Genomic DNA, 144,179 nt, shown 5'->3' with positions numbered 1-144,179 from the left:
AGAGCCAGACATGACTGAGTGACTGACATGCTTGCCTCCAAACTTTTATATCTTTCTCACTAGTCCTATGACACTTGGCCCACACATCTGCTATGCCATTTTTCACATGAATCAACATATTTTTTAAAACATCTGACTTCCCCACAACTAAATACTCATGCTATTTTTCAAAGGAGGCTGTTTCTGTTCATCTTTTTTATCCTAATTACCTAATTCTTCTCTTCATACTTGATCAAAATATCTCTAGCAAGAATGAATACAATGTGTAAGACAGAATTATAGCTGGATGGACTGGACACATAAATGAACGAATCATGAACATATAAGTGGAAAAGGTTTAACTGTACTACCTGAGATGGGCAGACATGCACATTTGTAACACAAATTGGCACCTTTAAAATCAGGACATGGGCATGTAATCATCTGATTGGGAGTTTTGTGCCACATAAAACATGGGAAATTACCAATAAATATTGATCAATAAATGAGCTGGATAGTTTTTCACAGAAAAGCCTCAGGACTATAATTGTAAAGCTTAAGCTCTGTAGTTAGAATAATCCATGTACTCCTGGCTAGCCAGAAGCAGTTGTACACTTTTTCCCTTATATTACAAGCCATATTGGTCACTGCTAGTATATATGACATCCCCCTAACTAGTCTCATACCTATGAAGCAGAGGAAGGCTGGGGTGTACAGCTAAACCATTCAGTAGCCAAGAGGAAATTTGAAGCTTAAGATTTCACACATCCCTTGATCACTAAATAATATGCCAGCACTAAAAATACCCATGGAAGAATTACACCTGGCTGGGCATTTGAAGGAACATCCTGGGTAGCTTAAATGGTAAAGAATCTCCCCACAGCAAGAGACTTGGGTTCGATCCACGGGTCGGGAAGATCCCCTGGAGGAGGGCATGGCACCCCACTCCAGTATTCTTGCCTAGAGAATCCCATGGACGGAGGACCCTGGTGGGCTACAGTCCATGGGGGGCATTTCAAGAAGCCTTTGTGCTGTCTAATTTGAGGCTGTTGGGGGAAATGTGACAATGTTTTACCCACAGTTTAAACAGGTGGCACGTTCCTGCCAAGTGGCCTAAGAGTTGCTGGTAGAGCATCAGTCATTTTTTTGCCCTCCCCTTCTCTCTGTGCATGTCTATGCTTTATAATTGAATTTAAATATGGCATTGGGGTACTTTTAAAATCCAGAGACTGGATATACTTATTGGAAGAGGCTGGCTTACAGGTTTGGAATTTGGCATGGTCAGCAGCTGAGGGGCTTGGAGAATACGGCAGGACGAAGGCTGCCTGGAAGCAGAGGGAGTGTGGAAAAGGCCGGGTTTGGCTTAAGAGCCTCAGCATCAGCTGCTGCAACCTGGCAAGTGGATAGGCAATTTTTTCACAGCCGGTCGTAAAATTAAACGTATGGAAGCAATAAAGTAAATGTTCTGCCTAGCCAGTGAGTTGAATTAGAGAAGAGGCGATGCTTCCAACCAGACCTGAAACCCAGTGCAGTTTGGTGGTCTAAGGATAGCCAGAAAGATGATGGTATTTCACGTTCTCAGTCCATGATGTACAATACCAAGAAGTTGGAAAACTATGGCCCGCAGGTCAAATCTTGCCCACTGCCTGCTTCTGTAGGCTCACAGGGGAAGATCGGGCTTTACAGTTTTTAATGGATGGGAGGAAAATCAAAAAAGAAGAATATTTCATGACATAGGAAAATTATATGAAATGTGAATTTCGGTACCCTAAAGTAAAGTTTATTGCAACAGGACCACAGGTATTCATTAAAGAATAAATGTGTGTCAGAGGTCACTTTCCTGCTACAATAACAAAACTGAGTAGCTACAAAAGACACCACTTAGCCTGCAAAGCCTAAAATATATATTCACTAGCTATCATTTTCCAGAAGTTTGCCAACCTCTAATATGCAAGATGAGTTCAGGTTCCATCCCTTATCAAGTAAAGGTAAAATGTGACACAGTATAAGGCACAAATTTAAAGTTCAAAGAGAATTTGGAAGACTCCTGGTCCAGCCTTCCACTCCATAGTATCTCCTGCAGAAATATAGGAGTGAGGACTCAACAAGCTCCCAAAAAGCCTAGCCCTTCATCAAACACCTCCACTCTACATGCCATGTTTCTGATATTAAACTATAACAATCCTTACCTCCATCTATCTTATACAGATAAGATTTAAGCTTCCCTATCTATAACCTATTTCTGCACTAAGAGGGTATTAACAAAAATCTTTTTTGATCAAAGAGAGGAATCCCACCTATTTCCGTGGGTTAGCACTTTGTATGTATTAAGAGGCTTTCACATACAATATTCCATTTTGCCTTCAAAACATCTTCCAGGGAAAAAGCCCTCATAATTATTCCTGTTATGGTGATGAATCTAAGTGTTAAGGTTATGGACTGAATCGTGTCCCTCTCCAAATGCATACATTGTAGATTAACTTCCAACGTGACTGTATTTGAAGACAGAGCCATTAGGGGGATAATGAAGATTAAATGAGGTCATAAGGGTAGGGCCCTAACCCAAAAGGACTGGTATTCTTATGAGCAGAGGAAAAGACACTAGTGATCTCTCTCCCTCCCTCTCTCTCTACACAGATAAAAATGCCATCTGAGCAGAAAGGTGGCCATCTGCAAGCTGGGAAGAGAGCCCTCGTCAGAAACCAATGCTGATGACACCTTGATCTCCGCCTTCTGTCCTCCAGAACTGTGAGAAAATAAATGTCTGTTGTATGAGCCCCACAGCCAGAAGTAGTTCCTTATGGCAGCTGGAGGAGACTAAATTAAGAAGATTAGATGATATGTTCAAAACGAGCCAGCTCACCAGTGGAGAGCAGGGATGCATCACTCAACTGCACAAGTATTTGTTTATTAAACACCGACAACGTGTAAGGAGTCTTCTGGAGGAGGCAGGTCAAAGAATCACACAACACAAATAAGACTGTGACTATAATAAGTGCTGCCACGGACAGGTATCTGTGCTACGAGATGTAAATAAGATGAGCTGACTTAGTCAGGAGTCCAAGGAGACTAACTGGAGACACAATCGGACTGAGGTCTGAAAAGCAAAGGAGAGTTCACTTAGTGAAGGAGAGGAGGGAACATCCAAAGAGATGGCATGTGCAAAGGCCCTGTGGTAGCAGGAAGCATGTGAGGACCACGGAAATCAGAGAAGGCCAATGTGTCTGGACCAGAAAGACAGGGGGGGACATGGAAGAGGCAAGGATTGGTCAGACTTCTCATGACCTTGTCAGCCATTTTAAGCAAGCATGGCTTTATTCTAAGCGCATTAGAAAGCATTAAAGGGCTTTCAACATGACTTTTTAAGATGTCTAATTAGAAAGGATTACTCTGGCTGCAGTGTGGAAAACGCTGGAGAAAGTCAAAGGAGCAACAGGAAGAGCAGCTGAGAGATGGTTGCCACAGACACAATAAGAGAGGCTTGTCTCTCGGGCCACTGAGGTTGCTTTGAAGAGGGAGAGAAGGAACTGGTTCAGAGAGCTGTCTGTGAGGTAAAATTATCAGGTCTTGTGACTGACACCCTATGAAGCTGAGAGGGAAATGCCAAGTGCATACAGCAGGATGAAGGGGATGAGGGCGACACTCACTGAGATGTGAAATAGACGGGCACCAGAAACCTGCCTGACTGAACAGAGCTGGGTGTGCTGGCTCACGAGGAGGCGCACACAACGGGGCCTTGCACAGCGAGAGGGCGCTAGCAGGGACGCGTTGCAGAACTGGGGCTTCTCGTAGGTGATTTGGGGACCATGCGAGGAAACGGGGTTTCGCTCTGCTTTGGGTGCTGTAGGGAAGTGGGGGGGATTCTATGATTTGGTAACTTCATAATCCGTACCTGGAAGCGTATAGGATGGGTGATGTTTGGTCACTTTTGTTTTAGGGACATTGTTTACATTCTCGTCTGTGTTCAAACACAACTACGGCATGACCTTTCTTGTGTCTTATCTGAGCGGCCTTGTCCAATGCAAGTGTTCTTTGAAATCGTTTATTGATTGAGCCAGACAGCACCACAGTTTAGCTCTAAAGGACAGAAAGCTCTCAGCAACAGCACAGCCTCCCTGATGGGGCCAGGTGAGTTTCCAGCTGTCGGAGCTGTTTTCTTTTCTCAGTCACCCTTTTTGGTCAAGGGCAGACAAAGTTGGCCTGCAGGACACTCATCAAGGATATTCCATTGTCACCACCCCTGAGCTTTTGCTGATTGGGAGGCTGAAAAGGAGGTAGTCTGTACTGGGACTAGAGTTTGTCACTGCAGTTCTTTATGGTAGGACAAGTGGTTAACATCTGACATGACAATAACTGCACGGTAGCATTTATAACTCTGGACAGGATATAGCAGCCAACTGTAACACAGGCAATTACCAGAAACAGAAGCAAAAACGGTGGTTAGTTCATGTAATAGACCCAGAAGACGGGGACCTAGATTACCAAACACAGGCAACGGAAACCTGTCCCACGTTCCAAATAGCGTTCTCTTGAGATCCAAATGGAGCCTAATTATAGATTTCTAATTTAGATGCAACAAAAAGTGTTTGCTACAACATAAATTTCCCCTTGGCTAGCTAAGAAGAAATTAAGGGCTATGCGATTAGCCAAGACAATGCAGCTAATTAATTTAAATTTAAATTGGTTTGTGAGGTTTCCAGAGCCGAAGTTGTATCATTTATGATATTCAATAGGGTCAGAAAAAAAGTTCACACCACCTTTTCCATCTATATTATCCCTATTCTAGACTGCATGGTCATTCTCCCAAGTAGCCTGTGTTTGCCTCCTTGGGAAGGTTCCTGGGCATTCTTTTCAGGGAACCTCATAAACCCATGGTCTGGTGCCTCATTTCCTCTGGCTGAGAAGGAGAACAGACGGAGCGCAGGGAGGCAACTGCTGGGGCCAAGAAGAGCAGTGACCCTCTTGTTGAAGAAGGGCTGACTGAAGCTGTTTCTGTTCGGGGTGAATTTTCCTAAAATGATCCTCTTGGAGATTATATATTTGAGTTTAATGTTTCAAACCCCTGATTGACTGCTCAGCTGTGATGACCGTGTTGGTGTTCTTCAAGAGGCTGGAAATGCCAGCTCTTGCGAAAATGACAGTACTTCGAGAAATAATCAGGTTCACTGCACATCTCTCTTCAAATGGAGAGATTATCCCTGGGTTCACAAAACTACCCTTGATGGTCTTTCTCCCACAGCACTGAAGGTCTTTTATTACTAACTAAAATCCTAGGGGAAAAGGAAGCATTTCATTTTAACTTCCTGCTGGTGTCTATTTTCCTTTCACTAGCCATCTCATCCGGAGAAGGCAATGGCAAGCCACTCCAGTACTGTTGCCTAGAAAATCCCATGGATGGAGGAGCCTGGTGGGCTGCAGTCCGTGGGGTCGCTAAGGGTCGGACACGACTGAGCGACTTCACTTTCACTTTTCACTTTCACACATTGGAGAAGGAAATGGCAACCCACTCCAGTGTTCTTGCCTGGAGAATCCCGGGGACGGGGGAGCCGGTGGGCTTCCGTCTATGGGGTCACACGGAGTCGGACACGACTGAAGTGACTTAGCAGCAGCAGCAGCAGCAGCCATCTCATCACACATACACAAATATTTTGCTCGAAAATAAAGTCTTTCCGCATGGTTTGAACATCTCTGAAAAGCAGAGGGCGGGGTACATAACTTCCCTATGTCCCTTGGTGTGTTGGAATGTTATGATTCCTAGATTCCTGAGCTGGAAATAGCCAAAAATATATAATATGCCATTTCTGCCATGTATGAAGTTAATCAATATCACAGGTAATGATCATACATCAGGATGGTGATGGTGATCACGTGAGTGCTGCTGCTGCTTACGGAGATCGTGAAAACTTCTACTTTGGTTTGGAGTGGGGAGTAGAAGGTATAAGACTCATTTGAGCTTAATTTCCAAAGAACTTGATGAACTTTGAGTCCTCTTATTGGAAGTTGGAAATAAAAAAAATCACAAGTTCACAGAGGGAAGGAGCAGAGATGGCTTAACATTAAGGTGCTTTTGCAGCATTTAGTAGTTGCAAAATAAGGATTAGATTCAGGACCTCTGGGCCTAAGATAAGGGTAATATATTTGAAATCAATTTAAGGATTGATAAATTTGGGCCCCCAAAAGTTTCACTTTATCCTTATGAAAATGACTGGCAAGACCCTAAAAGCTCAGAAACATCCTATTTTCTGTAGGAGAAGGTGAGCATTCACTCCCCACAAATACAAAGGCCACATCCATGCAACTGAGGTGACAGTTGCACATGGGACCATCTGGCTATATTTATAATTGGTGCAATGAACAGCTCTTCATTTCAGATATTACAAGCAAGATGATTTTAGCACATGCTAAGTGAACATGAGGATGGACCTATCTAGTCAAATGATGGAAATGAATTTAATGATAAAAACCCACCAGGAGAAACAACTGCTCGTCTGGCTTTTAAGGAAACTCATTTTGCCATCTGCTGTTGCTAGCATTTTCAAGCACCATATTTGCCTGTTCTCTTCTAGAGTCCAGTGCTGCTAAGCTCTTCGTATAGAACACTAGGCAGGAGAACAGAGTGACTGGAAGGATGGGAGTGAATGTCAAAGGCCCTTTACTATCTCCAGACTGCTTTTACCAGCCAGGTAGACACTAACAATACAGGAACCAATGCTGAGCATCTCCAGGAAAGGTTTTGTCATGAAGGACAAAAAGGCGGACTTGGGTCCACTCAGAGATCCACAAGGCCGGTGTCCCACTGCCCCCTCCCCCAAGCCACTCTGCTCCAGTACACACAAAACCCAGATGTCATCGGTTCTAAAGAACGGGACAGGGTCTGCCCAGAGGAAGAACACATGCCTGCAGGCATCATCAGCAAACGTCTTATAGCCATTTATAGTTGGCCCAAGGCCTGGGACAGTGTAGAAGCTCATTATAAGGGAAATGGGATTCTCATCACGAGGGAATCAGGAGTTGGTAGTGGTGGTGGAGGCAGTGGATGAATGATTTTGATATTCCTCTGTCAAGAGAGACACTTAGGAGACAAGGTACTTAAATGCTCATGGGTCTAGGTGGGTCCCACCCCACAAGCTTACAGCAGAGAAAGTGAAAATTTAGGGGACCGTGAGTACAGGCAGCAAGCAAGTGTTCCCCATCACCTGGGGATCCAATTTGTTTGCACTGTGTTTCCTGGAGAAAGGGAAATCACACCTCGATTCAAGCTTAGTACCGAAGGCAGTGTGGCTAGAGTCTGCAATGTGGCCGGAATTTCCAGACAGAGAACCACCTTGGTAACAGGGGGGCTCAGTGCTACCTCAGGGTAGATGATTTAGACCCCTGTGGAGATGCATTTCTTATGAAAAACAGAACTTCTGACAATAGACCCTGGCAAACAGCTTTAAACCCAGAGAGGACCTGAAAGACTGCCATCTTTGGGCCCCTTGTAGGCCCACACGGGAACCAGAGCAGGATTCTTCCCAGACCTGTGCTCCACGGGGAAACAAAAGGATCAGGAAACAGCTGAAGAGAAGACAGATAAGTTACATCTGCGTGCTCTGCTCCTGTCCGTGTGATACAGCTTTGCCTGGCAAGGAAGAACACCTGTCGGCAGTAAAAACCTTAATGAGGAGCTTTCCCAGGGGCTCAAAGGTAAAGAACTGGACTGCCAATGCAGGAGACCCCGGGTTGATCCCTGGTCTGGGAAAATCCCACATGGCGCAGAAACCGCGGAGCAAGTAAACCCTAGAACCGCGAGTGCTGAGTCCGTGCTCTGGAGCCCGGCACCCCAGCTACTGGGCCCACACGCTGCAACGACTGAAACCAGATGCAGCCCAGAGCCCATGCTCTGCAACAAGAGAAGCCAGCACACTGCAACTAGAGTGTATCCCCGCTTACCACAACTAGGGAACAGCCCGCATTGTAACAAAGACCCAGCGCAGCCACAAATAAATAAACAAATGTTTTTAAACATGCGTTTCTAGGGCAAGGTCAGTGGGTGAGGGGATGACTAGCTGTTGACACAGCTCTATCAAGTTGGTTATTAGAGAAAGACTGTGAGAACTGGGGTGGGAAATAGCCTGGAGCTTGGAGACACAGTTCTTCAGTTTCTTGTTTGGTTGTGGGTTTGTTAGGAGTTGGCAGTGGGATAGAGGGCTCAAGAACATACGTAGGGACTTCCCTGGCAGTCGAGTGGTTAAGACTCCATACTTCAAATGCAGGGGATGTGAGTTCCATCCCTGGTCGGGGAACTAAGATTCCACATGCCACGTGGTGTGGTCAAAAGAAAAAAATAATAGTAAAAATAAAAAATAACATGTAAAGTGAAAGCTACAGGTCAAACTTTTTCTGCAAAGAAATGCATATACACCTGACTTGCCTTCAAATTCAGGGAGCTCACAGAAACCCTGAATCCCAAGTGTGCACCCAAGGTCAAGAAGCCTTGCTTAGGAGGCATTTTTGAATGGACCAGGTGAGCAGTTTATTTATAGGATATAATAACCTCACTAGCAATTTCTTAAAGTGTGCCTCCTGCAGCATTTACCTCGCAGCCACCTGGTGCCATCATCTAGTCCTTGCTGAAAATGCTGATTCCTGAGCCCCTTCTTAGAATTAAATAATCAGACTCATTCATTATATGGTTTTGGAATTTGCATTTTTAAAAGCACTCAGGTAGTATTTATACTGTATATAGATTAAGAGCTCCTGAGAGTTGAGAATGGCCCTAAAAAGGTCTTGGGAGTCCAATCAAAACCCAAGGCTGATTTTCAAAAATAAGTGTCAGAAACTGATAACTAATTGATTGTCAGTTGATTAAGGACCAAGAGGATGGATGGAGATCAAGGTCGTCTGACTGAGAAGAGGGTGCCCACTAATACTGGTTACAAGCCAACATTTGAGTTATTTCATATGAGTCCAGCACCTGCTTTAGTACAAGCACTTGAGCATGTAGTTTATGCCATTTCCTTCCTGTCAATAATTCTTGTATTCTAGATGAAGAGATCAGGGTTCAGAGAGTTAAGATAACTTACATAGGGTCACAAAGCAAAATAAGGTGAGGAGCCCGACTCAATACTTAATACATTTTTAAAAATTACACCAAACAGTATGCTCTTTATATGCCAAACTGGGAGTATATAAGAGAAGTAAATTCATTCATTACATTTAAAAATACGGAGCATATATTATCTCCCCTGGAGAAGGAAAAGGCTCCGCACTCCAGTATTCTGGCCTGGAGAATTCGTGGGCTGTACAGTCCATGGGGTCACAAAGAGTCGGACACCGCTGAGCAATTTTCACTCCCTATACTCTCTCCTGGAGAAGGAAATGGCAACCCACTCCAGTGTTCTTGCCTGGAGAATCCCAGGGACGGGGGAGCCTGGTGGGCCTCCGTCTATGGGGTCACACAGAGTCTGACACGACTGACGTGACTTAGCAGCAGCAGCATACTCTCTCCAACGATTAGGCAATACACCTCAGAACATAACAATCAATTATTTACTCAGATAAAACACTAAAGAGAAATACAAAATCTGATGCAAATCAATTGACAACAAATGAAGTGTGGGCCACATGTACACTGGGCAACCAGGAATGGGATTCACCATACAATTCAATGGACTGGGAAGATCCTCTGGAGAAGGGGATGCAACCTACTCCAGCATCTTGCCTGGAGAATCCCATGGACAGAAAAGTCTGTCGAGCTATAGTCCAGAAGGGGTTGCAAAGAGACGGACACAACTGAGTGACTAACACTTGTAATTTTTTCATACAATTCAGAGTCCCTGGAGGGGCTGCTAGAGAAACAGTGTCTTGAATCAACTCTGAAGAGCCCATATAATTTTGAATTCATTCTACCTTATGTAGAGCCTGGGTTTAAACAGACCAGAATCTCCCAAAAATCCACCTCAAATATTTCTTTTGATCAGGAAAAATTATGGGTGACAGAGAGAAGAATTCCTGAACAAAGAAAAGCTTCCTGGTTTGTGAGTCCCCAGTTCTTCAATAGGCCTCCAAGGATAAGGCAAACTTTGCTGAGTGCTCACTGAGTGCCAGCCACGGTATTATCTCACTTAATACTCATCCAAACATTTTGGGTGAGGTATTGTTGTTACCATGCTGGTTTTAAAATGACATAAACCTGGCCAAGATGTAGCAGGTAGGAAAAGGTAGGGACAGGATTTAGACCCTGACAGTCCAGTGCCAGCAGGTCTCTCTAACAATCAGCTACACTGACTACCTAACCTGGGTGGAAATTTACGGGAAATTGCTGAGTTCATTACATGGGAAGAGAACTGTTAGAAAGATGATATGTGACAAAAGACTTGATATTCATATGCACATGTGATTATGTTTTGAAAGTACAGGGCATTAGGTCATCAGTTTGGGCATCAACCTCCTGAGTAACTGTGAGATTGAGGGAAGAGGGATAGCGATTTATCTGTCTCTTTCTGTCTGGCAAATGACCCCATTCCCTGAGGAGAGTTTCTCACACTTGAAAACATGTTATTCCATCTCTGAGCAAAGTTTTGCTCCCTTTGAGTCTAGGGAATAGTCCTGAGGGGCACTGACCTTGTTTTAAAAGCCCTGCCTCTTTGCAACTCTCCCAAACTTAGTCTCACAATATGAGGACCCACTTTTTAAAAGCTGAATGGCCTGGCAGCAAAAAAACAAAAAGAAAGAGAAGGATTTATAAAGAGGTGTAACTGTCCATCCAGGTGTCCACTGCCAACCCACGGAGAACGGTGCACACCTCCAGTTTCCTAGGAGGGCAGGGAGCATTAGTACAGGGATGAGGGCTCTAGCGATTCAGCAACATGCACCCCAAAACAGACAGTCAGGTTTCAGCTGCTCTTAGAAGCTCATCCCTTACAGTCTCACGACTCTTAAAACGTTCTCTCCAAAAGTGTCCATATGTTTGCCAATGGAATGACACCAACCTCAGCCTTCTAGTCAACATTTTTCAGGAACTTTCTTTTGTTCATTTCTGTAGCCTTGATCTCCAAGGCTTTGCTGCAGATAATCTAGGTGACCCAGGAATGCTGGTGCTTCTGGCTCGGTGCTCATCCAAGCCATCCTTAACATGCTAATAATAAGAGCTAAAGTTATTAAGTGCTGGGTATGTTCAAGGTAATGTTCTGAACAATGCATACAGGTAATTTAAATCTTAGTTAAGAACTCCATGTATTGCGAGGGGGCATCAGAGGGCAGACACACTGAAATCATAATCACAGGAAACTAGTCGATCTGATCACATGGACCACAGCCGAATGTGGTCCACTGGAGAAGGGAATGGCAAACCACTTCAGTAAACTTGCCTTGAGAACCCCATGAACAGTATCAAAGGGCAAAATGACAGGATACTGAATGAGGAATTCCCCAGGTCGGTAGGTGCCCAGTATGCTACTGGAGATCAGTGGAGAAATAACTCTAGAAGGAATAAAGGGATGGAGCCAAAGCAAAACCAATACCCAGTTGTGGATGTGACCAGTGATAGAAGCAAGGTCCGGTGCTGTAAAGAGCAATATTGCATAGGAACCTGGAATGTTAGGTCCATGAATCAAGGCAAATTGGAAATGGTCAAACAGGAGATGGCAAGAGTGAACATAGACATTCTAGGAATCAGTGAACTAAAATGGACTGGAATGGGTGAATTTAACCCAGATGACCATTATATCTACTACTGTGGGCAGGAATCCCTTAGAAGAAATGGAGTAGCCATCATGGTCAACAAAAGAGTCCGAAATGCAGTACTTGGATGCAATCTTAAAAATGACAGAATGATTTCTGTTCATTTCCAAGGCAAACCATTCAATATTACAGTAATCCAGGCCTATGCCCCAACCAGTAATGCTGAAGAAGCCGAAGTTAAACGGTTCTATGAAGACCTACAAGACCTTTTAGAACTAACACCCAAAAAAGATGTCCTTTTCATTATAGGGGACTGGAATGCAAAAGTAGGAAGTCAAGGAACACCTGGAGTAACAGGCAAATTTGGCCTTGGAGCATGGAATGAAGCAGGGCAAAGGCTAATAGAGTTTTTTTGTCAAGAGAACGCACTGGTCATAGCAAACACCCTCTTCCAACAACACAAGAGAAGACTCTACATATGGACATCACCAGATGGTCAAAACCGAAATCAGATTGATTATATTCTTTGCAGCCAAAGATGGAGAAGCTATATACAGTTAGCAAAAACAAGACCAGGAGCTGATTGTGGCTCAGATCATGAACTCCTTATTGCCAAATTCAGATTTAAATTGAAGAAAGTAGGGAAAACCACTAGACCATTCAGATATGACCTAAATCAAATCCCTTATGATTATACAGTGGAAGTGAGAAATAGATTTAAGGGACTAGATCTGATAGATAGAGTGCCTGATGAACTCTGGACGGAGGTTCGTGACATTGTACAGGAGACAGGGACCAAGACCATCCCCATGGAAAACAAATGCAAAAAAGGAAAAGAAATGCAAAAAAGCAAAATGGCTGTCTGAGGAGGCCTTACAAATAGCTGTGAAAAGAAGAGAAGGGAAAAGCAAAGGAGAAAAGGAAAGATATAAGCATCTGAATGCAGAGTTCCAAAGAATAGCAAGGAGAGATAAGAAAGCCTTCCTCAGTGATCAATCCAAAGAAATAGAGGAAAACAACAGAATAGGAAAAACAAGAGATCTCTTCAAGAAAATTAGAGATTCCAAGGGAAGATTTCATGCAAAGATGGGCTCGATAAAGGACAGAAATGGTATGGACCTAACAGAAGCAGAAGATATTAAGAAGAGGTGGCAAGAATACACAGAAGAACTGTACAAAAAAGATCTTCACGACCAAGATAGTCACGATAACGTGATCACTGACCTAGAGCCAGACATCTTGGAATGTGAAGTCAAATGGGCCTTAGAAAGCATCACTATGAACAAAGCTAGTGGAAGTGATGGAATTCCAGTTGAGCTATTTCAAATCCTGAAAGATGATACTGTGAAAGTGCTGCACTCAATATGCCAGCAAATATGGAAAACTCAGCAGTGGCCACAGGACTGGAAAAGGTCAGTCTTCATTCCAATCCCAAAGAAAGGGAATGCCAAAGAATGCTCAAACTACTGCACAATTGCACTCATCTCACACGCTAGTAAAGTCATGCTCAAAATTTTGCAAGCCAGGCTTCAGCAATATGTGAACCATGAACTCCCAGATGTTCAAGCAGGTTTTAGGAAAGGCAGAGGCACCAGAGATCAAATTGCCAACATCCGCTGGATCATGGAGAAAGCAAGAGAGTTCCAGAAAAACATCTATTTCTGCTTCATTGACTATGCCAAAGCCTTTGACTGTGTGGATCGCAATAAACTGTGGAAAATTCTGAAAGAGATGGGACACCAGACCACCTGACCTGCCTCTTGAGAAACCTGTATTCAGGTCAGGAAGCAACAGTTAGAACTGGACATGGAACAAAAGACTGGCTCCAAATAGGAAAAGGAGTACATCAAGGCTGTATATTGTCACCTTGCTTATTTAACTTATATGCAGAGTACATCATGAGGAACCCTGGGCTGGAAGAAGCACAAGCTGGAATCAAGATTGCTGGGAGAAATATCAATAACCTCAGATATGCGGATGACACTACCCTTTTGGCAGAAAGTGAAGAGGAACTCAAAAGCCTCTTGATGAAAGTGAAAGAGGAGAGTGAAAAGGTTGGCTTGACTCAACATTCAGAAAACAAAGATCATGGCATCTGGTCCCATCACTTCATGGGAAATAGATGGGGAAACAGTGGAAACAGTGTCAGACTTTATTATTTTGGGCTCCAAAATCGCTACAGATGCTGATTGCAACCATGAAATTAAAAGACGCTTACTCCTTGGAAGGATAGTTTTGACCAACCTTGACAGTATATTAAAAAGCAGAGACATTACTTTGCCAACCAAGGTCCGTCTAGTCAAGGCTATGGTTTTTCCCGTGGTCATGTATGGATGTGAGAGTTGGACTGTGAAGAAAGCTGATCACCGAAGAATTGATGCTTTTGAACTGTGGTGCTGGAGAAGACTCTTGAGAGTCCCTTGGACTGCTAGGAGATCCAACCAGTCCATTCTAAAGGAGATCAATCCTGGGTGTTCATTGGAAGGACTGATGCTAAATCTGAAACTGCAATACTTTGGCCACTTTATGCGACGAGCTGACTCACTGGAAAAGACTCTGATGCGGGGAAAGGTTGGGGACAGGAGGAGAAGGGGACGACCGAGAATGAGATGGCTGGATGGCATCACCGACTCGATGGACATGAGTTTGAGTGAACTCCGGGAGTTGGTGATGGACAGGGAGGCCTGGCGTGCTGTGATTCATGGGGTCTCGGATAGTCGGACATGACTGAGTGACTGAACTGAACTGAACTGAGATAAAGAAATGATTACACAAAATGTTCCAGCCCTTTCTCATCACAAGGCTCCTATGTAGCACAGCAGAGCTCTGAGTCACAGTTTGGCTTCAGAACCTATGTGCTCAACCAGTGTGCTATTTGCCACCAATGAGTCTATCAGTTCAGTTCAGTTCAGTTCAGTCCCTCAGTCATGTCCAACTCTTTGAGACCCCATGAATCACAGCACGCCAGGCCTCCTTGTCCATCATCAACTCCCAGAGTTCACTCAAACTCATGTCCATCGAGTCAGTGATGCCATCCAGCCATCTCATTCTCTGTCGTCCCCATCTCCTCCTGCCCCCAATCCCTCCCAGCATCAGAGTCTTTTCCAGTGAGTCAACTCTTCGCATGAGATGGCCAAAGTATTGCAGTTTAAGATTTAGCATCAGTCCTTCCAATGAACACCCAGGATTGATCTCCTTTAGAATGGACTGGCTGGATCTCCTTGCAGTCCAAGGGACTCTCAAGAGTCTTCTCCAGCACCACAGTTCAAAAGCATCAATTCTTTGGCGATCAGCCTTCTTCACAGTCCAACTCTCACATCCATACATGACCACAGGAAAAACCATAGCCTTGACTAGACGGACCTTGGTTGGCAAAGTAACGTCTCTGCTTTTTAATATGCTATCTATGTCGGTCATAACTTTCCTTCCAAGGAGTAAGCGTCTTTTAATTTCATGGCTGCAGTCAGCATCTGCAGTGATTTTGGAGCCCAAGAAAATAAAGTCTGACACTGTTTCCACTGTTTCCCCATCTATTTGCCATGAAGTGATGGGACCAGATGCCATGATCTTCGTTTTCTGAATGTTGAGCTTCAAGTCAACCTTTTCACTCTCCTCTTTCACTTTCATCAAGAGGCTTTTGAGTTCCTCTTCACTTTCTGTCATAAGGGTTGTATCATCTGTGTTTTCTGAGGTTATTGATATTTCTCCCAGCAATCTTGATTCCAGCTTGTGCTTCTTCCAGCCCAGCGTTCCTCATGATGTACTCTGCATATAAGTTAAATAAGCAGGGTGACAATATACAACCTTGACGTACTCCTTTTCCTATTTGGAACCAGTCTGTTGTTCCATGTCCAGTTCTAACTGTTGCTTCCTGACCTGCATACAGGTTTCTCAAGAGGCAGGTCAGGTGGTCAGGTATTCCCATCTCTTTCAGAATGTTCCACAGTTTATTGTGATCCACACAGTCAAAGGCTTTGGCATAGTCAATGAATCAGAAATAGATGTTTTTCTGGAACTCTCTTGCTTTCTCCATGATCCAGTGAATGTTGGCAATTTGATCTCTGGTGCCTCTGCCTTTTCTAAAACCTGCTTGAACATCTGGGAGTTCATGGTTCACATATTGCTGAAGCCTGGCTTGCAAAATTTTGAGCATGACTTTACTAGCGTGTGAGATGAGTGCAATTGTGCAGTAGTTTGAGCATTCTTTGGCATTCCCTTTCTTTGGGATTGGAATGAAGACTGACCATTTCCAGTCCTGTGGCCACTGCTGAGTTTTCCATATTTGCTGGCATATTGAGTGCAGCACTTTCACAGCATCATCTTTCAGGATTTGAAAGAGCTCAATTGGAATTCCATCACCTCCACTAGCTTTGTTTGTAGTGATGCTCTCTAAGGCCCACTTGACTTCACATTCCAAGATGTCTGGCTCCAGGTGAGTGATCATGCCATCATGATTATCTTCATAGTGAAGATCTTTTTTGTACAGTTCTTCTGTGTATTCTTGCCACCTCTTCTTAATATCTTCTGCTTCTGTTAGGTCCATACCATTTCTGTCCTTTATCAAGCCCATCTTTGCATGAAATGTTCCCTTGATATCTCTACTTTTCTTGAAGAGATCTCTTGTTTTTCCTGTTCTGTTGTTTTCCTCTATTTCTTTGGATTGATCACTGAGGAAGGCTTTCTTATCTCTCCTTGCTATTCTTTGGAACTCTGCATTCAGATGCTTATATCTTTCCTTTTCTCCTTTGCTTTTCCCTTCTCTTCTTTTCACAGCTATTTGTAAGGCCTCCTCAGACAGCCATTTTGCTTTTTTGCATTTCTTTTCCTTTTTTGCATTTGTTTTCCATGGGGATGGTCTTGGTCCCTGTCTCCTGTACAATGTCACGAACCTCCGTCCAGAGTTCATCAGGCACTCTATCTATCAGATCTAGTCCCTTAAATCTATTTCTCACTTCCACTGTATAATCATAAGGGATTTGATTTAGGTCATATCTGAATGGTCTAGTGGTTTTCCCTACTTTCTTCAATTTAAGTCTGAACTTCGCAATAATGTGTCTATACTTCAACCCTAATGTCACCTACTGTAGCTTTAATTTCTTCACACTACACTACCATCTCATGTGCATATATCAACGCATATGCTAGAGCAAGAAAGATTCCCAGAAGATCAAAAAGACTATTCAAACAGTAATAACAATAGCTAATGGCAGTGTACCTTCCTTACGATTTTAAAAGCATTCTTGCAAAACTGTATAAATGACAATATTTTAGCCCTCTGAGTCAGACAAGTCAAGCAGATTGTTCAAGATCATCAGCAGATCTGTGGACATTTGAACCCAGATCTGCCAAATTCAGAGGCCCCTGCCCTTTCAACTATGACAGCATCCTTCTTATCAATACCTAGGCAAAAGCAACTTGGTACAGTCAAATGAACACTCAGATAAATTGACTGTTACCACGGTTGAACTAGTAACAGCCAAAGAAGGAAAGAAGCATTGGCCATAACTAGACATGAAGTCTAGACTTTAAGAAGAAAGTAATTTATAAAAGTTTGGAGAAAGGGGAAGTATGACTCCTTGGTGACATGATAAAAGTTAAAATGGCTGAAAGAGGAAAGATTCATAGAAAAGAATTCTATCAGAACAATCACTAATGTCTTAGTTTATTTGAGCTTCTGGAACAAAGTACCATGGAGTGGATGACTTATAAACAACAGAAATTTCTTTCTCACAGTTCTGGAGGTCAGAGGTCAGAGTGCCAGCACACTCAATTTCTGGTAAGAACCCTCGCCTGAGTTGCTGACTACTGATTTCTCAATGAATCCTCACGTGGCACAAAGAAAGTAATCCAGCTCTCTGACTTCTTCTTATAAGGGCATTAATCCCTTAAAGGTTCCATCTTCAAATACCATCACATTAAGAATTGTATCTCAGCACATGAGTTTTAGACAACACAAATATTCAGTCCATAAAAACAAATGATATTGATCAAGAAGAGGAACGTGTCTTTCAAAAAATAAAAGCAAACAAAATCTATGCAGATAGCTCTCTAATTATCTCAGATTACAAAAGAAATGCCTGAAATACGAAAAGAAGTTTTTATACCCAAGAAATACTAGCCACTCTTAATGTACCAAGAAAAAGAGAGCTAAAATTGCCCCAGGCCTAAAGAGACAGTGTCGGGGCACTGACTGGCTTTGGGCTGAGTTCAGAACAGGAAGAAGACTGAAGAAAGAACGAGCCCTGTGCTCAGGGTCAGAGAATGTCCTGTTGAAAGCTAGCAGAGAAAAAACAGGACAGGTGGTCTCTATCTTGCTTTCTCTATGGAGGAAAGTGATTCTCAAACTTGGAAGGCTTAAACAAATATAGTTTGTAGGAAACTGAAACCTGAGATAGGCAAGGAGACAACAGGAAAATACCATGCACCTCAAATGAGTTCAAGTCCACAGGTCCAGCAGCAGTGAGTGCTGGAGAAGGTGAGGGGAGTTTAGAGAACAGACACATGCTCCAATTTTAAAAAACAAGGTCCTACTGTAGAGCACAGGCATATTCAATATCCTGTGATAAACCATAGTGGTAAGAATATGGAAAAGAATATATATATGTAATTAAAAGATGCTTGCTGCTTGGAAGAAAAGCTCTGACAAATCTAGACAGTGTATTAAAAAGCAGACACATCATTTTGCCAACAAAGGTCTGTCTAGTCAAAGCTATGGTTTTTCCAGTAGTCATGTATGGATATGGAAGTTGGACCATAAAGAAGGCGGAGCACTGAAGAATCGATGCTTTCGAACTGTAGTGCTGGAGAAGACTCTTGAGAGTCCCTTGAGCAGCAAGGAGATCAAACCAGTCAATCCTAAAAGGAAATAAATTCTGAACATTCATTGGAAGGATTGACGCTGAAGGTGAAGCTCCAGTACTTTGGCCACCTGATGTGAAGAGTTGACTCATTAGAAAAGACCCTGATGCTGGGAAAGATTGAAGGCAGGAGAAGAAGGGGATGACAGAGGATGAGATAGTTGGATGGCATCACGGACTCAATGGACATGAATTTTAGCAAATTCCAGGAGACGGTAAAGGACAGAAAACCCTGGCTTGTGGCAGTCCAAGGGTCGCAAAGAGCTGGATACAACTAAGTGACTGAACAACAATAATATGTATACCTGAGTCACTCTGCTGTACAGCAATAATGAACACAATACTGTAATTCAACTATACTTCAATAAAAAATAAATTTAAAAAAATAAAATAAATAATATACAAAACAGAAACAAAAACTTCTAAAGAATGAATCTTAGAAAGAAGAAAAGTATCAAGACCTTGCAATATTTTTTACAGATGTGAAGACTTTTATTAGAGCAGCCATTTCCATAAGCATAAAGATCTTTTTAAAACAAATAGATGTATTGGTAAGTAGGAATATATCTACCTAAAGAAACAAAAGACCTGTACATAGAAAACTATAAATCACTGGTGAAAGTAATCAAAGAGGACACTGATAGATGGAGAAATATACCGTGTTCATGGATTGGAAGAATAAATATTGTGAAAATGAGTATACTACCCAAAGTAATTTATACATTCAATGTAATCCCTATCAAGCTACAAAAGATATTTTTCATAGAGCTAGAACAAATAATCTCACAATTTGTATGGAAATACAAAAAACCTCAAATAGCCAAAGCAATCTTGAGGAAGAAGAATGGAACTGGGGGAATCAACCTGCCGGACTTCAGGCTCTACTACAAAGCCACAGTCATCAAGACAGTACAGTACTGGCATAAAGACAGAAATATAGATCAATGGAACAAAATAGAAAGCCCAGAGATAAATCCACGCACCCATTGGACACCTTATCTTTGACAAAGGAGGCAAGAATATAAAATGGAGAAAAGACAGTCTCTTTAACAAGTGGTGCTGGGAAAACTGGTCAGCCACTTGTAAAAGAATGAAACTAGAACACTTCCTAACACCATACACAAAAATAAACTCAAAATGGATTAAAGATCTAAACGTAAGACCAGAAACTATAAAACTCCTAGAGGAGAACATAGGCAAAACACTCTCCGACATAAATCACAGCAGGATCCTCCATGACCCACCTCCCAGAATATTGGAAATAAAAGCAAAAACAAACAAATGAGACCTAATTAAAATTAAAAGCTTCTGTACAGTAAAGGAAACTATAAGCAAGGTGAAAAGACAGCCTTCAGAATGGGAGAAAATAATAGCAAATGAAGCAACTGACAAAGAATTAATCTCCAAAATATACAAGCAACTCCTGCAGTTCAATTCCAGAAAAATAAACGACCCAATCAAAAAATGGGCCAAAGAACTAAACAGATATTTCTCCAAAGAAGACATACAGATGGCTAACAAACACATGAAAAAATGCTCAACATCCCTCACAATCAGAGAAATGCAAATCAAAGCCACAATGAGATACCACTTCACACCAGTCAGAATGGCTACTATCCAAAAGTCTACATGCAATAAATGCTGGAGAGGGTGTGGAGAGAAGGGAACCCTCTTACACTGTTGGTGGGAATGTAAACTAGTACAGCCACTATGGAGAACAGTGTGGAGATTCCTCAGAAAACTGGAAATAGAACTGCCATATGATCCAGCAATCGCACTCCTGGGCATACACACCGAGGAAACCAGAATTGAAAGAGACAGATGTATTCCAATGTTCATTGCAGCACTGTTTATAATAGCCAGGACATGGAAGCAACCTAGATGTCCATCTGCAGACGAATGGATAAGAAAGCTTTGGTACATATACACAATGGAGTATTACTCAGCCATTAAAAAGAATACATTTGAATCAGTTCTAATGAGGTGGATGAAACTGGAGCCTATTATACAGAGTGAAGTAAGCCAGAAAGAAAAACACCAATACAGTATACTAATGCATATATATGGAATTTAGAAAGATGGTAATGATAACCCTGTATACGAGACAGCAAAAGAGACACAGGTGTATAGTACAGTCTTTGGGACTCTGTGGGAGAGGGTGAGGGTGGGATGATTTGGGAGAATGGCATTGAAACATGTATATTATCATATGTGAAACGAATCACCAGTCCAGGTTCAACACATGATACAGAATGCTCGGGGCTGGTACACGGGGATGACCCAGAGGGAGGATAAGGGGAGGAGGGAGGTGGAAGGGGGGTTCAAGAAGGGGAACACATGTACACCCTGGGCAGATTCATGTCAATGTATGGCAAAACCAACCAATATAATATTGTAAAGTAATTAGCCTCCGATAAAAAAAATAATAATAAAAATAAAACAAATAGATGGCCCACGTATTTTTTGTTAAGTAGTAATGGTAACTGAAGTAAAATCAGCAAAATCAATTCTAAATAAAAGCATTTCAGAATACAAACTGTCTTCTGAAGTTCTTTAACATTGAGACCTAATCACATTATTTTCCAAATTAGAGTGACTAATAATTGATGTGAAAACTATAATTAATACAGATAACACAGATTAAACTGTGTATTTCCAAAGTAAAAAATATATATTTGATTTAATATTTTATGAATCATGTCTGACATCACAAAATGAACTTTGGAAAAAAAAGCTACAAAATCTCAGAAAAAACAGACAAGGAAAAGATAGACACAGTGTATAAATAATGTTTATGACTCATATGGATATACAGAAATCAGGTACAAGATATTTTGATGCAATTATTTCGAAGGTATTTTGACAGCCCTGTGAAATAATTTAATTTTAAAGAATTTTTCTCAAATGCCAATTAACATAATTACATACAGGCTCACTTTCTGACCTTCGTCCCACTTCAGAGTGAATTTTAGAGGGTCAGTAAGGTCAAATTCAAGAGAGAGAGGAGACTGTGAAACTCATTTTTGACTTTGCTTGGGAATGAAAAAAGATGTGCCTGTATTTTGGTGCACCCATTTTAATATGACCAGATCAAAGTAGTCACATCAAAATCTTTTTCCAGACCTGATTTTCACATATTTATATGTATTACAAATTTTGGAACTCTGTAACAATACGAATCCATCTCTTCAGCTCTCTCTGAGACATTTAATTTTCAGGTCGGCAATAATTCATTGTGCTTCTAATACTCGTGAGGAGAGAAAGATGGAGGCTGGTTTTAGAGTCAATATTTGATAGATCTCCACCAAAACAGATGTTGTCTTCTTGCTTTCGGGAATACAAGTAAAGACCATGTATTATTCCAGGTTCTTTGTTTGTAAGAAGTAGAAATTGACCCTGGCTGACTAAGTGAGATAGGACTTCTTAGGAGGCTACCCAGTAATGCTTTCAATAGCAGAAGACGCAAACAAGAGGCCTCTGAAAGGCCCACGGTCAGAGTAGCTCCAAGAAGCTCACAAAGAACCCAGACACAGCTTCCTTAAGGAACTGCCATTGATAGCTTCAGTTCCACTGGCCATTGGTCCTTCTGTGTCTCTGCCCAAGATTCAAACGCTGTTTCATGTACCCCCTTCCCTTTGATCAGAACGGTTGTCGTGTGGTTAGAGGGCAATCTCCCCAAGGGAAAAGGAAGGGCACGTTTCTTAGAAGAAAGGGGTAGTATGTGGAATAAGAAAGAAAAAGCAGACCCACTAAAGAGATGGGAATACCAGACCACCTTACCTGCCTCCTGAGAAACCTGTATGCAGGTCAAGAAGCAACAGTTAGAACCAGAAGCAACAGCTGGAACAACGAACTGGTTGAAACTTGGGAAAGAAGTATAACAGGCTGTATATTGTCATCCTGTTTATTTTAATTCTATGCAGAGTCCATCATGTGAAATGCCAGGCTAGATGAAGCTCAAGCTGGAATCAAGATTGCCAGGAGGAATATCAATAACCTCAGATATGCAGATGACACCACCCTTATGGCAGAAAGCGAAGAGGAACTAAAGAGCCTCTTGATGAAAGTGAAAGAGGAGAGTGAAAAAGCTGACTTAAAGCTCAACATTCAAAAAACTAAGATCATGGCATCCGATTCCATCACTTCATGACAAATAGATGGGGAAACATTGGGAAAAGTGACAGACTTTATTTTCTTGGGCTCCAAAATCACTGCAGATGGTGACTGCAGCCACGAAATTAAAATATGCTTGTTTCTTGGAAGAAAAGCTGCAACAAACCTAAACAACATATTAAAAAGCAGAGACATTACTCTGCAGACAAAAGGTCCATCTAGTCTAAGCTATGGTTTTTCCACTAGTCACACATGGATGTGAGAACTGGTCCATAAAGAAGGCTGAGCACAGAAGAACTAATGCTTTCAAACTGTGGTGCTGGAAAAGACTCTTGAGAGTCCCTTGGACAGCAAGAAGAGTCCCTTGGACAGCAAGAAGATTAAACCAGCTGATCCTAAAGGAAATCGGTCCTGAATATTCATTGGAAGGACTGATGCTGAAGCTGAAGTTCCAATACTTAGGCCACCTGATTCAAGGAGCTAACTCATTGGAAAAGACCCTAATGCTGGGAAAGATTGTGGGCAGGAGGAGAAGGGGATGACAGAATATGAGATGGTTGGATGGCATCACCGACTCAATGGACATGAGTTTGAGTAAACTCCGGGAGATAGTGAAGGACAGGGAAGCCTGGTGTGTTGTAGTCCACGGGGTCACAAAGAGTCAGCCATAAAGAATCAGCCATGACTGAGCCACTGGACAACAACAGCAAAAAGACCTGAACTTCAGACAAACAGTCTTTTCAAGAATGCAGGTTTGGCCTCACCTCCTTTACGTAAATAAGGGGTTTCCTTGGCTGTAAGCACAGTAAGAGTGCTAACACAGCCTTGGCAGTGCCAGTGTCAGTAAGATGGTGCCCCTTCAGACTCCAGCATGGCCACGGGACCTTCGCCATGGCCCCCTGGTGGCTCTGCTCTGCGATTCTCTTCTCTGCGCACGTCCTCTCCTTCACCCCCCACTTACAGGGATGGCAATTGCTTCCTTCGGTTGCTTATGTCTGGGTTATCTCACATTTACTCTCTGCCCTCATGTAGCTTTACGAGAAGCTCCTGTGTTACTTTCCCTCTACTGGAAATGTTGAGAAGATTTCTGTCTTCTTTCCGGGGTCTGACTGATGCCAACACTGAAAACCCAGATGACGTCCACAGTAGGAGGTGGTACTTGGAATGCGTGTCTTGTTCAAAGGAAGACTTAGGGAATGTGATCACCAGCTTTGACTACTTGAAGAGCTTTCAGGCGAAAAAGGGATTATATTTATCCTGTGTAGTTCCGGAGGGCAGAACTGGGATTAGCAGGCAGTTTTCTCACTCGCTGGGAGCAGGTTTCTAAGAGGAATGGTCGTCTAAGTCCTTGAACTGCCCACAGTGGAGGGTACTGGTGACTTCTGTAGGGGGCTAGTCAAGCAGAGGGTTGATTCTCATCTGAGACTAGGGAGAGGTGCCCACCAGACTGACATGCTAGGCCAGATCAGCTCTTGAGCCTAAAAAATCCTCCTGCAGAATCTATAGGCTTTAATGAAAGATTGAGTCATTTCCTTCTTTTTTTTATATTTGGGGTATAGTTGCCTTACAAAGCTGTGTTGGTTTATGCTATGCAACAAAGAGAATCAGCCATATGTAGGTATATATAACCTCCCTCCTGGACCTCCTCAAACCCTACCCCCAAACCCACCCGCCTAAGTCATCACAGAGCATTGAGCTGAACTCTTGTACTATACAGAGGGTTCTCACTGGTCATCATCAGAAAAAATCTGCAAACAATAAATGCTGTGGAGATGGTGTGGAGAAAACGGAACCATCACGCACTGTTAGTGGGGATGTAGATTGATACAGCCACTACGGAAAACAGTTCCTTAAAAAAAATAAAAATAAAAACTACCATGCGACCCAGCAACCCCATTATTGGGCACTCTGAGAAAACTATAATTTAAAAAGGACATGTACACCCCAGTTTCCATTGCAGCACTATTTACAGTAACCAGAACATAGAAGCAACCTCAGTGTCCATTGACAGTGGACTGCATAAAAAGCTGTGGTACATATATACAGTGGAATATTACTCAGACGTAAAAAGGGACAAACTTGGGTAGAGATGCAGATGGACCTAGAGTCTTTTGTACAGAGTGAAATAAGTCAGAAAGACATTAATCATTTTCTACTGGAACTCATGGACAAAACTGGGGTGCTTTGTGGCTTGCAGAAAAGAGTATCAGTTATATCTCTAAGATTTATCTTGGCCCCAAGGGCCCTTTAAAATAATGACCTTTCCTCTGAAAAACTCAACTTCCTTCCATTTGCATGCCCAGCTGAAAGCAACACCCATTAGTAGGAGGATTCCCTTCATTTGCTCCCCTCTCTGCTTCTAGGGCTTCACCCTGCATTCCTGTATTTTATGCCCAGAGGCCTGTTGGAGGAGCCAAAGGTGACCACATCTAATGGAATCAAAGGATGTGAGTGTTCTGAAAAGAGCTGCTCACCTTTGTGAATCTCCTTGGACGGATCCAGATCTCTGAGTCTGAGGCTTCCCGTGTCAGTCCTGGATTCACAAGGATGGGCAGACAGTTATGTGGGAACCAAAGAAGTCTTCAAAAACCTAATGAGATTATTGTCCTGCCACCTTGAAAATCCTACCACCCTTCCAATTCTTGCTGCAGATGTCAACAACTCGTGCACATCTGTACAGCTCACCCTTCTGCTGTGCGGGGCACACGAGTCTCGCAACAGCTGTTTTCCATGTTCCTTTCCTTGAGCAAAACTGCACTGTGGCAGTTCGGGGGGTTGGTGGAAAGAAAGCCATTCCTCTTTGAACCCTGCTAAGCCGAATATAAAAATATAATATTATAATTAATACGGTCAGAAAATGGTAACTTCTAGAACACTAAAAGAAACGTTCGCTTACATTTTCCAATGAGAACATTGGAGGAGAGAGGAAACTCAATGAGCTACGATGGTCAAAACTCCAGATATAATAGAACCAAAAATTAAACTTCATTCTGATCTGGTCCAGGGATGCTTCCCCTACTCAACAGAATCTCATTGCTTCAAACGATCCTATGTTACAAGAGAGAAAACCACCGAATGAAGTGTTTTGGTGGCGCAGTCTAGTTTTCTCAAGAGCCAGGGTTCAAAATGACTGCGGGCCGTCAGTGACCCGGACGCTGCATCTTTTGCCAACCCAGCCCTTCGTGGATGATCCTACTTTCCATCTGCTTCCGCTCAGTTTGTCCCAACATTTTTGTCACTGTGACATTTATCGTATGTCTTACCCTGAGGGTGTAATTGCCTGGAAGACAAAGGAAAAATGCCCAAGAAGTGACGGGCAGGGCCTGGCCTGCATATCAGCAACTGCCCAACTCTCTGGACTCCTCCCAACTAGAGAGGGTAGCTGTTCCCTTTCTCCAGGGGATCTTCCCAACCCAGGCCTCCTGCATGGCAGGCAGATTCTTTACGGACTGAGCCACCGGGGAAGCCCAGTTTAGACACACACAGAGTGAAATAAATACCTCTTAAAACATACACACCCACACGCCTAGATGTCCAACAAGAGCAAAGAATAGTTTTGAGTTTAACAATATCTTCTTCCCACAGCGTCTCCCCAAAAGTAGGGCAGTAAGGCCGTGTTCTCCTAGTGGAAAACTGCCAGTTAGACCCTGCACTAAGAGGGCAGGAAAGAGCAGGTAAAGAGAAATCTGTTGTGGCATGGTGGGAGGTGGGAGGTGAGGGTGGGGGCGGAGCGGGGCAGGGGTGTCTCTCAGGGGTAAACTCCCTCTATGGGACCAGCTTCCCGCTGCAGTTCAGGTCAGCTTGTCTTCCAGCTCAAGAGATTCAAATTGCAATGCTCATCTAATGCTCTCTGTTCCTTCACCTCCTGACCCTCTCTGCCCACCCCTCCTATTGTCCCCGACTCTATCCCTTTATGTCCCCCGGCCCTCTCTCGACCCAGCCCCTCCAGTCTGGGGCAGCCACCTGGGGACACTGAGATCCAATAATTAGCCAGGGCAGCTGCTTGAGCAAACAAGCTCCGGAGATTCGCAGCTGGCGGAATGGAGTCCTGCCTGGAGGAGGGGGCCCCGGGGGAAGCCCACAGAGCCTTCTCAGGTGGCCAGATGATGCCTAATGAGGCCCCCCGCTCGCCAGGCCACACCAGATGGGCAAACGCCCCGGGAGCCTTAGGGAGCCGGCAAGAGCCTGTGGGGACCCCCAGTGTGAGGTTTCCTTTCCAGCTGCCCCTGGGCCATGGGGGAGGGTGGTTAAGATAGTAATTGGCACCAGGGGTCAAGGGGCCTCACTTTTTCCTGCCAGGAGGGGAGATGCTCTGCTTCCCAGTGATGCGCCCCCCGCTCCATCTCCCTCCCCGCAAGGATCCTGTCCACCAGGCTGGCGTCCGAGTATTTGATGATGCTGATTGAAAATGATTTCTTTTTGGATGCACACCAGAGGAGTTGGCACTGGGAACATTTTTATAGACCCAACAATGCATACCATGAATTCATGAAAGGTAGAATTAAACTAAAGGGAAAACATGAAGAAAATGCAGGGGTTTCACTCTGTTTCCTACAAACCTGACCTACAAAGGGTGTGGCTGGGAGGGCATAGCAGAGGGACAGCGAGGCAGTTGATTTAATTTTGACAAATTGCAGTTTCTGGGCAAGGGAGAAGTCAGGAGCCAGGTCGGGGGCGGGGGGGGGGGCGCGTGGCTCTGGAGACACAGGTAGTTCTATTTCAGAGCATGTTCTGGCCTTCAAGAGAGAAGTGCCCTGTGGTTCTCCTGACCCAACCGGTCACTGCGCCTCTCACTGCCCCTCCGTATGGTCATTTCTACAAGAAAAATGTCATGGAGGACGGGCAGGGAAGCAAATCCTTTGGCAAATCCTCCTCCTTGCAAATTCTGTTGTCCAGGAGGAGTTTGCCTTTCCGTGGAAAGGCATCATGGAAATAATGAAGTTTACAATCATTCAAGGGAAAAAATGCAAGAAACAGAGCTAAAAATGGGCCGAATGACCTCTTCGCCCTTCCCTCTTCCTGCCTTCCTGAACTCCTTGTGTGACAAAGGACACCTTTGCCTTTGATGAAGAAAGCAATAGCATCAGAGCTTAAGTCCTTAACTCAAATGGCCTTTTTCTAGAAAAGGAAAAGTCAGGAAAACACAAGAAATATTGTCTGCCAGTCATCACAGCCCTGGCACCCTTGTTTGGGATACCCTATAGGTATCCATGTGAATTCAGGGGGAAAAGCCTAGGTATCTCATTTGGTGATTTCTTTTTTAAGCTGTTGGAAATTGAATTGACATCAGAATTGGTTTACCCTCCTGCCCAGTGGCAATTCTTTTCTAGCTAATATATGCAGGGAAAATTTCCAAAATAAAATGCAATAAGGCTAAAAAAAACAAGCATACAAATCATTTAATATTCCTTATTTACCCTTGTTATTAACGTCCCATGTTTGTGGCACTAATTTGTGGATGGGACAGGCTGTGTGATTACATTCTTGGCCAGGAGAGAACCAGGCTGGCAGCAACATATCTTTGAGCAATCTCGCCTCTCTGTAGATTCTAGAACATAACATATTTTCTACAGGCTCTGGCTCATACTGTGGACGTTAATTGTTAATTCTCCTCCAAAAGCCATCTGCTTAACCAAGGACTCCCTGGAAATCTGGGGAAACAGCGCCACCTAGCAGTCCTCTCTCTAAGTGTTTCAAAGCTGGGTTTGTTGACTGCTGCTGCTGCTGCTAAGTCACTTCAGTCGTGTTCGACTCTGTGTGACCCCATAGACGGCAGTCCACCAGGCTCCGCCGTCCCTGGGATTTTCCAGGCAAGAACACTGGAGTGGGTTGCCATTTCCTTGACTGAGCCATTGGAAAAGTCTGACCATTCTTTTGAGGCTGACTGAGTTGGAGAGATGGTCTCTGCAAATCCAACTCTGCTATCAGTGAGCACAACCCGTTGGCGACAGCTTGGAGTCCCTTTTGCTTCAGGAAAGCAGTTCAGCTTAATATTCTGGATGGATAAGCAAGGTTTCATAAAGCTTCATTACTGTAGGTCATTTCACCTGTAAGACTCTTTGGAGCTGCTGCTGCTGCTGCTGCTAAGTCACTTCAGTCGTGTCCAACTCTGTGTGACCCCATAGACGGAAGCCCACCAGGCTCCCCCGTCCCTGGGATTCTCCAGGCAAGAACACTGGAGTGGGTTGCCATTTCCTTCTCCAATGTGTGAAAGTGAAAAGTGAAAGTCAAGTTGCTCAGTCGTGTCCGACCCTTAGCGACCCCACGGACTGCAGCCTACCAGGCTCCTCCATCCATGGGATTTTCTAGGCAATAGTACTGGAGTGGCTTGCCATTGCCTTCTCCGTCTTTGGAGCTACACGTTTAAAAGATGAGAAGGTGGAGGCCTAAGGAGAAAAAGTTGCTTCTTCACGGTCACACAGCTATTTTATGGTTGGGTCAGGCTCAAAAACTAGAACCAATCTTGCTGTTCACAGGATGGTAGCTCTTTTTCAAGGCTGGGCAGGGATGGAGGTAGGAACGAGACACAGAAGTAAGAGCGTCCATCAGTAAGTAAACAAAGGTCTGGGTCTGTCTCTCTGAACCTATATATTGATAACACAGAAGACAGATTTTGACTTGTGTCCAGGACACAGACACACACCATGGACAAACCTTTGAGCAGCCCTCCAAAATGTCACTGAAATGACTGAAACAAATATCTGGGCTGTTCTCCAAGCCAACCTCTCCGTGGTCTGGTCAGTCACATTTCCCCCTCTGAGGAGAAATATTGCAGATTTTAATTTGAGAATTAGGGATTTTTGGATTTTTCTTCTGTGAAGGCCCTTTGGAGCGTTGACTTCAAATGTGTCTGATGCTCTTCCTCTCTTGGGGAGGAGCGTCATGGAGACTCAGCCTGGTAGAGCAGGAATGCAGGGGACAAGGATTCAACTCCTAGTCAGGGAACTAAGATTGCACGTGCTGTGGGGCAACTAAGCCCATGGACCACAGCTAGAGAGTCCGTGAGCCACAGTGAAGATCCCACGTCCTGCAACCAAGACCCAACACAGCCAAATAAATAAATAAAAGAATGAGTAGAATGGATGTATATTTGGGGGGAAAAAAATCAATGCTGGGGCCCCACCCCAGACCAATTAAATATTATTCTCTAGTGTGGGGTCTAAGTACAGTAGACCTACCACCTTCATCTGATATTTCAATTTCTGCATTTTCAGTTACCCATAGTTAACTATAGCTCAAAAAATATTAAATGGAACATTCCAGAGATAAGTAACTCAGAAGTTTTACATTGTATGCTTTTTGGAGTGCTGTGATGAAGTCCTACACCGTACAGCCTGGGATCCCCAACCATTGACATTATCATGGGAGCTCCAGGATCACCTCCTCCAGGTGACCTTCTTTTGACATGTGGTCCAAAGGTCCAGAGCCTAACGCCTAGAACATTCACCTCACTTCGTCTCATCATGTAGATATTTTATCATCTCACATCATCACAAGAAGAAGGTCGAGTTCAGTAGTACAACATTTTGAGAGATAAAATGACTACATATCCAAACGTTTATTACAGTATATGGTTATAATTGATCTATTTTATTATTATTAATCTCTGTGCCTAGTTTATAAAGTAAATATATCATAGGTGTGTGTGCATAGGAAGAAACATAGTGTGTATAGATTCGGGACTATCCCCAGTTTAGGGCATCCTCTGGGAGTCTTGGAACATGTCCTCCACAGATAATGAGTCACTCTGGTGTTTCTATCAATATGTATGCTGCCAGGGTTGAGACTCACTGGCTCCTAGCACAGCAAGACAGAGTGGTCAGGCCAGCAACACGCAGGGAGCCAACGGCAGAACTGGAACCAGATTTCTCCTCCTTGTCCTTTACAGTCCTCCCTTGTCCTGACACCATCCCCTCCATCACGCTCGGCCTCACGAGCAACCGGCCGAGAAGCCAGGGTGGCCGGGCCCTGAAGACGCAGCCCCGAGACAGCTGGCTGTGCGTGGTCATCTGTGCCAGGAGAGTGCTCTGCGCACTGGGCAAACTCGGCATTCAGGAAGAAGAAGCGCTTAATCGAAGAGATGCCGGGTTCTGACCCCTGTGGGGGCGCTGGGTCATAATTTTTTTTTCCAACTATGATTTTTGAAACTGGAGAAATAACCCCAGAGTGGGTCTGGGGCCCCCTGGACCCACCATGAGATGGAGCAGAGCCAGACCCACTGATCACCTGGTCAGTGGACTGCAGTGGCAGCTCGGGTCTCTAGGGTCCTCTGGCCCCTGACAGTCTGGTTTTCACCCCTCACCGCCATGCACAGTCGCCCTAATGCACTGCCAGAGGCCCCTTTAGCAAGGGCCAGAAGGAGGATTCCCAGGGTAAACTGTTGGCGGTGTGGCAGGATTTCCAAGGAGACTTTTCCCCCCGTTTATCAAGAGGCTCTGTGTCTGTGAAACGACTCAAGTCTGAGAATGGGTTGAGGGACCACTGCTTTCTACTGTGGTGATTCTATTCACCAGAGCTAGAGCTTTCCCATTTATGCAAGTCAAGCAAGGCTTTAATAGCCTACCCATCTATTTCTGCTCAGGGAACATCGTAATCAACGGCCCATTCAATGGCTCTGCAAGCCATACCATTCTGATTACTACATTGGGTTCTGCGAACTCTTGCAGGAAACACGCCCACCTTGTCTTTAGCAATGCAATACCCCATCTTGGTGCTGTGTTCCATCATCCCCACCGAAGTCAAGGAGTCCTGTGGGATGGCAGCTGTCACACCATCACTTCTGGCCACGGATAACAGCCTGCACAGAGAACACTGGGGCTCCCCCATAAATGTATCTCCCCCAGCCTTGGTGAAGGGAGTGCCCTCTGGACCCTCTGAGGGGACACAGTTAGAAGGCTGGAGAGCTCATCTTGTACAATATAGCAGCTCCTGCTTTCCCAGCTCCTGAAGCTCTGGATATGTGCCTCTGTCTTAACGCCTCATCCTGGCCCATATCGTTAGGAGGACTGGCCAGGATTCATTACCTTACTGTCTTCATAAGATCAGGAACTCAAAACCCCAGAGAGGCTAACTTGAACATTTTGCATCTAAACCACATCTCGCATGCTACTTCTCAAACTTTAAAATTACTCAAAATCCCATTAAACACAGTGTCCCAGGTTTAAAAGACATCGCTGATCACAAGCCATGAAATGAAGAATTGCATCAATGCCAAAAGTTTTTTTTTTTATTTTTTTGGTAATTATTTTTTATTGGAGGCAAATTATTTTACAATATTATATTGGTTGGTTTTGCCATACATTGACATGAATTCGCCCCGGGTTTACATGAGTTCCCCCTCCTGAACCCCCCTCCCACCTCCCTCCTCCCTTTATCCTCCCTCTGGGTCATCCCCGCATGCCAGCCCCGAGCATCCTATAACATGCATTGACCCTGAACTAGTGATTCGTTTCACATATGACAACATACGTGTTTCAATGCCATTCTCCCAAGTCATCCCAGTTGAGAAGAATGATGGGGGCAATCTTAGCCTCAGAATCTGCAGGGGGAGGTCAGCAGTAACCAGGACTCTGCGAGCTGCGCATCAGCGTGACCCTCCCGGGCAGGGCTTCCCTGACCCTCCCCCAGTTCCTCCCTTCAGTCAGGGATGCCTCAGGGGGAGGGGGAGCTTGTGGGGCCAAGATGGGTTGAAGGCTCAAATCCGTTTGTCCCCGGCTCTGGCCTTCCCCGTTGCCGAGAGAGAAAATGCAGAAGCTTTAGAGGACGGCACGTATCTGCGGCGTGGACGGGGATTTTCATCAGGGTCCCCACTATACTCAGCAGTGATGCCGCCTGCAAGCCCTTTTTTAGATTTGAATGTTTTGACCAAAATAACACAGGCTGCCAAAGAACTGAATTCAGGAGTCCTTTTACATTGTGAACTTAACAGGCGGCTCCACTGTGAAACTCTGGATTGGCTTGGTGTTTCACTCGGAATAGAGCCCAAGGCTCCTTCCACTGGCTCCAGGCGCTAAGTGGTCAGCACTTGTGTTCCTCTCTGGCTCATCATCCCTCTGTCCGCTCCCTGCCCACAGTGGTCCCGATGCGCTGGTTTCCTTGCTCCTCTTCAAATATGCATAGAGTCTCCCCTGGCCATTCTGCTTAGCACACTCCTCGCCCCGCTGTGCTCCTGGCTGCCTTTGATCTTTGCCCGGATGTCACCTGAGAGCATCCCCAACAACCTGCTTTTACACTGCACCCTGCCTCCCCGTCCTCTGCCTCTTTTCCACTGTGGGTCACCTTCCACCATCCTGGGTACGTCATTTATTGTGATATTGTCTGTCTTCCCCACTAGAATGGGCAGCTGCTTGCAGGCAGACACACTTGTCTCTTTGTCACTGCTGAATCCCCAACCCCTAGAAAAATGCATGGCATGTGGTAGGGGATCCCATGAATATTTTGTAAGCGACTGAATGAAGTTACTATGTGTTTGGCTCTGTGGCTGAGCCACTCACAGCTTAATCTTTGGGATTCACAAAGAGCTGGAGGTGGCCAGTTTGCCTGCCTTTTCTCTCTACCAAAATGAAACAGTTTCACAGCCATCAATCCAGTTAGTTAGGAATTGCCCGAGCCTGGTAAGACGTACAGACACAGCACTTCTTTTCTAAGTTCTGGAAGATCTTCTGGAAAAGGGAATGGCAACCCACTCCAGTATTCTTGCCTGGAAAATTCCATGGACAGAGGAGCCTGGCAAGCTAACATCCATGGGGTTGCAGAGTCAGACATGACTGAGCAACTAACACTTAAAAAAAAGAAACACACATGAATGGCTAAAGCAAAATGTTTTCACTCCACCTTGGGCTTCCCTGGTGTCTCAGTCAGGGAAGAATCCGCCTACAATGCGGGAGACCTGGGTTTGATCCCTGGGTTGGGAAGGTTCCCTGGAGGAGGGCCTGGCAACCCACTGTAATATTCCTGCCTGGAGAATCCCCGTGGACAGAGGAGCCTGACGGGCTGCAGGCCACGGGGTCGCAAAGAGTTGGACATACTGAGCAACTAAGCACACAAGCTTGCAGTTGTCAGTGTTTTAAAAATGATTCTTGTCCCTCTGATAACGGCCTTCATCATTTTGCTTGGAGAATGAAGTTTTAAGAGAGAGGACAGTCATGATTGTGACCCTTTTACATTAGATTAATTATAACTTTACAGAAACAGCTCATGTTTATTTAGCTTCACAGATGTGCCTTGAAGGGGAACCCTAGAATACCTGAGGATAAACAGCCTCTGATCACAAGAAGAGCCAGCCACATTCATCAGGTCTGTCTGAGTATTACTCCTTCTGGCCAAAGTTACCACAGTTTATTCTGAACCCAGACTTATGTTCTGGAAACTGATTACAAAGTAGGAGCATTCATCAGCTGGGGAGTCTCTGGTATAAAATTCATTCTTTTACTTGTTGAACATTGACGTAGAACCTCATGGGAGTGTTGAATATACCAAGTAAAACACTTGGAGATGCTCTGTGGATAGTAAGGGGGAGGGGGGATTGATACTGGGAAAGAGGAAATCCAGGAAGGCCTCAGGATTATGCATCTTTCAGACAAGCCCTGGGTCTTCGAAGCGAGGAAGAAGCATGCAGTCTTAGAAGGCATGTGCAAAGGCCCTGAGGTGGAAACGGCCTCGACGTTTCAGGACACAGGAGACTCCTTTGACTTCTCTCCCTTCCTCCCTGGGCTAGAATCCTGAATCCTCACCCTATCCCAGAAGCCAGCCTCTCCCTCTCTGTTAGACCCACGGCCTTCCCAGCCCTCAGTCTGAACTCGCCATCTCAGAGTGGCCCTGCCCCCCAAAACTTCTGTTGCCAGGGTCCTAAGACTAGTTCTTCCAGGCGAACCAAACCCCTTTGTCCTAAGGACTCCTGGCCTTTCAACATGGGCTTTCCTTTGCTGACAAACTCCTCGATCCAGTGGAGGTACTGACAAGACTCCATCCATTCCCGAGCAGACCCCGTCCCACCCCAGACCCTGCCCTCCCACAAAGGAGCTTGAAACGTGGCAGGTAAGGGAGAGCTGAGCTTTGTGGAGGACAGGCTGGCACAATGCTTGCTGGGCCCCCTTCTCACAGGCCTGAGAAGTGAGCTGGACTCCCCACCTCCCCATTCTACCGGGTGAAGGGGGCCAGCAGTGAGGAGGAGGGGCAGAGAAACCACTGCCCCCAGAGCCAGGCTGGGGCTGCAGATGAGGGGCCTGCCCCCCGGCCAACCCTGGCTCCCACAGGGTCACCCTCCTGGAGCAAAGGCCCGGTGGGAGAGGGGAGCCCCACTGTGGGTTCCACAGCCTCTCCAGCCTCAGAGCAGTGGTCTGTGAACGGTGTACAGGCTGCAGTTTCTTCTGAAATGAGTCCCAGCGTATGAGTGTGTTCAGGTTTTCGCTATTGTTTTCCATTTGTCTCAGCCTGGTTTCCCACAGTTTCCAGTTCTTGTCAACAAGAGTGGCGATTTATTTGAATAGAAATGACCTTGAGAGTGAATTTAAAGGCTGCTAAAAAAAGTGAAGGGGGCCAAAATAGCAATGAATGACCCATCGTCTGCTCACTACAATCTTCTCAGCTGTGGTGCTAGATGTCTTCTAGTTATCATGTAACTGTCGTGTCAACCACATGAGGTGGGTCTCAGTGTTCCCGTGTTGCTGACAATATGACTGAGGCTCAGAAAGGCAGAGACGCCCACCCAAGGTCACACAGCTGGAGGAGAGCCAGACTTGGACACAGGGGTGTGTGGTTCTGGAAATCTTGCCGCTCAGTGCACACGTAGGAGGGAATAACTATACGCTGGATTTCTGTGGGTCGATTACTTTTCTAATCCACGCTCGTGGAGTGAGAAACGGGGCATCAGGATCCCACTCAGTTCACTGGCAGGAGGGGCAGAAACAGGCGGAGGGCTGTGCACAACGGACGCCCAGCCAGAGAGAGCATTTCTGACTTCCTGTGTTTGCCTGCCTGGGGCAACCTGAGCTGGCTTTTTCTTCTTCTTCGGATAAAGAGAGAGACACCTGCTTTAGTCAGCACCTTTGCACAGTCCCGCTGCCTACCCTGCCCGGCAACAAGCTAGTCTGATGCGTGAGCAAAGGTGGGAGCCGCCCCAGCAATATGGTAGGAGAGCCACAAGGCCTGCACTTGAAAACCTCCTGCCCTGAACGAGCCCGAAATTTCCCCTCATCTCACAAATGCAAACACACAGGCACAGAGAGTGGATGAACCCGGCCCAGAGAACGTTGCCAGTCAGGGCAGAATCGAGACGGGGAAAGAAAAGAGCTTATCACCCACAATTCGTTAACTGATTCACTCATTGGATTCATTAGAATGGCCAAGACCCTGCCCTCCTGGAACTGATATTCAAGTGAGGAAAACAGAGAATACATGAGTAAATACACAATATACTTGGGGTGACTCAGAGCAGAGACCTGACTGAAGCGAGAAAATCAGGGCAAGGTTACCAGGAAGGCAACAACCTGCTGTGGGACAACAGCAGGGAGACCAGACTACTCAAGCTGAATTCAGTGAAGGCAGAATTTACATGGAGAGGTAACTGCTGTTAGATCTTAAAGCTTTATGCACAAGGGATAGGTCTTTAGATTATTTTTTTAATAGTGATGCAAAGCCATGAAAAGATGAAAAGAAGGGACCATCATGATCTCCTTGAGGTTTTATTTAAAAAAAATCACCCTTGCTACCATGTAGAGAAGAAGCTACAAAGAAGGACAAGTAGGAGTCAGGGATGGCTTGAGCCCAAGCAGGAGAAATGAAGAGGGGGTTGTACCCAGGGGGTGGAGCAAAAGTGATTTGCTGACAGATTACAAACGGGACGTGTGAAGTCTTTGAAGGATGACTACTTGGTTTTCATCCTCAGCATGTTGTCAGATTGTGGCACCATTGATCAAACTGGAGTCTTGTAGATGTCAGAATCTGTATCAAACTAAGTTTTGTATCTCTAGCCCCCAGAACAGTGGATCCCATATAGAAGTTTAATAAACTTAAATGGTCAGATATTAACTGCAGTGATTAACACATGCACATATACACACACACAAATATTTAACTACCCTACTTCCCTTTGGCTTTTGCTAGAGCTTCTTAGTTATTTTAGCTTTTTTCAAATGAAATTTTAATTGAATACCAATATGTAAAACAGACACACTGCAAACATTTATTCATGAACATTTATATTTGAGTTCAATTATGATATTCACTCATGATAAAGTCAGTCAGTGAGGCCAAACAGTTCTGACCCATATAGACATTTGAAAAATCAGATGGTGTGGATGACAAGTGCAATTTTTCATAGGTTCTAATTTCCAAATTATTTCTGTTTTGTTTGGTTGCACCTTATGAAAGGTGAAAGTTTTAAATATGTTGTATGCCAGTTAGTAATGACTTTGGCTATAGGTGAGAAAAGGGTTAAATATTAGAGGCTTCAGTTCAGTTCAGTTCAGTTCAGTCACTCAGTCATGTCCGACTCTTTCCAACTCCATGAATCACAGCATGCAAGGCCTCCCTGTCCATCACCAACTCCTGGAGTTCATTCAAAATCACGTCCATCGAGTCGGTGATGCCATCCAGCCATCTCATTCTCTGGCATCCCCTTCTCCTCCCGCCCCCAATCCCTCCCAGCATCAGAGTCTTTTCCAGTGAGTCAACTCTTCACATGAGGTGGCCAAAGTATTGGAGTTTCAGCTTTAGCATCAGTCCTTCCAGTGAACACCCAGGATTGATCGGAAAATTTACTCTTGATTAACAAAATTTAGTAATGTAGAAAAATGCACAGTTAGAAATAGTGGTTTAGAAGACGTGAACAAGTACTCTAAAGGTAGACAATACAGAACTAGCTCTACAGTGTTGTAAAGGACCCCCGTCTCTTCCATACTTCCATCCTAGGCTGTCCTTTCACCTCTGGGCAGTCACTTAATGGTCATAAGCCATCAAAAAAATCATCACAAACTAGGTCAGAGGGTGGCCAGGACACGAAGAGACCTTCGCTTTGTAAGCATCCTCTCCCTGTATCAAGGGAAACACTTTTTCCAAAGTCCTCCAGCAGAATCTTTTACATCTAATTTGCCAGATCATATGCTCACTCTTGGACCCTCACCAAACTATAGCACTTTCTGCCTGATAGCAGAGCAACACCAAGATACAATTTCAAGAAACTTTTCAATAACTAATCTGGGAACTTGCAAGACGAGTGATAGAAACAGGTTGTATAATGTGAAATAAGTGACTGTACATGTATAAAGTTGGACGACCTCCTGCTGTTCTCAGTGGCCGAAGGCAATTTTGATTGCATCTTTTCTGAAGATTTCAGAAAGTGGAAATAAATTGACACAAAGGAAAAAAAATACTAAAAATTATGCTTTCCTACTTATCTCATCATAGTTCCATTTGGCTGGATTTTCCCAGAATCTTCCTCTTTTCCAAAAACCTCTTTAAGAACTTGATCCTCCCCAAACTCCTCCCCTCCCACCTTTCCTCACATCCACTCTCCCCATAATCACTGGCCCAGTCTCCTGATTTCTCCATTTGCACTACCCTGTCATTACCCTGCTGAGTGTAAAAAGGCATGCAGGCAAACTTCTTTCCCTGAAGGTGCAGGGGGGAGAAGGCCATCACACCCCTGCTTCAGTACGCTCACCTCTGTCACATGATCATGTTGAACAGCAGCTCCCATCTCCTTTCGTACATGTTAGAATCAGATCAGCAGTGCCCCAAGCTTATAATAAGGTCCCCAAAGTTACTCATCAGTCAACAGGATCAGTATGCAGCATAGGCTAATTTACTGTTCTATTAATAACTCAGCAGCATGATATGAACAGGTTCTAAGCATCTGCTTCAGTATGACCTCTATAAACTTTAGGGCTGAATTCTTTGGTACAATTTTCTGTGATTTGTGAGAGGCAGGCTTGAATTTTTTGTAAAAGCTGGTAGTATTTTCTTCAAGTTAAAAAATATGCTCATAGCTGGTAGAAAAAGTTTTACCCTGAAGGCCACACTCCACACACACACACACACGCACACACACACTCATGCATGCACACACACACACGCCCACATACACACACACACACGCACGCGCATACACACACACACATACACATGCCCACATACACACACATGCGCACACACACACATGAGCACACACACACATGAGCACACACACACAGTAAGCCTGACAACACAAAGACAGTAATCTCCAGTGTTAAATTTAAAATGGAAACAATTTGGTGCGAGGTCTTTTTTTTCCCTTGGTCTATAGTTTTTCAGTTCAGTTCAGTCGCTCAGTCGTGTCTGACTCTTTGCGACCCCATGAATCACAGCACGCCAGGCCTCCCTGTCCATCACCAACTCCCGGAGTTCACTCAAACCCATGTAAATCGAGTCGGTGATGCCATCCAGCCATCTCATTCTCTGGCGTCCCCATCTCCTCCCACCCCCAATCCTTCCTAGCATCAGACTCTTTTCCAGTGAGTCAACTCGTCTCATGAGGTGGCCAAAGTTTTGGAGTTTCAGCTTTAGCATCAGTCCTTCCAATGAACACCCAGGATTGATCTCCTTTAGAATGGACTGGTTGGATCTCCTTGTAGTCCAAGGGACTCTCAAGAGTCTTCTCCAGCACCACAGTTCAAAAGCATCAATTCTTCGGCGATCAGCTTTAGATGAGCTAAACATACATTATTCAGTTCAATCCACCCCATGGTAGGGAAAACACGCGTTATGAACAAATAGCTTTTCACATTATTTTTCCAAAGATCCCTGCAAATATATAAATGTATTAACCAAGAAAAGTACCATGTTAACATATTAGCAAGAAGGACAGGTCTCCCAAAGAACTCCCAACCCTGCCTGTGTACAGTGGTTAAAAGAAACCCAGGCAACTCAGTCTACGGATTTCATGCTGCCATGTCCTGTATAATAGGGATGTTGACTCCTTCCCATTGGAAGAACTGTTAAAATGTAGAAATTCAGCCAAAAAAGAAGACCCTTTGCTTAAAATGGAAAGAACCATGCCTCAAACCAGTGGAAGATCCCATTCCCCACCTTGCACAGGCTATTTTGAAAACAGGATTTCCAGGGATCTTGCCTGTACAGCTCGAGGGCAAGGACAGAGTCTCTTGTTCTCCTCCGAAATGGATGAGATGACTTACTAATGATAATCAGGCCAATAACAAAGCAGTGGTTGAACAACATGACAGTCTCATTTTCGGTTCAATTTTCAGCATCAGGAGTTCAAATTGTGGAGCATTCCCTTCAATGAAATTGAAAACTGAAAGACTACCTTGATTGCAAACCAACCAGAACTGAAATTTTTCTGTCTTGAAAACCCTTCAGGAATAGTTTATGCACTTCTGACTTGAAATAATGACTTCATTTCAAAATAAAACAGCTATGGATCTTGAGGTTTGCTTGCTTTTTTAATGGCTGTGGGTTTTCTCAATCCAAGGCAGGAAAATTGGTTTGGTGTTAATCATCGACTCAGAGGAGGTAACCAGTGTCTTGGCTACTGTCCTGCCCCGTTCTTTGACATGGATAGCTAAGAGGAAAAGTTCTTTGCAATTGCAGGTCCAAACAGAAACCTGCTGCAGCCCTTAAGCCCCTCCTACAAAGAAACTCAGGAGCTCTATGTCTAGTCCTGCCTTGTGCTCAGCTTTCCTAGCTGTGCTACTTGACATCTCTCATAAGCTCAGGTCGCTACAGTCCAGTGGTTCTTTAGGCAGGGGACATGATCGTGAACTTTGTCTCAAAATCTATATTGGTTTTGCTTCTCCTGCCCCCAACATTCCCCTTTCATCTATAGTTTCCTGAGTCATGAATATCCATATCCCAAGACATAGCAGTATCAAGTTCATGCAGGTATTTTCAAACTTTATGAAAGTAAGTGTTCCCCGCTCACTTTTAGAATCATACACTCTGATGACTAAAGTTCATCAAGAGAGTACGCCTTTGCTCATGCTTTCGTTCTTAATCTAATGCCCCATTCATTTAATTTTCTGAGTATGACTTCTTAGCACAACAAAAAGCTGCTAAAACGCGAGATAGCATGCTTTAACAGATAGCATGCTTTAGGGAGCAAATAAGAAAAATCCTAATTCAAGTGATTTTGAAAAAGAGCAAAAAAAATTTCAGCCCCATAACTAGAAGACTGGGGATATATTAAAACATTATTTTTTAACTCCCTCATTTTTTGAGGACTCAGATTTCTTCTTTCTATTTACTTAATTCAGCAAATCAGCTTGTAAGTAGCCTCCCAGTCACAAGATGCTACAAAGTTTCCAGATATCACCACCTGACTTCACAACATCCAGCAACAATAACAGCAAGAGAGAAACTGTTACCTTGTTCACAACCCTCAATTCATTTTATCAGCCAGAAAACCTTTCACAGGAACTCCAGAGGTCATACCTCATCCCCTCTTATTGTCTAGAATTGCACCACATTCCCACACCTCAACCAGTCACTGACAGATAAGAAATGAGACCACCTAATTATTTTAATGGTCATCAGAAAACTAAGATCATGGCATCTGGTCCCATCACTTCATGGGAAATAGATGGGAAACAGTGGAAATAGTGTCAGACTTTATTTTGGGGGGCTCCAAAATCACTGCGGATGCTGATTGCAGCCATGAAATTAAAAGAAGCTTACTCCTTGGAAGGAATGTTATGACCAACCTAGATAGCATATTAAAAAGCAGAGACATTACTTTGCCAACAAAGGTCCGTCTAATCAAGGTTATGGTTTTCCCAGTGGTCATGTATGGATGTGAGAGTTGGACTGTGAAGAAAGCTGATCGCCGAAGAATTGATGCTTTTGAACTGTGGTGTTGGAGAAGACTCTTGAGAGTCCCTTGGACTGCAAGGAGATCCAACCAGTCCATTCTAAAGGAGATCAGTCCTGGGTGTTCACTGGAAGGAGTGATGCTAAAGCTGAAACTCCAATACTTTGGCCACCTCATGTGACGAGTTGACTCACTGGAAAAGACTCTGATGCTGGGAGGGATTGGGGGCGGGAGGAGAAGGGGACGACAGAGAATGAGATGGCTGGATGGCATTACCGACTCTGTGGACTTGAGTCTGAGTGAACTCCAGGAGTTGGTGATGGACAGGGAGGCCTGGCATGCTGTGATTCATGGGGTCGCAAAGAGTCGGACACAACTGAGCGACTGAACTGAACTGAATTATTTTAATGTCAATCTATATTGCTCTGGGCTGAGGTTAGAGTACACCTTTTCTAAAAAAAAAAAAAAAAGGCAAAAATAAGCAAAAAAGGGAAAAAGTGAAACGTTAAAAAAAAAAGAAAAAAAAAGGGAAAATTCAGACCAACTAAGCATGCTAAAAGTGATACTGGAGACTGAAATGTAAATAAAAGCACATTTATCAATTACTATATACCCAAAGCCACTATTTAATATGTTCAGATGTACTAAGAACTTCACAGTAAGGGCAGAAATGTCAACAGAGCCATAAGAAATTTACTTACTACCCTGGATAAGCAGGATAAACAGTAGTAAAATTTTTATTGAGTAGCATAGACACTTCCATGTTTTAAGGTATCCTGCCTGAAAGGTTTTTTAAATCAGAGTGGTTATTTCTCATCTAACATAAAGTCAACTTACCATATAGGACACTGGATGCAGTTTATCTTCATTGTCAAGAGGTCTATAAATGCATTTGTATTACCTAATGAGAAAAATCAATACATAAATACTCATTCTATGATTTCAATACTTATTCTATAGCTACAGTAATTAAAACAGTGTGCTATGAGAATTAAGGTAAGTACATAGATCAAAGGAGCTGAGCAGAAACTCCTGGATAGATCTATACATAAATGACTCATTGATTCTCAACAGACCATGCAAAGTGATCAAATGGAGAAAGAAAGGTTTCTTTTCAACAAACAAGGTTTGAACAACCAGAAAAAAATGAAACTTGATCCTCACCTCACACTATACATAAAAATTATTTTGAGATAGATCACAGTTACAAACATTAAAAAAAAAAAAAAAAAGCTTCTTAAAGGACATAAGAAATGACTTCATGACCTAAGAGGCAAAGATTTCTTCAGTTCAGTTCAGTTCAGTTCAGTCGCTCAGTCATGTCTGACTCTTTGCAACCCCATGAATCACAGCACGCCAGGCCTCCCTGTCCATCACCAACTCCTGGAGTTCACTCAGACTCGTGTCCATCGAGTCGGTAATGCCATCCAGCCATCTCATTCTCTGTCGTCCCCTTCTCCTCCTGCCCCCAATCCCTCCCAGCATCACAGTCTTTTCCAATGAGTCAACTCATCGCATGAGGTGGCCAAAATATTGGAGCTTCAGCTTCAGCATCACTCCTTCCAATGAACACCCAGGACTGATTTCCTTTAGGATGGACTGGTTTGATCTCCCTGCAGTCCAAGGGACTCTCAAGAGTCTTTAAAAACTTGCACAAAAATATTGATAGCAGTTTTACTCATCAGTAACTCCAAGCTGGAAATAAACTGAATATCCAACAACAGGGAAATGAAAAAAAATTATTATATTCATAAAATAAAAAATTAACCACTGGTGCATTCAACAATTTGGAAGAATATCAACAGCATAATGCTGAGTGAAGAAGCCAGCCACAAGAGTACATAGGCTTTGTGGTTCTCTTTCTATTTTAATTCTATTCTGTTCAAGGACAAGTGAAGCTAACCTGATGTGCTGCAGTTAAGAACAGTTGGCACACACACTGCTGTATATAAAACAGACGAGCAACAGGGAGCTGCCGTCCAGCACAGGGAACTATACTCGGCGTCTGCGATAACCGACGATGAAAGAGAACCTTCAAAAGAATATATATATGGGTAGAACTGAACCACTTTGCTGTATACCCGAAGCACTGAAAATCCTCTATATTTCAACAATCAGAAAAAAAGAATAGTTAGCTTCGTCTGGGTAGAAGAGGTGGACAACTGACCAGGAAGGAGCACAAGTGGTGAAGGAGATGTTTCTCTCTTGACTGGAGCTGTAATTATTTGACTGTGTACATGTAGCAAAACTCACTGAATCGTACACTTAATATCTGTGTGGGGGGTTTTTTGGTAAATTATTTCTGAATAAAAAATAATTCACACTTGCAATGAATATGTGAGTGCTGAATTACAAGTTGCATTTTTATTTTATATCTATTTTTAAGATCTCTAAAATTGTGACATCTTTTAACTGCAGCCTAAAGAAACTTCCCAGCCATCTGTCAGTGAATTTTTAAAAAATAATATCAATATTTATTTATTTAGCAAACATTTTACTGAAGTATAAAATATGTAAGCAGAGATCTTAAGTGTACAGCTTGATGATTTTTTATAAAATAAATAATCCTGTATAACTACCTCTGAGCTCAAAATATAAATTATTACCAGCACTGTGGAAGCGTCCCACTGCCCACTCACTACCATGTAGTGTTCCAGTGAGTGAATACACCACAGTTGATTCTGATATTAGTTTCTGGTGGTTTTAAAGAAAACTGTCAGGAACATTCTTGTATATTTTTGGTGTGCATATGCATTTGTTTATGGGTCATAAGGTAGGCAGATGTTCTGCTTCCCTAAGTTCAGTTCAGTCATTCAGTCATGTCTGACTCTTTGCGACCCCATGAGTCACAGCACGCCAGGCCTCCCTGTCCATCACCAACTCCCAGAGTTCACTCAAACTCATGTCCATGGGTACTATCTAATAGTTTTCTAAAATGGTTATGCCAGTTTGCATTCTCATCAACAATATATAAGAATCCCAGTTGTTCTACACCCTTCCAAAAATTGATATTGTCAGATTTGCGTTTAGTTTTTGTTTGGTTGCTTGGTTTGTTTCCAGTGTGCATGAGTTGAGGGTGGGGGTAGGGGCAAGGGAGGGGGAGTAGAACTAATTTTTGCTTTTTTTTTTTTTTAATGTTCTGTTGGTATCTTATTATGGCTTTAACCTGCAGTTCAATTTTAACTAACACTTGGATCATTAATTATTGCTTTAAATCAGGGGTCCCCAAGCTCTGGGATCTAATGCCTGATGATCTGAGGTGGAGCTGATGTAAATAAAACGCACAATAAATGCAATACACCTGAACCATCCTGAAACCATCCCCTCGTCCTCTGTGGTCTCTTAAAAAAATTGTCTTCCACGAAACTGGTCCCCGGTGCCAAAAAGGTTAAGGACTGCTGCTTTAAGTATCTTCAAAAAGATTATACGATAAAGTGACTTTATATGTTACAAGCAAAGAAACAGTGCAGCAGGGAATGTGGAAATGTCACAATTTAGTGTTTTTCTTATAAAGCAACCACCCAACAACTAAGTGCCATGAATGACTTATGAAAGGGTTGATGAAGCTGCATTTTCCATTGACCAAACACACAAGAGGGAAAGCCATTAGGGAAAGATTGCTAGGCCCAACCCCAGATGATGCAACTAAAAGCAGTAGAATTTGCCAAGGCTTCATGGTACCCGAGAAATAGATGATCACTCCCTGGTGTATAGATGAGGAAACTGAGTAATTAGCGAAAGAATTCACACTCAGATGGGTGCAATTCTAATATCTGTGCTCTTTCCATGTAAGTCAAACAGACGTAAAAGAAGCAAAGAAAAAAGTCATGACCTTTGCCCATATTAATCATCATAATCTGTAATTCTCAGAACCATGATCTTAGTAGCACAGCCCTCGGCACACCATTCTGTGCATCCAAGCAAAGCAGAGGCGAATCCCCACTTTTCTGTGAGAAAACTGAGAGGCTGATGGATCGTTGTGATCACAGAGCTGGTTGGAGAAGCAGAACCAGGAACGGGATCAGAACTGCCCCCCCTGACTCTCAAGGGCAGATCAATATACTTCATTGCCATAGGAGAAGTTAGCCAAGCACACCGATCTTCCGTCATTCGTGTCTGTCCTCAGGCTTGAGCTACATGCAGAGTGTGGGTTTGGAGGATGCAAGGATTTCCCCTTACATACTCCATTCTCTTTTCTCAGACAGCTAACACAAAATAACCTGAAAAAGAACACTCATTCTCGGGACTTGGTGTTTTAACTGATTTCTCCTCTCCTCAAGTGTTGCCAAGGATTTCAAATCCTACTTAATGAAGGACTGAAGAAATATTTTAGAGGTGATGGTTTTCTTGAGGCACATAAACCAATGTGTTAGTTAGGCCTAGAGATTAAAATATCTAGCAATCCATAGGAACTATGTTGCCCTGAAAGGGCATCTCCATTTAGAGCTAAGAGTCTCTTTGAATTACATCATTCACGATAAAGATAAAGACTTCCCAGCCCACTGACTCACAAAGATGTGTTTAACTAGCCTAATTATGCCTGAAGTGGCAAATTGCCCTTACAAGAAAGCTAATGCTTTTCGCTAAGGTATCAATGATCCAACTGTTCCTTTGTCTTCATAATGATTGGGTTAACAAGGCAGGAAGCACCTTTAAAAATCAAGTTTGTGTACGTCTTGATTCATTGTGGCTGTCTGAGAAACCGTTTTCTCAACCAACGGGGAACGTCCCAGCAGCTCAGACAGCTGGCAAAACAGAATACATGTTTCAGAGGCATGATTAAAAAATGATATACAAAGATTTGTTTCCAATGGGTGATAATCTCTGGAAATAAATAAGTCTCTCCAAGCCACAAGCAACACTGGGAAAATAAATAATGAGATTCTGGCTAGAGCTTGCTTGGCACTAAACAGTGGTCCCCAGCTGGTGGGAAAGACCTCCCTGACCAGCAGAGAATCTTGGGAGTAGACCACCAGCCATGTGGAAGAGGAAGGTGCCATTTCTAAGGCTAAATCAGTCCCACTGGTGGGTAAACAGAGGCATCTGAGTGCTAAGCTGCTTCAGTCAAGTCCGAATCTTGGCCGCCCTATGGACTGCAGCCCATCAGGCCCCTCTGCCCATGGGATTCTCCAGGCAAGAATACTGGAGTGGGTTGCCAAACCCTTTTCTAGGCAATCTTACAAACCCTCATTGCTTATGTCTCCTGCATTGGCAGGCAGTTCTTTATCACTAGCACCACTTTGGAAGTCCCTTTTAAAGGTTAAGTTTACTGAACGGTAATAGATGGAGAAGTTAGAGGAAACTGTGAGAAACTGTGAGACCACTGAATTTTCTTCAGTGTCTCCAACTTTTGCTCTAAAGTAAAGACTCTGGGAGGAATCATTTTGTAAAGTAAAAAATTCTCCTGTTATATAACTAGCTCTCCCCTCATCTTTTATGCTTTATATGTTTGGATTTTCATATATTGACTTTTTACATAAGGCTATCTTTCAGAAAATGGAAGAAAAAAATCATTATGTGGAGATGGGAGAGTCAATAAAAGTCAAGGAAATTTGCATCAAATTATTCAGAAGTACTCCCTTTGATAGTTCCCTTTTCAGTTGATCAGAGAAAATATTCTCTCCATTGAGAGGAGGAGAAGGTTCCTGTTGGAAAACAGTGAAATACAGAATGACTTCCAGGAGAATGTGGATCTTCATTGAGTTTAACGGACATTCAAATCTTCTAAAATGATTAGTGCATAGGTGAGACAGATAAAGCTGAAAGAACTTTTGTGAACACTAATATCATAGGCTGCTCCTCAGAAAATCATTTTCAAATAAATAAAAGCTTAATTTAACTCCATATTAGAGTCAAAAACTTATCTGCATAGAAGAGAGTAGGAGAAATTCTGTAGTAAAGAAACCTGTTAACATTGTTTCACACGCCACCTCCCAAACATTCAAACATGGAACTGTTTTTCCTTAAAATACATAGCAACTCCTCAAGTGTAGCACTCTTTGAAAAATACCGTTTTAGTTGAGAAAATATTGAAACTGTCCAACTTCCTCATTTACTTGGTGGGTGGGGGAAAAACATCCACAGTGTAGAAAAGGTAGTCTTCTCCAGTACGTGGTGCTGGAAACGCTTGACAGCGACATGTAAAAGAATGACACCGGAGCATTCTTTAACACCACATACAAAAATAAAGTCAAAAATGTATTAAAGACCTAAATGTAAGACCAGAAACCATAAAGCTACTAGAAAAAATCCATAAAATATTCTTTGACATAAGTCATAACAGTATGTTTTAATCTGTGTCCCGAAGCAAGGGAAATAAAAGCAAAAATAAACAACTGGTACATAATTAACTTTAAAACATTTGCACATCAAAGAAAATAATCGACAAAATGAAAAGACAACCTCCTGAATGGGAGAAAATATTTACAAATCATATGATGAGGCAGAGGTTAACATCCAAAATACATCATACAACTCAAAAGTCAAAAAAAAAAAGGAATCCAATCAAAAAATGGGAAGAAGACATTTTTCCAAAGAAGACACACAGATAGCCAACAGGCACTTGAAAAGATGCTCAACATCACTAATCATCAGAGAAATGTAAATTAAAACCACAATGAAGTGTCACCTCACACCTATTAGAGTCAGTCAGTTCAGTCGCTCAGTCGTGTCCGACCCTTTGCAACCACAGCAACTGCAGTACGCCAGGCTTCCCTGTCCATCACCAACTCCCGGAACTTACTCAAACTCATGTCCATTGAGTCGGTGATACCATCCAACCATCTCATCCTCTGTCAACCCCTTCTCCTCCCGCCTTCAACCTTTCCCAGCATCAGGGTTTTTTCCAATGAGTCAATTCTTCGAATCAGGTGGCCAGAGTACTGGAGCTTCAGCTTCAACATCAGTCCTTCTAATGAGTATTCAGGACTGATTTCCTTTAGGATTTCCTTGCAGTCTAAGAGACTCTGAAGAGTCTTCTCCAACAGCACAGTTCAAAAGCATCAATTCTTCGGCGCTCAGCTTTCTTTATAGACCAACTCTCACATCCATACATGACTACTGGAAAAACTATAGCTTTGACTAGACAAACCTTTGTTGGCAAAGTAATGTCTCTGCTTTTTAATATGATGTTAGAGTGGCTGTCATTAAAAAGAACACAAGTAACAAACATTGGTGAGGATGCGAAGAAAAGGGAAATCTTGTGCACTATTGATGAGACTGTAAAATTTGTGTATCCACTGTGGAAAACATTACAGATCTGTGTCAAAAAACTAAAAATAGAACTACCATACGACTCAGCAATTCCACTCCTAGGGATATATCTGAAAAAATTGAAGATGCTAATTTGAAAAGATACATGCATGCCAGTATTCGTAGCGGCACTATTTATTTAATACAACTGTCAGGATGTGGAAGTAACCTACGCGTTCATTGACAGATGAATGGATAAAGAAGATGTGGGGTGTGTGTGTGTATATATATATATAATGGAATTCTGTGTGCTCAGTCACGAAGTCTGACTCTTGGCCACCCCATGGACTGCAGTCCCCCCAGACTCCTCTGTCTGAAATTTTCCAGGCAAGAATACTGGAGGGGCTTGCCATTTCTTCCTCCAAGGGAACTTCCCCATCCAGGGACAGAACCAGCATCTCTTGCATCTCCTGAATTGTCAGATGGTTTCTCTGCACCTCCTGGGGAATTCATAATGGAATTCTACTCAGCCATAAAAGAGAATTAAATTTTAGCATTTGAAACATGGATGGATTTGAAGAGTATTATCCTAAGTGAAATAAATTAGACAGAGAAAGACAAATGCTGTATGATATCACTTAGATGTGGAATCTAAAATATAAAACTTGTGAATAATTTAAAAGAAGAAACAGACTCACATATGCAGAGAACTAATAGTTACTAGTGGAAGCAGGAGGGGGGGCAAGATAGGGGTAGAGGATTAAGAGGTACAAACTACTATGTATAAAATAAATGTGCTCTAAAGTTATATTGTATATTAAAAAGCAGAGATATTACTTTGCCAACCAAGGTCCATCTAGTCAAGGCAATGGTTTTTCCCGTGGTCATGTATGGATGTGAGAGTTGGACTGTGAAGAAAGCTGATCGCCGAAGAATCAATGCTTTTGAACTGTGGTGTTGGAGAAGACTCTTGAGAGTCCCTTATACTGCAAGGAGATCCAACCAGTCCATTCTAGAGGAGATCAATCCTGGATGTTCATTGGAAGGACTGATGCTGAAGCTGAAACTGCAATACTTTGGCCACCTCATGCGACGAGTTGACTCACTGGAAAAGACTCTGATGCTGGGAAAGGTTGGGGGCGGGAGGAGAAGGGGACGACAGAGAATGAGATGGCTGGATGGCATCACCGACTCTGTGGACATGAGTTTGAGTGTACTCCGGGAGTTGGTGATGGACAGGGAGGCCTGGCGTGCTGTGATTCATGGGGTCGCGGAGAGTCGGACACGACTGAGTGACTGAACTGAACTGAACTGAAGGTTATATTGTGGGCTTCCCAGGTGGTGCTAGTGGTAAAGAATCAGCCTGCCAAAGCAGGAGATATAAGAGACTCAGGTTCGATCCCTGATCAGAAAGATTCCCTGGAGGAGGGCATGGCAACTCACTCCAGTATTTCTTGCCTGGAGAATCCCATGGACAGAGGAGCCCAGTGGGCTATAGTTCATAGGGTTGCAAAGAGTCAGACATGACAGGTGACTTAGCATGCAAGCACCCATGCACATAAGGTTATATTGTACAACATAGGGAATATAAGAACTATAACTGGAGTATAATCTTTCAAAATTGTGAATCACTCTGTGTATATCTGAAACTTATATACTAGTGTATATTTTATATATTATGTATCATATATATTATACCTCAATTTAGAAGAAAGTAAATCTTATCAATCAGTTAGGACCTGGCACTTGATCTAAATTTTACCCAACTTCTCTCTAAATGATCCTGAGGACCATACTCATTAAGGAATCCCACCTGGCTATTTGTCAGTTGTGAATGGCAATATGGAAGATTATAAGGCAATATTTCATCCTCTGGGAGGGGTACATATCACAAAATTAATCTGCTGACTTATCTTCCAATAGGTACGTCTCCTCTGGAAAGGATGGTTCTGGTCCCATTCTAGTGTCATTATAGTCAGTGCATGGGAAAGAATGGTAGGTGTCTGGCTGTACTGACCTTATCACAAGAGCCTGTTGGGGTATATAGTGGTTTGGATGAGAAAATGTGCCACAGATCACGCAAATTGCTTAAAGGAAGCCCTAAGCAGCTAACAACTCCATTGTTCCATCTCCATTCACAAGGCAAAGCTGATCATATACTATTCCAGTCAAAGATCATAGGAAATCTAAAGGACATACCCTAGCTAAGAAGTTTTGTTCAACTAAAATTAAATTGATAGATTAAATATAACTAAATATCTTCTAAAATTTAAATTAAATGTGATGTCTTTTCAAAATTTACGTTATCTTAAATGCAAAATAAAAGATACAGTCCAGATTTCAAGTACCTAAGAAGAGAAGGGGTTCTTATGATCTCATAGTCCAGTCCCATAATTTCACAAAGTGATTAAGACAGATAAAATGGTCACACAACTGGTTACTAAGATGACTCAACTAACAGGTTTTTTTCCTCTATAAGTATCACCTCCTGAGAGTCATTTAGAGTTAAAATACGCCCTTGCATCAGGATCCATATTAGTGATCTTGTATTTATCACGTTGCGGTCCCTTTATTTCATCTTATTTGTTTTGATTTTTAGTGTGTTTACATTTCCCTTGAAACTAAGCTTTTGGCAATTCAAATTTTGTCAGAAAAAAAAAAACAGCTTAAGCCATGATACTGAAAAAAATTAGTTTGGACTATTTCTGCTAGTGAGTATTTTTAAGAGACTCTCTTGAGTTTTAAAACAAGACACTTTGGAGACTGATAAAATTGGTACAAATGATGCTTAAAAAATAGAATGTGATGTTTGCCAAGAAGCTAAACAGAAAATGGCATACAAGTAATTTTTCTTCTTGAATAAAATTTCTTGTAGAAATCAAGTATTCACTGAGGCTGTGGTGGTTTTCTTTCCAGCAGCGCAAGAGAGAAGCTTCCTGGTCCAGGACCAGAAAAGTACCAAAATCCCTTCCCATCACCACCTCCTTCTCTCCAATTCACTCTTAAGCCCCAAGCATGAGCCAACAGGAAGCTTAGCCCTGTTCATGCCGCATGCCCCAATCCATAGTCGATAATCTATCGAAACTGACTTGCCTGATAGAATAAGTCCTGGTTATGATCAGGAAATGAATGGGACAGGAACATGACTGCGAATTCTAAATAAACCCAGTGCTACCGACACCATCTAGGGTCTCGGTGGAAACAGGTTACCCTATACATACGTGAACTCCTAGACAGAATTTCCTTTGAATTTCCTTCCTGTTACCCAAAGGCTAAGGCTTTCCCATCAGGAGGCGAGACAGGGAGCAATGGAGTTTTGCCCAGAGGATTTAGGACTCCTGATACTTCATGGGCTGGACATCTTGGAGACTGTATTCCATCTGAACCTCCCACCAATGGCATCTCTCCCACATATCCCCCTTTCAGGCTGGACGGTGATTCTCCTAGAGCAGAGCCAGACTCAAATATTTACAGGAAATGCTCAGCATAAAAATCATGTTCTGTCAAAATCCGCTAGACCTGAAAAACAGTGTGAGCTACTGAAATCTAAGGAAAAGCAATGTGTTGCTAGAAATCTTATTCCCAGGCTAGAATGCCTGAGAGAAATTCACTTCTTCATCACCCACTGTCATGAATTAGCACGGGGAAAAGTTGATTTCTGAACTCATTAAGGGAAAGAGAGAACTGTCAGAACTATGTCAGTAATATTTGTGGAGTCCGTGCGATTGTACATTCACGATATGATTGTAGATGAAAGATATCCTGATCACCTGTGAAGACACCGTCACGAAGGCAGACGTCAGACTGAACTCCCCTTAGCCTTTATGCATCACATCCTCTCTCTTACACAGACCCGCTATTAAGAAAGGATGGCCTGTATTAATTCATATGGCAAGCATGTGATCATTATGATTAACTAACCCTCCCAAAGGTTTCTGGGATATTTGTTAATTACTACTGCCAAAAGCAGTGGTTTCTTTTAGGAGCACTCTTTTTGATTTAACTAAACTTTAAACCAAACTTGTAGCTCAACAGAGCTGAGATCCAGTCCAGTTTGGTAATTCACTTTCTGTATAGATTTAAGGAATAAGAAGGATCATTTATATTTTTACAATTATTATTCAAAAGAGTATTTGCCTGCCAAAACATGTGTAAGATTGAACAACTGTGGAATCATAGACTGATCAGTCGCAGCCTGGGGAAAACAGACTATAAAATAAATCTTGAATTATGACAAGGGTATGATGAAAAATAGAAGAAAATTATTTGTGAGTTCCTTTGGAATAATTTTATTGCTCAGAGATCGTAGTGTTTGGACTCTACAATTAAGTTTCTTCCACCATAGCTCTAGGTGTTTGGGTCCTTTTTAAAATTGTAGCACTAGGAGCGTTCCTGGTGGCTCGGTGGTAAAGAATCTGACTCCTAATGCAGGAGACACAGGTTCAATCCCTGATCCAGGAAGACCCCACATGCAGTGAAGCAAGTAACCCTTCATTACAATATTGAGCCTGTGCTTAAGAGCCTGGGAGCCACAGCTACTGCAGTCCGAGCGTCCTAGGGCCTGTGCTCTGCAGCAAGAGAAGCCGCAGCAAGGGGAAGCCCGCACACCGCGACTAGAGTAGCGCCCGCTCTCTACAACTAGAGAAAAGCCCTCTCAGCAGCAAAGACCCAGCACAGCCAAAAATAAATAAACAATTTTTTAAAATTCATAACTAAGATAAAGAATTTTAGCACTAAATTAGTGGGCCTGTTTTAGGTTGCAAAGGATTCCCTGTGTATAAGAAGAATAACATCAAAATGTGGAGGCCATTCACTTCTTTAATCTCAACAGATCTGCCAATAGGGAGAGAGGACTGCTCTTCAGAAAGATAGCTTCCTAGTGGGCCCCATGGCTGTTCAGTTAAATCTTGTCTGACTCTTTGTGACCCCCTGGACTGTGACATGTCAGGCTTCACTATTTCCTGGAGTTTGCTCAAACTCATGTCCATTGAGTCAATGATGCCATCCAACCATCTCATCCTCTGTCACCCCCTTCTCCTCTTGCCCTCAATTTTTCCCAGCATCAGGGTCTTTCCCAATGAGTTGGCTCTTCACTCAAAATATTGGAGCTTCAACTTCAGCATCAGTCCTTCCAATGAATATGCAGTGTTGATTTCCTTTAGGACTGACTGGTTTGACTTCCTCGCAGTCCAAGGGACTCTCAAGAGTATTCTCCAGCACCACAGTGCAAAAGCATCAATTCTTGGATGCTCAGCCTTCTTTATGGCCCAACTCTCACATCTGTACATGACTATTGGAAAAATCATAGCTTTGACTATATGGACTTTGCTTGCAAAGTGATGTCTCTTCTTTTGAATACATTGTCTAGGTCTGTCATAGCTTCCCTTCCAAGGAGCAAGTGTCTTTTAATTTCATGACTGCAGTCACCATCCACAGTGATTTGCAGCCCAAGAAAATAAAGACTGCCACTGTTTCCATTTTTTCTCCATCTATTTTCCATGAAGTGATGGGACCGGATGCCATGATCTTAGTTTCTTGAATGTTGGATTTTATGCTAATTTTTTTCACTCTCGTCTCTCACCTTCATCAAGAGGCTCTTCAGTTCTTCTTCACTTTCTGCCATAAGGTGATGTCATCTGCATATCTGAGGTTATTGATATTTCTCCCAGCAATCTTGAGTCTAGCTTGAGCTTCATCCAGCTCAGCATTTCACATGATGTTCTCTGCATATAAGTCAAATAAGGAAGGTGACAAATATATAGCCTTGTTGTACTCCTTTCCCAATTTTTAACCAGTCTGTTATTTCATGTCCAGGTCTAACTGTTGCTTCTTGACCTGCATACCGGTTTCTCAAGGAGGCAGGTAAGGTGGTCAGATATTCCCATCTCTTGGAGAATTTTCCACAGTTTGCTGTGATCCACACAGTCACAAGTTCGGGTTTCTCTAGTGGCTCAAATGGAAAGAATCTGCCTGCAATGGGGGAGACCCGGGTTTGATCCCTGGGTTGGGAAGATCCCCTGGAGAAGGGCATGGCAATGCACTCCAGTATTCTCACCTGGAGAATTCTATAGGCAGAGGAGCCTGGGGGCTCCGGTCCATGGGGTCACAAAGAGTCGGACACAACTGAGTGACTACTACTTTCACTTTTACTTTCTTTCATAATAGTCGAAGGCTTTAGTGTAGTCAGTGAAGCAGATGTTTTCTAAAATTCCCTTGCTTTTTGTATGGTCCAACAGATATTGGCAATTTGATCTCTGGTTTCTCTGTCTTTTCAAAAAAGGTGGGCCCTGTTGCTGCTGCTGCTGCTGCTGCTAAGTCGCTTCAGTCGTGTCCGATTCTGTGCAACCCCATAGACGGCAGCCAACCAGGCTCTGCGGTCCCTGGGATTCTCCAGGCAAGAGCACTGGAGTGGGCTGCCATCTTCTTCTCCAATGTGTGAAAGTGAAAAGTGAAAGTGAAGTTGCCTAGTCGTGCCCGACTAGTAGCGACCCCGCGGACTGCAGCCCACCAGGCTCCTCCATCCATGCGATTTTCTAGTCAAGAGTCCTGGAGTGGCTTGCCATTGCCTTCTCCAGGGCCCTGTAGCCCTAGACAAGAAAAGTGGTGGAGTTCCTCTCTGCTTCCTTGATTGTGAGTCTAGGAATCAAGGCTGCACTATTGGGCCCATGGACCATTTGATAGAGCCATAAATGTGGAAGAAAACAGCCTTGGAGGTTAGCCCATAATGAACTCTGTTTCCTAGGACAGGATTGGGGAGGTGAAAAAACATGCAAGCCTGAAAGTAAGATAGAAAAGGTAATTTCAGAAACATTTTCCCTGTATGTCCCTGTTTGTTTCATTTGTAAATGAATAGTCCGTTTTTAAAACTGACTTGCCTCAGCTGTGATAAAAGAAACAGAAAGAATGAGACTCAGTGCTGTTCTGATAATGCTGCCCACATCCCAGGGGCCAGGGAGAAGACGGAAATATTAATGGTTGGAAGAGTACTCCAAAGGTAAGATCTCCAACTGATGTGAGTCTGATTTGACAATTCCATCCTGTGCATCAGCTCACAGGCCATGGGCATCGTTGGGGGTGCTTATAATGTACAAAGTTTGGGATTAATTTTGCCTAGATATGGAGCGCAGAGACCTAGGCCGGCTTCTGGGCTGTTTTATTAAAGATCACTGCAGTCTAGAACTGAATGGGAACATGAGAAAAGGTACATTTTATGAAGATGAATCAAACAGTTTTATTTCAAGAGAGAATTGTTTCTTCCTGGAATCCGACCATCTTCTCTTTCAAAGGAAGCTAGCCAAGAGCACTACTATGCTTTCTGAGGTACTAAGCCTAGGCCATGACCTATGTCTTGGACACTTTCAGTTTCCAACAGTGGAGATACACTAAATGTCATCACCAGACACAACTGGTGCTTAGGAGATGTGTCCTAGAGTGGAAGCCCTAAAAGGGGGTGGGGCAGGATGGTGGCGGAGAGGTTGATCAGTTCTCCCCAGGGAAATCTCTATACACATAGACGCATAAATGTAAAACTGCAGTGGCTATAATTTTTCAAATTGAATTTTCAAGCACCTTCCACCCACAGTAGATAAAGCCTGCAAATATGTTCTCTCTCACCATCTTCACAGCTCATGTTATTGCCTCCAGCTTAATGACACTTCTGAATAAAATTTGGAAATTTCTCGTGTTGAATCAAACACCAGTCACAAAGGACCTTTGAGATGAATCCCTCTACTCCACACCTGAGTTAATCATCCCCACCCCACCAACCCACATTACTTAGTCTCAACAGGCTATTTTTTTCTCCTTTCTTTGAATAATTCAAATCAGACCAGTAACAATTTTAGGGTCAAAGGAGAAAGGAGAAAACTGGATGGGAAGGAATTTGTGGCAAAGAAATGGAAGTTTTCCTGGGGCCGTGTGAAAGAAAATAGAGATGGGAAACTGCACAGGTTTAACTTTCCGAAGAAACCAAGGGAGAGCTGGTGAATATCTTCTTCTGAGAAGCTCTTTCCCAACACAGTGACAAATCCATTCTCTTTAACTTGATCCCAGCAGGGAGACATCGCTGAGGCCACTTTCAACAGATGGAAACACTCCACCTGCCTCAAGGATACACTACAGCCTAAATACTACTGTTTCTCATGTGTCTTGTTAACGCCTTCTGTACACTTAAGTCCCATGCAATTATACAGTGTGTTTCCTTCTGGGAGCTCAAGGCCCTTGATGAAGCGCTTAACGCTTTACAAAGTGATTTCCTGGCTTCCTCTCGGGAAGTTCGGGTATTACTGCAGCTGTCGGATCTAAACTGGCCTATTCTTGTTCTCCTCTCATTGATCAGACAGCTCTTGTCACATTCTTTGGGCTTCCCAGGTGGATCAGACAGCTCTTGCAACATTCTTGGGCTTCCCAGGTGGTGCAGTGGTGACCTGCCAATGCAAGAGACGTGGAGGTAGGTTTGATCCCTGGGTTGGGAAGACCTCCTAGAGTGGAAAATGGCAACCCACTCCAGAATCCTTGCCTGGGAAATTCCATGAACAGAGGAGCCTGGCAGGCTACCATCCATGAGGTCCCAAAGAGTCAGACATGACTGAGAATGCACGGATGGCTTGGCGCGCAGTGGTCACATTCTTTTGTCCCTCCTTCTACCCCAACCGTTGCTAGAAACTAGCATCCTAGGAGTGTTCGTGGATAGGCCTTACCTCAGCTGCACTGAAGACTCTTGCTTTCCATCCTGGGCTCCTCTGACAGGTGTGAGCAACGCCCTAGAGCATGAGCAACCTTAAAGTAGAAGGAAGTTAACCCCACATGGTTTGATCACTGGGCCATATGAGATAATTAAATGAATGCTCTCTCTGTGGGGGAAACCACCGCTTCTCAAATGTGAACATGTGTAAGTGTCACCTGAAGACTTTGTTAAAATGCAACACCCTGGTCCCCTCCCCACCAGACGTCTTGATTCAGGAGGTCAAGGAGGGGGCCATGAATTTGCCTGTATAATCCAGTCAAGGTGAGGCCAGCGCAGCTCATTCAAGGGCCACGCTTAGATAACCGGTCTGTCCTGAAGTCTATCTGCTCCCCAGGGGCCCCCAGAACAGTCATGGGTCAGTCACCAGCAGGAATGACCAACCCTTCATGTGCTTCTGCATTGCCTTTCCCCAGGCCTTTGCTCCTGCTTCCTAGGATCACTTCTCAAACACAAACGTCCCTATCTCAGGCTCCACTTTCAAAGGAGACCCAGACAAAGGCATAGACCCTTTAACCCCCACTTGCCTTCAGCATTCCTGTGGGACCCCTTCTGACCTTGTTCCCCTGGACAATGTAGATATGAAACCTGACTTCCTATTGCAGCTATGAAGTGTGATCAGAACTAACAAATTGATTCAGCTATTTAAGCCAGTAGGGCTTCTCTGAGATCAGACATTCAAGGAAAGTTTGTGCTTTTAAGTCAAACAATTTGGTTTTCTAATTTTTTTTATGAGACTTCCATGATATCCACAAGCTTGCCAAGATTTCTCAACATTTTCCAGAGAATCCCTCATTGCATCAGGGAGTAACACATCTGTTTGGGGGTTTTAATGTTTCCTTGTTAAGTGTCGTTCCTCTCTTCTAAATAATAGCACCTGTGCTTTCCTGGTGGGCCAGTGGTTGAGAGTCCCTGGGGCAATGTAGGGGACACAGGTTTGGTCCCTGGTCCGGGAAGATTCCACATGCTGCAGGGCAGTCAAGCCCCTGGAACAACCATTGAGCCCACGGGCTCCAACTGCTGAAGCCCGCAGGCCTGGGGTCTGTGTTCTGCAGCAAGAGAAGCCACCATGAGCAGCTCCTGCAACGAAACCAAGAGGAGTCCCCGCTCATAGCAACTGAAGAAAGCCCAAGAGCAGCAACAAAGGCCCAGTGCAGCCAAAAGTAAAATGAATAAATAAAAACTAAGTAATAGCACCTGTGCTTATGCAATGTGCCCAGCCCCAGGGCACGAATCACGACTGCCTAATGCCGTCATGACTACATCTACCGCTGAAAGTGTTAGTTGCTCAGCCAGGTGCAACCGTGTGCAACCCCAAGGACTATAGCCTGATAGGCTCCTCCATTCATGGAATTCTCCACTCGTGGAATGCAAGAATGCTGGAGTGGGTAGCCATTCCCTTCTCCAGGGGACCTTCCCAACCCAGGGATTGAACTCAGGTTGCAGACATATTCTTTACCATCTTAGCCACCCTGACTAATATGCAGACCATTGCCTAATGCTCATTTCCCAGCCTTTCTGTTGCTGGAGCGTGTGTGGCCCATCAGAAACCAAAGGAAGTTTGGGAGTACTACTGAGAAATGTTTATCTCCCTCGAAAGAAGGAAAAATCATACAAGGACATTTTTACGTTGCCTCCCTGGTTGCCTCACTGCTTCTGGCCTTTGAATGCAGACCTAGCACCTGAAGCAATGGCAGCCATCTTGTAGCCATGAGGTCACAAGCACAAAATGAAAAGCCGAACTGCCAAGGACTGCAGATCTGCTTAGTAAGCCATGAACTCCCTGGCTCTGGATTGTTTGCTTTATCAGATAATTGACATTGTGACTGCTTAAGTCACCACTAGTCAAGTTCTTTATTTGCATTCAGAAGTATTCTTGGCTTCTAGGTGACAAAGGATTTGTATTTAGAATAATAAAGAACTTCCACAAATCAGTAATAATGAGACAAGCACCCCAATAAAATAGGTAAAAGATTTTAACAGGCACTTCACAAAAGAAGATACACAATGGCCAAAACACCTATTAAAAAAGTGCTCAGTATGATTGTTCATCAGGGAAATGCAAATTAAAATCACAGTTAGAGATCACAACATATCCACCTAATGGCTAAACACTGTAAAGACTGACAATACAGGTCTTGACAATGCTGTAGAACAAGGGGAACTCTTCCATGGCGGGTGGGAGTGGAAATGTGTAGCTATTGTGACCAGTGGCCGTTTCTAAGAAAGCTGGATGCCTGTCTCTAAGGCAGGACAGTTTTAGCCAAACCACAGCACAGCAACCAAAACCACTCGTGGCTTAGCGGTCATCCTGCTGAGGCCTGGACAGGACAAACTCTGCTACTCCAGCAGAGCCAGACTCCCCCACCCTCCAGTCTCACCCATTCATGTTGCACCTCAAGTCATGTCTTTTATCCTTTCGTGTGTGCTAACCCCTAATAAATTCAAAGACAGTCTTGAATTCATTCATATCTAATGGATAGATTTACTTATTTTGGGACCCAAAATTAGTTACTTAGGCTGACAGTGACAGATGTAGTTATGGAGACAAGTAGTAAAGGTGTTTTATTTTAGAACTTCTCTAAATAAGCTAGGACTTGTGATAAACACATCACTTTATAACTTCATAGCTCTTTATTAAATAAATAGGCATTTTATAGATTATAAATAAACATGTGTTGATACGTATTGATTCTCTAGTTAAGGCTTCAGAGAATAAATGCTAAGATTTATAGACAGCTCTCCCCTGCATACACACACACACACAACACATACAGCCCCACACATACACATTCCCTCAATTCTCCCTTTCCATGTAAAAGCAGAAAGCACAGAAGAAGTAATCAAGTAGAAAATACTGATGATGCTGGAGCAAAAGGGTATAATTAAAGGAACAACATCTCTGCGTAGAGACTAGGGCAAGGAATACTCTTCACAGTGCACATGTGAAGAGTCTAAGCATTAATACGCTGTCCACGAAACAGGGAAAGATGGCTCAGCAAATGGATAAAATGTGACTAGGTTAGTAAATAGGCATCCCTGGTGGTTCAGTTGGTAAAAAAAAAAATCAGCCTGCAATGCGGGAGACCGGGGTTCAATCCCTGGATCAGGAAGATCCCCTGGAGAAGGAAATGGCAACCTACTCCAGGATTTTTGCCTGGAGAATCCCATGGGCAGAGGAAGCTTGCAGGCTACACAGTCCGTGGGGTCGCAAAAAGGCTGACAAGTCTGAGCGACTAACAACAAGTTAATGTGTGGTGGAGAGAGGACAAGGAGGCCCCCCTGCGTTGCTTCTATTTTCTAAATAAAACAAGAAGCAAAGGCACTGGTACATGTTATGGGAAGGAAATGTTTGCGGTTTGAAGAATGGAGAAGATGCCATTTGAAAGAGGGGAAGTATGAGTCAACTGGGGAAATATAGTACTGGGTTGACCAAAAAGTTTGTTCAGGTTTTTCTCTAAGATGGTATGGAAAAGCCCGAATGAATTTTTTGATCAACTCAATACAAAGTCTGGGTAGTTTCAAAAACCTCCTAAAGACTAGCAGTCTTGGATTCTTCAATGTGTATCTTACTTAGTTAAAATCATTCAGTATGTATAATATTTGAGATTGAGTATATTTGTGAGTAATATATAAACACAAGATAACAATGTATAAACCAAGTGTGTCAGTTTTCTATTACTGACATTACAAATTACCAACTCAAAACAATACCAATATGTTATCTTATGATTCCATAGGTCCAAAGTCCAAAACGGGTCTTAAGGGTAAAGTCAGGTGTTGATGGGTTGCTTTCAGTTCCAGAGAATCTAAAGAAGAATCCATTTCCTGCTCTTTCCAGCTTCTCTCATCCTCTCCCTCCATCATCAAAGCCTGAAATACTACGTTTCTCTGACCCAACTTGCATCCTCACACCTTTCTCTCTGACTGATTACAGCTGGGAAAATTATCAATTTTAAGGATTCATGTGATCAGATTGGACCCACCTGAATAATCCAGGGTCCTCTCATCAAGGCCCTTAATTTAACCACATCTTCAAAGTCTCATTGGCCAAAGTAAGGAAATATATTTATAGGGAATAGACATCTTTAGGAATCATTATTCTGACTAGCATAACATGACAGAAGTTCGTTTTACTCTTACATGGGGTCCAGAAATAGGAGGTCTAGGTCTCCAATGCATGATGATCATTGTGATCATTAGGACCCAAACTCTACTTTCTTAACACATGACCACATTGCCTAAGACAGATGCTCAGGTTCCAGCCCTCACAAATGTGTTCTTTCCAGGAAAGGAAAAAAGCTATAGGTGTTCTCACACACATACACCCTTTCTTTGGGAACATTTCCCTACAATTTTATAAAACAGCTCTGCTTTCATCTCAATGGGCATTTGAGATGCCTATTTTTCCATGCAATCAGCTAAAATTGAAGTGTGATTTTACTAAGGAAAAAAACAGAGAAACGGCTACTGCTGCTGCTGCTGCTAAGTCACATCAGTCATGTCCGACTCTTAGCGACCCCATGTACTGCAGCCTACCAGGCTCCTCCATCCATGGGATTTTCCAGGCAAGAGTACTGGAGTGGGGTGCCATTGCCTTCTCCGGAGAAAGGGCGACTAGGGTACAAATTAAAAGCTTCTGTCACAGCATGACTGAGTAGTTTCACCTCAGCTGATCTCAAGTTCATTATTGGATAGAATCTGGGTGAAGGTTTTACCAGGTAAGTACATAAGAAGGAGAAAGATCAAGCTAGCTGATGATATACACAAAGGCATGATAATAATAATGAATCATGGGATTCAAGTCCATAAAGACAATGAAAGTCGCTCAGTTGGGTCCAACTCTTTGCCACCCTATGGACTGTATAGAATTCTCCAGGCTAGAATACTGGAGTGGGTAGCCTTTCCCTTCTCCAGGGGATCTTTCCAACCCATGGATCGAAGCCAGGTCTCCCACATTGCAGGCGGATTCTTTACCAGCTGGGCCACAAGGGAAGCCCAAGAATACTGGAGTGGGTAGCCTGTCCCTTCTCCAGCAGATCTTCGCAACCCAGGAATCTAACCGGGGTCTCCTGCATTGCAGGCGGATTCTTGACCAGCTGAGCCACCAGGGAATAAACACGATAAGTGGCAGTAAATGAGACACTAAAAGGGTGACAGATGGTGAGAAAGCACTGGGGTCTTTACATGTGAAAGAGAATGAGTTGAAATTTGGAACAAGAAGCAAGGATGACAAGGAAGGCATACATTCTCCTTCTGGGCACAGAAGGGTGACGAGTGTAGGAAGAACGACAGCCATCCTGAGGAGGGACGAAAATAAAGAAGTGTTCTCAGGAAAGAACCTGATTTCAGAGCAAGGAGGTAAAGGGGACACTCTAAGAGACGTCTGCAGATCTAAAGGATCTTGATTACGACGGAGGCAGCTAGATTGCTAACTTGACAAACTGGAACAATTTTGAAAACGAAGGGGAATTCTGTTATCACAAGACAACAGGCATGGACTGGGGCTGTCCCAAGCAAACCAGGAGGTACTGTCATCCCACTCAGACTGACTGACAGTGACACACCTTCTACAACCGCAGAACACTGGACGCCAGCTTGCACGCTCTCTGCCACTGGCCTTAGACCTGGAGTTGCTTCTACCATCACCCGTGCTGCCAGAATGGCTTCTCCGCGGCCCACTCTGTGCTTCCTTAGCAGTGATTCAAAGTCTTGGTGGGGGCTGGGGAAGGTGTGTCTGATTGGCTGAGCCTAGATCACAATCCCACGCTAGCTGCAAAGGACCGGGAAAGGATCTGGCCTTTTCAGTTTGCTACCCGGCCACCTTCTCAAGCAGGATTCTGCCTCCTGCTATGACTTGTGAAATGGGGGATTCCTCAAACATAGGTGGTTTCACACTCCAGGCAGTCAAAACAGTAAATGTTCCTATTAAGTCACCAGTTTGTCCTCCTTGGTTGAGGCCTTACAAAAACATCCTCTGGGTCTTTTTATTTAATCTTGTAAGACATGATTAGGATTTCAATTTAAGAATATTTGATTAAATTATATAGATTCAGCAGAGCACATTTACTACTAATATGGCAATAATCTCACATTGGAAGAGATGATTGTGAGCAATGAATTCGCTTTCTAAAATGCCAATTTTATACAAATAAAATCCACTTGAAACGAATTAGCTCACAGACACTGACATTTTCTAATACAATATGAATGATTTAAATTATTCATAACTGGTGTTACAGAAGGCTTGACGTTTTCATGGGTTTTCCCATAAAACGTGTTATGACTTTCTGCCTCCCTGCCTTATCTGTGAAGAGTGTGGCTAAGGCTGCTCAGAGCTCTTAGCGAGTCCTCCAGTCAACCTCCCAGATAAGGTACAGCTGTTCTCTTGGATCACAAGCATACATGGGGATGATTTTCTTTTTTTTTTTTTTTTTTACATTTTATTTATTTTTATTTATTTATTTTTAATTGGAGGCTAATTACAATAATATATTGGTTGGTTTTGCCATACATTGACATGAATCCGCCCTGGGTGTACATGTGTTCCCCTTCTTGAACCCCCCTCCCACCTCCCTCCTCCCCATATCCTCCTTAAATACAAGCAGATACCTGTTAACGTTAAAGCAACATGTCAAATTTATTTGGCACAGTATTTGCAATACGGAACTTATTCCCAGGTGGCGCTAGTGGTAAAGAACCTACTTGCCACTGCAGGAGACACAAGAGATGCCAGTTTGATCCCTGGGTTGGAGAGATCCCCTGGAGGAGGGCATGGCAACCCATTCAAGTATTCTTGTCTGGAAAATCCCATGGACAGAGGAGCCTGGCAGGCTGCAGTTCATAGGGTTGCACAGAGTTGGACACGACTGAAGTGACTTAGCAAGCACACACACAATAACAAAATAACTTAGACCAGATGAATAATCTGGATGAAACCACACCCTCATTGTCTCCCTTCCCACTTTATCCAGCCTAAAGTGTCAGGGCCCTGATAGGGGTTTCTAATGACAGAGTAGCAGAACTGGGTTTGTATTTGGGGCTGTTGCTATTAACTTGCTATGTGACCTGAGATGAATCACGTAACCTCTCTTAGACTTTCACTGAAAACATCTTTAGCTCCACTGTCCCCCCTCCACTTGACACACACCTAGAAAACCCCAATCCTTGTCAAACTAAAATATCTACATATTCTGAATCTTCTCTATAACACCTGAATGTTCCTAGGGAGGGGAAAAAAAAAATAAAAACCATGTTTCATTATGCCAAGTCATCTTAATCTAATGACATAAATCCCAAATAAACACTAGACACTGCCAAGCGATCCTACTAAATGTCCCTAGCAATTTCCCTTTTACATTCTCTGGAGTTATTTAACATCTTATCTCCATCTTCTGATCTCCATAGAATACTCAAGCTCTAGTTTAGTCCACTTAAAAAAAAAAAGCAAATGAGCACTTCTTTCCAGGTCCTACCCACTCCAAATATCCATTCCATTTCTCTCCTGAATTTCAAGGCACAACCACATGCTATATACTTGACCTTCTTCTGGCATTCAAACTATGAGGTATTATTTTAGGAATGGGGAATTCTTAATGCTATATCCCCATCAACCTGAAAAAGCCAGAAATTCCATTCTGATACTTTTTCATGAAAGCTTTTGTTCCTGCTAAAACACACTATCAAATCCTTTTTCAAATTTTTATGTCATTTTTAGGCCTTTGAGTAAAAGAAGTATCCAATGATCATGCTCATGTGGGTGAGAAGAGGTACTGCATGAGAGATAATACAATAAACCAAAACATTTCACCTTTGCCGACACCGGGATCTTTGGGGCATATACTTCCTAAGTCTACTTGATGATGAATCAGGCTGGGGAACACATTGGTGATTTGAATGGGCTCACCTGGGGGCAGATTGAGAGACAAGAAAGGAGGACCAGGGGAAAAGAATAAGCTTGTTTCTGTCTTTGGTAAAATCCAAGCCAGAAGACAGTTAAAAAAAAAAAAAAGCCTCGGGTCTAACTTGGACTTGGGACGTACAGGCAGGCAAAGTGAAGTGAAAGTCACGCAGTCGTGTCTGAGTCTTTGTGACCCCATGGACTATACAGTCCATGGAATTCTCCAGATCAGAATACTGGAGTGGGTAACCTTTCCCTTCTCCAGGGGGTCTTCCCAACCCAGGGATCAGACCCAGGCCTCCTGCATGGCAGGCAGATTCTTTACCAGCTAAGCCACAAGAAGCGGCTGTCATAACTAGATACTCCAGCTGGCAGAACTGAAGCTGTAACTGTGACCCAGATATGCAGGTCTCTCAGTGGAGGTGGAGGTCTGGCTGAATGTGAGTTGGGGAAAGACTCAGAGAAAACAGAAAAAAAATTGTGTCCAATTCTCAGGCTCAGGTCCCTAGTGTCAGCCGACCTTCACCCTACACCTGAGTCTGTGGTGTGGTTACTGAGCCTAATGAATTAGGCTTCCTAAAAGGAGGTAGGGTCCCACGTGGACTAAATGAGAGCTTTCCACTAAGTTCCACACTTCATGGGAGCTGTATGCGACCTTCCACCTCTGGTCCATCAGCTCAGTTCCTTTAAGAAGGAACAGGTGTAGGAGTGGATGTCTGTGAGGATCACTGCTACAAGGACTTGAACACGGTGTCAGCTCTAGTTAGCATTGTGAGGAAGGATGGGTCTAGTCTCTAATGTTGAACAACCTCAGCCCAGGGAGGGGCTCCCTCATCACACCTTCCTCCCCAGGCCCAGCAGAGAAGATGCAGGTGGCTTGAGAGACACTTCCCCTTGCAGAGCTCAGTGCATTTGCCCACCCTAGCCATCCCTTCTTTTATCTGTCTACCTCTTATTCACTTTTTGTATAACAGAGTTTGGGGTCACTTTTCAAGGCCACAGTTGAAATCTCTCCCTTGAACTCCCATAGTTCTGGTATTCACCGTGCAAAAATTTCCAGTTTATGTGTCCAATTCCCATTATACCCCTTTGTCTCTGTCCCTAGGGCATCAGTGAATATTTGTTTTAGAGACACAGCTTATTCAGACCTGCTGAGAACCTTTGGAAAGAGGGAGGGTTCAATCAACCCCTGACCTTTTCATGCATCTTTAAAAAATCCTCCAGCCCCATCTAATGTGACCTCATACGGATTCCTTTCACTGCAGGGGTGTGTGTAAGCCAACTGCTTAGCATGGACTGCCAGGAAAGACTCCCTGACCTTGGGGGACTGACATCCACAGGAGCTGATCTTGCTCTGCCTTTTCCTATGTAAGTTCAGCATTGTTCTATCCAGTTCTTGACTCCCGGTGTTTTCCCTGGAACTCTAATACCTGAATGCGAAGGCAGAATATTTGAACTTCCTATCCTAGTGGCTGGCATTGTGATGAACTTTGCTATCTTCCAGGTAGTGGGAGTCTTCCCCAAGTGTTGAGAACCAGTGCAAGGTACTCTACTTGACAATTTCCAGTCACATTTCATAGGCTTGAACTCATTTACGTGGCGACACTTAGATATAAAAGGGGCTGGTAGAGGGAGAAGGAAATGGCAGCCCACTCTAGTATTCTTGCCTGGAGAATCCCAGGGACGGGGTAGCTTGGTGGGCTGCCATCTATGGGGTCGCACAGAGTCGTACACAACTGAAGCAACTTCGCAGCAGCAGCAGAGGGCAGACCTTGGACAGCTACTTCCCAGGGAAGAATCTACATTACGGGAGAAGAGCTGGCCATCTGTGTCACTCTCTCAGAAAAAAACAATCAGCAAACATTTGTAGAGCAGTATTATAATTTCCCCAGCATACATTTTCTTTCCTCAAAAAGCACAGGCATGCACACGCCCCCACATAAAATGAGATTTGACTCCTCCCAAAGACATTTCCATTTTAACAAAAACTGAAAATTTAAACAAACAAAAAATATTCCAGTCAGTGCAATCCCAGCTGTCAGCCACTCATCTAACAGCAGGCAAGGGGAGCTGAGGGGCCACTCCGCTGCTCCAAGACCTCGGTGCAAGGAGCTTCTGCCAAGACACAGCATCGGCCTGTCAGGCACTCCCCAGGCATTCGAACACACAGAGAGTCAAGGTGAAGAGAGCAAGAACAAAGTCGCACTAGATCAAAGTCCTGCAACTGGTGTGCCTCCAGCTTCTAAGGTATTTGAATATTTGCTTAAACTTTCCATAATTCAGTTTCCCATTTTCTGACATGAGAAGTAAAGCCAAACCCCAGGATGAGCACTGACCTGGGAGAAGTCACACTGACTCCAAAAAATCCCACGGAGAGTCCTTTGTAGTCTTGAACTATGATGTGTTCTTTGGATCCAGGAAAGTACTTGTTGCCACCTCCCTCCCATCAGTAAGATATCTTTACTAAACATCTGCAAGTATTAGAGTACTTTCCTTGGTTGGATGTGGGGGAGGTGCTGGCTCAGGCTCCTCTTTGGTCAAAGGAATGTCTGGAACCTAAGGATGCGATTCATGAAGATTAAAGAAACAGCATTGTTAAAAAGGCAATCTGAAGTCAGGGCACTCAGTTAAGGCATGCTCCTTTGCCCCTTCACTTTCCTATGTCTTCCTCTCTCATACTCTCATTCCCAGTGATTTTCTTTCCTGGCTTTACTTTGTGCCACAGGAAAAATGAGTGTGCTAGGAAGGTAAACTCAATATGCCTGACTGACTAACAAAGCAATGAAAAGCTAACAGAAGACTATCTGTACAGCAGACGGTAGAATGTACCCAAAGCAAATGGCTAATCAAAGCCTGACTCGCAGCATCCATCCCCAGACATCCCAGAAAGATTTAAGTCAAAGATGTTGATGCCGTTTTGCCTTGCAAGCCACTGACCCATCAGAAAATCAATGGAGGTCTACAAACAAACAAAAAGCAGCCTAGTTCTTTATTTTCCCTGGAGAAATTGTAAGTATTCGATTCACCTGCTTCCTAAATTATACATAAGGAGACCATGGAACAATTCAATAAAATAAAACAGGAAAAAAAGAGATTTGTAAGACAGAAAAAAAAAAGTCGAGTTTTCTCTAACACTTCCCTCCACAGCTAATTAGCTTACTATTTTTCCTGACTTTCAGATCAACTTTAACCTTCTAACACAGTGGCTGTTAGCCAGACAATGCACACCAGAATTATCTACAGAAAGTAGCAAAAATGTGTGTTCAGGGGCCTGTCACAAGATTTTGATTCACTAGGGCTTTGTCATGTATGAACAAAGATAACTGACGTTTATCTTTGTCACATATGCAATGTCCTGGTTCAGACCTCAGTTTTAGCCTATGTTCTCAACAGGGAGTCCCCCTAGTCACAAACGGATAAAGCATTCTAGTTCTCTACCCTAATCAATATACTTAGCCATGTGACTTGATTTAGCCAATGAAATGTGGGCAAAGTGATGTCACTTTGGGTAAAAGAGGCAGCTCATGGTTCAGCAGCAGTAGCAGCAGCATTGTTCATAAGCTTCTTTCTCTCTCTCACTGTGACGACTATACCCCAGCAGTGTCCACCTTGTCCTTCTGGATCCCATGGTGAAGAAGAGACGCAACTGACCCACAATGAATGTGTAGCAAGAATAGAAGAAAACCTTTCCTATCTCATTCCTCTGTTCCCCATACACCCAACTTACAAACCTTTGCTTTGTAAGTCACTGAGGTCTGGGGATTGTTTGTTATTGCAACACCATCTAGCCTATCCTGACTATGTCCCCAGATGAAGTCAGTATTGTATCTCCTTCACACGGTAGAAGGCTCCTGCCTTTGCTTTAAGTAAAGGAAGAAACTAACCCTTATTGGAAGAAACTAGCACTTCATGACTACTCCCTGCTTGGTACTTCATATGTGGTGTCTTTTCAGTGTTTTATCCTAACCGCCCTGTGAGGAAGAAAGTATTATTATGCTTATTACAAATAAGGAAGCTCTGACTCAGAAAAGTTAAGTAACATCCCAAGATTGGTAACAAATAACTGATCTTGGGTTTGAACCTAACCACCTGTGTCTAACTCTCAAGGCCATACTCTCCATCCCAAAAAGTCATGCAAAATATACCTACTTCCATCCTTCTGCCTCTTATTTTTCTGCTCTACCAGTGTTTCTGTTCATGATATCAGAAAAGAAGGCTCATGACAAAAAAGGAGAACTGGGAGTGAATGTCTCAGAAAGTAAGAAAGGGGATATGAACCCTGCATGAGCCACAGTGGGAGCCACTCTGTCAGGGGTACCTGCGACAGGCCTTTGAGCTCAGATTTGCAACAGACAACCGTTAGTGGCATGTCTCACGTGCCAGCAAAGCAAATGCTGATTTTAAAGAAAATGAAATTATTAATGCAAATTGCATTAAGATGTAAGCCAGTTTATTTCACAGATTATAGCTGATTATCAAACACTTGAAGAGCTTTGATTTTTTGTTCAAGGAGTTATATATTTATAACCCTTTAAAAATAGGCAAGTGTCATGCTGGGTTCTGAGTCTCCATTACTCCCAAAATAAACATGGGAGTGCAGCCCAGAGCGGGTCACAAAGGGCCCCCAGGAGCAGGGCTGCGTCATGATCATGCCAGAGGCAGACCACGGAGCTGCCTACCCATTCAGCTCACTGGCTGAGCCCTGTGCTGCAGATCAGAGTGAGGACACTCCTCCCCAGCGTAATATGACCTAAAACCTAAAGGTTACACAGTTCTTGAGATAACACAACACGACACACATTTACACTCACACACAGACACACACACTCCCTCAGCATATAAAATATGATGTGCCTACACAGGAATATTCACACTGCTTTACATTGTTATAGGGGCTTCCCAGGTAACTCAGTGGTAAGGAATCCACCTGCCAATGTAGGAGATGCAGGTTCCATCTCTGGGTCAGGAAGATGCCCTGGAGAAGGGCATGGCAACCCACTCCAGTGTTCTTGCCTGGAGAATCCCATGAACAGAGGAGCCTGGTGGGGTTACAGCCCAAGGGGTCGCAAAAGAGTCCGACATGACTTGGCAACTAAAAAACAACAACATTGTTATAAGAGAAGCTTCTACAACATAACTACATAGAAGGACAGGGACTTGTCGGGCACCCGCCCCGCCTCCCCAGGCCACAACACCCTGGTCTGTGCAGTTTGTCCCTGACTGAGGTGTCCTCCCAATTCTTACTTCATTCCTCCATTCCCCATACACCCACTTTCATCTCTGGGTTTTATCTTTTTCCAGTCCTTTACCTGGGCTTTCCTGGGCTCAGATGGTAAAGAATCTGCCTGCAATATGGGAGACCTGGGTTCGATCCCCGGATTGGGAAGATCCCCTGGAGGAGGGCATGGCAACCCACTCCAGTATTCTTGCCTGGAGAATTTCATGGACAGAGGACCCTGGTGGGATATAGTCCATGGGGTCACACAGAGTCAGACACGACTGAGTGACTAACATTTTCACTGTCACACTTTCAGTCCTTTACCTACTTTATCAATCTGACTTTCCAAGGATCTGATCTCATTCATAAGCCTCATCACATGAAAAAATCTGCCACAGAGCCCTTCTTTCCAGGAATGGGCACATCAGCCATTTCATGAGCATTGTCAGTTCAGTTCAGTCGCTCAGTTGTGTCCAACTCTTTGCGACCCCATGGACTGCAGCATGCCAGGCCTCCCTGTCCATCACCAACTCCTGGAGCTTATCCAAATTCATGTCCACCGAGTCAATGATGCCATCCAACCATCTCATCCTCTGTCGTCCCCTTCTCCTCCCACCTTCAATCTTTCCCAGCATCAGGGTCTTTTCAAATGAGTCAGCTCTTCTCATCAGGTGGCCAAAGGATTGGAGTTTCAGCTTCAGCATCAGTCCTTCCAATGAATATTTAGGACTGATTGCCTTTAGAATGGACTGGTTGGATCTCCTTGCAGTCCAAGGGACTCTCAAGAGTCTTCTTCAACACCACGGTTCAAAAGCACCAATTCTTCAGTGCTCAGCTTTCTTTATAGTCCAACTCTCACATCCATACATGACCACTGGAAAAACCACAGCTTTGACTAGATGGACCTTTGTTGGCAAAGTAATATCTCTGCTTTTTAATATGCTGTCTAGGTTGGTCATAACTTTTCTTACAAGGAGCAAGCGTCTTTTAATTTCATGGCTGCAGTCACCATCTGCAGTGATTCTGGAGCCCAGAAAAATAAAGTCTTGTCAATGAGCATTGTCTTCTGGATGCAATTTCAAGCACCTGACAGCAGGAAAGGAAGGGGATTGAGGATAAAGCTTAGAGTCTCTCCACTCCCTTCTCCAGTCCCCAAAGCCTCTACCATTTAGTAGGTCTCAGATTCCCCAAATGGAAACAGCGCTTTGATTCTGTTGAAGGAAGCCAAGTGAACACAGAGGAGTGAACCATCATAAGTCGGCTTGCTGACAGCGAAACTGCCAAGGCAGGGAGCTGCGCCTTGGACCGTCTTTTGTCTGGGATGAGCCGCGCTGTTGCCTTGACGTGAACTCTCACTGTCTCAGGCCCCCCACTCTGTTTTCCTGCCAGTGTCCTTGTTTCTTTTATTAACCACTATCTGTCTGAAACCTTTCTCTAAAATCCAGGTTGAAGATCCCCTCTGTATGAAATATTCTCTGATTATCCTCATTTCTCTGTGTTTTCCGTCTTTTTGGAAGCTCCTTCCACACTGCCCTTCTGGGATCTGCTTTTCAGTTTTTAATTACACACCATCTGTTATTGTATATTAGGTGTTTCCCACTAGGACACCATAGACCATTCCTCGAGTGGACAAATGGAGATTTGTTATCTACACAGCATTCCTCCCTGCGAGAAACTTCCCCTCCCCCTTTATAAGATAATTCTGCTCTATCCTTTCGGTTGAGCTGGGTTAGTTCTGCCACCCAAATTGGACATAAGACCCAAATTTATCAGATTAGTAAAATGACCCTCTCCCCAGTAAATCGTTCTTGGATGGAAAGTACACTAAGCCAAGATCACTTCTGGAGCCATCGTCCAAGAGGATTCAGAACCTGTAACACAGTTGGCTCTGAGACTGCCAGCAGTCATGCCAATCCATGATGAAATCCAAAGCAAGGGTTTCACCAAGATAAGGGAAGACAAAGAATAGTACTCAGTATCTCTGGACCAGCCAGTCAGTCAGTTCAGTTGTTCAGTCGTGTCCAACTCTTTTTGACCCCATGGACTGCAGCACGCCAGGCTTCCCTGTCCATCACCAACTCCCAGAGCTTGCTCAAACTCACGTCCATTGAGTTGATGATGCCATCCAACCATCTCATCCTCTGCTGTCCCCTTCTCCTCCTGCCTTCAATCCTTCCCAGCATCAGGGTCTTTTCAGATTAGTCACTTCTTTGCATCAGGCAGCCAAACTATTGGAGCTTCAGCTTCAACACCAGTCCTTCCAATGAATATTCAGGACTGATTTCCTTTAGGATGGACTGGTTGGATCTCCTTGCAGTCCAAGGGACTCTCAAGAGTCTTCTCCAACACCACAGTTCAAAAGCATCAATTCTTCTGTGCTCAGCTTTCTATATCATCCAACTATCACATCCATACATGACTACTGGAAAAACCATAGCTTTTACTATACGGACTTTTGTCAACAAAGTAATGTCTCTGCTTTTTAATATGCTATCTAGGACCAGCCAGATCTGGAGCTAAATTTACTTCCCTTGAACTTCACATTTATATTAGTTGATCTTTTTTTTCTTCTCAGTTTCAGTTGACTTTCTGTGACTTGCACAGTTAAGAATTTTTACTAATACATCTTCCTAATCTAAACCAAATTATTAGCGAGTGTCTTTTACTTTTCTGTGTTCTTTATTGGAAGAATGAAGTGAAAATAGCCTGGATGCTAATCCCCATATTTGAGTACTTTGTTATATTTAAATAGAGGGAAATAATCAAAACTATTGCCTCACGTTCTGGATAGCAATATAAGCGTGCCAGATATGTATAGTAAGTAGGATAGGGAAACCCTTGTTGGGTCACTTAGAAGTAGGAAGAAGTCAAAATGTCTTTAGTCCAATGATACAAGGGCTTAATATTAGGTTGGCCAAAATATTTGTTCAGGCTTTTGCATAAGATCATACAGGAAAACCCAAACAAAATTTTTGACCAATCCAATATTTCAACACAGGCAAAGTGAAATCCATGTTACCTCTAGAACTCTCTGTTCTTCTTGAGATATTAAATGGGGTTGCCCTCTAGGACCCTCAATTTGGTCAAATGAGATTACTTCCTAGGTGAATAATAAGGAAATGGGCTGTAGTTATTGGGGCCAGAACATAGTCTGATCAATCTATTGTAGCTAAGGAACACTTCTATTGATAGCTGGACAAAAAATGGAGCTTTCTCATTTCCAAGACCTCCAGGAGTCCCACCTTTGCTTCTGAAGGTGGGCAGGAGAAGGCCTTTCATGAAACTGAGGATGAACAGATCCAAACTGGTGAGTTCTCAAGGAGGAGATTCATGAGAACAGGGAAGACACAGAGGTAGGAGAGGGGACACTCATGGAACAGCCTCCATTCAAGGCCTGAGCCTGAACTACCCTTGGGAAGCATGTCTAGAGGAATTAATCCTGCTGGAGACTGACTCCAGTCTCTGACATTTCCACGCTGTAGGCCTCTAATGCTAAGAACACTTTGTGATCTTCCCACAGCCTAGAGCGTTTGATCTGGTGAAGCCTTGGTGAGGTGGGTAACCATCATCTAGTCTTCCAGGGTTACAGAAGCACCAGAGCAGACCTCCTCCAGGCTTGTCAGGCAGTACAGTTCTGGCTCCTGGTTATTAATTCCTCTCTACTGAGGTTGGCAAAGACCATCCCTTAAGAAAAAAAAAAGGAAAGGACCATGCTGGATCCAGTTAATATACTACTATGCCCAGCTATGATATACTCACTCTTCCTACTAACATTCAACACATGACCACAGAGTCAGACCTGGAGGTCTATATACTTCTTGATAATGTTTATTAGAAATTCAGCTCTCTCAAAATAAAGTTGCTTAATTGTTTGGCATTTTCACTGTATAATATTATAACATATTTGTGAAATGATAATACACACACTCACCCATATACACACAAACATACAGAGATGATTTGTTCTTGACCATTAGAAAACCATTGAAAGAAAGGAGGTCCAGAGGTTTGGAAAGGGAGGAGCAAAAAGAAAAATATTGGTGTAAAATAGAGCAGACAGGCAAATCAGTTTCCATGCCCTTTTAAAGCACTGCTATTTTTCTTAGAAGATGTACCAAAAGTCATATTTTAATGACTAGGAAGGAATAACCTCTCTAGAAACAACAAAATTCATTGTGTGTTAGTCGCTCAGTCATGTCTGACTCTGCGACTCCATGGACTATAGCCCTCCAGGCTCCTCTGTCCACAGGATTCTCCTGGCAAAAATACTGTAGTGGGTTGCCATTCCCTTCTCCAAGGGACCTTTTCAATCCAGGGATTGAACCCAGGTCTCCTGCATTGCAGGCAGATTCTTTACCATCTGAGCCATCAGATAAGACTTCTGGCACAACAGTACTAAAAATGAGATGGGATTCAGGAAAATGACAGCTAGCCCAGAAATCATACGTGACCAAACCAGACAAAAAGTTTATTCAAAAGTTCCTATCTGGAAGCTACTATTCTGGTGTACTCAATTTTCAATAAATTTAATAGGAGGATGTGGACGGCACACAGAACTACAAGCTGAAAAGTCTTAAGGTTTAGTCTTGCCTCTGCAACTAAATCCTTCTGTAACCTTGAATAAGTCATTCCAAATCCCCAGAAATCAAATATAGTGATGTACAAGAGATCTTTAACTCTAACTTCCATGATTAAGTGGAAACATTTAAATTACAGGAAAAAAAAAATCTCAGACTTAAGGAAATATTTAGTTTAACAGTAACATGTTAAATTATAAAAATCCATTACTGATAACTGTATTGAAATTAAAAGAAAAGCTCCCATTTAATAAGCATTTATTTTTTTAATTTTATTGGAGGCAACTTACTTTACATTAATATATTGGTTGGTTTTGCCATACATTGACACAAATCTCCCCTGGGTGTACATGTGTTCCCCCTCTTGAACACCCCTCCCACCTCCCTCTTCCCCATATCCTCCCTCCAGGTCATCCCCGTGCACCAGCCCCAAGCATCCTGTATCATGCGTCGAATCTGGACTGATGATTCATTTCACATATGATAATATACATGCTACAATGCAATTCTCTCAAATCATCCCACCTTCACCCTCTCCCACAGAGTCCCAAAGACTGTTCTATACACCTATGTCTCTTTTGCTGTCTCGTATACAGGGTTAAGGTTACCATCTTTCTAAATTCCATATATATGCGTTAGTATGCTGTATTGATGTTTTTCTTTCAGGCTGACTTCACTCTGTATAATAGGCTCCAGTTTCATCCACCTCATTAGAACTGACTCAAATGCATTCTTTTTGATGGCTGAAAAATACTCCATTGTGTATATGTACCAAAGCTTTCTTATCCATTCATCTGCAGATGGACATCTAGGTTGCTTCCATGTCCTGGCTATTATAAACAGTGCTTCAATGAACATTGGAGTACATGTGTCTCTTTCAATTCTGGTTTCCTCAGTGTGTACACCCAGGAGTGTGATTGCTGAATCATAAGGCAGTTCTATTTCCAGTTTTTTGAGGAATCTCCACACTGTTCTCCATAGTGGCTGTACTAGTTTGCATTCCCACCAACAGTGTAAGAGGGTTCCCTTTTCTCCACACCCTCTCCAGCATTTATTGCATGTAGACTTTTGGATAGCAGCCATTCTGACTGGTGTGAAACGGTATCTCATTGTGGCTTTGATTTGCATTTCTCGGATTATGAGGGATGTTGAGCATTTTTTCATGTGTTTGTTAGCCATCTTTATGTCTTCTTTGGAGAAATGTCTGTTTAGTTCTTTGGCCCATTTTTTGATTGGGTCGTTTATTTTTCTGGAATTGGGCTGCAGGAGTTGCTTGTATATTTTGGAGATTAATTCTTTGTCAGTTGTTTCATTTGCTATTAAGTGGATTGGAAGAATAAATATTGTAAAAATGAGTATACTACCCAAAGTAATTTATACATTCAATGCAATCCCTATCAAGCTACCAATGATATTTTTCACAGAACTAGAACAAATAATCTCACAATTTGTATAGAAATACAAAAACCTTGAATAGCCAAAGCAATCTTGAGGAAGAAGAATGGAACTGGGGGAATTAACATGCCTCACTTCAGGCTCTACTACAAAGCCACAGTCATCAAGACAGTACGGTACTGGCATAAAGACAGAAATATAGATCAATGGAACAAAATAGAAAGCCCAGAGATAAACCCACGCACCTATGGACACCTTATCTTTGACAAAGGAGGCAAGAATATAAAATGGAGAAAAGACAGTCACTTCAACAAGTGGTGCTGGGAAAACTGGTCAGCCACTTGTAAAAGAATGAAACTAGAACACTTCCTAACACCATACACCAAAATAAACTCAAAATGGATTAAAGATCTAAACGTAAGACCAGAAACTATAAAACTCCTAGAGGAGAACATAGGCAAAACACTCTCTGACATAAATCACAGCAGGAGCCTCCATGACCCACCTCCCAGAATATTGGAAATAAGCACTTATTAAATGCAAACCCTGTATACTTATACTTTCTAATCATTACACTTCAAAGAAATATTTTACTATTTCTATTTTACACATCTGGATATGGGGACTCAGAATTTAGGGAAATTGCCCAAGATTTACCCAATTATTAAATGTTGGGGCCAGGATTCAAACACAGGTCTTATTTGAAGAAAAAAATTGCCATTTTTTTATTGTAGTTAGCTGTCAATTCTATTACCTGCTATTTAAAAATTCCAATAAAGAATAGAAGGGAGTCTCTGAGAACTATGTCATGAAATGTCTGAGACTTACATAAGAGACCACGACAAAGACGGACAGCTGTCCACCAAGAAAGGGGGCCCATCTGTCGTGGGAGCGTGCCTAGGAGACATGGAGCCGGACACCACATTTCCCAGCACAGCCCAACTCCCTCCCAGGCAGGGTCATGCGTCTGCCTTTGCAAGAGAATATGAACGAACTCAAAACATTCACTTACAGACCATGACTTCTGAGACATACATGGAACTTTGACAAACCCCCTTCCCTAGAACAGGGAACTCCAAGGCCGTTAAGGATGTAAACCTCAAAGTAGGAGGAGCCTGGGTCCCTGAATCACCTTGTGGAGCAGATCCAGCTTGTCATCCCATCCAGGACTGCTGAACTATTATTAATACATTAGTGAGGAAAAGAACTTTTACTATGTGAAACAGTAACATTTCTAGGGTTTGTTTGTTACACCACTAGCTTTTCCCTAAGACAGTTGTCAGATGAACTAGGTGGGGAATCTCCTTATCTTCTTTGTCCTACCTTCCTCTAACATGTGTTTTTGAACCTGTGTGTTGGGAAGAAGTCAGGGAATTAAAGTAGGAGGATGGGGAGTTGCAAGTTTGTGCCTTCAGGGACAGGGACACGAGCTACAGAAATGGTGTATCACATTGCCCCAGCCCACTTACAAATGATCCCACCTTGGTAATCATGACACACAGACACATTTAGTAACAAAGCCTTGGTGGTTATGTTATGTACCAACACACACCCACCTTCATAACAACCCAGCCACGTCATTCGAGAGCCACTGCCCTCACGGCCCCCTTTTTGGTTCAGCCCTTTATCCATCTTTGAAACCCGTCTCACTCTCATGCAGAGGATATATGAGCAGGGCCAGACCAGCACTTCAGCAGTTCCACATCAGATTAACTTGGTTACTGAGTTTCTTAGCAGTGTCATAACAAATTACCACCAACTGGGTGGCTTAAAGCAAAATGAATTTATTCTCTGTTACAGTTCTGGAGGCTAGAAGTCTGAAATCAGAGTGAGTTGGCTCCGTCTGAGGACTATAAAGGAGAATTTTTTCCATGCCTCTCTCCTAGCTTCTGGGGGTTGCCGGCATCGGTGGTGGTCCTTAGCAAGGAAGCACGGGACTCCCATCCCTGCCGCCACCTTCACACAGCCTCCTTCCCGGAGTATCTGCTTCCACATTTCCCTCTTCCTCCAAGGGCATCGGTCACATCAGATTTAACCCACTGGGGATATTACTCTGATTACATCCCCAAAGATTCTATTTCCAACTAAGGTCACAATCACAGATTTGGGGGTTAATCTTCAACATCTGTTATTGGGGGGGGGCACAATTCAATCCAAGGCAGCTACTAAGGCAGTTGCCAACTCATAGTCAGGTTCTTCTAACAGACCTACTGTAATCTCTTCTCCTAAAACTAAGCCTTGTTGAACAAAGGTTTTTGGAAGAAGGTTCAGATCTTACCTTACCCTCTCAAGCACAGATTTCAGCCCTGTCTTTCTTTCCTGTGTTCTTCCTGGCACCAGAGTCCTAGCTTCTGCAAGCCCCACAGATGTCCCTTCTTCCTCCCCCTGCTGCTGCTGCTGCTGCTAAGTCACTTCAGTCGTGTCCAACTCTGTGTGACCCCATAGGCGGAAGCCCACCAGGCTCCCCCTTCCCTGGGATTCTCCAGGCAAGAACACTGGAGTGAGTTGCCATTTCCTTCTCCAATGTGTGAAAGTGAAAAGTGAAAGTGAAGTCGCTCAGTCGTGTCTGACCCTTAGCGACCACACGGACTGCAGCCTACAGGCTCCTCCATCCATGGGATTTTCTAGGCAAGAGTACTGGAGTGGCTTGCCATTGCCTTCTCCGCTTCCTCCCCCTGGGCCTCCTAAATTAGTTTCCTCTGCCCTTCAGCCTGTTATGATGGGCGGAAACCTTCAGCCTTGAAACCAATTTCCCATTCATCCACCCCAGCCAGTGCTCAAGGAGTCTGTGCAGAGTTTGGTATGTGTGGCTCTGGGCAGCTCTCCAGATACTGTTACTATCCTCAGAGCCTGGCCCCAGTCAGGATACGCAGTTACCACAGGCCCAAGCAGCTCAGTGGGCAGAAACCCAGGATGCTCCTTGCAAGTAAGGGAGAATGCGGTGTCTATGCCCAGGTCAAGAAGAAGGCTGGGAACCTTGGACAGCAGAGCATGGCTCTGGGTATCTGTCTAATCACGTCTGGGGTAAATCTGAAAGGAGGCAAGTTTCCTGCTCAGCTTCTCACGTGCTTCTTCTCGGGGCAGAAACACATTCCGAGGGATGGGCAGCTCTGAGCCCACGGAAGACAACGTGCTGGGTGGAAATAGTTAAAATAGAAACACAAGACTTTTTTAAAAAACAAGGAGATACTTTAGAAATCATCTTGAATTCATTTTATTTTACAAAAAAAAAAAAAAAAAAGGATCTATCTCTGTTTGCTTATTACAACCCAGGGAGTTGGAGACAGAAATAGAGAATGAAAGAGCTAAATGCCTATGGTCCCTTTCCTGCCAGGTCACTGACCAGGACCTGGGCGCAGGCGAAATTACAGGTCAACCAAAGTTTTAAGCAGCAGTCTCTGAAAGGGAAGAGCTGACCTTGCTAGAAGGAGCCGTCACACCCTCTAGTCTAGTCTCCCCAGCAAACTCTGAGAGATTCCCAGTTTGGTCCCAGTTGGGAACACCCAGGCCTAATGTCAGGATCCAGGAAGCCAACTCTTCCTCATTGCTCACTGGCAGATGGTTTCGTTTGGCAGCACCTGGCTTGGGTGGAATAACCTTCCACCTTGCAACAGTGTTGAGAGCAACAAGCGGCTGAACAAATCTCAGCCCCATGGCAGCAGATCCCACTGAGAACTGTGCCATGCTTCTCAAGATGTACTTAGAGCAGAAGCATCGGCCTAATTGGGCCGACAGGAGGCTCTCAGAGGCCAGGCTGTAATCAGAGCCCATTCATTAGCGAGCCCAACCCTCGGGACAATCAGAGTGAGCAATGTTCTGGCTGATGTTGCCTGTGGCGTTTAATCAATCAGCACAACCACCACCGCAGCGGGCCCCCAGCTGCCTGCCCAACTGCCCCATGAGGAGCTTCTGAAGAAGAACTGAGGAGCCAAAGAAAACCAAAGCCGACAAGCCAGATCCATGTGATGGGAGGCAGCCCCGTGGGACTGGGCGGCTCTTCAGAGGGACGACGACGTGGAGCTGGACCAAGCCTGGCCCAGAGGGTCCCTAAGGCAGCCTGTCCTCTGCTCTTTAAAGAGGTGTGGCATCCAAGCCGGTTGGCCCTGCGGGGAGGAGCAGGTAACACATCTGAAGGAGGGCTTCGCTGCGCCTAAATCTACCCCTGCACCTCGCTCCTGGTCCTCCCTGGAGGGGGCCCGACGCTCCCCTTCGCCAGGCTGCCTCCCTCAGCTGCAGCACCACTGAGCCTCTCTGTGTGACGGTCTGCAGTTTCCAGGAGGCCCCGTTTTACCCAGGTCTCTCTCCACCTGGAAGAGTTGTTTTAAAAAGTTTTATCCCCAGAGGTTTGTTAAGCAGGGTGTTCCAATCACAGGATGGGTTCAAAGGGATCGTCGAGAGCCCTGACTCCAGCCTTACCATTTCCCAGAAGAGAAAACTCAGGGTGTTTGCAATGAACACATTCACAGGTACTCAGTTGTTTGCAAAACTCAGGTGTCGCAATGAAGAGCTAAATGTACAACATCTGCCATACGTGTGGTACTACACGGGAAACGTAAAGTCTGTAACATTTGAAACATCAAGAGTAGAAATCATGAAAGTTCTGTAGAAGCTGGTAGTGGCTAAGACCACCTCACAACCCTTGGCTAGAAAAGAAGGTAATACGTGAGTTTGCTAGGGCCCCCTCAACAAAGTATTGACATCAATACTGCAGAAAGGAGTGGCTTCAACTGAGGGAAATTGATTCTCTTTCGGGTCTGGAGGCTAGAAGCTGGAAATCGAGGTGTCAGCAGGGTCAGCTCCTTCTGTCTCCTAGCTTCCAGTGACAGCTGCAATCCCCAGGGCTCCTTCATCTACAGAAGCGCTGCTCCCTTCTCTGCCTCCATCGTCACCTGGCTTCCCCTCCATCGCCTCACATCATCTGCCTCTGTGGACATCTCCTCTTCTCTTCCTCGGAGGACCCCAGTCATACTGATTTAGGGTCCTCTCTTATCATATGGGTCTTCCCTGGTGGCTCCACGGTAAAGAATCCGCCTGCAGATCGAACAGTTCAATCCCTGGGTCAGGAAGATTCCCCCCTGGAGGAGGGCATGGCAACCCACTCCAGTATTCCTGCCTGGAGAATCCCATGGACAGAGGAGCCTGGCAGGCTCCAGTCCATGGGGTCACACAGAGTCGGACACAACCGAAGCAACTGAGCATGCACGCTCATCATATATGACCTTATGTCAACTCAATCACACCTGCAAAGACCCTATTTCCAAACAAGGTCACATTCACTGGTACCAGGGCTAGGATTTCAGCAATCCTCTGGGGAATACAACACAGCGTGTGACAGGCAGAACCCTGTTTCCCACCTTCTCACTCTTGAGGATAATTGATGGTAACAGACATTGAAATCATGGAGTTGGTATGCACACGTTTAAGCCTTGTAAGCAAACTGTGTGTTTCTCAAAACATCTATTTTCCTTGAAAGTGAGGGATGGCAAACATAATATCCTGATTCCAGTGTCTCTCCCTGCCTGTGTAGAACAACTAAAATCCACGTTGCTTCTTCAGAAAACCAATCTGTATGTAAAGTAAGGCTAGAGATGACCAGGGAGCAGCTTTCCTCAGCCCAAGTTTGATTTCACGCTCAGCCAAGGTTCCAGCAAAGACAACCGACACCCACCCCACCAGCAGTCGGCCACCTGTACAGACAGTAGAGACAGCGAGATCCTCCTGGGTGTGTGCGTCTGTGTGTCTGTCTGTTACGAAGCACTGGAGGGGAGGAAGGTTGGAACTAAGCGTAGCTTCTTTTATGGGATTTAGAAGACAGGAAAAGCCATCCATCTCTACCCTTGAAACTTTTCTTTCTGAACCTCAACTGCCCTGATTACCACTCTCTTCAGCCTCACAGGAACTCCTTGTGGCTCTGATGATGAGAAACCAAGGCCCCCGTACCCACTCAAGATTACCCAAATGGTGACTGGCAAAACTGAGGACTCAGTGGGGTGTAGAATTTCCATTTTTTCAGATTCAGAACTTTCTTTGACATGCTTCGGCTCTGTAGAGAACTGAGATTCTTAAAAATATAATTGGAAAGGCAAATCTGGATGGTCTCTGGGTTTGCAGCTGAAGTAAGAAGGTCAAAGTCTAAGGGGAAAAAAAATTCAAAGATGGATCCTGCAAGGGTTGCAATGAGTCTAGTAACTCTAAATGACTTCTCGCTTTCAGTTATATGCTTACTAACCTTTAAAGGAAACTTTTCTTAGGACGAATTAGGTTTTAAGTTCAACTCATTATAGTTTCCTCAGCGCGAACCAAGGTCTGAAGCACCAGGTCTGATGAAAGACCAGGAGGCTCTCTGGCCTCTTTTATTTCATATGTAGTTAAATTTCCAGGGGGTGGCCAGCTTCACTCTCCTCTGAGCACTGCGGAGGTTACATGAGAAGCCCATGACTCAGGTTCTTCCCTGAAGGACTTTAGAATATAATGGAGACCCGACTTCCATATCTGAAGCAAAGAATTTTACATGCTAGCATAACTTGCAGTGCTGAATAAAGTATAATCAAAGCCCATCATGTGCAGTAAAAGCCGCAGGCAGTTCTCGTAAGGAGGGGTGGATATGGTGTGGGGTTAAGGGAAGGTTCTCCATGGAGTCTATGCTGTCCTTCCTGGCCTGGCCTGGCTACAGTTTCTGAAACCTTGAACTTGCAGCTCCAGAACAATTCCAATTGTTAGGTTTGGAAGGTTTGGAATTCCTCCTAGGTCTTCTCAAGTTTTTAACCATAACACACAGTAAGCAAAGTACTACTACTTTCTATTGTCACTCGGCACTCACAAGAGCATCAAGAAGCAGTTCTATTCTAGATTCGTTCTTCCTGCTCTTCTAGCTCAGCATCCACCCTTCTTCAGCTGATATATATGCACCAGATCCACTGACTCATTTGCTCTCTGCCCAAAGGTGGTCTTGGCCAATGAGAAGAGCAGGCAGGAGATGAGGACGCAGGAGAGGAGTGGGACTGGGCATTTTTTTATACTGGCTCACACCTGCCAGCTTAGTGTGGGGCATCTGCCTGCTTCCTCTGAGGACCACTCCCCCCCGCCACCGTTACAGTATTCCAGAAGCTCTTTCCATTTACATCTTCAGGCCTCGGAGTTGTGTTAGTCACTCAGTCATGTCTGACTCTTTGCAACCCCATGGACTATAGCCTGCCAGGCTCCTCTGTCCATGGGATTCTCCAGGCAAGAATATTGAAATGGGTTACCATGCCCTCCTCCAGGGGATCTTCCCGACCCAAGGATAGAACCAGCGCCTCTTCCATCTCCTGCATTGGCAGGCAGGTTCTTTACCGCCTGAGCCACCAATGAAGCCCACAGGAATGGCAAGGTCTCCCGCTAATATTAAGCCCCAATGCTGCACCATCTATTGCTGCTTTTGCTCTTGCAAAGAGTACTTTTCAAGCTTAAACTAACTCAAGTTACTCAACTTGAGTATCATCTGTTTCCTGAAGGTATCTCACCGATACAAATCCTTACTTCTGCCCTGTGTGATGCAATCTGATGTTTTTTATTCCATTCTTAAAAGCAAACAAACATGAAAAAACTACTGTCTCTCACTTAATTGATTTCACAATCAACTAAGGAGTAGTGACCCAGAGTTTGGGGAATAAAACTTGTCTTCATCAAAAATAACTGAACTTACTGTTCTAACTTAAACCGTATTCCCATCAGTGTAATGCCTGGAGTTAGTCTTATGTCCTAGATGAACCCCTGGCCGACTGGGTATTCATTGACCTGCAGCTTCTCGTCTACACCTGGCCCCTTTTTAGAGGTCTCAGCCCTGTAACTGAGCCTCTTTCCGTCCCAGTTACTGGTTTTACCTAATCCCCAGCAGGCCTCTAACGGGCCTGAGCATGAGGCCCATGTCCTGGTGGATCAGTTTCCCAGAGTTTCTGTAACAAACTACCCAAACTTACCGACAGAAAGCAAAGTAAATCCATCCTCTCACAGCTCTGGAAGTCTGAAATTAACCCATACTTGTGCAGAGGCATTCTAAGAGATTCTGTCCTTTGTCTCTTCCAGCCTCAGGTTGTTCAGTCGCTCAGTCGTGTCCGACTCTTTGTGACCCCATGGACTGCAGCACGCCAGGCCTCCCTGTCAATCACCAACTCCTGGAGCTTGCTCAAACTCATGTCCACTGAGTCGGTGATGCCATCCAACCATCTCATCCTCTGTCATCCCCTTCTCTTCCTGCCTTCAATCTTTTCCAGCATCAGGGTCTTTTCCAATGAATCAGCTTTTTACATCAGGTGGCCAAAGTACTGGATCTTCAGCTTCAGCATCAGTCCTTCCAGTGAATATTCAGGGTTGATTTCCTTTAGGATTGATTGGTTTGATCTCCTTGCTGTCCAAGGGATTCTCAAGTGTGTTCTCCAGCACCACAGTTTGCAAGCATTGATTCTTTGGCCCTCAAGCCCTTCTTTATGGTTCAACTCTCACATAAATACAGACTACTGGAAAAATCATAGCTTTGACTATGCAGACCTTTGTCAGCAGAGTGATGTCTCTGCTTTTTAATAAGCTGTCTAGGTTTGTCATATCTTTGGAGTTGCAGGCGTCCCTGGGCCTGTAGCTTCATCAGTCCAATGTCTGCCTCTTTTCATATGGCCTCCTTCTCTCTGTGTCTTTTCATCTGTGTGTCTCTTGTAAGGACATATGTCATTGGATTTAGGGTCCACAAGCTGGAATCAAGATTGCCGGGAGAAATATCAATAACCTCAGATATGCAGACGATACCACCCTTATGGCGGAAAGTGAAGAGGAACTAAAAAGCCTCTTGATGAAAGTGAAAGAGGAGAGTGAAAAGGTTGGCTTGAAGCTTAACATTCAGAAAACAAAGATCATGGCATCTGGTCCCATCACTTCATGGAAAATAGATGGAAAAACAGTGGAAACAGTGTCAGACTTTATTTTTGGGGGCTCCAAAATCACTGTGGATGCTGATTGCAGCCATGAAATAAAAAGACACTTACTCCTTGGAAGGAAAGTTATGACCAACCTAGATAGTATATTAAAAAGCAGAGACATTACTTTGCCAACAAAGGTCAATCTAGTCAAGGCTATGGTTTTTCCAGTGGTCATGTATGGATGTGAGAGTTGGACTGAGAAGAAAGCTGAGTGCCGAAGAATTGATGCTTTTGAACTGTGGTGCTGGAGAAGACTCTTGAGAGTCCCTTGGGCTGCAAGGAGATCCAACCGGTCCATTCTAAAGGAGATCAATCCTGGGTGTTCATTGGAAGGACTGATGCTGAAGCTGAAACTCCAATACTTTGGCCACCTCATGTGACGAGTTGACTCACTGGAAAAGACTCTGATGCTGGGAGGGATTGGGGGCGGGAGGAGAAGGTGACGACAGAGTTTGAGATGACTGGATGGCATCCCTGACTCAATGGACATTAGTTTGGGTGAACTCCGGGAGTTGATGATGAACAGGGGGGCCTGGCGTGCTGTGATTCACGGGGTCACAAAGAGTCGGACATGACTGAGAGACTGAACTGTGTTCTGTATGTGGGAATTAAGTAGTTTTGTAAGCTGTGCTATTCACATCTATATTATTTTTAAGTTTTGTCTGTTTCTTCTATCAATTACTGAGAGAGAGATTTTGTCATTTTCCATTATGACAGATTTATTTATCTCTCTTAGTAATTCTATCAAATACATACACACACACACACACACATATATATAGAGAGAGAATGTTATTAAGAGCATACAAATTAAAAATACAGATAAGGCCAAAAATTCAGCAAGAAAATAGAGACTAAAAAAGTAACAACAGATTTGGGAAAAAAACCTGGAAATTCTAGAAGTGAAAATTAAAGCAGTAACAAAAAGTCATTCAATAGTTGGCTTTAATCCTAAATTAGACACAGATGAATTATTGAACTGAAAATTAGGTTAAAAGAATCTATCAAGATTAAAAATAGACAATAGGATGAAAAAAGCAGAAGAGAGAATTGGTTGCAAAATGTTAGAAGAATCAGGGGAACAAAAAGAAAAGAGTAAGTTGCCCAGAGACCAGGAAGCTGCTTCGTGTCCCAGTTTAGAGCCCACTTACCCACGTGATTGCCACTGCTCTTACCACAGATGTTGAAACTCACCCACCACTTCTAATCAGAAGCTCTGGAGTTAACCCCATTGATGCTTCAGAAACCAACATCAAAGCTGTAAGGGTTTATAGTCACTGTCAGAAGTGGAAAAATGACTTCTTCCTCTACTAACCCATTAGTGTAAGACAACCAGCAGCAAACCCCTTAGCTCTATAATGTCAGATTAATAGGGCTTCCCTGGTGACTCAGTCAGCAAAGAATCCTCCTGCAATGCAGGAGACCTGGGTTCAGTTCCTTGATCAGGAAGATCCCCTGGAGAAGGAAACGGCAACCCACTCCAGTATTCTTGCCTGGACAATCCCATAGACAGAGAAGTCTGAAGGGCTATAGTTCAGGGGCTTGCAAGGGTCAGACACCACTTAGCAACTAAAGCACCACCACACCACCAGGGAAATGACAGAAGAGCCGTAAACATCTTACCAAACAACAGAAATGACAAAGTTACAGAATTTGGGGGAAAGGTGGAGTTTAGTTGAGACTTAAAAGCAGTGCTTGGACAGGCTCAAAGCAAAACAAGTCTGGACTGAAAAGTGGATTCAGGGTCCTGTTTCCTTAGAAACTAAAAGTTAAGGTAGATATGGAATGCTGTGTCTAGCAACCAATTACCTGAAACTCTCCAAATAGCCTGAAGCTTGAGGTTCCTTCTCTTTATCAAAGTGGCTCAGATCCTTTGGGCAAAAGTGAGATGTTTCATTCTTGTTGATATAATTTCAAGGAACAAAAGATTTCAGAGGAAAAAAAAAATACTGTTCACAGGTAAGAAAGCAGGAATCACTTAAAGAAGTCGTTACGACATTTTACAAGGGCAGCATGTCCTTGGAGAAACATTGTCTCCCACTAACTTTGCAGCTGGCTTTACCTGTGGCTATGTCCACCTGAGGGCAACATGGCGGGGCAGATTTTACTTTCTCGGTCTGTGTTAATTTTTAGATTCTCATTTCTTTCTTCTACTTTCAGTGACTATTTTACACGTGATCGTGTCTATAAAGTGGTCTTAAAAGATGATCTCATCTTTTTAGTTTCCCATGTCTGCCAAGATCATAGTTTGTTCTTCCTCGTTATCTTTTTAGTTCCTTCACACTTTAAAGAAAATAATTTTTAGATATCTCTTGGCTATTTTAGCAGCTTGAACAAAATGGTTATTTGGGTGTAATTATCTAGTTTACCATTACCCACTCCCTCCACTTCCTTTTTCTAAATTAACGGTTATTATAGTTGATTTACAATGTTGCATTAGATTTGGGTGTACAGCAAAGTGAATCAGTTACACATATACACTCTTCTTTGGATTCTTTTCCCAAATAGGTCATTACAGAGGTTGAGTAAAGAGTTTCCTGCACTGTATGTGTGTACTTAGTCACTCAGTCGTGTCGGACTCTTTGTGACCACATGGACTGCAGCCCACCAGGCTCCTCTGTCCATGGGAATTATCTGGGCAAGAATACCAGAGTGGGTTTCATGCCCTATTCCAGAGGATCTTCCCAACCCAGGGAGCGAACCCAGGTCTCCTGCATTGCAGGTGGATTCTTTACCATCTGAGCCTGCATTATATAATAGGTTCTTATTAGTGATCTACTTTATATAGTGTGTACATGTCAATCCAAATCTCCCAATTTATCTACCCCCTCCCCCATGGTAACCATAACTCTGTTTTCTACATCTGTGACTCTCTATTTTGTAAATAAGTTCCTTTGTCCCATTTCTTAGATTTCATATATAAGCGATATCATATGATATGACGATCTCTAGATCCATCCATATCACTGCAAATGGCATTATTTCATTCTTTTTTATGTCTAAGTAACACTCTATTGTGTATATGTACCGTGTCTTCTTTATCCATTCCTCTATCAATTAACATTTATGCTTCTTCCATGTCCTAGCTGTAGCAAATAGGGCTACAGTGAACACTGGGGTGCAAGTATCCTTTGGGATTATGGTTCTCTCTGGGTGTATGCCCAGGAGTGGGATTGCTGGATCATATGGTAGTTCTATTTTAGTTTTTTAAGAACCTCTGTACTGTTCTCCAAGTGGCTGCACCAACTTACATTCCCACCAACAGTGTAGGAGAGTTCCCTTTTCTCTACATCTTCTCCAGCATTTATTGTTTGTAGGTTTTTTTGGTGATGGTCATTCTGACCAGTGTGTACCTACTTTCTAATCAATCTTGCACATTTTTGTCAAAATTATCTACTTAAACTCAGCTCTATTCATGTCAAGAGATAACCCCTACACATGCAGATGAGGAATAAGCCCAGCCAGTTTGTGGGCAAGAATGCTTGCCTCTGATGCTGGCCTGAAAAAGGGTATGTGAGCTCAGGACATGGGCACTTTTATTAGATCACACACTCAACGTCCCTGCATTCAATGGAACCCCAAATACATTTTTGCAAGTGATGAACCATTTCAGTAAAACTGAATCCACATGTTTTAAATTCATTGACAATTGACGCATTAACAAACTGTATGGTGAGAACAAGCTGAAGGCCTCAAACCTTTTAAACCTTGCAGGAAGCCTTGTTTCTTCATTTCTTTTCCTTAGAAACATGAAGTTTATTATTCCAAGAAAAAAAAAAAAACAAGCACTCCAACCCCAAACTCTACATAGTCTTCATCTGCCAAGCCCTAGGGGGACTTACAGTGTCTGTGAGAAGGGGAAGGGTTTCACGACCTAAGAGAACTCAGGATTCCCCTCTGCTGGGCTGGAATTTTCCACTGTTTTTTGCCTTTTAGTTCTCACCTCCAGATCATGTATCAACTTTTTCATCCTATAGATTTTACAGTTTACAAAGGGCTTTCTCATCCATCACCTCACTCAATCCTCTGTAAAACACCATGAAGTAGGCACTTCTAGCTCATATCTTTATTCCTGTTTAATGGAGGGAAAGAGGAGATTCAGAGAAGTTAGCCATCTTACCCAAAGCTTCATGATATGATAGCCAGCCTCCAAGATGACCAGTTGGTCCCTGGACCAAGGCATATTGTGCCAGGATTGGGCTGTATGAGCTATAGCAGCCAGCAGAAATAATGGCACATTGTTTATGAGGTCAGGTGATAAACAGACTGGCCTCAGCCTTGGGGGTCCTCTCTCTCTTTCCCTGTCTCTACCTCTCACTCTTCCTCTCACTTCTCAAGACATATTAGGAGGCCTCGGGCCACCTAGGAGAGGTCCATGTGCTGAGGAAATGATGTCTCCAGACAAAAGCCAGCAAAGAACCATGAAAAACCGTGTGAATGAGCTTGGAAGTTAAGCCTTCAGATAACTGTAGTCCCAGCCAACGGCTTAACTGCAAGCTCATTAGAGGCCCTGTACCAAAACCACTCAGCTAAGCCATTCCTGGATACCTCACTCTCAATAACTGAATAAATGCTCATTGTTGTAAGTTGCTAGGTTTGGAGTAATTTGTTACACAGCAACACATCACTGATACACAGGGCTACTTGTGTTTCACACAGCATGACCCAACAGAGAGAGTGTATCCACCTCTATCATCAGAAACAGAAGCACCTGTGAAACTCAGGACACCCCTAGACTTTTAAGTGATGGAGTAATTTAGAGAAAAAAAAAATAAGTTTTGTATCTGGCAAGGCTTTATAACGAACTTTTCCATTCTTAAAAACTTTCTGGCAATATGATCTATTTGGTCTCAACAGAACAGTCTCAGTGTGGAACCCTTCATGTTCACTTTCTAGGTCATGAGTATGCCTGCTAGCCAGCTCTCATCTGCTACCTGGGCATCTACCTGTCTTCAAGGAGTCTTTCTTCTGAGAAGTAGTACTTTACCTTTTCATTGCTTACCTAATAAGCCTCTAAATCATCTAAGTGCCAGGTCATCAATTGCCTTATGTGTTGGACCTCATGGCAACCTGGGCCACTGACAGTATTTTTAAAGAGTCAAGTCATGCTCAGTGAACACCTAGGAGTCCGCCTATCAAGGGACTGCTCTACCTTTCACCCAACTCACGAACAGTCCCTGGGTGAGCCTTCCATCCTGAAGAATTAGGGCCTTCGCTATCTACTTGGCAAACTCCCTACCCCAGCCAGAAATGGTCTGCTCTCTGCTCCATGAACCTCAGCAGCCGGCCTCTCTTTCTCTTTATGTTTCTGAAATCTGAATGCATTCTTCACTCCTCTCTCTCTCTATCCTGTGTGAATTCTATGCACCCCTCAAGGCTAGGCAGTCACCCGAGATTTTTCTGACCTCCAGCTTCAACCCCTAAAGCGCTCTCCCTTGTTTGGAATTCAAAGGCCCATCCCATTTCCCCTGTACATCGCTGGATAAAAGGACATTTTATTTTTACAGCACAACAGAGAGGGGAGTCATCAATCACAGAGCACGGGCTCAGTGGAACGCACCCCACCGGGCACTCTGCATGGATTACTGAATACACAGAGGTTATCTGTCTGTGAGGGTCTTTACTGAGTATTGCTGAGCAAGTGATTGACCAGGAGCCTCTTCAGTGTCTGCCCACCCCCAATCTCTCCAGTGGATTTTCATAAATGAGGTGAAGGTCCACTCAAGCCCCGGCCCCTAGATTGGATTTCCTTAGGCCTTTAGTAGAGATGCCCATCGCTGTCTCAATGCCTCTATACCCTACACAGCCCCTGACAGGAGTGACTCTGAGCACTGCATGGCCCCTGGCCACCACTGGTGGGACCCAGGATGGATGCCTAACTCAAGCTGGGCACTCTCTTCTTTAGGCTGTAGAAGAAGATCTCTAAGGGGCTAAAGAAGTTGGATCATGAGAGGTATCAGATCTTTTAGTTAAACATCATAGAGCTTATACAGACTTAGAAAACAAACATGTGGTTACCCAAGGGGAAAGGTGGGAGAAGAGATATAAATTAGGAGGTTGGGATTAACATATATACACTAACTATAAATAAAATAGATAACCAATAAGGATCTAGTGTATAGCACAGGGAACTCTGCTCAATATTCTATAATACCTAAATAGGAAAAGAATTTGAAAAAGAATAGATGTGTGTATGTGTATAAGTGAATCACTTTGCTGTACACATGAAACTCACACAAGATTGTAAATCAATCCTACCCCAATATAAAATAAATTTTTTTAAAAGCAAAAAGGTCATAAGGTTTAAGCAGCATCAACATTGTGCCAAGACAACTCAGAATTACAAGGGAGCTAAAAATTCAAAATGAATTAGAAGAAACCAACCTGTCTGTAGTAGAAAGCAGAGGAGCAGACCAAATGTCCAACTGAGGCAGCACTGAGGAACTCTGGAATGGGGCGGCTCTGTTCCTTACTCTCCCTGGCTCCCCTGTAGCCTGGCAGAACTTCACCGCCTATCCTGGGATGCCTTCAGGAGAGCTCCTTCCAGTCCTTCAATAATCTCCCTTTTTCTCTGGACTAGTCTGATAGGTTTCTGTTCGTGCAGTTAACAAGGCCTGAATTAAACTATACCCAACATGTTTGAAGTTAAACAGGGAATAGAGTGTCCAATTCATATTCATGTTGATCCTGAAATAGTGAGGTTATCTGTAGGCTATGAAGTACACTTGTGTTAGGGATCCTAAACATTCTTTAGTAAAAGCTTCTCATTTTACAGATGAGGAAAAAGATATCTAGAAAGAAAAAAAAGAAGATGGTCAGGTGCACAGCAATTGATGGCACGAAGGCTAGGACAAGGGCCCTTCATGTTGCCCAGGGTTCCTTTATCACTTCGCCATCCCTGACTCTGCTCTTTCCAACGATTATGTCCACTGGGGCAGCCACAGCAGCCTTTAATATTTCTCTATGTTAAAGAGAAATAGCAGAGATCATTAGAGTCTCCCCAGACCAACCTCACTGATGTATTCTGGGGGAATTTTGCTTAGATCTCAAGCAGCTAAAGGAAAAGATAAGAGAGGTGCTGAGGCTGCATTTCTTTTTAAAAAACTGGGTCAGAGGCACAGAAGAAAGAGATGCAATGAGGTCACTCGCTGCCCACTTTAAAATACAGTTCATATGCATCTTAAGAGGACACTACAAAGGAAAGTTTATCAATTTTCCCATAAAAACATGAAGTCAGTCTGTTAATAAGAGAAAAAGTATTGCAACTTCTTGGAGCAATTGTGCTGAGCAGGCTGAAATTGCCTGCAGAATGCCCTTGTCAAATACATTCTTCCTATAAGGTACCCACTTGGTAATGTGATGCTTGAAACAATCAAAATTATTTTGTGTTGCAATGTATCAGATTTCCAGTAATGGAAAAAAACCTTCATTGGTCCCATCTCCTAATGCATTTTAGTACCTTAAATATTTTAATCTCATTACAATTAAATGAAAATATTCTCAAAGTATGTTTGCTAAGATTGAATTTACTTAAATGTCTTAAAGAAATAAGGATGAGTAAAGTGAGACATCAAAGGATGGTAATGAGCCTGACAGACGGGCTAAGAGGATACTGGGGACCGGAAATTGGTCCCACAGATAGCCCATAGTCAGTGATGTGCGTGTGTGTGTGTGTGTGTTTGCGCGCGCACGCGCATTCAGTCGTGTCCAACTCTTTGCAACCCCATGGATGATAGCCCACCAGGCTCCTCTGTCCATTGAATTTTTCAGGCAAGAATACTGGAGTGGGTTGCCATTTCCTCCTCCAGGGGATCGTCCCAAGGCAGGGGTCGAACCTGAGTCTCCTGCATTTCTTGCATTGGCAGGCAGATCCTTTACCACTGCACCACCTGGGAACTTAAGCCTAAATACTGACAGAGAAGCCCCAGTCGCTATGGATGAGAAAGAAGAGGAGGAAGCTGTCTTCTACCTTTAGCTATAATGAGTTACTGCTAAAGTATACTGAGCATTTACTCTAGCTAGACACTGTTAAGCACTTTTTATGTACTTTTTATGCTTCTTATTTCACATAATTTCATAAGAACTCTATTGGATAAGTAGTACCACTTTTACTTTCCCTGTTTCATAGGTTAAAAAATAGAGAGTTTGCCGAAGTTAATTAACTTTACCAGGTTACTGGCTAATAAAAGACAGACCTCAGAGATCCAATACCCAGGCCTTTCTCTCAACCTCTCATTTCTGTTTCCTTCTAAACACCAACTCTATTCTTCAGCCTCCTGTTTGTGTCAGGAAACATGAGCAGAAGTGGTTCTGGGACCACATTTATGCAGTTATTTGCTGGCTCAGAGGTTAAAGCGTCTGCCTCCAATGCGGGAGACCCGGGTTCGATCCCTGGGTCGGGAAGATCCCCTGGAGAAGGAAACGGTAACCCACTCCAGTATTCTTGCCTGGAGAATCCCATGGATGGAGAAGCCTGGTAGGCTACAGTCCACGGGGTCGCAAAGAGTCGGACACAACTGAGCGACGGAAGGGAAGGGAAGGGAAATATTTTTAATACCTTTAACTATATTATGGGGCTTCCTTGGTAGCTCAGATGGTAAAAAAATCTGCCTCCAATGCAGGAGACCCGGGCTCGACCCCTGAGTTGGGAAGATCCCCTGGAGAAGTAAACAGCTAGTCACTTCAGTATTCTAGCCTGGAGAATACCATGGACAGAGGAGCCTGGCAGGCTACAGTCCATGGGGTCACAAAAAGTCAGACACGACTAAGCAACTAACACTTTCGCTTTTCTAGGGTAGGTATACAAGAAAAATTAGGAGTAGAAACTGACAGTTGTTCAGGCAAGATAGAAAAGCAATGGTGGTGGGATCAGTGATGAAAAGATGAAGGGGACTGATGCTAAGGAGGCAGGATTCATAAAAGAAAGTCTGAATCTTTATTCAGGATTAGATTGTCCAAGCAGTTCGCTGATGCTCAACAACCTTCATGGCTGCCCCAATAAGACCACAAACACAGCAATGAACCAAAAATGTCAATGGAAACAACCCAAATCCTTTTGGTCTCCCCAAAGTAGCAGAAGCAATAGTATCTCCAACCCCGCCAACCTCAGCCTTAAATTGAAGCTGCTGATTGTGCCATCTATAAAGCACCCAGAGCCTTGGAAATGGAATTATGAGTACAGAAACTTTTCCTGTAAGTCTTTTAACCAACCAGATACTGGAAGAAGCATGGACACATTCACCCCTACAGCCTTCAAAGGAGCACAGCCCCACCAGAAACTTGACTGCAGATCATTGTTGTTGTTTAGTCACTAAGTCAAGTCAGACTCTTTATGACCACTTGAATTGTAGCCTGCCAGGCTCCCCTGTTCATGGGATTTCCCAGGTAAGAATACTGGAGTGGGCTGCCATTTCTTTCTCCAGAGGATCTTCCCAACCCAGAGATCAAACCCATGTCTCTTGCATGGCAAGTGGATTCTTTACCACTGAGCCACCAGGGAAGCTCATGGTTTCAGATTTCTGACCTCCAAATGGTAAGAGAATAAATTTCTATTGTCTGAAGCCACTAAATCTCTGGTAATTTGTTGCAGTAGCCCTCAGAAACTAATATACAGATATCAATATGGAAATGACAGAATTATCTCACAAGAAATGTAAATTTAGCCATCGTAGAAATGTTTCAATAAGCAATAGCAAATATGCTTGAAACAAGGGAAGAAACAGAAAAAGTCAACTCAACAACAACAACAACAACAACAAAAAAAAAAACAGAAGATATAAAAAGGAACCAAATGGAAATTTTAGAAATGAAGAATATAATAATCCAAATGAAAACCCAATGGACAAACTTCACAGCAGAATGGAGATGACAAAGGAAAGAATGAGTGATCTTGAAAACAGAATGATGGAAATGACCCAATATGAACAACAGAAAAAAAAATAGACTGTAAAAACTCAGAGGGAGACCCAGGGACCTGTGGTCTACTATAAAACATCTAACATTTGCATCACTGACGCATGGAAAGAGCTGGGCCATGAGTACAGACAGGTCTGGATTTGATTCCTGCTTCTGTCACCTCCCATGTTTCCTTGGAGCAGAAGGTCTCTAAGCCTCTAAGCCCCAGTTTTCCCAGAAGTTATTTCCCTGGCAATAATGCAATTTCTCTCAGAGGGGTTTTGTGAAGACTGAAAACAGTAACAAAGGCACAACAAAAAAACTTCAAATGTGATTAGAAATGAATCTGTTTAAATCACTCGTTTGTTTTGCTAAAGCGGACAAAGGAACAAAAGCCTGAATATTCATTGGAAAGACTGATGCTGAAGAAGCTGAAGCTCCAGTACTTTGGCCACCTGATACAGAGCTGACTCATTGGAAAAGACCCTGATGCTGGGAAAGATTGAGAGCAGGAGGAGAAGGGGACGACAGAGGATGAGATGGTTGGATGGCATCACTGACTCAATGGACATGAGTTTGAGCAAGCTCCGGGAGTTGGTGATGGACAGGGAAGCCTGGCGTGCTGCAGTCCATGGGGTTGCGGAGAGTCAGACACGACTGAGCAACTGGAAAACAACAATAATATACGGAAGTGACAGAATGAAGTCAAAATGTCGTAAACAGGGAGTTCATAATCAGTGTGTACATCAAAGCTGAAGCAAATTGACCCAATTTCTAACATTTTCTAACAAAACACTTTCTTATTGAACTTATAATGTATAAATAGAATTTCTTACCAAAAAAAGTAAATATTACAATAACCCTAGCCATATAATTAAAGGTTACATTCCATAGAAGATAGAAATAAATATTTGTACTTTAAATGGCTGATCATCAAAGGAGAGGTTTTTTTTTCCAGCAAATAACATAGTGAGAAATTTAATAATTCAGAATTCCTACAGATACTATTTCAAAAGAATATTTGTCTCCACCTGGCTAAAGTGCTTTCTTGCTTATCATTTTACAGTAATTGACTTGTCAATAGCCTTTAATCTCTTATCTTGATAATGAACTAGCCCGAGGCTTTCTATTCCTGTAGTCACTTGAGTTAAGTCTTCTTTTCAACTCCTCTTTGTTCTAAGTCTGTTGAGACTTATAATGTTAGTTCAGCCACACTTGTGACCTAGAAAAATTGTGAATAGAAAAATATGACTTTTAAGACATGGCATATTTATACAATGGGATATCACTCAGGCATAAGAATGAAATAATGCTATGTGCAGCAACATAGATGCTCCTAGAGATTACCAAACTAAATGAAGTAAACCAGAGAAAGACAGACACATATGATATTGCTTATATGAGGAGTCTAAAATAAAAAAGAAAGAAAAAGATACAAATGAACTTACAGACAAAACAAAACAGACCCACAGATATAGAAAACAAACTTATGGCTACCAAAGGGGAAGGGGCGGGGATAAATTACGAGTCTGGGATTAACACAAACACACTATTATACATAAAATAGATAACCAACAAGGATCTACTGTATAGCATAGGGAGCACGGGAAACTTTATTCAATATTTTGTAATAACCTATAAGGGAAAAGAATATATACATACACACACATATATACATCTGAATAGCTTTGCTGTACATCTGAAATTGACATTGTAAACCAGTTATACTTCAATTAAAATAATATGCCTGCATGCATGCATAGTCACTTTAGCTGTGGCTGACTCTTTGCAACACTATGGACTATAGTCCCCCAGGCTCCTCTGTCCATGGGATCTTCCAGGCAAGAACACGAGTGGGTTGCATGCCCTCTTCCAGGGGATCTTCCCAACCCAGGGCTCAAACCCATATCTCCTAGGTCTCCTGCACTGCAGGCAGATTCTTTACCCACGGAGCCACTTGGAAGGCTGGAATTAAGTAGATAGACAGGTAGAGAGTTCCACAAGCAAAGTACCTAGCATAGCAGCTGGCCTGAAGAAGGGGCTCAGGCACAAGCGATGGAGGGATCTCTCAGCTTCCTGTCTGATCTGTGTGCTTCCTCACCCCGAGAAGGCTGGCAGAAGTCCGACCATCTAAATCTTCCACATGACATTCTACTGTATGCCCTTGCTGGATGGCCCTTTCTAGATCTGAACCAGAAAATGGAGCCTTTTGGGGGCCAGCACAGTCAGTCATCGTGCATGATAAACAATTGTAAATCATACATATGAAATATCTACTTTCCTCCTTAAGAAAAAAAAAAGTAAGCAACTTCTTGCCTTTTCAGTCACTGGCTTCATTTCGCTCTCATAAACTAGCTAGAATCTATTATAATAAAAGTAATGCCTTGAGGACAACAAGAAGGGAAAACAACTCATTATATTAGTACTATAAATCTTCTCCAATTACAAACGTATGTAATAGAATTCTCATACAAGCGACCCTGGATTTAAACCTGCTGAACTAGGGATGCTCCTCACTCTCACAGCACGGCCAGGACCGAACCCCATACTGATGAGTTCTAAGCTCTGCAAGCAATGCTTCTGCATTCCGATCAGCAGCTGTGCTCACAGCAGCTGGCAGTAACTCGGCTGACACCGTGTGCAGGCGTATTTACAGTAAGTGGATCTCCTGCAAACTGCTCTCCCCTTTATCTTTGCAAATTTTCTTTAAACTTTTAAATTTCTTGCTCTTCACTGTGTCAAAAAAAAAAAAAGAGAGAAAAGTTGATGGGATACACAGGATGTCAAATCTACCTCCCCAAAAGGCAAGACAATCCATCTCTCTGAAAGGGACACAGAAGAGTTTAACTTAAAGGTAGGAGAAATGAATGTGAATGAGCAAATTTCCAAGTCCACACCGCCATACTCAATGTACAAACACAAATTGGGAGATTGGGATTGACAAATACATACTACTATGCATACTATTATATATAAAATAGGTAACTAACAGGTGCCTACTGTATGGTACAGGGAATTCTACTCAGCACTCTGTGATGACCTTCATGGGAAAAGAATCTAAAAAAAAAGTGGATATATGTATAATTGATACACTTGGCTGTACAGCAGAAACTAACACATTATGTATTAACCGTACCTTGAAAAAGATTTAAAAACAAAAATTAAAGAAAAATTTTAAATGCACAACCAGAACTCTGAAATTTCAAGGAAATGTCACTGGAGATTATGAAGAGCACTGACCTGATGCAATAGATGGTCTTTTAAACAATGAAAAAGAATTATTTACCAGATGTGAAACATTTGCATTGTGTAATGGGTTGCTGAAGCTATGTTCCACTTCTTTGCTTAACTGGATACAGCAAGTAGCCTTGGAAATGGTCTTCCTTGCTGGAAGAATTTTAAGGGCGGCTCCCTTATCTGATAGGAGAAGGCAACGGCAAGCCACTCCAATACTATTGCCTAGAAAATCCCATGGATAGAGGAGCCTGGTAGGCTGCAGTCCGTGGGGTCGCTAAGGGTCGGACACAACTGAGCGACTTCACTTTCACTTTTCACTTTCACACATTGGAGAAGGAAATGGCAACCCACTCCAGTGTTCTTGCCTGGAGAATCCCAGGGACGGGGGAGCCTGGTGGGCTTCCGTCTATGGGGTCACACAGAGTCGGACACGACTGAAGTGACTTAGCAGCAGCCCTTATCTGATAGCCAATCATTGGTCTAGAAGTAGACATAGCAAATACTTTTATGTTCCTACAAGGCACACTTTTGAAAGGTGAAACTAGGGCCAGCAGAGGGTATGCAAAGTTGAATGATTTTCCTCAAGGTTTTTTGTGAAGAAAGGAACAAGACCCCACAACACCTATTCCTTAAAATTCAAAGTTAAGGAAGACTATTAGCATAGACAAGAATTGACTGATCCAAATTCCACCGGCCAAATGAGATTCTAAGGACCCTAAAGTAAACTCATCAATGGGACTGCACTAGCGTCCCAGTTCTAACAGAGGAATCTAGATGTTCTGGTCCAGGCTGGAGCTAGACACCCACTTTGAAACTTGGCCAACTGACACCATGATTTCTATTTGGAAAAAGCAGTGGGTGGGCATGTAAATGCTTAAAGCTCAACATTCAGAAAACTAAGATCAAGGCATCTGGTCCCAACACTTCATGGGAATAGATGGAGAAACAGTGGAAACAGTGTCAGACTTTATTTTTTTGGGCTCCAAAATCACTGCAGATGCTGATTGCAGCCATGAAATTAAAAGACACTTACTCCTTGGAAGGAAAGTTATGACCAACCTAGATAGCATATTAAAAAGCAGAGACATTACTTTGTCAACCAAGGTCCGTCTAGTCAAGGCTATGGTTTTTCCAGTGGTCATGTGTGGATGTGAGAGTTGGACTGTGAAGAAAGCTGATCGCCAAAGAATTGATGCTTTTGAACTGTGGTGCTGGAGAAGACTCTTGAGAGTCCCTTGGACTGCAAGGAGATCCAACCAGTCCATTCTAAAGGAGATCTGTCCTAGGTGTTCATTGGAAGGACTGATGCTAAAGCTGAAACTCCAATACTTTGGCCACCTCATGCGAAGAGTTGACTCACTGGAAAAGACTCTGATGCTGGGAGGGATTGTGGGCAGGAGAAGAAGGGAACGACAGAGAATGAGATGACTGGATGGCATCACCGACTCGATGGACATGAGTTTGAGTGAACTCCGGGAGCTGGTGATGGACAGGGAAGCCTGGCGTGCTGTGATTCATGGGGTCGCAAAGAGTCGGACACGACTGAGCGACTGAACTGAACTAAGGCATGTAAATGTAATCAACAACAACGAAAAGATCCCAGAGATCAAGCATGTGGCACTCCGAGCAGAATTTGGGTGAGTAAGTCCCTCCTTCCATGGTCTAGAAGAGTCCATTGACATATGCAAGACTAGTCTTTAAATGAGATGTCAGCAGAGCCACAAAAGCATCAGCAAGACTGATGTTTATCCAGTTATTGTGCCAGAATTTTGAACTGATTAAGAAACTGGAGACAGGGAGAAGTCCACAGGATAAACATATGAATTTCCTGCTAAAGGGACATGTCAGGGATTGAACCATTAATAGAGAATATTATACGAAGTGAAAGAACTCAGTTCAAATGGTTATATATTGTATGATTCCATTTACGTGAAAAGTCCAGAATGGATAAATCTGCAGAGACAGAAAGTGTGTTAGTGGTTGCCGAGTGCTAGGGGGACAGTGGGGATGGAGAGTGACTGTTAAAGGGTATAGAGTTTCTTTTATAGATGAAGAAAATGTTCTAAGCTTATATTGTGGTGATGTTTACACAGCTCTGTGAATATCCTGTAGATCATTAAATTGTACATTTGAAATGGGTAAATTTTATGGATGGGTAAATTTTATGGTATACAAATTATATCTCACTAAAGATGCTGTAAAAAAGAAACGTGCAATATTTTACTCTCCCTAGATAAATGGAGATCCTGTCCCCTATGTGGACTGTATAAACTTTAAACAATCTGCTTATCTTATTTTTCTTATAAAACGCTTCAGCAGGGAGAGGCAATATATCGTAGCACTTAACAGTATGGGCTCCTAAGTCAGACTCTCTGGGTTCAAATCTCAGCTATGTTTTGTACAGTATGTGTGATTCTGTGCCTCAGTTTTGTCATCTGCAAAATGGGATGCACTAAAATCTACCTGATTGAGCTACTGGAAAGATTAAGCAAAAGGGTTAAGTGTAGTGCCTGACATGAAATTAAGTGCAAAATGAATATGTCATATTCAAAATGATTTTTTAAATATGCATATTTATTTGTGTATAAAATAACTGGGACCTAATTCAATCCTGGGTGTTCATTGGAGGGACTGATGCTAAAGCTGAAACTGCAATACTTTGGCTACCTCATGCGACGAGTTGACTCACTGGAAAAGACTCTGATGCTGGGAAAGGTTGGGGGCGGGAGGAGAAGGGGACGACGGAGAATGAGATGGCTGGATGGCATCACCGACTCTGTGGACATGAGTTTGAGTGTACTCCTGGAGTTGGTGATGGACAGGGAGGCCTGGCGTGCTGTGATTCATGGGGTCACGGAGAGTCGGACACGACTGAGCGACTGAACTGAACTGAACTGAATTTAATTTAAAAGTTTTTGCACAGCAAAGGAAACTAGAAACGAGGTGAAAAGACAACCCTCAGAATGGGAGAAAATAATAGCAAATGAAGCAACTGACAAAGGACAATTCTCCAAAATATACAAGCAACTCATGCAACTCAATACCAGGAAAACAAACAACCCAATCAAAAAGTGAGCAGAAAACCTAAACAGTTCATTTCAGTTCAGTTCAGTCACTCAGTCGTGTCTGACTCTTCGCAACCCCATGAATCACAGCACACCAGGCCTCCCTGTCCATCACCAACTCCCGGAGTTCACTCAAACTCATGTCCACAGAGTCAGTGATGCCATCCAGCCATCTCATTCTCCGTCGTCCCCTTCTCCTCCTGCCCCCAACCTTTCCCAGCATCAGAGTCTTTTCCAGTGAGTCAACTCGTCGCATGAGGTGGCCAAAGTATTGCAGTTTCAGCTTTAGCATCAGTCCCTCCAATGAACACCCAGGATTGATCTCCTTCCCCAAAGCAGACATACAGATAGCTAATAAGCCCAGGAAAAGATGCTCAACATCAGTCATTATTAGAGAAATGCAAATCAAAACTACAATGTGATGTCACTTCATCCGGGTCAGAATGGCCATCACCAAAAAGTTTACAAACAATAAATGCTGGAGAGGGTGTGGGGAAAACAGAACCCTCTTGCCTTGTTGGTGGGAATGTAGATTGATACAGTCACTATGGAGAACAGGATGGAGTGCCCTTAAAAAATTAGGAATAAAACTACCATATGACACAATTCTATTACTGGGCATAAACCCTAAGGAAACCATCATTTAGAAAGACACATGCACTCCAATGTTCACTGCAGCACTATTTACATTAGCTAGGACACAGAAGCAACCTACATGTCCATCGAGAGATGAATGGATAAAGAAGTTATCAGTGCAGTTCAGTTCAGTCACTCAGTCGTGTCCGACTCTTTGTGACACCACGAATCACAGCACACCAGGCCTCCCTGTCCATCACCAACTCCCGGAATTCACTCAAACTCATGTCCATCGAGTCGGTGATGCCATCCAGCCATCTCATTCTCTGTCGTCCCCGTCTCCTCCCACCCACAATCCCTCCCAGCATCAGAGTCTTTTCTAGTGAGTCAACTCTTCACATGAGGTGGCCAAAGTATTGGAGTTTCAGCTTTAGCATCAGTCCTTCCAATGAACACCCAGGATTGATCTCCTTTAGAATGGACCGGTTGGATCTCCTTGCAGTCCAAGGGACTCTCAAGAGTCTTCTCCAGCACCACAGTTCAAAAGCATCAATTCTTCGGCGATCAGCTCTCTTCACAGTCCAACTCTCACATCCATACATGACCACGGGAAAAACCATAGCCTTGACTAGACGGACCTTTGTTGGCAAAGTAATGTCTCTGCTTTTTAATATGCTATCTAGGTTGGTCATAACTTTCCTTCCAAGGAGTAAGCGTCTTTTAATTTCATGGCTGCAATCAGCATCCTCAGTGATTTTGGAGCCCAAAAAAATAAAGTCTGATACTGTTTCCACTGTTTTCCCATCTATTTCCCATGAAGTGATAGGACCAGATGCTGTGATCTTCGTTTTCTGAACGTTGAGCTTCAAGCCAACCTTTTCACTCTCCTCTTTCACTTTCATCAAGAGGCCTTTGAGTTCCTCTTCACTTTCTGCCGTAAGGGTGGTGTCATCTGCATATCTGAAGTTATTGCTATTTCACCTGGCAATCTTGATTCCAGCTTGTGCTTCATCCAGCCCAGGGTTCCTCATAATGTACTCTACATATAAGTAAATAAGCAGGGTAACAATATACAACCTTCACGTACTCCTTTTCCTATTTGGAACCAGTCTGTTGTTCCATGTCAGTTCTAACTGTTGCTTCCTGACCTGCATACAGGTTTCTCAAGAGCCAGGTCAGATGGCCTGGTATTCCCATCTCTTTCAGAATGTTCCACAGTTTATTGTGATCCACACAGTCAAAGGCTTTGGCATAGTCAATGAAGCAGAAATAGATGTTTTTCTGGAACTCTCTTGCTTTCTCCATGATCCAGCGGATGTTGGCAATTTGATCTCTGGTTCCTCTGCCTTTTCTAAAACCTGCTTGAACATCTGGAATTTCACAGTTCACATACTGCTGAAGCCTGGCTTGGAGAATTTTGAGCATGACTTTACTAGTGTGTGAGATGAGTGCAACTGTGCAGTAGTTTGAGCATTCCAATGGAAAAGAAATGCAAAAAAAGCAAATGGCTGTCTGAGGAGGTCTTACAAATGGCTGTGAAAAGAAGAAAAGCGAAAAGCAAAGGAGAAAAGGAAATATATAGCATCTGAATGCAGAGTTCCAAAGAATAGCAAGGAGAGATAAGAAAGCCTTCCTCAGCGATCAATGCAAAGGAATAGAAGAAAACAACAGAATAGGAGAAACAAGAGATCTCTTCAAGAAAATTAGAGATATCAAGGGAACATTTCATGCAAAGATGGGCTCGATAAAGGACCGAAATGGTGTGGACCTAACAGAAGCAGAAGATATTAAGAAGAGGTGGCAAGAATACACAGAAGAACTGTACAAAAAAGATCTTCATGACCAAGATAATCACAATGATGTGATCACTCACCTAGAGCCAGACATCTTGGAATGTGAAGTCAAGTGGGCCTTAGAAAGCATCACTACGAACAAAGCTAGTGGAGGTGATGGAATTCCAATTGAGCTATTTCAAATCCTGAAAGATGATGCTGTGAAAGTGCTGCACTCAATATGCCAGCAAATTTGGAAAACTCAGAAGTGCCCATAGGACTGGAAAAGGTCAGTCTTCATTCCAATCCCAAAGAAGTTATGGTACATGTATAAAATGGAGTGTTACTCAGCCTAAAAAGAAACACATTTGGCTCAGTTCTAATGAGGTAGATGAACATACAGCCTATCATACAGAGTCAAGTAAGTTAGAGAAAAACAACTATCATATAGAAATAAATATACATGGAATCTAGAAAAATAGTACTGGTGAACCTATTTGTAAGGCAGCAGTGGAGGTGCAGACCTAGAGAACAGACTTGTGAATGCAGTGGGAGAAGAGGAGGGTGGGACGAACTGAAAGAGTGGCACTGAAACACACACATTACCACATGCAAAAAAGATAGCTGCGGGAATCTGCTGTGTGGTGCAGGAAGCTCAAACAGGTGCTCCCTGACAACCTAGAGGGGTGGGACGGGGCGGGTGGTGGGAAGGAGGTTCAAGACAGAGGGGATACATGTATACCTATGGCTGACTCGTGTTGATGTATGGCAGAAATCAGCACACTACTGTAAAGCCCTTATCATCTAATTAAAAAATAAATAAATTTTGTAAGAAGTCCTCTCTGCAGTGTTCAAGAAACTGGAAAAGCTTATTGCACGGTAGGGAGAATCTGGGAGCCTGGGTGAAAGGTGCAGGAGGGAAATATTTGAGACTGCACAGTCTCTTTTGTAATTTCAGAATTTTGAATCAGGTAAGTGTATTACAGATACAATGATAATTGAGTTTGATGATTTTTTAAAAAAGACAGAACTTTATTTGTATCCAAACTAGTCTGGCAGGCTATACTAGCTAGGCTTGCGTATTTCAGGATCAGATAGAACAATCCAATACTTGAAAACCAGGCAACACTCTTGGTAAAGGCTTGCATCTCATCCAGAGATAAATTCAATACAGGTGTGTTGGAAGGTGCCCAGTGGAAAATTTTTTTGAAAGCAATAGATAGTTTTATTGCTTCTGACAGAAAACTGGTTTCTATAAAAGCACGGGGTGGGGGGGTGATGATGTGGTAATTAGTTACAAACATGGAAACTGTATCTTGACCACTTGGCTTGAACCCCAGCTTTGCCACTGGTGATGTCTAACCTCTTCATGCCTCAGCTTTCTCATGTGCAGTGTGGGGATCATGCTAGCGAGCTCTGTGAGGGCTGAACGAGACAGCACCAAGAGTATAAGCTAGAGCAGAGCACGTGCTGTATGAGTGTGGGCTACCGCGGTCAGTGGGCTTCCAGGGAAACTGCAGACACTGACACAGAGGCAGGAAAGAACTGCCTGAAAACTCAAATGAAAATATCGAGACGACAAGCTGTCATCTGAGGAAGGTACCTCCTGCTGACCAAAAAAGTACTTTAGAAGCAAATGTCTTAGAAATGATGCATGTCTGAGGCCTGGCGTGCTGTGATTTATGTGGTCGCGGAGAGTCGGACACAACTGAGCGACTGAACTGAACTGAACTGAAGGAAGAAAAATAATAACTATTAAAGCAACAAAGTACCCGTGATTTAGTTGAACTTTTTAAATGAAAACAAAAAGAGAAACGAGGAGATGAAAGAGAAAGAAAAGGAGGAAAAGAACATGTTGCCAGGGAAGGGCCCTTCTTCTGTTATCCGAGGATTTCAGAGGCATTCATGAATGTCATAATCAGAAATGAAAAAGTGTTGGGAAGAGCTACTGTAATTGGGAACACTGTTCAAAGGTGTTTAATATGTTGCCGGAAAGAGGTTTCCAATGAAGATGTATCTTTTGTTCCAACTTCATTGGACACTTCTTTAAATACTTCACTGGACATATATAGATCTTTAGGAAAAATCATTTAATAAGATCTGTTACATATGTGACATACAAATAAAGTAGAAAATATTCTAATAAAGCAAACATGTATGGATCTATCGCCCACTAAACAGCTGGAGTATTACAAAACCATTGTAGCTGCATGTGCTGTTACTCTTGCTCATTCATTCCCCAGATTCTTTCTCAATATACTGTTTAGTTGTCCTTGTTTTTAAGCATTTTAAAAATGGTTTCATTCTGTATGTATTATTCTATGACTTATTTTCCTTTTTTAAATATTCATTCATAATTATACATGAATCAAACATATATGACACATGGATGATACATTTATTTTTCAATGATGTATAATATTCCACTTAAAGCCATTCCACAATTAATTATGTTCCTGTCAACGGACATTTTGATTTGTTTTAGTTATTTTGCTCTTACAGTGTTGTCATGAATAGTATTGCATGTATCTATAATGGCAACCCACTCCAGTATTCTTGCCTGGAAAATCCCATGGACGGAGGAGCCTGGTAGGTTACAGTCCATGGGGTGGCAAAGAGTCGGACACAACTGGGCAACTTATGACTATGACTATGATTCACCTGCCCAGTGTTTATTGAAGTATAATTGACAAATAAAAATTGTATGTAATTATGGTATATACTACAATATTTTGATGTATATGCATTGTAAAATGATGACCGCACTAAAGCTAATTAACATATCCACCACCTCACATTGTTACCACTTTATGTGTGTAGGTTATGGGAATACTTAAGATGTACTCTCAGCAAATTCCAACTATAAAATATAGTATTTTATAAGTATAATCACCATACTATTAGCTCTCCAAAATTTCCCATCCTGCATAATTGAAAGCTTGTACTCTTTTACCAGCATCTCCCCATTTCTCCTATCCTCTAGCCCCTGAAAACCACAATTCTACTCTCTGCTTCTGTGAGTTTAATTTTTTTAGATTCTATGTATAAGTGAGATCATGCATTATTTGTTCCTGGCTTATTTCACTTAGCATAATGTCCTCCGGTTTCATCCATATTGTCATAAATAACTGGCTGCATATTATACATATATTTACATAGATAGAATACTTCAGTATTCTTGCCTGGAAAATTCCATGGACAGAGGAGCCTGGCAGCCTACAGTCCATGAGGTTGAAAAGAGTTGAATATGACTAAGAGCAGACACATACACACACACACAAATACATACATACATACGTACTTAGAGAGAGACCCATTTCTTAATCCATTCATTTGTCAATGAACACAGGATGATTTATCTGTATATTGCTATTGTGGATACTGCCACAATGAACATGGGAATGCAGATATCTCTTTGAGATATTGATTTCATTTCTTTGGCATATATACCCACAAGTGGAATTGCTGGATCATATGGTAATTCCATTTGTAATTCTAGGGGAGTAATTTCCCTTGTACCGCAAGGAGATCCAACCAGTTCATTCTAAGGGAGATCGATCCTGGGTGTTCATTGGAGGGACTGATGCTAAAGCTGAAACTGCAATACTTTGGCCACCTCATGTGACGAGTTGACTCACTGGAAAAGACTCTGATGCTGGGAAAGGTTGGGGGCGGGAGGAGAAGGGGACGACAGAGAATGAGACGGCTGGATGGCATCACCGACTCTGTGGACATGAGTTTGAGTGAGCTCCGGGAGTTGGTGATGGACAGGGAGGCCTGGCGTGCTGTGATTCATGGGGTCGCGGAGAGTCGGACACGACTGAGCGACTGAACTGAACTGAACTGAATTCCATTTGTAATTCTAGGCGGCACTTCCAAACTGTTTTCCCTAATGGCTATACCATTGAATATGTCTTAGTATACGTATTTAGAGTATTTCTTCATGACAAATTATGACTGAAATTGCTCATTTGTAGAGAAATGAAATGTTTAGCTTTACAGAGAATGAAAACTTATTTTCCAAAGTATTATTAACTTTTTGAACTGTGGTGTTGGAGAAGACTCTTGAGAGTCCCTTGTACTGCAAGGAGATCCAACCAGTCCATTCTAAAGGAGATCAATCCTGGATGTTCATTGGAAGGACTGATGCTAAAGCTGAAACTGCAATACTTTGGCCACCTCATGTGACGAGTTGACTCACTGGAAAAGACTCTGATGCTGGGAAAGGTTGGGGGCAGGAGGAGAAGGGGACGACAGAGAATGAGATGGCTGGATGGCATCACCGACTCTGTGGACATGAATTTGAGTGAACTCCGGGAGTTGGTGATGGACAGGGAGGCCTGGCGTGCTGTGATTCATGGGGTCGCAGAGAGTCGGACATGACTGAGTGACTGAACTGAACTGAACTGACTGACACTTCTATAAGGAGTACATGAGAATTCATATATATCCACATCCTCACCTACACTTGGTATAGCAAGTGGTATAACAACTTGGTATAACAAATGGTTAACAACTTGGTATAACTTCTAAATTTTTGAGTGTTTATGTGTACTTAATTTGCATTCTTCTGATAATTAATAATGCAAATGTCTTTTCTTGTATCTATTTGGCATTCGTATTCCCTCTTCTGTGAAATGGCTTAAAGTTTTTTCCTATGAACTGAATTATTACACAGTTATCTTTTTCTTTCTGATATATAATCCTTTGCAAATTATATTCATTTGCTGTGGTGGCTTCTCGTTTTTCATAAATTTTTATAAAGGCTTTTGATTTCTTAATTTTTATCTAATTTATCAATCTTTTATTTCTCTTTTAAAAATTCCTTCTCTACTCAAAGCCTCGTAAGAAGTTTAAAAATTTTACCTTTTATATCTAGCTATTTAACCTACATGTGAATTGATTTTTGTGTACAAGATAGAGTGCTAAATTCATTTTTTCCATTTGGAACACCAACTTTCCCAGCACCATTTCTTGACTTTTCTATTTTTCCTTAACAATCTGCAACATTACTATATCAAAAATACAATTCCCCAATAAGTTTGAGACTGCTCTGAACTCTCACTTTTCTTTCATTGACCATTTATCATCTTAACAATACTGTACTGGTTTAATTAACACAGCTTTATAATAATATGCTTTGATTTAATACAAAAGGAGAGCCTGCCCATTACAGCACCTTGTTCTTCAGGACTATCCTGATGAGGATTCTTACGCTTAGCTAGTTCCATACAATATTCTAACAGATAACACTGGCTTCATGATAAGCTGGCTTCTGTTCTGCTAACAAACCCCCATACTTCAGTACTTTAAAAAAAAAAATCGATTTCTTGCTCATGTTATCTATCCTTTGTGTCAGCATTTTTCCATGAAGTCCCCATTCTAGGAACAAGATTAACAGAACAGATGTAGAAGGCTCGTTGCTGGTCCACAGCAGATGGAAAAAGAGCTCTGGAGGGTGATGCTCTGCCAATGGAATGCCCTGACAATAATGACACACACACTTCCAAACATAACACATTTGCCAGAACTGGTCACAGAGGCCCCACCAAACTCCAAGGCAGCCAGGAAGTGCTATTGACCATGTCTCTGGAAGGCAGCCAAAAACATTTGTTGAACTAATCACCATCACCTGCACCATTATCCCAATGGTTTCAGCAGCCTTCCTACAGGCTTATAGATGGAACAGATAGAAACAGGAAGCTGAGGATCAAGAGACTGCATTCAGAACCTAAAGAATCTCATTCCATCATGTTACTCGGGTTCTACTTGGTAATTTACACTGTGCAATTCTAGATGCAAATCAAGGCACAGGTTAAACAAACCTCTGGCAAATGCTATAGAAATAGCATATGCCCTCTCTTTGAAGGCGGGAGGAGAAGAGGATAACAGAGGATGAGATGGTTGAATGGCATCACTGACTCAATGGACATGAGTTTGAGTAAACTCCAGGAGTTGGTGATGGACAGGGAGGCCTAGTGTGCTGCAGTCCATGAGGTTGCAAAGAGTCGGACACAACTGAGCGACTGAACTGAACTGAACTGAGCCTCTTTGAAAGTGGAAACTAGTAAATCAGAGAATGGATCATTTTGCTTATATTAAAGGAAAATTATGAAGCAGATTACTGGGATCTCAAATTCCAGATACTATAAGCTCCTTTTTCTTTGTTAGGTAAACAGAAAACCTATCTGCTGGTTAATCACAAGGAAGAAGATATTTCAAATAAGACAGAAATTCACTCTTTTTCTTACTGTTAAATTCTTTTAGCACAGACTTGGCCAAAGCAGCCTGAAATATGAAACATTTCAGATAATGGGAAAGTCATAGAAGGTAACCTGCAGTTATTCATAAATTATATCTGACGGTGATAAGTTAATCACTTCAAGTAAAACAGAATTGACAATGCTCTTTCTCCACTGACTGCAATTTTCTTTTTCTACCTAGAGTTGAGTCCACTGTTACTTAGGATCTAAAAAAGGTCAATGCAACTTCACGGTGTCTGAAACAGATATAACTGCAATCTCCCTGCCACAGTTTACAACAAGTGCACAGTTTTAAAAGTGCTTATGACTATTTCTGCATCCCAGTGCAGTGTCTCATTTTTCCATAAATGCACAGAGCTAACTACACTGTAAAATGCACAGTTACTAAGCATCAGGCTGTGAGTTCTCCTGACTTCTACTTGTCACCAAGAAGAAAAAAAGCTCCCACTCAGTGCAGCGAATCTGGTGAAAACATATATAAACACAGACACAAATAAAAACACAGTGCACTGAAAAACAGTGATGCCTCTGAGTCCAGCTACCTGCACCTGAACCTCTGTTATTCTCCCTTTTAGGCTGTGTGAACTGGAGCAATTATAACAGAGAAGCTAAGAGCTTGGGTTCTGGAATTAGCTTTGCGGATTCTGACGCCTGCTGACTATGAGTCTTTGGGAAAGATATTTAACCTAAGCCTCACGTTCCCCATCTATAAAATGGGAAGAATACTAGTACTTACCTCATAGTGTTACTGCAAATGTTACTTTGTATGTTTTTATCTGTATTCCCATGTTTATTGCAGCATTGTTCACAATTCACAGTAATCAATACATAGAAACAACCCAAGTGTCTGTGTCCCTAAACAGATAAATGGACAAAGAAGATACGCATATTCATATTTTATATATATATAATGAGAAAGAAGGAAATTCTGCCATTTACAACAACATGGATGGACCTTCAGGGTATTATGCTAAGTTAATAATTAGTAATAATAATGTCAGACAAAGAAAGACAAATATCATTCTATATCATTATCTATAAGTGGAATCTAAAAAAGCTGAATTCACAGAGACACAGTAGAATGGTACCAGCCAGGAGCTGGGAGGTGGGAGAATGAGGTGATGTGAAATGTTGGTCAAAATAATAAAACAAATAAATTCTGGGGGTCTAATGTACAATGTACTGCTGGTTATAGGTAATAATATTGTATTATACACCTAAAAGTTGCTAAAAAAGTAGATCTTTGTTGCTCTCACCACACAGAAAAAAAAATTGTAATTATGTAAGATGATGGATGTGTTAGTTAACTCTATGGTAGCAATCAGTTTGCAATATATATCAAATAATTTTTAAGTGTTTAGCAGGGTGTCAGGCACATAGTAAGTTATTGATTGATGATAGCTATTATTATAATGCGTGCTATGCTAAGTTGCTTCAGTTGTGTCTGACTCTTTGTGACCCCATGGACTGTAGCCCGTCAGACTCCTCGGTCCATGGGATTCTCCAGGCAAGAATGCTGGAGTGGGTTGCCATTTCCTACTCCAGGGGATCTTCCCCACCCAGAGATTGAACCTGTGTCTCTTCTGTCTCCTGCACTGGCACGCAGGTTCTTTACCACCAGCACCACCTGGGAGGCCCGTTTTTATAACAGTAGTATCGTATCATTGGACAAATGCACTTACATTTCCTGCAGGACAAATGCGGGGACCATCATCCTAGATGGCTCAAGGTCACAGTCATAGTGCTCACCTTCCAAAGATGACACTTTATTTTTCCTGCTGACTCAGCTGGGGCATTGAGACAGTACTAGAAACACGAGCACAGGATCTCAGCAATGGAGTCAGTCTCATTTTATAAATATGAAAACACATGGGGATCTAGAGGTACAGCCTTCATGGGAAAGACTTTAAATACACAGTGAAACCTACAGGGCACTCAAGCCCATTGCCTAACCAACCACTACACTGTCTGTCCCAGGGGGCACTCCTAGCCCAGGTGCCTGCAGGTTGTCCCAGAAAACAGTTTGTTCTCAAAAACACAGTCTGAATTCCAAGAGACCAGAGTCCTTGATTGCTTTTTTCAAGGATATGTGGTTGTAACAGAGTGGGAATGAGCATGGGTCAGGATAAAAGGGAAGGTTTACGCTGTGGGCTGAGGAGACGCTCTTATCCAAGGTCCCACAGCAGGCAGACTGCTGCCTTGTCTCCAATTTATAAACACCCTCATCATCAACAGAAATGTCCAGACTTTCTAGTGCAGTAGCACATGGGTGTCCTGAGATAGAAGCTACAAGTACCTAGGGGTTGTATGATTTTATTAGGCATTACAAGACCTCCATACCGGCTCTCTCCTCCCAGTCAGTGCTGAGAAACACTGGGGGACATTGGTGATGATGCTGAAGAGAATCAGGCGATAATAAAATTAGTCTCTTCCAGGCCAAGGGTTACAGACTCGGGTCTTTTCCATGGAGGCCTCTGTGATGAGTGAAATACGATATGCTCATAATCTGTAGCCCAGCTCTCTGTCTCTGGCTTTGGCTGGAGAACGTGCGAACTGCTAACAGGCTGCAGCTCTTCATTGCCTTCTCACTCACCTTCCACCAGCACCTTTGGCCTTTGCCCTCAATTCGCTGACATTCATTTGTTCTGATGACAGATTTTCCTTCCACTCTCAGGCACTAGCCAGCCCAGTGAGCCACAACTCCCCCCACTTCCTTCCCAGATGCCCTCTCATGAATAACCCCATTCATCCCACGCAGGGGAGAAATTGGCTGATCCCTAAGCACTGATTAATGCAACCGCACGCCAACGCTAGCTTCTTTCCAACAAAGTAACCTGTTTTCTTCTTGACAGACCAGCCCACGAACTTGGAGGGTGTGTGTGTGTGTGCGTGTGTGTGTGTGTGTGTGTGATTTAATGATTTAATACAGCAACAAAAAGCCAGGAATTTCTCATTTATGTCACCTATTTGGTAACTGCTTTGGTATATGCAAGTTCATCCTTTTCTCTCTTTTATTTGCTTGATTGCTTGAACTTTCCCCCCCCACCCCGACTAGGAGAAATTTAGGGTATAATCAATTAAGATTTTATCTGATTTCTATATCAAAAGAGAAGATAAAACTTATGGTTCAGATATATCTGTGGGCGTAGTTAATTTCTGAAAGGGTCCCAGCTCCTAAAAGAGTAGGAAATTTTCTCCTTCTCTCTTGTAAGCAACTGGTGGACCACAGTGATGGTCACAAACTCTGGAATACTACAGACTGTGAAGTGGGTGCATTAAATTGTTCTTTACTGAAGACCTCCATTGTTAGAACCTAGCTTAATTGGAGATATTTACCAATTTCCTATTTTCAGTCACTGTGTTAGTTACTGTTGGGAACAAAAAAGTTGTCACGTGGCTCTTGTTATTATGGCTCACAATCTCTGGTTGTGAAGAAAAACATCCACAAAGAACTCCAGTTCAAAGTGGAATGACACAAAAAAGCAGAAAACAGAAGGATGTGTGAGCTAACAAGGAGGGAAAGATGAAATGGGGAGAACAAGGAATATCTTGTGAAGGAAGTGGGGCTTGAGCAAAATTTTGGAAAACGAGGAGGTGTTAAGCAGGCAGAGACCCTGTGCGCTGCTTTATTTGCCTTCGTGGGGCTGATCGTGAGAAGACGTGATGTTACCCATCTACTCACTTACCTGGCTCTCGTCTCCCACCTCAGAAGATCAGAAGCCCCAACAGAGCATAGCCTGCATGTGATCTTCACTGACCCAGCACCAAGAACAGTGCCTGTTGGATAAGTGAATACATGATTAGAGAGTCAAAGCTCTCCAGGTAGAAGCGACAGTCTAAGCAAAGGAAGATGGGATCAAAAATTCACCTTCACTGGCCATATTCTATGTTGCTGCTACTGCTGCTAAGTCACTTCAGGCGTGTCCGACTCTGTGCGACCCCATAGATGGCAGCCCACCAGGCTCCCCCATCCATGGGATTCTCCATGCAAGAACACTGGAGTTGCCATTTCCTTCTCCAATGCATGAAAGTGAAAAGTGAAAGTGAAGTTGCTCAGTCGTGTCTGACTCCTAGCGACCCCATGGACTGCAGCCTACCAGGCTCCTCCGTCCATGGGATTTTCCAGGCAAGAGTGGGTTGCCATTGCCTTCTCTGATATTCTGTGTTGCTAAGTCACTTCAGTCGTGTCCAACTTTGTGTGACCCAATAGACAGAAGCCCACCAGGCTCCCCCGTCCCTAGATTCTCCAGGCAAGAACACTGGAGTGGGTTGCCATTTCCTTCTCCAATGTGTGAAAGTGAAGTCGCTCAGTCGTGTCCAACCCTTAGCGACCCCATGGACTGCAGCCTACCAGGCTCCTCCATCCATGGGATTTTCCAGGCAAGAGTACTGGAGTGGCTTGCCATTGCCTTCTCCGATATTCTGTGTTAGGAGTCATATAAGGCGTATAAACCACGTAAGGGATGTCAGGAATCATATACTCACACAAATCGTAAAGGAACAGGCACGCCTTTTGTGTAAAGGACCAGACAGTAACTGTCTCAGTCTGTGATGGCCTACAGCCTTCGTAGAGTGTGCTCAGTCGCTCAGTCGTGTCTGACTCTTTTGCAACCCCTTGGACTATAGCCCACCAGGCTCCTCTGTCCACTGAATTTTTCAGGCAAGAATACCAGAGTGGGTTGCCATTTCCTCCTCCCGGGGCTCTTCCTGACCCAGGAATCAAACCTAGGTCTCCTGTGTCTCCTGCATTCGCAGGTGGACCACTAAGCCACCTGGGAAGCCCCACGGTCTCTGTCACAAATACTCAACTATGCTGTCGTGGCATGAAAGTAGCTAGAGACAATATGTGAAAGGATGAGCATTGCTACGTTCCAATAAAACTTTATTTACCAAAACAGGCAGTGGGCCAGATTTGACCAACAGATGGTAATTTGCCAGTATCTGGCCTTTATAATAAGGCAAAGGCAAGGAAATGATTGCACTATTTATTATTAATCAGTTTATGTAAAAATGTGATTAAAAGATATATTACCAATATTTGTATCATGAATTGATAACCCAGCTGCACACATTTTAGACCCCAGGTTATCCAAAGGAACAAAGCCTGTGTTCAGTCACATTGACTTTCCTAGGCCCGAGTTGAAATTTGATTCCATTCCCTCTACAGCATTTTGAACAGTTACCAAAGATGATGAGCAAATTCCCAAACACGTGGCAGAGACACTGGAGCAGATATCCCCAGGAGAACTTTCTTACAGGATTCAGATTTAAATTTCTATTTGAAATATCTGGATGACTCAGCACTCTTCTCATCAAGGACAAACATATACAGGATAAAAGTAAGCTCTTTTGTGGGGATTTCACACATAAATCCTAGCTATTAGTGTGCCATAGTTACAATGAGATGAAGATAGCAACAAAGTGATACTAAGCAGAATACAGCACTACCCAGAATCTAGCTACTTAGGAAGGAGCTGATCCTTGCCTCGAAAAAGTTGGAAGGAAATTCTATACCAGCACAGCCATGGCTGAAGCAATTAGGCAGAGAAATTCAGGCTGTCAGGAAATGGAGTCCAAGGAAAACAGCTAAGGCATAAAGGGCCAGGCTATTCCCTGTGGGCAGGTCAGGGGTAAAATCTATAAAATTTCATCAAGACTGGAAGATTCAGACATCTGGATATTTATTGACTCAGAGAAGTCAGAAAAGGCAGCTGAAGGAGAGGTGAATGGCTGATTAGTGCCCCTGTTGGCCAGATACCAGAATATTTTTCAGGTGAAGGCTTGCAAACTTTTTCAGTTCATACAATTGTGCTATTCATATAGCCTTCTTTATTTTATGATCAGTTAATGAATAGACTTTAAAGGGGCACAAGCAAGTCCTTTTATCCAACTTCAGATTCAATATATCAAACATATCAAGTTAAGTCAAAGGGATATTTCCTTAGAGTTTTAACATTTTCTATTTCTACACATCTTATGAAAAAAGTGAAACTGTAAGTCACTTTGCTGTGTCCAACTCTTTGCAACCCCATGGTCTATACAGCCCAAGGAATTCTCCAGGGGATCTTCCCAACCCAGGGATCAAACCCATGTCTCCCGCATTGCAGGCAGGTTCTTTAACAGCTGAGCCACAATGGAAGCTCGATGAAAATAAATAAGTAGGAGCTACATGGCAGACCATCTCCCCACATCCCTGAGCATAAGGAAAAATTACCTTTCACAACTGTCTTGTTAGTCCTCCGTCTGAGCTCTAGCCAAGGGAATGGAGTTAAGAAGTGATGTAACACTTCTTCCAGTCTTGGTCCATCAAATTCTCCAAACACGGTCTTCCATCCTCTTTTCCCCTTCCAGTAGGCTAGAATGGAAAAGGTCCCCAGAAAAATTTGAGAATCATATGTATAACATGGCAAAGATTCAAGATTGCAGGAAACTGATTTCCGGAATCACTGCATGGAGAAGAGCCGGTAGACCAGGAGAACCATCACTGTACTGCAATGTGAGTTTTCAGCCTCTGATGTCAGGGGTGTGTCTACTGCAGTTAGCAGCACCTTAACTAACGTGAGGCAGAAGAGCACACTTTAACACTGGAAAACTTTTGCATATATTACCTCACCTTACAGAAAAATATTTTAAAAATCAATATAAAATCAATAAGAATAAATATATGAAATTAGGTCAAAATAACATCTTCCTCATGTATGCAAAGTTCAGTCATCTGGAAAAGAACAAAATGAACAAAATAGTTCTTTGAAACTGGGATAGGCCTAGAGGATCTATACTGGTATTAATTCCTGCAGACCCTTGAGGAAACGGTGAAAATAAGAGATTTTCAAAGATTGTCACACAGGAAAATGCATCTAAGGACCACTAGCAGACATGGACGAATCTTTGCTTTTTCCTTGCCTTTCACCTTAAAATTTTCTGTAATTTTCTCTTTCTTTTTTTCCCATTCTCTGAACTATTATAGTAGTCGCTGGTATTGCCTAACATTTGACTATTTTGCTACTGAAATGCAAGTCTGTGCCCAACGCACTGCTGCTACTGCTGCTAAGTCACTTCAGTCGTGTCCGACTCTGTGTGACCCCATAGACGGAAGCCCACCAGGCTCCCCCGTCCCTGGGATTCTCCAGGCAAGAACACTGGAGTGGGTTGCCATTTCCTTCTCCAATGTGTGAAAGTGAAAAGTGAAAGTGAAGTCACTCAGTCGTGTTCGACCCATAGCGACCCCATGGACTGCAGCCTACCAGGCTCCTCCATCCAAGGGATTTTCTAGGCAAGAGTACTGGAGTGGCTTGCCATTGCCTTCTCCGCACAGCGGGGTCAAATATCAAAATGTTGGAGTTTGGAACAGAAAGGTTTTAGCAAATAGAAGGGGAAAAAGTGGAAGCAGTGACAGATTTTGTTTTCTTGGCCTCCAAAATCACTGCAGACAGTGACTGCAGCCATGAAATTAAGACACATGCTCCTTGAAAGGAAAACTATGACAAACCAAGACAGCGTATTAAAAACCACAGACATCACTTTGCAGACACAGGTCTGTAGTCAAAAGCTATTGTTTTTCCAGTAGTCATATATGGATATGAGAGTTGGACCATAAAGAAGGCTGAGCACCCAAGAATTAATGCTTTCGAACTGTGGTGCTGAAGAAGACTCTTGAGAGTCCTTTGGACTACAAAGAGATCCAACCAGTCAATCCTAAAGGAAATCAATCCTGAATATTCATAATGTTGAAGCTGATGTTCCAATACTTTGGCCACCTGATGCAAACAGCTGACTCACTGGAAAAGACCCTGATCCTGGGAAAGATTGAGGGCAGGAGGAGAAGGGGACGACAGAAGACAAGATAGTTAGATAGCATCACTGACTCAGTGGACATGAATTTGAGCAACCTCGATAGTGGGGGACAGAGAAACCTGGCGTGCTGCAGTCCATGGGGTCGCAAAGACTCGGACACGACTTAGAAACTGAGCAACAACAACACAAGGAGATGGGTGGCTCACGCTTTAAAAACCCCAAACTCTCCAAAAGTTCTCAGCAAAGCCCTTGTCTAAGAAAGAAGGGGGTGGGGGGCACGGTGAGTTGTTGGGTCACCGTCAGGTAACAAAGTTCCCATAAATCTCTACCAAACGAACGTGATTCTCTGTTCTGACAAGAAAGGGCAAGGTCCCCAAGGACAACTTTCACCCTGAGGTCCAGCCCTGGCTGAGAGGAAGCAGGTCTCAGGCGGCTCCCTCAGGGTCCGGACCCCAGACCCTGACCAGCTGCATCCTTGAGGGAGCCAGGTGCCCAGGACCAGCCGGCCCTCAGGTTCCTTAGGCCGCCCAAATGGCAGGAACCAGGTCCCTCAGAGCACAGTGCCATGCAGACGGCCGCCGCCATTATGTTGCTGAGGCAGGGATGGGGGAAAGATTCACCACCACCTCGAGGCCTGGGCCAAGCCAGTGAGCGGCCTCGGCGAGGGCTCTGGAGCCCCGCAGGACACAGGCCTCAGCCTGTTCCTGGTGGTCGGAGGCCGAGCGAGCTGGAGGGGAGAAGCCTGGGATCCACCTCTTACCTCACTCTCCTCTTGACTACCACATTCTACCGACCTTGGCTAAAAAGTCCTGCTAACTGTCGCTCACAGACACGTGCTCACTTGGGGGCGGGACCAACTGCATCACGGACCAATAGCTGAGCAGGTCCACAAATGGTCGTTCAGTGACAGCTGTTTGCTTGAGGGCGGAGCCCCTGCAGTGCCGACCAATGGCTGGGCAGGATCACTGATGGTCCCATGGCAACTGCTGCCTAGTAACAGAGTGGTGGTGGTGGTGGGGGGGTTACCGCAAAGCAGTCAGTGAGTTCAGTCTCTCAGTCCTGTTCAACTCTGCAACCCCATGAACCGCAGCACGCCAGGCCTCCCTGTCCATCACCAACTCGCAGAGCTTGCTCAAACTCACGTCCATCCAATCGGTGATGCCATTCAACCATCTCATCCTCTGTCGTCCCCTTCTTCTCCTGCCTTCAGTCTTTCCCAGCATCAAATGAGTCAGTTCTTCTCATGAGGTGGCCAAAATATTGGAGTTTCACCTTTACCATCAGTCATTGCAATGAACATTCAGGACTGATTTCCTTTAGGATGGACTGGTTGGATCTCCTTGCAGTCCAAGGGACTCTCATAAGTCTTCTCCAACACCACAGTTCAAAAGCGTCAATTCTTTGGCGCTCAGCTTTCTTTATAGACCAACGCTCACATCCATACATGACCACTGGAAAAACCATAGCTTTGACTAGATGGACCTTCGCTGGCAAAGTAATGTCTCTGCTTTTTAGTATGCTGTCTAGGTTGGTCATAACTTTTCTTCCAAGAGCAAGTGTCTTAATTTCATGGCTACAGTCACCATCCGCAGTGATTTTGGAGCCCCCCAAAATAGTCTCTCACTGTTTCCTTTGTTTCTCCATCTATTTGCCATGGAATAACAGAACCAGATGCCAATAATCTTAGTTTTCTGAATGTTGAGTTTTAAGCCAATTTTTTCAGTCTCCTCTTTCAATCTCATCAAGAGGCTCTTTAGCTCTTCTTTGTTTTCTGCCACAAGGGTGGTATCATCTGTGTATCTGAGGTTTTTGATATTTCTCCCAGCAATCTTAATTCCAGCTTGTGCTTCTTCCAGCCCAGCGTTTCTCATGATGTACTCTGCATATAAGTTAAATAAGCAGGGTGACAGTATACAGCCTTGACGTACTCCTTTCCCAATTTGGAACCAGTCTGTTGTTCCATGTCTGGTTCTAACTGTTGCTTCTTGACTGCAAAGCAATGACTGCCTGTTAATGGCTGCACCAGGACAGGCTCTATAGATGTTGTTTAGTCATTAAGTCATGTCTGACTCTTTTGTCACCCCATGGACTGTAGCCCACCAGGCTCCTCTCTCCATGGAATTCTCCAGGCAAGAATACTGAAGTGTGTTGCCATTTCCTTCTCCAGGGATCGAAGACATGTCTCCTGTGTCTCCTGCATCTCAGGCAGATTCTTTACTGCTGAGCCACTGTGGTTCTATTACAATATCATATTTATTCCCTGTATATAACTCCAGCTATAATGCAATTCCATAAGTATAGAGACCAAGTCTTCAACAGTTTTCCTTTTGTCCCTCAGAGGTCCCAAACTGACTCTATATCATACTGTTCAACTCAAGATCCACAATTATTGTTTATCTGTGGCAAGGTCCTGGTTTTGTTTGGTTTGGTATAGTGTGATTTGTTTTTCCTTTTTATCATCTATCTCCAATTTTAATTTTCCCAACACAGGCACTCATTTAAGTCTATTTAACACATATATTCCCATTCCAACTTTTTTTTAGATGTGTGCTCAGGCTATAAAAATAGATAACATTGTTTCTGTGTGGGCATATTATATACATAAGCGGTATTTTACTATCAACCACTGTATGTTACTTTTTCAATTCAGTCTTTTGTTTTTGAAATCCACCCATGTTGCTACATGTAAATCAATCTCATTTCTTCTGACTCATGTGTAGTATTCTCTAGCATGATAATTGACTTGGAAACTATCAGGATCTTATAAAAGTAAATAGTAAGTAAGAATTTGATGAGAAAGTTTCTAGTTGGGCACCAATTGTCTGGATTAGTCAGGGATTTTATTAAATTTAAATTCTTGGTTAATGATCTAGAATCAGAATTGGCAGTGTGTTCATTTCATTCAGAGATGATAATAGGTTTGGAATTAAGAGACTAGCAGGATGACACCTGCCTCTCCCCCTCTCCCTGCCTTCTGTTCTGTCATAATCTGATTATAACTTTGTGAGAAATTAACAGTAGAACTTGATCTTGACGTTTATAGCAAGAATGGTCTACCTAGTCCAAGTATTTATGTTAAGCAATATCCAAAGAGGGTTATTTCCTCAAGACTTTATAAAGATCGTAGATCAGTTCAAGTTATTCTATATAGAAAACCAAATTCCATATTCTATACATGCTTATAGGTAACTGAGTTTTGAACATAGTCTTCTAACTGAAACAGTGATGAACGCCTCTGAAAGAGGCTAAAGTTCATCTAGTCTGCATTCTCGTCGGTGACACAGATGCTCTCTAGGGGGCTTCTCAGGCTCAGTGGGTTAAGCATTTGCCTGATCCCTGGGTCAGGAAGATAACCCAGATCATTTGTAACATACGTTTTCTATTACTTTCTGAATGTTGGATATTTTGAATATCATCTTTGAGTGCACATGTGTGTTTTTGGGTGGAGGAGAATGGTGAAGCTTGCTGTTCAATTGTTTTTTGCCCAGTTGTATGTGAGAAACCTAATTTAGATGATAGAACCAAGTTCATATTTTGGTGTAGACAGATTCTCAACCTGATCTTAGTTAATAGATTGGCTGGGCTTCTGATCACTTTTTTAATCCAAAGATGGAAAGAGTAATGTATTTTATTTCAGCTTATAACCCTTCAGAAAGTATCTGTTTATTCCTCAAGGTCCCATAAAATCTTTAGCCTTTTGTGTCCCTTAACAAATGTTTGAAATGATCAAAAAATTTATATAAGATCACAATTACCGAGAAAATATAGATCAAACTCCTTAACCACTAAAGAGGTGAGCCACGGTCAGGTTCAGATACAGTCCATCGCCCCAAAATCCATCAGCAGACACCTTCGGTCTGTGCTAGTTAAACTGTTCCGCTCACCGTCTACCAAACATGGCTCATGTCGTGTACTGTCCTGCCTCTTTCCTTTGCCATCCCGTACACCAATTTCTCTATTCTTTTGCAGACTGAATTACCTCCCCTGTCCCTTTCAACTTTTCCAAATCCTGTCCATTCTTCAGGATCCTAATTCACTCCTAATGCATGACCTTCCCCCAGGCCCAAGCTTCAACAGTCTCTGCTGCAACAATCTCTGAGTTCTTATAGCACACACTATACAGTCATTTCATGCCTGGCACTATTGCGATATGTCAGTCTGCTCTGTTGGTGTTTCCCTGTTACATTGCTCTTAACTTTTCAGATGCGTTATGTCTTTCATTCCTTCATAGGCTGTAAATTCCTGAGGATAGACAAGCTGTGTCTCATTATTTTTGGAGTCATAACAGCCCCAGGTTCAAGGTCCTGCACAAAGAAGCCCCTCATCAAACCCCTCTTGTTGGATTTCTCTGCTCTTTCAAGCACTTTCTTTGTCAGTAGGCTTCCAGGCTTGAATAAATCGCCTGTTTTATCCATTCAACCCCTCTTACAGTGTTCAGCCTTTTCTCTTGGTAAATATCTTTCTTCCCATTCATGACTTTTTATAGTAGAAAAGATGTGAACTATTTACATCACTGAAAAATAAATCTAATATAGCCTCTTGGGGGCAGGAAAAAACAGTTATTCTTGGCTACAATATATTTTGAAAATGATTACCAAGGGTCAAAGATTTCCGGATTGTAAACTCTGATAGATACAGTGAGTATTCTGAAGATGAAAGGCACTCTCCAAAGTGATACATTTCAATTCATGATTCTTTTTTAGACTGGCTCTCATAGGCAAGATTCAATCTGTAGCAAAGGTACCTTAACCTGAAAAACAGCAGTTTAGCAAATCATTCCCAAAGATGCTCAGACTCACTGGAGGAGTTCAGGAATTCATGTGGTTCAGACTCACTGGTGAAGTTCAGGAATTCATGAATTCAGCCTTACTCTGCTTCAGGACATATACAGAGCTTTATCTGGTACGCAGGTTTCTTTCTCAAACTTCTCTAAATGCAAAGAGACTCAGAACGGAGTGGTTGGGAAACAATGATTCTCTGTCTGATCCACTGAAGATTGATAGGAAAGGAGGGTTTGCGTCATTAAAATCTAGGTGCTTGGTGTAATCTTGAAGAACATTATACCTCTCCCAACTGTGATAGAGAGTAGCACAAGTGAAAGTTTTTCATTTTTTTTTTTTTTATTCAGTCTTCCTTTCATCACCTCCGTAGCAAACTTCTCCTGCTTCATGAATCTCTTGGGTTAATCCCAGAAGAGGTAAATATCCACTGTACCTGGGGACTAAGTTAGCCTTCAGCCCCTCAACTCTGTTGCTTTCAAAATCATACTGGTTTGATACTCACACTTTCTCTTGAATTACATTATGTGTTTCCTTGAAATTTATCTCTCAGGAAAAGTCCCCCAGTGCCAATGTAAATTCTGTTCCAAGCCCAAAATTAAATCACATCCTTGTGCAGTTCAGATGTCATGAAAGTAGATAAAACAAGCTGAGTGAATAGAGGACCCCAATTCCCTCCGAGAGAAATACAGTTTGATGATTTTTTTTTTTAGCTCAGAGACTTCTGAGATTCAGTTCTTATCATCTCTAAGTTGCGCTGCCTAGAGATTTTCAAGAAATGGGAAAAAAGAAAAAAAGGCTTCCCCAAAATAGAAAACGCATTTTGAAATCTTAACCATTGCCATGGGGGCCTGTGGGTGGAACACTATTTTATCTGATCTCTTGTCTTCTGCTGCATAACAAATTATTCCAAAACTCATTGGCTTAAAATAACAGCTATTTGATTTGCTTATGAATCCGAGGGTCAACAATTTGAGCTGGACTCAGAGGGGTGGTTCTTGTGTTGATCTCACTTAGGGTCTCCCACATACCTGTAGGTGTCTGGAAGCTTAACTGCAGCTGTCACTCATATGTCCTGTGGTTGGTGTGATGGTGGACTGGGTCACACAGCTCCAGCAAGCGAGCATGGGCTTCCTCACAGGGCAACTGATTACTGGAGGGTGAGAACAGAAGCCTGTGCCGAGGTTGACAACTCCTACAACTCCTTCCTGCTGCATTCTATTGATCAAAGTAGCCACAAGGCCCGTCCAAATCCAAGGGTAGGAAAATAGAGCCCATTCTCTACGGCAGAAACTGCAAAGGAACTGTGGCCCTTTTAAATCAACCACACCATCAGATTTCCAAAATGCAGAAGTGGAGGGGACTTAACATTCTGGCCCCAGCAGAATTTTATTTACTTGTTTTCATTTCTTCACAGGAAAGGAATATTTAGTTTACAACATAAAGAAGTACCAGATTCAAAAAGATTCAAAGTTAAGGAATATTCAACAGGTAATTAGAAAGCAAATAATGAAAATCAATCATTTTCATGAACTAAACTTCCAATAGATAGAAATATGTATGAAAGTGAAAAAAAGTGAAATTTCTTAGTCATGTCCGACTCTTTGCGACCCCATGGACTGTAGCCTGCCAGTCTCCTCCATCCATTGGATTTTCCAGGCAAGAATATTGGAGTGGGTTGCCATTTCCTTCTCCAGGGGATCTTTCCAACCCGGGGATCGAACCCAGGTTTCTTGCACTGCAGGCAGACTCTTTACCATCTGAGTCACCAAGGAATCTCATAAATTCTAAATCGCATCAGTTCAGTTCAGTTGCTCAGTCGTGTCCAACTGTTTGCGACCCCATGAATCACAGCACGCCAGGCCTCCCTGTCCATCACCAACTCCCGGAGTTCACTCAAACTCATGTCCATCGAGTCGGTGATGCCATCCAGCCATCTCATTCTCTGTCGTCCCCGTCTCCTCCCACCCCCAATCCCTCCCAGCATCAGAGTCTTTTCCAGTGAGTCAGCTCGTTGCATGAGGTGGCCAAAGTATTGGAGTTTCAGCTTTAGCATCAGTCCTTCCAATGAACACCCAGGATTGGTCTCCTTTAGAATGGACTGGCTGGATCTCCTTGCAGTCCAAGGGACTCTCAAGAGTCTTCTCCAGCACCATACTTATACATAAATATGTATATGTGTGTGTTTGTATGTATATATAGTGGTGGTTTAGTGGCTAAGTCATTTCTGACTGGTAACCTGCCAGGCTCCTCTGTCCATGGGATTTCCCAGTCAAGAACACTCGAATGAGTTGCCATTTCCTTCTCCAGAGAATCTTCCCAACCCAGGGATCCAACCTGGGTCTCCTGCATTGCAGGCAGATTCTTTACTGCTGAGACACCGGGAAAGCCATATGAAAATGAAAATGTTAGTCACTCAGTTGTGGTCGATTCTTTGCGACCCTATGGACTGTAGCCCTCCAGGCTCCTCTGTTCATGGAATTCTCCAGGCAAGAATACCAGAGTGAGGAGCCATTCCTTTCTCCAGAGGATCTTCTCCACTCAGGGATTGAACCCAGGTTACCTGGGTTCAGGTAACCTGAAAAATTTTGCTAAATATTCATGTCTAGTCTCACCTCAGACACACAGATTAAGGGTCACCTAGATCAATGTACTCTTGCCTAGAGAATCCCATGGATGGAAGAGCCTGGTGGGCTGCAGTCTGTGGGGTCGCTAAGTGTCGGACACGCTCAGTCGTGTCCAACACTTAGCGACTTCACTTTCACTTTTCACTTTCACACATTGGAGAAGGAAATGGCAACCCACTCCAGTGTTCTTGCCTGGAGAATCCCAGGGACCGGGGAGCCTGGTGGGCTTACATCTATGGGGTCACACAGAGTCGGACACGACTGAAGTGACTTAGCAGCAGCAGCAGATCAATGTTTCTTCTTTCACTAAAAAAAAAATATATATATATATATATAATGAAAATTTTCAGAGATACCCAAAAGTAGAATAATATCACGATTTCTCCTGTATTCATGTATTCACCCCTCATCTTCAACAGTTAACAACACTTTGCCAATGTTCTTTCATCCTTCAATCCTCCCCACTTTTTCTTTATAGAATGTTAATGCCTGTTTCAGAAAATATAGTGTTTTGTTTGATATGTGTACTTATTAAAGATTTTCCTGAAAACCAACATGTATGTGGCTATGCCAGAAACAGTTGGGGGTTCCCATATCCTCCAGTCTTTATACCTGGGTCAGGGTCATGTGACTTCTCCTAGCTAAAGCCAAGGGCAGTGATAACTGGTATCCTGCCATGTTAAGGCATTAAGAACCAGGGACCCCTTCCATGGTTCTATCTTCCTGCTTCAGTGACCTTGGAATTCTAATGTTCCAAATGACATTGATACGAGATAGAAGGAAGCTGCTACTTCACAGCAGATTTTATGTGAGAAGTCTTGTTTTTCCAGCCACTAAAATCAGGGAGTTTACCTTTTATCTCACCTTAGCCTAGGCTTGTTAAAAAGAAATGCAGTGTTAGAAGCCCTATTTGCTTCCAACTTAACACATGACCAGAAGCAACTCAACAAAACTCTTCAAGCCTCAGCTTCTTTATCCACGGAATAGGTAACAATAACACCTGTGGTTTCTACCTCAATGTTATCATGAGAGGGAGACAACGGGAGAAAGCTATTTTAAAAGTTACAAATTATTTTAAATTGTGGTCGCTTGTTAGATTATTGTTCATGTTAGCAAACCCCCACCCCCACCATCAAGAAATGAAAAACGTGTAAGGACCATGCACAGTTTGTCACACAGGAAAGGTTTTATTAACCATCCATAATATTAACCACAGTGTTACTATATTTTAAACTGTTAACATTGAGATCACATGTATCTATATTCACAGTTTTAAAACCTCAGCAGTAGAGCATATGGAGAAAGGATCATTTTGAACTAATTCATCCATTCTCTGCAACTCTGGAATGTAGTGCTGATGCCTGGAGGGGGTGAGGGGTCACTACCCATAAAGTGTCCTGCACATCCAACTGAATTCATCCATGTTCCCAACTCCAGCAACATATTCAGTAGGAATAACAGGTTCATATGACAGTAGGGTTGTGATTTAGCTCATCTTCCAAATCCTGACATTTTTGAGAGTGAAAGGAGTAGGTGTCATAACTATGCAAGGATAACAGGTGTGCCTAAGAACCGGGAAGCAGGGTCACCCTATACTTGAATACAAATAGAGTATGGGAAGAAACAGTGGCAGGAAAAGTTTCACAATTGATCAAGAAATAAATATTAATACCTGATTTTTGGTAAAGAAGAGGAGGGGAAGGAAGAAGGAGAGAGGAAGGAAGAAAAGGCAGAGCAGAAAAGAGGAAGCTGGGACAGGAAGGAAGAAAAAGGAAGGAAAGGGTGGGGAGGGGGAAAAGAAAGGAAGAAAAAGCACTGGTGCTCAAAGCTACATCTGTAATGGGATTAAACTGTGGGAAACAGCTTTATTTTCCCAAACTGATGAGCCTTTGGGCGTAGCAAACCACACTCTTCAAGGTCAAGAAACTGCCCTCACAGGGCATGTGACATGACCACCGTGAATATGCATCTCTAAGAAGAAGGTGGCAAGAATACACAGAAGAACTGTACAAAAAAGATCTTCACTACCAAGATAATCACGATGGTGTGATCACTCACCTGGAGCCAGACATCTTGGAATGTGAAGTCAAGTGGGCCTTAGAAAGCATCACTACGAACAAAGCTAGTGGAGGTGATGGAATTCCAGTTGAGCTATTTCAAATCCTGAAAGATGAGGCTGTGAAAGTGCTGTACTCAATATGCCAGCAAATTTTGAAAACTCAGCAGTGGCCACAGGACTGGAGAAGGCCAGTCTTCATCCCAATCCCAAAGAAAGGCAATGCCAAAAAATGTTCAGACTATCGCACAATTGCACTCATCTCACACGCTACTAAAGTCATGCTCAAAATCCTCCAAGCCAGGCTTCAGCAATATGCGAACCATGAACTTCCAGATGTTCAAGCTGGTTTTAGAAAAGGCAGAGGAACCAGAGATCAAATTGCCAACATCCGCTGGATCATGGAGAAAGCAAGAGAGTTACAGAAAAACATCTATTTCTGATTCATTGACTATGCCAAAGCCTTTGACTGTGTGGATCACAATAAACTGTGGAACATTCTGAAAGAGATGGGAATCCCAGACCACCTGACCTGCCTCTTGAGAAACCTGTATGCAGGTCAGGAAGCAACAGTTAGAACTGGACATGGAACAACAGATTGGTTCCAAATAGGAAAAGGAGTATGTCAAGGCTGTATAGTGTCACCCTGCTTATATAACTTATATGCAGAATACATCATGATAAACGCTGGGCTGGAAGAAGCACAAGCTGGAATCAAGATTGCCGGGAAAAATATCAATAACCTCAGATATGCAGATGACACCACCCTTATGGCAGAAAGTGAAGAGGAACTAAAAAGCCTCTTGATGAAAGTGAAAGAGGAGAGTGAAAAAATTGACTTAAAGCTCAACATTCAGAAAACTAAGATCATGGCATCTGGTCCCATCACTTCATGGGAAATAGATGGAGAAACAGTGGAAAGTGTCAGACTTTATTTTTTGGGGCTCCAAAATCACTGAGGATGCTGATTGTAGCCATGAAATTAAAAGACGCTTACTCCTTGGAAGGAAAGTTACGACCAACCTAGATAGCATATTAAAAAGCAGAGACATTACTTTGCCAACCAAGGTCCGTCTAGTCAAGGCAATGGTTTTTCCCATGGTCATGTACGGATGTGAGAGTTGGACTGTGAAGAAAGCTGATCGCCGAAGAATTGATGCTTTTGAACTGTGGTGTTGGAGAAGACTCTTGAGAGTCCCTTGGACTGCAAGGAGATCCAACCAGTCCATTCTAAAGGAGATCAATCCTGGGTGTTCATTGGAAAGACTGATGCTGAAGCTGAAACTCCAATACTTTGGCCACCTCATGCGAAGAGTTGACTCACTGGAAAAGACTGATGCTGGGAGGGATTGGGGGAAGGAGGAGAAGGGGACGACAGAGAGTGAGATGGCTGGATGGCATCACCAACTCTGTGGACATGAGTTTGAGTGAACTCTGGGAGTTGGTGATGGACAGGGAGGCCTGGCGTGCTGTGATTCATGGGGTCGCAAAGAGTCGGACACGACTGAGCGACTGAACTGACTGAACTGACTGAACTGAACTGAAGAAGAAGGTGGATCTGGAGAAAACAACTCAATAGTTAGGAGGGCAGCTTTCTGGAGGCCTTGACAGCTAAGCTAAGAATTTTGGGTTTAATTCATTAAGTTTAGGTCTCAGAGTTCCCAGGTCCCTGGAAATAACACACTGTAGGGGGCGGGGTGGGGAGGGGGAGCAGAGGATATGAGAAGCCACAAAACAAAGTAGATGCATATTTCTAATTGGTCAAAGTTTTTAGAGTCATGGTGGGAAGTGTACAGAAATTGAAAATTCTCACCAAAAATTATTTTAAGATGATTTACATTAAAGCATTCAGAAGTACATTATGAAATGCCAAAGCCCTGTGTCTTTTAAAGACAAAGCACAAAGATTCATTTTTTAAATATTGGTTTTGCAATTTTGCAAAAATTTGTCTATTGAGCTCTATCCTCAGGCCATGGAATTTTGCACTTATTCCTTTCTTGGGAGAGAACTTCGACAGAAAGACTTGAAATGGCCTTTTGTATGCGGCAGGACATCAGCAAAGAAAGAAGACAGCAGGGAGCTGTGACATTAATGCTGTCTTGGAAAGGTTTCACCAGCACCTGCGGGGTAAACGGAGTACAGAGCAGAGGGAGCAGAATGGAGCAGACAGTCAGGCTCACCAAAGACCAAGCAAGGAATGTCTGGGCCTGGGTGATGTGCTTAGCTGGGGCTGAGAATGGGGGAATGGCCCAGGGTCCCTTCTGCTATCCCTCAAACCAGTCCTGTCTCTGGTCTCAGCAACTTTATGTCTCAGTGCAAAGATACCAAAAAGCACCAGACATAGGAGTCTCCCCTGTAGCCTCAACAGCCCATACAGGGCCTGGCATGTAAGAGGTACCCAATGCATGTTTGCAGTATGGGGTGGGATGATGGGATAGGATGGAATGATGGGGTGGAAGAGACAAGATTCACTGACTGAATAAACAATTATTTGAGAAAGGAAATCTAGAGAAAACTGTTGGCCTGCCTTACAGGGAACAGCATGTAGCTTAATTTGAAATGCAATGAAATATGTGCACTATTATTACAACAAGGATTCAGTACTATGCAAACTAGGCACACTTCCCTGGTGGCTCAGACAGCAAAGAATCCACCTGCGTTGGGGAAGACCTGGGTTCGATCCCTGGGTAGGGAAGATCATCTGGAGGGGGCATGGCAAGCCACTCCAGTATTCTTGCCTGGAGAATCCCACGGACAGAGAAGCCTGGTGGGCTACAGTCCATGGGGTCACAAAGAGTCGGACACGACTGAGAGACTAAGCGTAGGTACTCCTTACATATTTGAAGAGCTCTGAATGTAAAGCCAAGGTGTTGATACTAGTGATTTATTACATCCTGAATGAAAGAGCAGTAATACCAGAGGAACTGGGTCTGGGCACAGACCCCAGAACACGCACCATCAGCCAACCAGCCTTCAAAAGTTATTAGAGGAAATAGGACCTTGTGAAAGGTTCAAGTATCAAATAAGGTGAAGAACTCCCTAAAACCTCAGCAGCACCCTCAGTTCTGGGTTCCCAAGTCCAGAATCAACTGCTTTTCTGGCTGGTTTCTGTCAGATGTGGTCCCTGACTATGCTATGTAGCCCGGCAAAAGGGATACTGTAGATATAATTAAGATTACAGATTTTAAGATTGGAAGGTTATCCTGGGTTATACAAGTGGGTCCGATTTAATCATGCTGCTGCTAAGTCGCTTCAGTCGTGTCCGACTCTTCACAACCCCATAGATGGCAGCCCACAGGCTCCATTGTCCCTGGGATTCTCCAGGCAAGAATACTGGAGTGGGTTGCCATTTCCTTCTCCAAGGAAGGAAATCATAAGGGTTCTTAATCATAAGAACCCTTAAAATCAGCCCTTAAAATGTCTGTGAGAGAGAGATGAGGTGTGACTAGGCCTCAACATCGCCTGCTTTACAGACGAAGGAACTCATGAGCCAAGGCGCATGAGCAGCTGCCAGAGCCTGAGAACTATACCGAGATGACAGCTAGCAAGGAAACAAGAGCCTCAGTCCAGCAACCACGGGAACCTGAATTCTGCCAAAAACTTAATTGAGCTTGGGAACAATTCTCCCCCAAGGGTTTCCACACAGCTCTGCCACACCTTGGTTCTAACCCAGTGAGACCTGAGTCAGACTTCTGACCTACAGAATTGCAAGATCACAAACTTCTGTCATTAAGATTGTGTTAGATTGCTACATCAATAATAGAAAACTAATACAGTGCCCATGAAATGTATTTGTCAAAGTAAACAACTTGATGTACATAATGAAAGACAGATTTAGGAAAGCCCAAGAGTAAATTTATAAGCCAAGAGTCAAACAAACAAATTGGAACAAATAAATAGGTGAAAGGTATACTAATAATGGTAAGAGATACAAGGTCAGAAAAAGAAATGCCAATAGCAACTTAATAAAAACCTCAAAAGGACAAGAAAAAGGAGAGGCAATAATTGAAGACCTATTAATAAGAACTGAGAAATTCCCTAGTAATTAAAATAATTATAGATTGAAAGGGATCATAGAATGCCTAGCAAAGATACATAATAATATTTAATATTTTTAATAAATATAAATAAATTTTTAAAAAACCACACCCAGGTACATCAAAATTGGCAACAAAAGTTGAAAAGTTTACGGAAGAGGAAAAAGCAAAATAGGAATCAAATAAACATCTATCTTCTCAACAGATTACTTTTAGTAGAAAATAAAGAACAACTTTTATTTTCACAGGATAAAATAAAGATATTTGTAGTCAATACAGGACTTAAAAGTATTCCAGCAAACACAAAAATTAACCCAAAGGGAAACAATGGGATATATCAGTTCAGTTCAGTTCAGTCGCTCAGTCGTGTCTGACTCTTTGCGACCCCATGAATCACAGCACGCCAGGCCTCCCTGTCCATCACCAACTCCCAGAGTTCACTCAAACTCATGTCCATTGAGTTGGTGATGCCATCCAGCCATCTCATTCTCTGTCGTCCCCATCTCCTCCCACCCTCAATCCCTCCCAGCATCAGACTCTTTTCCAGTGAGGCAACTCGTTGCATGAGGTGGCCAAAGTATTGGAGTTTCAGCTTTAGCATCAGTCCTTCCAATGAACACCCAGGACTGATCTCCTCTAGAATGGACTGGTTGGATCTCCTTGCAGTCCAAGGGTCTCTCAAGAGTCTTCTCCAGCACCACAGTTCAAAAGCATCAATTCTTCGGCGATCAGCTTTCTTCACAGTCCAACTCTCACATCCATACATGACCACGGGAAAAACCATAGCCTTGACTAGACGGACCTTTGTTGGCAAAGTAATGTCTCTGCTTTTTAATATGCTGTCTAGGTTGGTCATAACTTTCCTCCCAAGGAGTACGCATCTTTTAATTTCATGGCTGCAATCAGCATCTGCAGTGATTTTGGAGCCCAAAAAAATAAAGTCTGATATATAAATAAATATATTTTTTAAAATCTCTAAATAAATAACTATAAAAATATACACTGACTAATTACCTAGAAATAAAATGTTAAATAATACATACAAGAGATCTGGAGCAGGAGAAGATACCAAAAAAGCTGAAAGTATGGTAAAGTTCTTATTCTGTTTGAGGTGAAGATGTTGTAAGTGATACGCCTAAGACATTGATAGGGGAAATATGAGTATCAGAATGGCTCTTAGTGAGTATGAGAAACTAGCAGAAAATATAAAAATAGAATATATGCTTCTCACCAGTAGAGAAAAGAAAAGAAAAGAAACAAAAATTCTTGCCCTTTCAAATCAATGATAGTATAATAGGAAAGTCAGCATGGGAAAAGAAAAATAATAAGCATAGAAAATAAAAAATGCACTCTCATGCTCATAAACATCATAAATAAGTCTTAATACAGTAATAACTATAATAAGCAGAATAATTAAACTCAGTGACTAAAATAAGGAGATTATCAGATTATTTTTACCTTTCAAAAAGATACATCATTGTTGCCTATAGGAGGTGAAGGGGTAGACAGCAGAGAAGTTGAAAATGAAAAGATTTTTTAAAAGATACACAAGACAAATATGAAACAAGCAAAAACCTAAAACACTTGAGTGACAATATTGAAGTAAAAATTCTAAAATAACTCAAAGTTTTCAAATGGTAAAAGGAAAAATATTATAAGAAGGTATGCAATCATAAATGGATATGCATCAATAATATATTTTTCTTCTTTTTCTATTATAATTGTATAACACATCAATGCAACAATGGATAGAATTACAGAAGAAAGTAGCTAAGTCTATAGTACATTATAGTTAAAGATTTTAACACATTTATGTCCAAAAATTATAGATCAGGCAGACAAAAAACAAACATGAATAGATATTTGAACAGTCACCTCACAAAAATACAGCATATGATCCTTCTAGAGTAGCTATAAAGTTTTTTTTAAATATGTATTCAGTGACAGAGGAATTTAATAAATTAATTTCAAATGATCATTATAAGACAGACTCTGTCTCAGAGTCTTAAAAATCATAGACACAATAAAATGATGAAAAAATTACAGACAACTAATAAAAACATTGCTGGATTATTCATATGTATGGAAATAGAAATAATTATTTTTAGATCAGCCATTAGATAAAATGGATACTGTAAAGGAATTGCAAAACACTATACATGAATAACAATGAAAGCAATATTTGATAAAGAGTAATGAAATCAATCTAAGACAAGAAAAACAGGGGGGGGGGAATTGAAAGGAGACCAAAAAATAATAATACTAATTTTTAAAGTTTTTTTTTTCCCGTTAAAGTCTAATAACACAGATAATTTTCTGGGAGGACTAATAAAAGATAAAAATGAACAAATTATATGGAAAATGGGGATACATTGCTGATACAAAAGATATTAATAAAGGCCATGAAAGCATATATGGAAACCTCCATGCCATCTTTTTGGAAACCTAGATGCGAAGACTGAATTTTAGGCAAATGTGAAATGCACAGTCAGCACAAAAGAAATAGATTATTTAATCTAAATCTAAATATAATAATATAAAAATAGAGTGATAAATTACTTCTTTCCCACAACGCAAAAAGCAGAAAGAAGCAAAATAAAACAAGCAAAACTGAAAAGATCCATGCTTGGATGGTTTTACAAGTGTTTATTTACCATATCTTTCAAGGCATAGATACTTTATACATTATAAACATATAATTTACATGGACAATGGAAAAAGACAACAAAGTTGCCCCAAATTTCCAAAGAGAAAGAAGGCAAAGAGACTTCTGCTTCCAACCAAGAAGAAGGCAAAGGGCCTGGATTTAACTTACCACCTGAAACAATTTTTTTAAAAAGAATAAAATATATGAGTAGTAGTTTTCACACACTGGGCACCAGGCAACAAAGGACAGTGATCCATGAGAGAGAGGAAACAACAGAAACCCCGTGATTGCCCCCAGATTCTTGGAGGGAATCTCTAGACTGTTAGGTAAAAAGGAAGAACTCTGTTGGAGTCTGGTGATCTCCTTGAATTGAAGAGAGGGAGCTGGAGTTTGAGACACTAGACTTCACAGAAGAAAGCACCTGATAAGATAAAAGTAGACAGACAGAGAACTCAAAAGGTCAGGAGAGGGTCTCTGTGAAGCCTTCAGGTAAGCATGTATTAATAGGTCAGGGCATGTATATGAGGAAGTTACCTACTTCAAGGAAAAGAGGCAGGGGAAACAATTCTCAAAGCTCCCACAAGTCCAGAAATAGCACTTATTCCCACCAGCCAGAGTGAAAGTCTTTGTAATTCATTGGGCATTTCAGCAGAGCACACAGTACCCAGAACTTGTATTGTTTCAGTAGTGGGCTAAAATTCAATTCAGTTCAGTCACTCAGTCGTGTACGACTCTTTGCGACCCCATGAATCACAGCACGCCAGGCCTCCTTGTCCATCACCAACTCCCGGAGTCCACTCAAACTCATGTCCATCAAGTAGGTGATGCCATCCAGCCATCTCATTCTCTGTTGTCCCCTTCTCCTCCCGCCCCCAATCCTTCCCAGCATCAGTCTTTTTCAATGAGTCAACTCGTCTCATGAGGTGGCCAAAGTATTGGAGTTTCAGCTTTAGCATCAGTCCTTCCAATGAACACCCAGGATTGATCTCCTTTAGAATGGACTGGTTGGATCTCCTTGCAGTCCAAGGGACTCTCAAGAGTCTTCTCCAGCACCACAGTTCAAAAGCATCAATTCTTCGGCGATCAGCTTTCTTCACAGTCCAGCTCTCACATCCATACATGACCACAGGAAAAACCATAGCCTTGACTAGATGGACCTTTGTTGGCAAAGTAATGTCTTATATAAATGTTTCAAGATTATATGTATTGGTGGCTTATTTTACATATGAATTTTATTTCAGGACAACAAAAATAACACTGAAGCTCAGCCATATCAAGGAAAATTTCAAAATACTAACAACACTTCTAGTAGACCAAAAATGACTTATCTAAAGTCACACAATTAAGATTATACTCATGGCAATTATATATACTAGATTTATCAGGACAGTGTGTTTCATTGTTCCTACAGATCATTGAAAAATCTTTACAAAGCTCCTAGATTAACAATTACAACCCAAAGGACTGAAAATCTTTTGGACACCAAAGACACATGGTCACCAGTTAAAAAAAAAACATAGATAAGATCTTGAACAGTAGCTGAAACCAACAAAACTAAATTCAGTAGGAGGACAGATGTTCTCCTTTCTTGGCACTAAAAAATCAGAAGGGGGCATTTGGCAGGGGAAGGAGAAGACAGAAAGTGGGGAAAGGCTTCCATTGTTAAATAAATAAATATCTTAACTAGTATACTATTTTCTATTTAAACGTGAACTTTTTTTGAAACTCCAAGTGTCACAAAAATATTCTGGCTAGTGAAGATAGAGAATAATAAAAAAAATGTAATAGTTCTTAACTGAAAGTATGCCCTGCTGCTTCTAAGTTGCTTCAGTCGTGTCCGACTCTGTGCGACCCCTTAGACGGCAGCCCACCAGGCTCCCCTGTCCCTGGGATTCTCCAGGCAAGAACACTGGAGTGGGGTGCCATTGCCTTCTCCAAAAGTATGCCCTACTAGGGTGAATGTATCAAAAAATCAGTACGGGGTGATAATGAGATTTTTATCTTCACCAAAAGGGTATTTTTTTAAGCAGTTAAAGGAACACAAGTATAAATCTCTGGTGGTTCAAATCCTCAGTGCCCAGTTTACCAGCAGCAGCACCCAACCCTGTGACCCCAATATGGTACCAGCTCCCCACTAGTCAAGACTGCCACCTAGTGGCAGTTTAGCACATTGACCCTCTACCATCAAGAAGGGAAATGGCCCGAATAGACACTTATTCTGGACTAATGCACGCTTAGCTGTTCACCGTCCTTCTGCCAACACCATCATCATTCTTGAACTTACTGAATGCCTATTCACCATCAGCATATCTTATATACAACACTGCTTCTGACCAAGGAACTAATTGATAGTAGATGTAAGGATTTACTGGTCTTGTCCTATATCTCATCCCCAGAAGGAACCAATGTTACAGAATTGTGGATTAGCCCATTGAAGACACAGTTAGAACAGCATCTTTCAGACAATTGTTGCAAGAATGAGGTCCTGTCCTAAAGCAGGTAACATATTCTTCAGCTAGCAATCTATAAATGGTGGTCTTTCGCTCACTTCTCTCTAGACTTAGGCAGACCTAGGTGTAGAAATCAAAAAGTGAACTTAGGAGTGGCATCTCTCTGTATTCGTCTACAGCTCTGATCTATGCTAGACAGTATTGTTATCTAGTAGTAATAGCCCTCGTGGGAAAAGTGTTGCCACCCTGGGACATAGCTAATGGTTCCACTGAATTGTCAGCTGGCAGTCTTCCAATGTCTAGGAAATTTTTCCTTTCTCTCTTATTTGGGTTTTAGCTGCTTACTTTGTAGGTGTGTGGGGGGGCATGACTTTAGCTTTGAAAAGTCAAAGTAGGGACCAGAGGAAAGTGAACAAATCTGTTCCTGCTTAAGAGAGCAGGGTACTCTAGAGCTTAAGAGGAAAAGATGAAAAGTCAGAATCCTTCTAGGGTTTGCAACATAGCTCAACAGAGTGGATAAGAGAATAGAGATTCAAAGTAGAAGCTAGTCCTGGAATAAAGGGTGGGCATTAAACATGAGCTTTTCCTGTACAATGCCGTTCTCACTATACAGATGAGCAAATTTATGCTTAAAGAACTTGTCTAAGATCAATCAAATTCAATGCAAATGTGTCTGACTCCAAGAACCCCAGGTCTTATGAAATAAGACGTGCTATTTCTAACTCAAGAGCTCTCTGGGAAAACAGAGAAGCAAGCAAACACGTTTCCCATAGACAGGCGATCAGTGCCCCAGAGAAATTTGTTCAGCTGCTGTTTTCCTCCCTTAAGGGTTGCAGGTGAGGACCAGGATGGGTTTCAGGTACCAGGCTTTCTTGAAGAATGTGGGGGACCCACTGAAGAATGCATCTGTCAGAATTTTGCCGGAGTCAGCCTCGGTTTTGAAGACAAGTCTGAATTAAAAGCCCAGCTCCCAGGAAAGCAGGTGAGTTTCCCCCAGGAATCAGGTATCAACTCCTTGCACTCCTCCTTGGTAACAACTCTAAGGGAACCACATGGTGAACTGGAGCTGGGAAGTTTTGGCAGGTGCGGACGGTGTGGCTCTGACAAGTCCAGCTACGGAGTATTAGAGGTAGACACACTAAAGAAAAGGAGACCAGAGGACTAAGGAACCCAGTTATGCCAGAAACCCCAGAAAACCACAAACCAGAGAAATGACAAGCCTGCCCTTACTTAGCCCATGGGTGGGAAGAAAGTGATTCACGTGGAAGCTTGCTTCAACGTGTTTGAACCTTGCTGTGTTGGTAACTTCAAGCCAGGCACCAGCTCAGGGCCCTTCCTTCTCTGAAGATGGGGCCCTAGCTGATTTAGCCTCCCCCAGGTCATGTGTGCGCTGGGCCCAGCTCATTGGTCTGAACTGTCACCTGCATTTCCCACCTGTACTTCTAGCTTCCTGTCGCTTCTGGTAACTATGTACTGCTCAGCATATTTTATCTTAAACACCTAGATTCCCAACTCCTATTCTTTAACTGTGGTGACTGAACATCTCCAAACTATTACCTGGTCCTCCCAGACACACCTGCCTGATTATACGATTCATCATTACTCCTAAAGCCTACAGGAAAGAGACCAAAGTTACACATTCGTTGTAACCAATGTCGCCCACCCAATGAGGTAACACTGGTCAAACCAGAGAAGGCTCTCCTACTCTGAAAACAGATCCTCTCAATGAAGCCAGATAACAAATGGGAACACTCCTTAAGCAGTTGCTGGCATGTAACAAGCGCAAAATTGGAGAAGGAAATGGCAACCCACTCCAGTATTCTTGCCTGGAGAATCCCAGCGATGGGGGAGCCTGGTGGGCTGCCGTCTATGGGGTCACACAGAGGTGGACACGACTGAAGCGACTTAGCAGCAGCAGCAGCAACAAGAGCAAAAGAGATGGTGGTTCCTTTTCCCCTTATCTGTTGGTGTTTAACATTTTAAACAAATATTTAGAATATGAAAATAATTATATTGTCTAAAATGAAATTCACTTATGATCTGATCTTATGACACCCTAGGATTGGAACTACGCAGGCTCAAATTTTTCTATGTACATCTGGAAGACAAACTCAGAAAAATCTAGCCTGATGAAACTGCAGTTCACTATGTAGCTAGACCTTTTAAACTAGAATTTGCCTGGCCTTGGGCTAAATCTAGGAAATATATGAGTCAAAGTTACAGTTAGGTGTGCCTGGGTAGGTCCAGAAGATCCAGACAAATCATATTTTGAGATACACTGATTAAGAATTTAATCAGGCACCAGCTTTTAAAAAAAAAATATATAGGTAAATCTATACTCCTACTCCTGCCCACTATGAATCCTGCTACTGTTGGGTTCATTGAAGTTCACGTTACAAGTACAATCTTACTAGCTCTCTCAGCAGCCACGTCCTGCTTTTGGAGAAACTGCCTTCCTGTGGCTTCTGTGACTTCGCATCCCACTTTCCCTGCTTTCTTTCTGCCTTCCTGGATCTGCATTGCTGGCTCCTGTCTTCCATCTGAACATGAGTGCAGTTAATCAGGGCTGGGACCTGGGCCCTCCTCTCTCCTCACTTATCATTTTCTCCCTTGGCGAACTCAAACATCCCACCGCCCTTTTTGTGCCAGAGACTCGCAAAGACGTATCTCCAGCCAAAGCCTCTCTGCTGCTCTTCAGACGGGATCATCCTCTGCCGACCTGCTGTCCGCTATCGACTGCTCTGTCTCCCGAGCATCTCAAGTGTATTACATCCAAAGCTGAAGTCTTGATCCTCCCAGCCCTGAGCCTTCAGTCAGCTCCTCCTCCAGCTTTTTCCATTCAGTGAATGGCCCTTTCATCCAGGCACTGGCTCCTGCCAGAAACGTGGGTGTCATCTTGGCCCTTTTCTTGCCCTCCATGTTTAAGTCCAACCAGTGACTCAATCCTGCAGCCTCTGCTCCCAGTATAGGCCTCCCGCCCTCCCACCTGCCCCACCACTGAGGCCATCCGCTCTCCTGTAAGCCTGGATCCCTGGAAACTCTATCTGGCCTTCCTTCTCCGCAGGCTCCAGAGGGTTCTTTACTAACAAACTGCAGCTGAACATTCTCCCATCCCCCCATGACCCCCCGCCGCCCCTGCTTAAAACAATCTAATCACTTTCTATTGCTCCTGAGATAAAATTTTAAAACACTTAACAAGCCCCATAAGATGTTACATGACCTGGCCCATGCCTCACTCACCAGCCAAAACACATGTCATCCACACCTCTGTTCACAACATCCCAGCCAAGTGACCTTTTTCCCTTTCCTGAAAATTACCATGAACATATCCATTCCTGCCACTGGCATGTCTTAACATGCATGCACGCTAAGTCAGTCTTTGCAACCCCATGGACTGTAACCCTCCAGGCTCCTCTGTCTGTGGGATTCTCCATGCTGGAATACTGGAGATGGGTTGCCATCCCCTCCTCCAGGGGATCTTCCCAAGCCAGGGATCGAACCTGCGTCTCTTATGTCTCTTGCATTGGCAGGTAGGTTCTTTACCACTAGCGCCACCTGGGAAGCCCATATGTCTTAACATGGCAATCCTATATCCTTCTATCCTTCCCATAACTAGCCTCTATACATCCTTCAGGACCAGCAATGCTCCCTCACCAGAAAGAGACTTCCCTCCTTTCCAAGCAAGTTAGATTTGATCTTAATTTTTCCTTCATGTAAGTTCCATAGTTTACCGCTATTTATTTATTTGTGTGGTTACCTGTTGAACAACCTTAAGCTTTGTGAGAACAGGAATGAATGCAACAGCATACAAAAACCCACAAATTGTTTGTTTTCACTTGTTTGAAATTTCAGAATAGGAAAGTCCCTAGTGACAGAAAGCAGCTGAGTGGTTGTCAGGGGCTGGAGAAAGCGGTAATGGGGAATGACTGCTAATAAGCTTTCTTCGGGGTAATAGAAGTGTTCTGAAATTAACTAGTGGTGATTAGTTGTGCGACTCTATAATATAATAAATACCAGTGAGATGCCCATGTTAAACAAGTGTAAACTGTATCTCAAAAAAGCTTCTTAAAAAATAAAAAGAAGGGGACATATGTATACCTATGGTTAATTCATGTGGATGTATGGGAGAAACCAACACAATATTATAAAGCAATTATCCTCCAATTAAAAATAAATAAATTTTTAAAACTATAAAAAGAATACACTGCCTCTGCGTTGTCCTCAAAAATTGCAGTAAAGGTATTACATAAGCTCAAAGCAAACTATGGTAAGTGTTTGCAGAGAAGACACCACCAAACCTCCGCAGGCTGCTCTGACCCGAGGCTGAATCAGAGTTATCTGGATTGCTGATGCCAGCAGAGATTTCTGACTTGATTTGACCGGGCCTCTAAGTTTGACTCAGAGACAAGCCTTCACTGTGGGGGGAAAGAAAAACAGATGCAAGTCAGGGAAGAATCTTCTCACTTCCTCCAATCTTGCCCTGGTCACCCCCCAAGTCCAGAAACAGCCTGCCCTCAGACAGATAGGCGTCCCCCTGCACACGCACAGCCCAGTGAAGCATCAGCTCAGGACGAAGACACACAGCCCCGTGTGCTGCCTCCACCCCCTGTCTTTACCCCAAAGTGAAGACTTCCATGTGCATCAGGAGACGCCTGGAGACAGATATCAAACAGCCAGTAACCGAAAAGACGGTACCTCAAATCAGTCTCGATGGCTTGTCAAAAAATTGTATATGGTGTTTTCCCTTCATTCCCAAAGCATATGTCATTCTAGCCTTTTCCATGCAAGCATTTATTTTAATATACTGTCTAGTCAAGGCTATGGTTTTTCCAGTGGTCATATATGGATGTGAGAGTTGGACTATAACGAAAGCTGAGCTCCGAAGAATTGATGCTTTTGAACTGTGGTGTTGGAGAAGACTCTTGAGAGTCCCTTGGACTGCAAGGAGATCGAACAAGTCCAACATAAAGGAGATCAGTCCTGGGTGTTCATTAGAAGGACTGATGTTGAAGCTGAAACTCCAATACTTTGCCCACTGATGTGAAGAGCTGACTCATTTGAAAAGACCCTGATGCTAGGAAAGACTGAGAGCAGGAGGAGACGGGGACGACAGAGGATGAGATGGTTGGATGGGATCACTGACTCGATGGACATGGGTTTAAGTGAACTACGGGAGTTGGTGATGGACAGGGAGGCCTGGCGTGCTACAGTTCATGGGGTCGCAAAGAGTTGGACACAACTGAGCAACTGAACTGAATCAATGTAATTTAGCATTTATAACATTACTGTATAAAGTACTTAACTTATTATTGCCTACTTTCTTAAGCAATTATATAAGTTTATGGCATTCCATCAAATAGATACGTAACAGTTATCTTAACTAATCCCTCATGGTAAGACATTTCAGTGGCTCCAAGTCTTTTGTTATTATGAAAATACAGCCATAAACACATTTGTACATAAAGCTGTTTCCAGACTTAGCTTTATTTCACTGAGACAGATTCCCCAAAGTGAAATTTCCATTCTAATGTCTTTCTGTTTTGTTTTTTTAAGCCCCCTGGCAAAGACACATTATTTCGTTATGTTGGGTTGAGTCCTTTGATTAAATTTTACAACTGCTTGCTTCTCAAAATGCAAAGGCAAAACTCAAAGCAATGGAAGCAGTATTCTCACTCTCTTGATACATTTAATACAGCTAAAGGACAGAGAGGAAAAACACCCTCTGACACTGATGTTGGACCTGCTATGTGCCAAGCACAGAACTGCTTTGGAAATGTTAACTCTTGTAATTATTTCAATAACTCTAAGTGGTCACTGTCACAATCCCTGTTTTGGCAATGAGGACTCCATGCTAAGGGCGCACAGGTGATGAGTGACGGAGCCACGATCAAGGACACTGATGGTCTTCTTCCACAGCCTGGGTTCTCAACCACTACACTGAACCCGAATTTTGAGTGAGAAGAGCTGGGTTGGGGTTCCAGCTCTCGCACTCCCTGGCCTACGGACAGGTCAGTTAATCACTCCTACCAGCTTTATGATCTCGCTTATTCAACCACGCACGCTTTATGTGAATGCACGCATTACTGGATCGTGCATGCTTCGTGCAGTCTTTCCCCTTCTTTTTAGCTTGGTTTCATCCTTCCCCTCTGCCATCCCCCGCACCCTCACTGGCACTCACCCGCATCCCTGTAGCGCACAGTATCAACCTGGCACTTTCACGGTATTCTGCATACTCGCACAATCATGCACACGCACGCATACCACACACACACTCATTTTGTGTGGATTATCATTGTTTACCAGATCGTATTTGTCTCAGTCAGGACTCAATGAAGAAAACAGAAACTGCTCTGATATAGTTCAGAGAGAGAGAGAGAGCTTTGAATGCAGGATACTGGTCACACTGTGATGGGAGAGCTAAGAAGCCAGTCTTAGAATGGTGAGGCAGCCCGCGGGTTGGCAAGAGCAGGGACTTGCTACCAGCCCTGGGCTGCAGGTGCAATCAGTTCCAACAGCTATGGGAAGCTGACACCGGAGCGAAGCTGTCCAGTGAGGCTGGAGTCGTGGAGGGGAGACGCTGATACCCCTAAAGATGCTGCCCACGGTGGGTGCCCAGCCTCTGCCCTTGTCTACACCCCACGAACCTCCACCATGACTCCCACTGGCTAAACTCAACTGGAAGCTAACAGACAGGAGCCTGGAAACCACCATCTTCGAGTCTCTGTCACCTGGCAGTGCAGAAGAGAGCAGGGTAAGAGTGAAGCAGGGCTCAGGGTTACTCGGCAAACCGAGTAACCAGGATAACGCTCTGCACCCCTTCCCATTCCTGCTTTTCCCAACCGACGTCACCTCGGGGAAACCCTCCAAATCGACAGACAGAGCCCAGACACGTTCTTTCTATGGCTGATTACTTATTTATGGCTCTATTCTGCCCTTAGTGAGTATTCATTTTCTCATACTCTTAAAGGGGACTGGCATCCCTTTTCTTACTATTCTCCTGAGCATCATTTACGTGAATGGACATGAAGCTCCTTTGCAAATGAGAAACCTGAGTAGTAGAACATAAGTTCTATTAGAAATAGTACATCACTGTAAGACGGCATTGATTCTGACTGGTAAAAGCCTGATGAAAACATAGCCAGGTGGGAAGTCACATTCTTCTTTCTGGGCACCAGGGAAATGCCTGCTGACTGGGGCTTTCCCGGTCAGAGATGGTAGGTTCTAAGACTGCCTTCTGACTTTTCATCCCGCCTTGCTTCCCAGGGCACTCGTTTTCCACTTAGAATAAGCAGCAAACAATACTGAATTCATGCTGTAAAGCAATACAGTTCATAGAACTTCCCATGACGATGGAAATTTTCTCCCTCTACTCTGTTGAATACGGTAGCCACTAACCACATTAGTGTGGCTATGAGCACTTGAAATGCACCTAGTAGGACTGCGGAACTGTATTTTCAATTTCATCCCGTTCTAATCCACGTCCATTTAAATTGCCCCGTGTGACAACGGGCTACTGTGTGCAACAGTGCAGTTTTAGGACCTCTCAATCATTCTCTCACCAGAGTAGTGTTTGAGACCCTTGATAACCAACTGAAG

The sequence above is a fragment of the Moschus berezovskii genome, chromosome 28, assembly GCF_049115385.1.
Source record: "Moschus berezovskii isolate FMDL1 chromosome 28, NW_MosBer_1.0, whole genome shotgun sequence".
NCBI lineage: Eukaryota > Metazoa > Chordata > Mammalia > Artiodactyla > Moschidae > Moschus > Moschus berezovskii.
Note: the sequence above shows the minus strand (reverse complement) of the source record.